Raw genomic sequence first — 144,179 nt, 5'->3', positions numbered from 1 at the left:
ATAATAGAGGGAACAAATTTCAGTTGTCTATTTTATTTTTGTACCAATCAGAAGAAATGCAAAGATATGCCATTTTAACTATTTTAAAAAACGAAAAGATAAATTTGAATGACCTCTTCAATTTTGTACCAACGAGAAATGCCATTTTGTACTAGTCAAATAAACAAAAAAACGAAGAAGGATCATTTTAACTAACTCAGACTTTTATACCATTTTGTACTACTCCAATAAACGAAGGAATACCAACCAGAAAAAAAGAAGTGAAGATTAGGTGGATTATTTTCTTTTGTACCAACTAGAAAAGAGACGAAGAGCCACTTCAACTATCTCATTAGGTACTGTTTAAACAAACGAAAATTGACCATTATGTAACTTTTGAACTACTGAAATGTTCTACTTTTGTATCAATCAGAAAAAAGCGAAAAAAGACCATTTTAACAAGCTGAGAATTTATATACATTTTGTACTTATCAAATATACGAAAGAAATAAATTTAAGTGACTTATTAAATTTTGTACCAATGAGAAATGTGATTTCAACAGGCTTAGATTTTTATATCTTTTTTTAATATTTGTACCAAACAAAAAGAAGCTACACAAATAAACAAGGGAATAAATTTGTAATAACCACTAAAAGCGAAGAAAGACCATTTGAATGTCCTATTGAATTTTATACCAACGAAAATCTCATTTACAGGCCATGTTTTACTATTTAAACAAAAGCGAACATGGACTCAGAATTTTATATCATTTTGTAATACTCAAATGTGGATGGATTATTTAGTTTTGTACCAAGCAGAAAAAGTAAACAAAGGTATAAATTTGTACGGACCAGAAAAGGAAAAACATTTATTGGAGGTGTCCTATTTCCTTTTGTACCAACGAGAACCATTTTTAACTGGCTTAGAATTTTATACCTTTTTGTAATATTTGTACCAAACAAAAAGCAAGGAAATACCATTTTAAATAGCTCAGAATTTCTTGCCTATATTGTACTATTTAAAGAAGCGAAGGGATAAATTCAATTTTTCACTAACGAGAAATGCCAGTTTAACTAACTCAGCATTTTATACCATTTTGAAATTTTTAATAAACAAAGGAATATACTTGTACTAACCAGAAAAAAAACAAAACAATAACTTTTGTACCACTCCAATTAACGAAATAATAAATTTAGGCGTTCTACGTTTTATACCCAAGAGAAAAAATTAACATCCATTTTATTTAAATAAACAAAAGAATAAATTTGTACTAACTAGAAAAAGCGAAAAAGGACCGTTTTAACTGACTCAGAAGTTCTATACCATTTTGTACTATTTACGAAGGGATAACTTTTGAATGAGCATTTTTATAACATTTTATAATATTCAAATAAACGAAGAAATAAATTCGGATGTAGTATTTAGTTTTTTACCAAGCGAAGGCGAAGATGGTCTATTTTAACTAACTCAGCATTTTATACCTTTTTGTGCTATTCAAATAATCAAGGGAATCAATTTGAGTAGTCTATTTTATTTTTGTACCAAACCGAAAAAAGCACGGAAATACCATTTTAACTAGCTCAGCATGTTATAACTTTCTGTGCTACCCATTTGAGTACTCTACCCAATTTCTTGACCATGTTGTACTTTTTAAACAAACAAAGGAATACATTTTTTGTGACCTGTTAACTTTTGTAGCAAGTAGAAAAATGAAAGAACTAACATTTTGTACTAACTCAAGCAAACGAAAGAATAAATTTGAGTGGCTTAAGCAAAGAAGGTTAATTTATACCTTTTTGTGCTATTAAATTTGAGTGACCTATTGAAGAATGAATAAATTTTGTTTGCAATTAAAAAAGCGGAGAAGACCATAGAAACCAGAAAAAAACAAAGATAGACCATATCCTGCTACCCAAACAAACGAAGGAATAAATTTGTGTGATCTATTCACTTTTATTGCAAGCAGAAAAAAGCCCCTTTTAGTTTTATACCAGCCACGAAGGTCCATTATAACAAGCTCGGTATTTTTATCTTTGTGGTGCTACATTTTATATTTTTGTATCTTCCAGAGAACAATTTAAATTTACTCTCACGTCACTAAGTAAGGCTCATAAAATATTTGAACGTGAGATTTAACAAACCATCATAATTCAATTATAACATAATTCAGAAGAACATACTTCATAGCAATTGAGGTTATTAAGAGACTAAGACGTACGTACTAAAGAAAAAAGAAGAAACAGCATGCTTGGTCATTTTGAATCACAGCAGAAGAATCAGCTCATCAAGGAGAAGAAAAGTTTTTTAAAGATTCATGTTCCACACCATCTCTAAAGAGTGCTGCAGATATTTAAGCAACATAACGAATGCATTACCTAACAGTTGTATTGCTAGTATAGTGAGTGTCCTAAGCTACTGCCTATTGTTCAACGATTCAATTATATTTTTAAAACTTTTTTTCTCGTCTAAGGTAAATTATATGAAACTTCAAATATATATTTTTGCATTTATGTATTTTATTATATTGGAATATAAGTTTTTGGAGTATATTTAAAATAATAGAACATTCATCATGATGTTATATTAAGAAATTGTTTCTTTGTATTGCTTGAAAACATATTATTAAACACGGAGAATGCATAGAATGTTTTTATTGTAGATATGTAAAATTATTTATTTGATTTGTTTTTGCTGAAGAGCAGAAAAAATGACTAGCATGGAGATGATTTATGTTTCACTTAGAGAAAAAGAAATTCAGCGTGAAAACGAAAAACCTATAGTGTTAATTCACCCGTCTGACCCCGATTTGCCAGATGAATTACGTGATAAAGTGAGAATCATATATCCAACACAAGAAATAGAAGAAGTGCATTATTTTAGACGCTATAATAGATATAATGATGAAATACTCCCTGAAAGTGATGATGACAGTGTTTCAAATATTAACTGTTTTGAAACCAAAGCTAATGAATGCGACTGTACTAGTGAAAGTATTAGTGATACATGTGTTATACAATTATTTAATGAGTACACACCAAATTCAGTGTTATTATGTGAAGCCTGTTCTGAACATAACGAAAATGAAAAAGATCACATCTGTTTGCTGCGGTATGATTACGAATTATTACAAAAGGTGTTGACGATCTTAATTAAACGTGAAATGAGAGAGAAAATCTATAAACTTTATTTAAATAAGCATTTTAAAGGTTGTAATGTTAAGAACATTTATACTTTGGAGAAAAAATTTAATCTGGTATATGAATACATTACAGAGTGTGATTATTATATCAACAAAATAGTAGAATTGTTTTTAGAGAAAGATAAACAATTATTCAATTCAACACTGTAGCATATGCATTTGATTGTGTAAGAATAGAAGAACATATTAGGGCTAAAGTTAACTATATTATTTTATAAATTGATCAATTTGTAGCATTGTAATATTACAAATATTGGACTCTGGCAACTGAATTGTCAGTAAAAGTAGTGTATTGTATTCTTTAAAAGAAAGAAATAAACTGATCTGGAAGACACAAAAATATAAAATGTAGCACCACAAAGATAAAAATACCGAGCTTGTTATAATGGACCTTCGTGGTTGGTATAAAACTAAAAGGGACTTTTTTCTGCTTGCTATAAAAGTGAATAGATCACACAAATTTATTCCTTCGTTTGTTTTGGTAGCAGAATATGGTCTTCCTTTGTTTTTCTCTGGTTGGTACAGAAAGTAGACCTTCTCCGCTTATTTAATTGCAAAAAAATTATTCATTTTTCAATAGGTCACTCAAATTTAATAGCACAAAAAGGTATAAATTAATCTTCTTTGCTTAAGCCACTCAAATTTATTCTTTCGTTTGTTTGAGTTAGTACAAAATTTTAGTTCTTTCATTTTTCTACTTGCTACAAAAATGAATAGGTCACACAAATTTATTCCTATGTTTGTTTAAAAAGTACAACATGGTCAAGAAATTGGGTAGAGTACTCAAATGGGTAGCACAAAAAGTTATAACATGCTGAGCTAGTTAAAATGGTATTTCCTTGCTTATTTCGGTTTGGTACAAAAATAAAATAGACTACTCAAATTGATTCCCTTGATTATTTGAATAGCACAAAAAGGTATAAAATGCTGAGTTAGTTAAAATAGACCATCTTCGCCTTCGCTTGGTAAAAAACTAAATACTACATCCGAATTTATTTCTTCGTTTATTTGAATATTATAAAATGTTATAAAAAATGCTCATTCAAAAGTTATCCCTTCGTAAATAGTACAAAATTTTATAGAACTTCTGAGTCAGTTAAAATGGTCCTTTTTCGCTTTTTCTAGTTAGTACAAATTTATTCTTTTGTTTATTTCAATAAAATGGATGTTAATTTTTTTCTCGTGGGTATAAAACGTAGAACGCCAAAATTTATTATTTCGTTAATTGGAGTGGTACAAAAGTTATTTTTTTGCTTTTTTCTGGTTAGTAAAAGTATATTCCTTTGTTTATTAAAAATTTTAAAATGGTATAAAATGTTGAGTTAGTTAAACTGGCATTTCTCGTTAGTGAAAAATTTAATTTATCCTTTCGCTTCTTTAAATAGTACAACATAGGCAAGAAATTCTGAGCTATTTAAAATGGTATTTTCTTGCTTTTTTGTTTGGTACAAATATTACAAAAAGGTATAAAATTCTAAGCCAGTTAAAAATGGTTCTCGTTGGTACAAAAGGAAATAGGACCCTCCAACAAATGTTTTTTTTCTGGTCAGTACAAATTTATACCTTTGTTTACTTTTTCTGCTTAGTACAAAACTAAATAATCCATCCAAATTTGAGTATTACAAAATGATATAAAATTCTGAGTCCATGTTCGCTTTTGTTTAAATAGTAAAACATGGCCTGTAAATGAGATTTTTCGTTGGTATAAAATTCAATAGGACATTCAAATGGTCTTTCTTCGCTTTTAGTGGTTATTGCAAATTTATTCCCTTGTTTATTTTTGTAGCTTTTTTTGTTTGGTAGAAATATTACAAAAAGATATAAAAATCTAAGCCTGTTAAAATCACATTTCTCATTGGTACAAAATTTAATAAGTCACTTAAATTTATTTCTTTCGTATATTTGATAAGTACAAAATGTATATACATTCTCAGCTTGTTAAAATGGTCTTTTTTCGCTTTTTTCTGATTGATACAAAAGTAGAACATTTCAGTAGTTCAAAAGTTACATAATGGTCAATTTTCGTTTGTTTAAACATTACCTAATGAGATAGTTGAAGTGGCTCTTCGTCTCTTTTCTAGTTGGTACAAAAGAAAATAATCCACCTAATCTTCACTTCTTTTCTTCTGGTTGGTATTCCTTCGTTTATTGGAGTAATACAAAATGGTATAAAAGTCTGAGTTAAAATGATCCTTCTTCGTTTTTTTGTTTATTTGATTAGTTCAAAATGGCATTTCTCGTTGGTACAAAATTGAATACGCCATTCAAATTTTTCTTTTCGTTTGTTTAAATACTTAAAATGGCATATCTTTGCATTTCTTCTGATTGGTACAAAAATAAAATAAACCACTGAAATTTGTTCCCTCTATTATTTGAATAACACAAAAAGGTATAAAATGACAATTCTTTGATTTCCTTGTGATTGGTACAAAAATAAAATTTCGTTTATTTGGGTAGTACAAAATTGTACAGAAATATTGAACCTTCTTCATTTTTTCTGTTTCATACAAAGATAAATACTCCACCCAAATTTGAGTAAAATGGTCCAAGTTTGCTTTCTCAAATTCAGCCCTTCGTTTAGTTTAAATAATACAAGATGACATACAATTCTCAGCTAGTTAATATGGCATATCTTTGCTTTCCTTCTTGTTAATCCATTTGAATAGCCCAAAAAGATACAGAAATTCTGCGCTAGTTAAAAATGTGTTCCTTCGATTTCTTTCTCATTAATACAAAAGTACATAAGCCAATCAAATATTTTCCTTCTTCATTTTTTTCTGCTTTGTACAAAATTGAATAGATCACACAAATTTACTAAATGGCGAAACGTTATCTCAATATATGGTTTCATTTACGACATTGACCTTTGACCTCGATGACCATTATTTTTAAAACTTGTAGTAGTTGATGACCAATTACTAGATTTGGAAACAGCACCTTCATATTTGGCTCGTTTTCGAGTTTTTGACCTTTGACCTCGACGGTCATTATTTTGGAACTTGTACTAGTTGATGACCTCTTGCTAAATGTGGAACAGCACCTCAATATGTGGATCCATTTTTTAGTTATTAGGTTTTATGTACTTTGACCTTTGACCTCGATGGCCAGTAATTTTGGGACATGTAGTTGATGACCAATTACTAAATGTGGAAAAAGCACTTCAATACGTTGCTTCGCTTCCCAGATATTGGGTTTTAAGTATTTTGACCTTTGACCTCAATGGTTATTATTTTTGGAACTTGTAGTAGTTGATGACCTCTTGCTAAATGTGGAAACACCACATCAGAATGTGGATCCATTTTTGAGTTATTAGGTTTTAAGTATTTTGACCTTTGACCTCGATGGTCATTATTTTGGAACGTGCACCAGTTAATGACCAATCTCTAAATGTAGAAACACCACCTCAATGTGTGGCTCCGTTTTCGAGTTATTGGGTTTTAAGTATTTTGACCTTTGACCTCGATGGCCACTAATTTTGGGACATGTAGTACCTGATGACCAATTACTAAATGTGACTCTGTTTTCGAGTTTTGATTTTTGACCTCGATGGTCAGTAGTTGATGACCAATTGCTAAATGTGGAAACAGCACCTCGATATGTTGTTTCGTTTTTGAGTTTGACCTTTGTTCACGATGGTCAGTACTTTGGGGACATGATTATGTCATTTCTGCTATATTAAATTAGGGTTTGGGAACGAAATCAGTGCTACGTTAAAATAGGGGTGGAGAATGTGTTCATAAATTTCTGCTTTGTTAAAATGTTCAAATAGGGGTTGAAAAAGTAATTATAAAAGAGAACGAGTACACCCCCTAAAACGTGCTCATAAAAGAGAGCGAGTACATCCCTGCTATGTTACGTAGTCTTATGTGTTATCTACTATGTTAAAATAAGGGTTGAAAAAAGTGCTCATAAAAGGGAATGAATGAATACACCCTCTAAAATGACTATCTGTAGACCGTGGGGTGTTCGATTATAATCTTTGCTCATTGTCTGCTCTTTCTGTTATGTTAAAATAAGGGTTGAAAAAGTGCTCATAAAAGGGAACGAGTTCATTCCTATTATCTGCTATGTTAAAATAGGGGTTGAAAAAGTGCTCATAAAAGGGAATGAATACACCCCTTCTATGTTAAATAGTTGTGTGTTCGTACCCCTTTGCTGAGTTCATTGTCTGCTATGTTGAAAAAATGCTCATAAAAGAGAACGAGTTTACCCTTGTTATGCTATGTGTTAATAGGGGTTGGAAAATATGGTCATAAAAGGGAACGAGTTCACCCCCTGAAAATGGTCATAAAAGAGAACGAGTACACCCCCTAAAAAGTGCTCATTAAAGGGAATAAATTCACCCCTAAAATGGAGGTAGTAAAAGACCGTGGGCTCACGGTGTAAGGTGCTCAATTTCTCAAGGGCTCGTGAGTGACCTAGGTTGGCCTCATATGTTCCAGATCGATCCATTTACTACTACTTGCACACCGTGTTTGTCCATAATAAAGTTCATTCGGCGTGAGCTGGGATCGAACCAAGGACCCAATGCACCATAGGTAAAATTATAAAAGAACAGGCGTCTCAACAAATACGGAACACTACTATCAATGAGAGTTATATAAGATTAGATTTTTAGTGATTTCATTCTGAGTTAAAATTTGAATCAATCTTGTTCTTCATTACTGTTCGAAAACTTAAAGTTGTTGCTGCAAGAACGTGATAAATCTTTTCAGTAGACTTCGAAGTCCCCTCCACAACTTCTTTTTCATGTAAGGCTAAAGTAGTCTCATTTTAGACATCGAGGAAAAATAGTGGAATTACGAATTTTCAATGGGCTCCGTTTTACTCTGTGCTCCCTCAACGCACTGCGGTTAGTTAGTCACTGTTCAGGATGCATCATGCAGCTTCTGCTTTTAGGAATACTTTCTAAGGCAGTACGAGTTTTTTCTTTAACTGCTGTGTGAATTAAGCTAAAGATCCTACACTCAAACACAAATAATCTCTTTCGAAACTCTAATGGAAAACGAAACGAATCGTTCTAAACATGTTACGCTTTTGAAGAGAAAAAGAGCAAAGCAGTAGTTGCACATACGCTTAATCGTGTTTCTTGGATACAAATTTATAACTTACAAAAGTCATGTTCACGTCATGGTTTGATAGATGAAGGGTTAGTAAAAAGAATTCTTACGCTTGTGGTCGTGGGTTCGAATCTCTGCTGTTCTTGTTACTTTTTTCTCTTAGCTAGTTTATGCATTCCAAACCTCGAAGTTTGGTTTGGATTATTTATGAAAGCAGGTAAAGAATTAATTGTAGTCCAAATTAGTTTCAAATATGAGATTATAATTACATATTTTGTCTTAAACTTATTATGTATCAATTTTTATATCAAATTTCCCAGTCTTTATTTAATTCATCTTCCGGTGTAATACAATGAACATTTGCAGAGCGACGTCAGTCGGACGAAAGTACTATATTCCATTGTTACTCTAATATATGTATTTGTTCATATATTTAAAAATTGTTTACTAAGTAAAAACTTTTGGCGGTCCACATTATGTGTCGTATAATAGACCGTACGAAGGCGGACATAGCAGAAGGCGTATTGCAAATATCCCTGGTGATAAAAAGTAGGGGTCTTCTTCACTAGATTCGAACCACTGTTACAGGCGGTTTTGGTTTACATAGCAAGCATAATACCACTCGGCCACCAAGTCTCGCACGTTAGCCTCTTTATTAATGCAGAACATACTGAGACACTTACATTCACTGGTGTCGCGTAATGTATTTCATAAAATTTTGTTAATAAGTGGGTCGAATTAGGTAGCCCTCGAGAGGGATGATGGTGTTGTGGGCGAGCATTTATTAATAGTGTGTATAGTCCCCTTGGGACTCGATTACTGCTGCCATACGCTGTGGCATTGAATCCACCAGGCGAGAGATATAGCGTTGGGTGCAACAGATCGACCACGCATCTTCAACACGCTCCCAAAAATCATTAGATGTTCGTGGAGGATCGTTCGACCAGGTATTCCGCAATGTTCTTGCAACAGAGGCCCACATATTTTCAATAGGGTTCAGATCTGCTCCATGAGGAACCCAGTCAACTATTTCGATTACAGGTTGCCTCTGCAACCATGTGTAAACCACATTTGAATTATGTATCGAGCTATTGTCCTGTTGCAAATATAATATGCCGTCACATACATGAGCTTTTATTTCCGGAAGCGTTTCATCCAGATGTTCCACATACTCGTGGGCATTTAGGCGACCAGGAATCCTGTAGATTCCTCCGAAATTTGCAGCCTTGCATATCCATGCCCAACAGTGGACAGTTACATGTCCCATTCGACCAGAACGGGAAACGTATTCAGATGCATACCTTTTTCCAGGGGGGCGGTAAACACGCTTCGTCCCGAAGTTTTCACTGGAAAATATTTTTTCGTCTGTGAAAACGACCTCGTCCCACACACGTGCAATATTTAATTGTGCAAACGCCAGAAGGTCAACCATGTGGTCTTCTGTTAGTCGCTCCTTAACAGCTGCCCTGTATGATCTCAAACCGAAGGATTTGAGTCTACGACGGACAGTCGTAACATCGCCTGGGAAATTGGTTTCTTCTCGTAACTGTCGGGCAGACATGAAAGGGTGCTCACGGCATTGGGCAATTACACTCTGGTCTCCTTCGGCAGAGGAACCTCTTTGTCGGCCACTTCCTCTTTTACGTCTTACATCTCCTGTTTCCTCACATCTCCACCACCTCCGTGCTGTAGCACTGTTAACGCCATATCTCTCGCCTGCCTCGCTATAGTTCATGCCCGCATGCTCAATTAAAGCAATCACGCTGCTTTTAACAGAAGCTTTGTAGTGAGCCATTTTCACACCAGAAGCAAAATGATAGCTTTGCTAAGGTGTTTGAACGGAACGTGCTTCATGTGACGTCAAGTAACAAGGCGAAGTTTCCTCTCAATGCTGTTGACGATATCGTACGCCCTCTGCTGGGTGTTTCGTGACGGGAAATGTGCTTTTAAGCAGTTCATGGCGACCGATTTGAAATCAAATGTAAAGTATGAGAATTAAATTTGTTATATCTGTAGTTTGGTGTAGAGACAAAAAAAATTGGAAACGAAACGTTTAAGAACAACTCAGATTATTAATATAAAACAAGTCAAAGATTATTAACTTGTATTATCATACAACAAATGCGAGAATTTTGAAACAAAGAAAAATAACTTAGAAATTTGCAACTGAAGACAAAAAAAAAAAACTAACTTAAACACACTAAAGGGTATGAGTAGGGGGATTAATGGGGACGTCAGCAATGAGGCTATATGTCCCCGTCTCGATTAACGCGAGGGATGGATTTTACCGTTTCACTTTGACGGAATAACGTAGAGGATGGAGAGGAGGGGGAAGATACATAACAGCTATAAATATAAAAATAAAAGTGACAATGTTCGGTGATGAATAACTCTTGAACTACCCGATCGTTCTCAATCACATTTTGAACATAGATGAAATTCGAACCTGGGAAGCTTTTTGTTATTTCATTTTGATATTAGAACTTGCGGAAGAGGAAGGGAGGGTAAATATATGAAAATGAATAAAACTTAATAACTCTTGAACAATCCGACTGATCCCAATCAATTAAACATTCAATATAGATAAGGTTTGGACCTTGGATATTTTCATTTTTTGCCTTGTCGGCACAATGTAGGGGAGGGGAAGGGGGACTATGTAAAAAATAAAAATAAAAATGCTGTCTTGGTGACTTCATCACGCTTAAACCACTGAACTGATCTTAATCAAATTATCAACATAGATGAGGTTCGGACCTGTGGTGGTTTTTATCATATCCCTTTGATGGTAGAACGTAGGGAAGGAGGAGGGGAGGGGAGATATCTATAAAAATGAATAAAACTTAACAACTCTTGAACCACCTAACCGATCTCCATCTAATTTTCAACATACGCGACGTTCGGGCATAGAAACTTTTGTTTTAATATTTTCATATTGACGGTAGAAAGTAGAGAGGATAAGAGAAGGGGAGATTAATATATAAAAATCAATCAAACAACTCTTGAGCCATCCAACAGATTTCGATCAAATTTTCAACGTACATGACATTCGGGCCTGGGAAAATTTTTGTCATACCGTGCCCCCAACATGGAGAGGGGAGAGGGATACATAAAATCATCGAAAATGACCAATATCAAAGAGTGCTTTAGTAATAGTAAAACCATAATATACTACTATTTTTCTTCAATTTAGCCCAGCGAAATCGGAGTGCGACTTAGATTCGAGGAGGTCTTAAGATCGAATAGTTATCGAGAAATAATTAAAGATATTAACGTGTTATTGAATTACTTTGCTAATAATAATAATAATAATAATAATAATAATAATAATAATAATAATAATAATAATAATAATAATAATAATAATAATAATAACTATTATTACTATTATTATTATTATTATTATTATTATTATTATTATTATTATTATTATTATTATTATTGAAGATTTGATCATTCAAATATTGAAAGATCAAAATATTCAAATACCTTAAGATAAATTAACGTGTGTCATCGCCGACTAATGATCACCAAAAATTCTAAATTTAAACAAAATATTCACACATGGTTCCGACTTGAGAACCTCCAGATTACTAGCTAGCGCCTTGAGCACAGATCCACGCTCTATATGCGCTAAATGGTATGTTTTAGTATGTTTAAATTAGATTTCCTTGCTTGCAGTTACAAAATTCTAAGTTCTTTCAAACTTTCTTTCGATTTTTTTAAATCATATAAGTCAATAATCTTTGGCATAGTTTATATTAATAACGTGGTTGTTCTTAAACCTTTCATTCGCTATTTGGTTTCTTCTCCACACCAAACTACAGATATGATACGTTTAATTCTCACACTTGTCATTTGGTTTCAAAGCAGTCACCATTATCTGGTAAAGCAATTTTGTTCGCCACGATTCATGAGTTTTGTAACAAAACACGTCAAGAAATGAGTTAAATAAAGGCTGCAAGAGTTTATATCAAAGTTGAGTATTGTGAGCTAGTGACAAGCATGTAATAACATCTCGTATTTTAAAATAATGTTAGCTACTTTTAATTCACTAACTGGTATTAGATTTAATTCAAGCTTAAAGAATTGCAATGAACAAACTCCGTGTAGCTTAAAGAAACAAAACATAAGAAGAACGGATCGAACCCTGGACCACTAGTACAAAACTCCTATTCACTAACCCCTCACCTAACAAGCCACCAACTTCTATAAGTTTTAAATTTGCAAGCAAATGATACCATTATACGTTTGTGCAATCAATGTTTTGCTGTTTTCCTCTTCAAGAATGTAACATGTTTAGGACGATTCGTTTTGTTTTCCATTAGAGCTTCTAGAGAGATGATTTGTGTTTGAGTATAGAATCTTTTGTTTCCTTTAACCGACAGTTCTAGCAAATACAACTCAATTGAAACAGTGGGGGCGCGGTGGCTCAGTGGTAGAGCGTTCACTTCTGGTGCTTGGGGTCCCGGCTTCGATCCCAGCCCTCGCCAAGTGAACTTGGTGGTGAACAAACACTGTGCTCGTGGGTTTTCTCGGGGTTCTCCCGTTTCCTCCCACTTTCTTCATTCCACCATTTCACTCATCTCTCATCTTCACCGCCTCCTTTAGCCTAACCGGCATAACCATGGGACGTAAAAGTTAAAGATTTCATTTTCATTTTCAATTGAAAGAGCTGTAAAAAAAACTAGTACTGTCTTAGAAAGTATTCCTAAAAGGAAGAAACTCCATCGTGCACCCTGAACAGTGACGGGAGTGCGTTGAGCGAGGCCAACAGCAAAATGGGGTCCATTTAAGATTCGTAACTCCACTTTGAAGGGTTTTAATTAACTTCACACTTTTTCCTCAATGTCTAAAATGTAACTACTTAGCCTTAGATGAAATGGAAGTTGTGAAGGAACTATAGACTATGAAGTTTACCGAAAAAATTTATCACGTCCTTGCAGCAACTATTTGCAGCAACTATTTCCAGCAAAAGGGAATAAGTACATCAGACCTAAGTTTCCAGAAACGCTAAAAAACATTCCCCAGGCGTATTTGTATTTGTATCAACACGTGTATAACTGATTAATTGTAGCAAAAGAACTGACAAACTCTAAGACAAGAAGAAGAATCTTGTATTGTAGCACTGCAATTGGTGCGAAAAGCTTAAAAGTGGAAAAAAATATTTTTATGTACTTTTTCCCTTTTTCCAATCAGTGGTTCAATTATGAGCCTATATTTTTGAGGTGTTAAAAATAATAATAAGAAGAAGAAAACTTATTAACTGGTAGGTTACGCTGCACTCTTAATTGTGTATATGGAATAATGGAACGTGGAATAAAAACAGAGGGTTATAGATTTCTGTTGGCGATCAATTAATCTTTACCCTAGTAAAGAATACTGGTTGGTCCGGATTTAGAACAGTAATGAAGATCAAGATTGATGGAAATTTCAACTTAGAATGAAATAAATAGATTCCTCCCACTTTCTTCATTAAACGATTTCATTCGTTTCTCACCATCACTGTCTCCATTAGCGTAGTCGTCATAACGTGGGAAGAAAAACTTAAATATTTCGTTTTGTTTTTCTTTTATAACTGTATCTCACATTTCCTGTGACGAGAGCATCATTTAAGCGAGTATTCAGTGAATTAAACCACTATATTCATAGCACAATAGTACAGAATGAAGTTAAGCTCTTTGGCAATCTCCAGCATGCAGAGCAAAAAACTCCAATACATTGATATTGAAACAGTAGTTAACGAATTCCTCTGCGAAAAAGATCAGCCGTACTGTTGTGTTTCAGATGACAATTTATAATTATACTTGGTTGAAGTTTCTCCATAGTTGTGGGGGCGAGATACTGAAAAAATCTCTACCAAAAGGTGAAGGTGACATGTAAAAGTAGTCAGATACGAACGAAATTAGTGTCGAATTCATATGCAAAGATGAAAAGTGACACTGTGGATGCTGCGTAAGTCCAAAATAAGCCTTGGTTGGCTTCGAGTTGCCAAATGGGAGGGTGACAAGAATAAAGAATCGAAAATATCCTATATTTGTGTCGATTGGATAGTTTTCGGGATCACTGACATAAAAGGTGATATTTCAGATGTGTGTATGTCCAAGGTTATCCATATTGAAATGGGTCATAGGGAGAACTAGTAAATACTTCAGAATAGTTCCTTTTTGGTGCGTTTCAAAACACTGAGAGTGAAAAGTGATAATGCACAAATCACATTCCGATTTATCGGAGATATGACTTCTGGGGAAGTGTCGTTGCTCCAGAGAGGCATTATTAACTGATCACTCAATAAAATCGTCACTGTTTTGCAGGGCGGTGGACAGAAATTTATTTCAGCGATCGAAAGCTTGACAGGAATTTATTTCAGCGATTGAGGGCATATTTTACTAAAATGTCTATCATTCAGGGGCGGATCCAGGATGATTGTTTGGGAGGGGCGGTCGTTCGAAGTCAAATCAAGGTAAGAGCGGATTGCAAAAAAGAAAAGAAAAAAGAAAGAAAGAAAGAAAAGAAAAGAAAGAAAAGAGAAAATAGAAAATGAAAAAGAGCTCCTCTGTAGTATTAACATTCTTAAGAAAGTAAGGCATATCTACTTCAGGTTTTAATTTACGTTTATAATACAAAGATGAAAAATACTTAGGATATGTTTTATTTTTAAAATAAAAAGTATAAAAAGTTCCCTATTCTGGGGGATGCGATCACCGCAGACACACTCCCCTGGATCCGCCCCTACTATCGCAATCTATAAAATTAGATATATATACAAATAAAAAAGTAGTGATTTCCTGGGAGCAAAAGCTCTGGATAGCCAAGGCCTGCATCCTGTGTATATCCCTGCTGCTCTGAATTGTCAAAAGCTCCTCTTCAAAGGTAAGACATAAAATGTAAATATTAAACGTGTCACATAGAATACAATATAAATAGAAAATATGTTATAATTAAGAAATAGAAAGTAAATATAAAATAAATTTGAAGGACAATTTAAAACAAATCAATAATACTTGAAAGTAAAATGTACTTTTAAAACAATTTTGCATTTATGCTGGGCTACAAACAGTGAGGAGTGCCATGTAAATTTAGTAACAAGTATAATATTGGAAAAATTATTTCGAATTAAACTAGCTGTGACTACATTACTTCAAACTTGAACTTGGTGAATATACAGTATGAGCGTAGCTCAAATAAAATAATCAATAAGAATGGTCTTGATTGAAAACTCGGACCATCCACGAACTTACATTAACCATTTACCTAACAGACAATGACGCACATGGCTTGGAACTACTTTATCAGATGGTTCTATCAAAGGTAACTTAATTAAAACAATAGTAACAATCTACGTCAAACAATAATAACGTCCATACACGTGCGACGTAAGCAAAACATAAGTCGGCCGTTACACGTATATGGGAGCACCGGAAAATATAGATCTTTTGGTGGAAAGTGGAACATTTTACTAACCCATTGGTACTCCCACAACTGGAAAGTTCCGCCCATTTTTATATATTCGGTTTACCGGCAGCGGTTTACGTGCCATTACCCAAGAATACAATGATGTTACATCATAATAGGCAATGAACTAATCGAAGTACATTCGTACAAAGCAATGAAAAACTCGGTCCGACCAACATGAAATCCGTCCTTGGGTACAAGATGATCAACAAGGTCGTTACATTGAGTTTTAATAAACTCTTGCAAACTCTTGTCATGCTTCACCTTGTAATCAGAATCGCATTCCCACATTTCAACTAGATTAACACCTCGTTACTTGAGGTAATTAGCTTTTATGATGGTCTTACTTAGCGCTCTTGTAGGGATGTACTATCCTTAGAGGTAGAATCCAGATTGACGTTGCACAACGTTTTAAAACAACGCTTACACCCGTGGAAAAACACCCATGAAATTATTGAACATTTTGTTTTACTATCATAACCGTCGACTTTATATTTACCAATACACCTTTCCAATTCATTCCCTGAATGTTCAATTCTATTAACTTTGGTACGTTCCAAACACCATAAGCAATACAAAGCTTTCAGACTTTGCCGGACACGGAGATCGACTCCATAAGACGTAATAATTGGAATGACTTAGTTAGAATTGGAAGTAAAAATTGCCAAACTTGCAATTGTAGAGGAGTAGATAAAACATTGGATACCATTCGTTTTCTCCTCAATTAAGTTCGAAAACTTAATTAGAGCCTCGGCAAGAATCTTACCGTCATTCCTACAATATTCCATCATCTCGTATTGGAGATCATACTCCTCGCCGCTTAAAGCACGTTCTCGGCGCCAGACGATTAACTGTCCTGGAAATCAAACTTACGGGTAAATTTTTATCTCCACACACAAAGTATGGATCCCGCAACTTTGTGTCTTTCACGAGATTCACGAAATTCACAAAATGTTCTCGTTCTCCCTGTTAATTCTTGGGTAATAACACCGTCTCTACATCAAAGACGATATGCGAAAAATGTCGACATGCTCAACTTTGGCAGCTTGAACTAAACAAATATGGACACAATTCACATACATGTAGCATGATTTGTAGAAATGTGTGATAAGACTTTCTTTTTCGCATATCGAACATATCACCGCAATCGGGAAAAACTTTCTTTAATTCAAACATTGTCTTACCGCGTGCGATTACGTTTTTATGATTGGCAACACACTCGAGCAAAGGAAACAGTCGTAAACAAACATTACAATCATGTTTTATACTGTCATCATAAACCACATGATATTTCTCTCACACAGGATTCATATATTTACACTTGTGATATCGTGGTTCATTGTACCCTTGAAGGCAGTACCAACAATAAGCAATTTTGTTCAGAAGGGAGTTATAATTTTGGTGATCAGCTCATAATGCCCTTCTCTGTAAAATATTAAGATTTGTTTGTTTTTCCATGAATTTCCGCATATATTATACGCCCGAGTCATTTTGTTCTTCTCATAAAAGACAATTTGATATTTGGGGGTTAGTTTCTTTTGGAACCTTTTGCATCAGCAGTAGTGCAACCATTTTGATGTTCAATGGTAACATCAGCATCATCGCACAAATACTTTGCCTTTTTTAATATTAACACAGGATGTTTCTTTAGTTTATACCGTTGTTCATATTTTGATCCACCCTAGCCTTTCCGAGGATGATAGTCTTGGGAAGACAATAGATATTTTCCATCGGAATGGTACACTTTTCTAAATGAGAAACACGAGTTCGACCCCTTCCATTACGTGGATTAGCAATGTGGATCCGAAACTCCACCTTCCTCCTAAAAAGAAAATGTTCATTACTATTTAAGACATTTTCGACTGTATAAAACCATATATCGAGAATCACTAATAATATAATTAAAATTTCTGTGCTTCAAATTGGCAACTTAATTTTTCAATTTACCAAAGATACTTTTTAATTTTATTTGCAATTCCACCAGTATTTCCCGCGAACAACAATTTACAATGTTCAGTAAAGAAACTGTTGATCAAACAAAGGAGAGTACAAGCAGGTACTTCTTGACCGTACAAACGTTTCTGCTATACTGACCGCCGCGCAACTTACCCGCCGTAATATAGACGTAGATATTATAAATACCGAGAATTCTATCCAATTCCAAGAATTCCACAAGAAGTTTCCCAACAGGGTCGAAGATTTCCGATACTTTCTCAAATAGTAATCCTACAATGTTTATTTAAATTATGATTAAATGTTTATCGAGAAATTCTACACTAGATCCTGATAACTGTAACTCCGTAAGTTTTTTTCAGTTTACCGATTCGGCAAACCTACTTTCAGTTACAGATAACAGTAAATGAAAAAGTCCCGTAATTTTTTCTTGTGTTAAGCTTTTGTTGATTGCTATTTTGCTTTCACTATATTTTGTAGTTATGTAACTGTCTGGATGTTATCTTTTTTCTATTCTTTGTTGAATAAAAATTGCATTAAATAAGTATTTTTTTAATCTGCTATTTCTATACTATTTGTCTTAATTAAATATGCTTTTTCTCCTAACTTTACAAAATTTTCCTATTTGGATTAATGAACTATATTCTTTTAATCTCAACTATTTTCTATATTATTTATCTATTATAGTTCTGATGCCTTGGCTCACAAGCTGTTCTAAACTTTCCTCTTACCTTTTGTCTTTCTTATTTGTTGCTAACGTCTTTCCTCTTTGTTATGTTTTGTTTACTATATTATTTTTCTTAATTTGTGTTTCTGTTTACTACTACTTTGTTATTATTATTGCTAATGTTATTTGAAATGATTGTGCTTTTTATTCTTTTATAATGTTCACATCACAGATGTTCATTTTTAAATATGAAAATAATACTGTCAGTGAAAATTAAATTTTCGGAAACAATCGGCTAACTTCGGGAATATAGTATGAAATAATCACGAAGGGTTTTGCACCATATTAATTCCTAATGCATTTTCATTATAAAAAATGTCCGTTAATAGACAGTTATAATCCGAGTGGGTACAAAGATTTCAAAGAGATACCATTTTGGTAGGAGGTTACATTTTCCGAAAGTATAAATAGCACACAGCAAGCCGCAGCGGTTCACTTTAGAAAAAATGCTGCAGTGAAGACGTTCCTGTTTCTACATTGTGGGTTGCAATTGCAAAAAAGCTAGAAAGAATTACGGGACTTTGTCATTTACTGTTATCAGAAAGTGAAAGTAGGTTTGCCGATTCGGTAAACTGAAAAAAGCTTACGGAGTTACAGTTATCAGGAGCCAGTGTAGAATTTCTCGATAAACATTTAATCATAATTTAGATAAACATTGTAGGATTACTATTTTAGAAAGTATCGGAAATCTTCGACACTGTTCGGGAAACTTCGTGTGGAATTCTTGGAATTGGATAGAATTCTCGGCATTTATAATATCTACGTCTATATTACGGCGGGTAAGTTGCGCGGCGGTCAGTATAGCAGAAAAATTTGTACGGTGAAGAAGTCTCTGCTTGTACTCTCCTTTGTGTGATCAACAGTTTCTTTACTGAACATTGTAAATTGTTGTTCGCGGGAAATACTGGTGGAATTGCCAATAAAGTTAAAAAGTATCTGCGGTAAATTGAAAAATTAAGTTGCCAATTTGAAGCACAGAAATTTTTAATTATATTATTAGTGAATCTCGATATATGGTTTTGTACAGTCCAAAATGTCTTAAATGGTAATGAACATTTTCTTTTTAGGAGGAAGATGGATTTTAGGATCCACATTGCTAATTCACGTAATGGAAGGGGTCGAACTCGTGGATCGACCAAATATGAGGATTATGTTTCTCATTTAGAAAAGTGTATCATTCCGATGGAAATATATCTATTGTCTTCCCAAGGCTATCATCCTCGGAAAGGCTAGGGTGGTTCCAAATATGAACAATGGTATAAACTAAAGATACATCCTGAGTTAATATTAAAACAGGCAAAGTATTTGTGCGATGATGCTGATATTACCATTGAACATCAAAATGGTTGCACTACTGCTGATGCAAAATATTCCAAAAGAAAGTAACCCCCAAATATCAAACTGTCATTTATGAGAAGAACAAATGACTCGGGCGTATAATATATGCGGAAATTCATGCAAAAACAAACAAATCTTAATATTGTACAGAGAAGGGCATTATGAGCTGATCACCAAAATTATAACTCCCTTCTGGACAAAATTGCTTATTGTTGGTACTGCCTTCAAGGGTACAATGAACCACGATATCACAAGTGTAAATATAAGAATCCTGTGTGAGAGAAATATCATGTGGTTTATGATGACAGTGTAAAACATGATTGTAATGATTGTTTACGACTGTTTCCTTTGCACGAGTGTGTTGCCAATCATAAAAACGTAATCGCACGCGGTAAGACAATGTTTGAATTAAAGAAAGTTTTTCCCGATTGCGGTGATATGTTCGATATGCGAAAAAGGAAGTCTGATCACACATTTCTACAAATCATGCTACATGTATGTGAATTGTGTCCATATTTGATTTGTTCAAGCTGCCAAAGTTGAGCATGTCGACTTTTTTCGCATATCGTCTTTGATGTAGAGACGGTGTTATTACCCAAGAATTAACAGGGAGAACGAGAACATTTTGTGAATTTCGTGAATCTCGTGAAAGACACAAAGTTGCGGGATCCATACTTTGTGTGTGGAGATAAAAATTTACCCGTAAGTTTGATTTCCAGGACAGTTAATCGTCTGGCGCCGAGAACGTGCTTTAAGCGGCGAGGAGTATGATCTCCAATACGAGATGATGGAATATTGTAGGAATGACGGTAAGATTCTTGCCGAGGCTCTAATTAAGTTTTCGAACTTAATTGAGGAGAAAACGAATGGTATCCAATGTTTTATCTACTCCTCTACAATTGCAAGTTTGGCAATTTTTACTTCCAATTCTAACTAAGTCATTCCGATTATTACGCCTTATGGAGTCGATCGCCGTGTCCGGCAAAGTCTGAAAGCTTTGTATTGGTTACGGTATTTGGAACGTACCAAAGATAATAGAATTGAACATTCAGGGAATGGATTGGAAAGTTGTATTGGTAAATATAAAGTCGACGGTTATGATAGTAAAACAAAATGTTCAATAATTTCATGGGTGTTTTTCCACGGGTGTAAGGGTTGTTTTAAAACGTTGTGCCACGTCAATCTGGATTCTATTTCTAAGGATAGTACATCCCTACAAGAGCGCTAAGTAAGACCATCATAAAAGCTAATTACCTCAAGTAACGAGGTGTTAATCTAGTTGAAATGTGGGAATGCTATTCTGATTACAAGGTGAAGCATGACAAGAGTTTGCAAGAGTATTAAAACTCAATGTAACGACCTTGTTGATCACCTTGTACCCAAGGACGGATTTCATGTTGGTCGGACCGAGTTTTTCATTGCTTTGTACGAATGTACTCCGATTAGTTCCTTGCTTATTATGATGTAACACCATTGTATTCTTGGGTAATGGCACGTAAACCGATGCCGGTAAACCAAAAATATACAAATGGGCGGAACTTTCCAGTTGTGGGAATACCAATGAGTTAGTAAAATGTTCCACTTTCCACCAAAAGATCTATATTTTCCGGTGCTTCCATATACGTGTAACGGTCGACTTATGTTTTGTTTACGTCGCACGTGTATGGAAGAAAGTATCAATGATTGCACGCATTACGACGCCGAGCGTGGCATAACAGGCACATATTGTTCCCCAGAACTTCATAAAGCGTTAAAGGCCGGATATAAAATTCTGCAACTATTTGAAGTGTGGGAATTCAAACTGTTCGGCTCAGAGGATCGTAATTCGCGTAGTTTGCTCCGCGACTACGTAAATCCTTTCCTCCCAATGAAGCAGGAATAATCAGGATTTCCTGCTTGGTGCAAAGCTAAAGGAGACGAAAATAAATACTCAACTTATTATTATGCCCATGAAGGCATAGAGTTAATGGAGGATAACACTGGATCGAACACTGGTCCGAGGTATATTGCTAAAATATTCCTTAACTCGGTTTATGGGAAATCGAGTTGTCGCAATCTGTAATTGTTGACACACCGGATATTTTTTGCGTTACCTATGGGCACCGCAATACGAGGTGCAAAACATATTGCCCAACGGAGATAAACATCTTATTCTTACGTATCATCAAACGGAGAATAAGAATAAGCCTTGGAAATTCTCAAACGTTGTTCTTGTGGCGTTCGTTACGTCATGGGCGCGGTTAAAGTTGTATGATTTGAAGACAAGTGTAGAACGTGATAAGGTGTTGTATTGTTATACTGATAGCATCATGTTCGTACAACTCCGTGAAGAGAAATCTCCACTTACAATAGGGCTCTACTTGTATGAACTAACCGACGAAGTAAAATATGGGTAGGAAATAGACAAATTTACAGGTCCGGGAACAAAAAATATAATCATAGATTGGAAAGAATTGAGACGGGAGAACTTGATTATGTTTATAAGACTCGGGTTATCAATTTGGATCATAGAACACTCGAAGAAATTATTTTTGAGGATTTCTATAAACTGGTTCGTGCAAAAATTGAAAGATAAACAATAAACATTTCAGGTAGGACTACCGTAAGCGAGGACTTGTCATCGTTTCGCGCCCTGAAACAAAGACTCATCAAAAAGTAGCCAAAAAAAGACGACGATTAAATCCTGACAGTACGACCGACTACAGGACTTTACTCTTTGGGTATCGGGCTAAATGGTTGGAAAATGTGTCAATGTGTGAGTGAATGAATATGAAGTAAATATTTGTATATATTTGTTAATATGTAATGAAATAAACATAGAAACTCTGAATAAAATGAATGAATGACGAAAATGTAAATAATGGTATGAATAAAAAGGGAACACGTAACAATTATACACTCTACCATTTTATTCCCGGATATGTTATGTTATCAAATTCTTTAAATCTTTCACGGCCCCTCACATGCTAAGATCTACGATTGCAGATGTATTTTTTCAATTAATTTACATTGTAAATAGTATTTATATATTTTATATATTATGTATTTTAAGTTATTTGTATATTAGTATATTGGTGTAAATAATTTTTATATATTATAAATAGTTTTTTCAAAATGTGTATATTGTATATAGAATAAATAAAAGCTTATATTATTTTGTTAATTCAAATCAAGATCAAACTCTTGTATATAATCAAGTATAGATCGATGTATATCAAATAAATTTGTATATATTCTCTTTTACCTATTTTCAAAATAGTTGTTTTATTTGTTATGATAGATTTGTTTTTTTAATTTTTTATCATGTATACATTTTTTAAACATATATACGTTTTTTAGATTTTCAATATTTCTTTAAACTTACATCAGCATTTTATTTTTACATCCTGTACAATTACAAACACATAAGGTACTTAATAAAAGTATGTGTATTCTATGTAAGATAAAGGAAGTATAGATATGCTTCTTATCCGTAAAATAGAGTATCAGTTATCGCATTAAAGGTACGATATTTTGTCTAATTTTTAAAGTATAATATGAAATTTCTTAAATAATTATGTTATTAAAATCTAACTGGTATTCTATTACATAATAATTTACCGCTAAGCATGAAGATTCGGAAATTCGGAATCTTTTCTATATAATATATGAAATACAGTATCTCCGCTGAAGAAGGAAACCGAGCAATCCGGAAACTTATATTTGGCGCGAAGAATAAATGTGAATAAGGTAAGTAGTTAAATACTACTATAAGGTAATGAAGTACCGTGTATGATCATACGCGATTAAATTAATTCAATGAAATTAACTTTGATTAAATAAATTAATAAATTTTTGATTAAAAAGAGTAATTAAATTAGATAAAATTAAAAAATAATATAAAGTAAGAACGTCATGTTTATCAAAATCCACGATTAAATTAATTTTAGGACATCATCTTTAATTGAATAAATTAATAGGTGCTTGATTAAATGGGTAATCAAATTTAGTACGTTTGATATCAAATTAATTAGAGTTTGATATCAAAATTTAATGAATTAATATCTTACAATGTTGCCAAATTTACATTATAAATATGCAATATATAGGGAATTCCAACCCATTTAAGGCCTAAGTTGGCAACACGCAGTGGGAGAAGCCCGTAATACAGAGTGATTTCACTTTAACTAAACGTCCGCCATCTTGAAAAAGTTAGATTTCGCAAACTATCTAGTCTATTTTAAGAGAGCACAAACAGTAGTGGTTGATTCACTAAGAAGCACTAATCATGCACTAACGATTACAATAGTAGAAATCGTTTCCGAATTTGGCGGGAATTTGTCGCAATGAAAAATTCCCCATGCTTTTCTCATGGGAGATTTGGAACTTGTAATGGGCTATGTCTAAAATAATAATGAATCATTCACGGAACTATCAGCGTTTTATAGAAGTTCTAAAAATGCACTAACGAAAACCACTAATTACTTAGTTAGTGCTTAAAGTAGGGATCAAGATCACGACGACCCCCAGATCTTTTTCATTTGTTGCATCGACACTAAAGAAAGATCTTACGCTACGGGTTGGTGCACAAAGAAGCACTAACGATGCACTAACGAGTTGGCCTCCTTTGTTTCTTAATTGAGATAGAATTGACTACCTAATGACAAACGTTTGTGCTACGTTAGTGCTGGTGAGTGCCCAAATTTGAGCGATTGTGCTGTTCAAATAAGGCCAGTATAGCGAAATTATTTAACGTCAAGTTGGCCCCGCTCTTTTTCCTACTTGAGATAGAACAGATTTTGTAATGCCACACCTTTATGCTACGTTATTGCAATTTAGGGCGCAAATTTGAGCGTTAGTGCTATTGTAGTAACATCGTTATCGTTATCAAATTGATTTGCTAATACCAACTCTTTTTCCTACGTTAGTACTTGGTCGTGTCTCAATTAGTCCGTTAGTGTTGTTGAAATTACACGGTCGTGAACTAAGTGCCTCCACTTAACGCATTATCGATAAAATTAGTGTCAATCATTGTTGCATCGTTTGTGCTTCTTTGTGAACCAACCCTACGGTTAGTGCTTCATTAGTGTACATGCTACAAGCAAAAAACATCTAGGGTTTGAAATTAACGCTGGTCCCCACTTTGAGGACACACGAAATAATTAGTGTCATTTCTTAGTGTATGGTTTGTGCTTCTTACTTCACCAACCGCTAACTTTAGTGTTTCATTAGCGTAGGCTCTAGAACCAAAGCAATAGTCCAAGCTTGTCTCCCCACACTGTCTAGTAGTGAAACAAATCGTGGCATTGGTTTCTGTATCGTTGGTGCTTTCAGAAAATACTCAGTTTCGTTAATGCTTTACTATTAATGCAGATATAGGCAATTATATGTCACAAAACTCCCGTAAGAAATGCATGGGTAATTCTGCATTGCGTGAAATTCCCGGCGAAATGAAAAGCGCTAATGACCTCTTCGAGTGTAATCGTTAGTGCATCATTAGTGCTTCTTCGTCCACCAAACCCTAGCGTTAGATCTTCGTTAGTGTCGATGTAACAAATGAAAAAGTTTGGGCGTCAGCCTGATCTTGATCCCTACTTTAAGCACTAACAAAGAATTAGTGCTTTTCTTTAAGGCATCGTTAGTGCTTCTAGAAAACACTTATAATTCCGTGAATGCTTCACTATTACTGTAGACATAGCCAATTACAAGTTCTAAAACTACAATGAGAAAAGCATGGGGAATTTTTCATTGCGTCAAATTCCCGTCAAATTAAAATACGATTTCTGCTATTAGTGAATCAATCAATGCCGTTAGCGCTTTTTAGTGTGGAATAGATAGTTTGACAAATCTGACATTTTCAAGATGGCGGACGTTTAATAAAACAGTAATCACGCTCTATTACGGGCTTGTAGCACTGCGGTGTTGACAAAGTAGGCCTTAAAAGGCTTAAAATTCCTATTTGCATATTTATAGTGTAAATTAGGCAGAATTGTAAGATGTAATTTCATTAAATTTTGATATCAAACTCTAATTAACCTATCAAATTTGATTACCCATTTAATCAAGCACCTATTAATTTATTCAATTAAATATGATTTCCTAGAATTAATTTTATCGCGTACTGTGATAAAATTACCTTATAGTGTTGTTAAAAATTTTTAAATTTAATTACCCCTTTAATCAAACAGCTATTTGGTTATTCAATCAAAAAATATTTCCTAGAATTAATTTAATCGCGTATGGTGATACACGTACCCTTTTTACCTTATAGTATTGTTTAATTATATCAAATTTAATTGACCCTTTATCAAACACTTATTAATTTGTCTAATCAAAAATAATTTCGTAGAATTAACTTAATTGCGTATGATCATACACGTGAAATCGTTACCATATAGTAGTGTTAAATCACTTATATTATTCACATTTATTCTTGGCGCAAAATATTCTCTTCCTCATTGTTCGGTTTCTTCCTTCACAAGAGATACATCATATATGATATATAAAAGATTCAGAGTTTTCGAACCTTCATGCTTACGGTAAACAATGATGTAATAGAATATATGTTATTTTTTAATAAGTTAATAATTTAATGGATTTGATAATATAATTTAAAAATTAGAAAAAAATATTGTGCCCTTAATGCGATAACTGATACTCTATTTTACGTATAAGAAGCATATGTATTCTTCATTTATATATATAGAATACAAATACTTTTTATTAAGTAACTTATTTATTTGTAATTGTGCAGGATGTAAAAATAAAATGCAGTTGAATTTTTTAAAAAATGTATATATGATTAAAAAATATATAAAATAAAAGTTAAAAAATTGAAAATATATCCTAAAAAAAGGAATTTGAAAATTGGATAAATGGTATATATACAATATTTATTTGATATACAACGACCTATACTTGATTATATACATAGGTTTGTACTTGATTCGAATTAACAAAGTAATTTAATCTTTTACTTATTCTATATACAATGTACATATTATGAAAAGAAGTATTTGCAATATTATATATAAAAATTATATACAATAGCATACAAATATACAAATGACCTAAAATACAATAGACGTTATATATAAATACTATTTACAATATAAATTATTTAAAAAAACATCTGCAACCGTAATTCTTGGAGTGCGAAGGGGCGTGAAAGAATTAAAGAAATTGAAAACATAACATATCCGGGAATAGCATGATACATTGTATAATTGTTACGTGTTTTATGTTCATTCATACAATTACTTAATTTTTGCTCGTTCATTCATTTTATTTACAGTTTCTATGTTCATTTCATTACATACTAACAAATATATACAAATATTTACATCACATTCATGCACTCACACATTGACACATTTGCCAACCATTAGGCACGGTACCCAAAGGGTAATGTCCTGTAGTCGGTCAAAGTATCAGGAGTTAATCGTCTTTTTTGGCTACCTTTTGATGAGTCTTTTTTTGAGGACGCGAAACGAAGAGAAATTCCCGCTTACGAGTAATCCTACCTAGAATGTTTATTGATTTTCTATCAATTTTTGCACGAACCAGTTTATAGAAATGTTCAAAATTAATGTATTCATGTGTTCTATAATCCAAAGTGATACTCTGAATCTTACACACATAATCAAGATTTCCCGTGCAATTTCTTTCAACTTATATGCATAATTTTTGGCCCCAGACATATAAATTTGTATATTTCCCACCCATCTTTTACTTCGTCGGTTACAGCGAATGAGGACGCAACTTAGGAAAAATTTTATTGGAAGGCAGAAATAATACCATCAAGGTTAGGGTAGCACGCAGATTAAATTGGAGTAGCTTTAGGTTAGGACAGGTTAAAATAGGTTACATGGAAAGCCGAGACTGAAAGGAGAGAAGATACTAATCTGTGAACGATAGTTTGTAAAGGAAGTTTACTCAGTTTTTTACTTACTTCATCATAGTAAGAGACATACATGCAAGAGAAACAGGGAAATAAAGAGAGAAACGTTCAATACAGTTAAAGCAACGAAAAGAAGAGCTGTATAGAAACCAATCAACAAAGAAGCGAAAAAAAATAAATAAATGGGTGCAGATAAAAAAACAAAAGTTGAAATAAAAATCTAATATCACACCACAAAGACCAAAGAAATAATAATAGTAGTTCACATGTAATAATAATAGTAGTTCACTAATAATAATAATAGTAGTAGTAGTGGTTATAAAAGTGGTAGCAGAAGTAGAAGTGGCAGCATTATTAGTGCTAATAGTTCTAATAGTAGTAGTAGTAGTAGTAGTAGTAGTAGTAGCAGTAGTGGTGGTAGTAGTAGTAACGGTAGTAATGTGGTAGTAGTAGTAGTACTACTACTAGTAGTAATAGTATTAATAATAGGAGTACATGCAGCTCCAACAACCATGTGTTTCACATAAAGAACGTGTCAGTAATTCATAGCTTACTTATGTTATACATTTGAACACAGAGTAAATACATATGTAGCGAACTCAACTCATACAGATTTAATATACATTTACTATTTACTTTCTGATAATTATATATCAAGTTTCCGTAAACGTAGACTCGTACCGGGTAAGCATTTTTCTAATGTAAGGTTCCATAAATGTCGAGTAAGCATTCTACAATGAATTAGAAGGGGGGCGCAGGAAAAGGAGAATTGTATTTATCAGGGGTGCCTAAATTTAATAATTATTATTGCTAAAGCCTGAAAGTTATTCTTGACAGTGTATCACTCTATCCTATGCACTTTTAATACCTACATACTGTTCTCAATAGAATCTGCAAATATAAGTTGGATGAACTACAACTAAATGAAACAATTTTTTCTTAGTTTCACATGTGTCAGTATTACGAAAAATAGTGTTCACATTGAACTGAAACAAATGTTTCCGCTCCCATTACACATATTGCCTATTAATACAGGCCCCATTCTTTCAATAATATTAACAGCGTGTTGTTGTTCCGCCACTAATAACATTGAAACCTTTTAGCCTATTTATAGTTAAAATTGTGTCCATTTAACTCGAATGCATGATATAATCAATGGAAAAATTGTGGGGCTCTCTGGTGGGGCGTTTACCCCGGTGCTAGGAATTCTTGGTTGGGCAAATTTTGTAGCATTCTCATGACGAAACAAATGTATTGGATTTTGTATAAATTGTGTTAAACAAACTGCGTAATCTTAGACTTTCTTGAGGTTCCACCGTTTCTTTCGACTTTCTTCATCCATTTCTATTCATTTCTTATGATCACCGTAAACTGAAGGATTATCTCTTTAATAGTGCGTACAAAACTCCCGCCACACCAATATGGTGTCTCACTACTAAAGCGTTCATGTTTGAAGTTTCATGTCCGGTCAAGTATTTACATAACAGCTTAAATCTTATATCAATTGTGGTTGGACCCCCATTCCACTTGGTTTGCATTTTAAGAAAGATTGGTGAGTATTTTACGAACACACATAATCGCGGGATGCTAAACTGAAATATGTCGTCTCATTTTAATGGTAAATTTCAAAAGAATAAGTTCAAATAAGGTAGTATCCTATATGTTATCCTTGGCTGTATGCAACCCAGCCTTACAAAAGTGTTTAGCTAGTTTACATAACATTTCAGTCAGTTCTCTATTAAATATATTCAATACTGTTCAGCAAAGTATATGTATTTCTTCCCTGTATAGTCAAAAAATGTAATACGCTAAGCATTTTAAATGTCAAAATATAGAAGTCCCAGTGCGGTTTTCTCTCCTCAAATCAGGTAATTATCGAAGGGAGCGTAGAAAGTCTAAAATCTTAATTCCATTTCTATCTGTATTTCTAAGTTAATTATTACTTTAAAAATAAAATAACTCATTTATGTATTCCAGTAATCAACTTTACAAAGTATTGACCAGTGTTATGACCGAATAAATGATTTCTCATTTGTATTATCAAACGGAAATAGATATAAAAAAAAACAAATCGCGGTAATGTATATACGCTAATATTCAAATATTACTGTAAACAAGTCTCCGAAAAAAGACAACTTATGTATACCGTTCAACTTATTTTACACAAATACAGAGATAATTTTATAAGTCTGAAATTAAATTACATTTTCAATAATATTGAAACTCAATCGGGTACAAATCAAATTTGTTTCAGGGAATACTACTTTCAAGTCGAATTCAGTAAAGGAAGATTCAGGAGAACACTAAAAGCATATTTTCTAAAATATACTACAATTCTTTCCACGTATATATATCTAAAATATTGTCTACGAACCCTGTAATCATCACTATTTCCTAATAAAATGCAATCTACAAATTAAAATACAATGTGATTAGTCTAAATAGCCATTCGGTACAACTCGCCTTTCATATAGCCTAGCTGCTGATCTTTCCACCATTTATTATTCTCACACCAAAATATATCCTATATTTCTTTAATTGGAGGGATCAGTGGTAGAGTGCTTACTTCTATGGCAAGCTAGGGAATCTACTTTCATAACAGTTTCTGCTGCGTATCCATAGATTTTTTCGGGGGTCTCCCTATTTTAAAGGAGCCTCGTAAAGTGAGCAAAACCAACACCGTCTCCCCCAACTTAGCAACTATAACTGCAAAAAGTGGAATAATTCCCCAAATCATTATGGCTGTGAGCTTTTTCTGGGGCGACTTAAATTTGAAAACAATATGATGCAGTAAGCAAAGTTAGGGGATTTCTTATATTTCTTTTAATTTCTTCTACCAATCTCCAAAACTTTACAATGCAAGTTAGCATTCCGTTTTAAATTACTAATAGCCTTTAGGATCTCTAATCAAGCAAAGCTGCACTACTAATTCAATAATATATGACTGTATATATATACTAAATGCAGCAATTAACCATACCGTTGGAGGATCATGTGTCAACTAGCCATAGCTTTGAAACATGTATCTCAGAATCCCTATTTAGAAACTAATTAACTTACTTCATGTACTCCATCCAATTTCTTTAACGGCCAATTCCACCAGCAATACGCTATTTCAGTAGTCATGATTCTATTCGTTTCTTTCACACTAAATTTTCTATGACCTATAGTTTAATACATCCAATACATTATTAACCTTCTTTCGACTCTACGCAATTTCTACGTTCATTTAAGCTGTAATAACCTCAAATTCATCCGCAAGATTTATTTTACATGCGTCCAAAATAATAACATTTATAAAGTATTAAGCTTCCTCAGGGTAGCAAATACAGCTTTAGCATGGTTGTTTTCCCCAATGTTACTTCATGTGGTTCACGGATATAATAAAATATAGGTCCATGTCTCATGTAGCCTAGCGGCTAAAAGTAGTAATAATAGAACTTGTTCCTTGCTGAGTGGCTAACGTACGCGCCTTAGTTGCGGAGACAGCATCAATGGGCAAACAACACTATACTCTCCCACATGTAGCTTCAGTGCTGAATAAACCCTATGGCTTGGGCTTTAAAGTTTATTTTACTCGATAACCGTAAAATTGAAAAGCAAATTTTCGATGAGCCAGGATCAAGGAAATATCTAAATGGGATATAGAATTCAAATTCAAGTTTCTTCGATTACAAGGCTAATATAATAAATAACATAGACCAGTCAATAATCGTAGACTCCTCTTATAATGCGGCGTGAAGCATCTAAGGAAAATTATAATTAGTGAACTTCAATCCAGAATGCTGATGGCATTTATTATTAATATCACAACTAAAAGTCATTCCATAACGTTCTTCGATTCCCGGTAGAAGCCTTGAAAAAACTTTGATGTGTAATAGTTTTCTAAGGACTACAAAGAATAGCTTCACTGCTGAACGGAACTTTAAACTAAAACTAACTCGTCGTGATGAAACAAGTCTTAAAAAAAAAGTTTGAAAACGAAATGTCAATTTGTAAATGAATTAATCTCTGCACATATCTAATTGTATATTTCCTATGTATAAAATTACTTCAAGTTTTCATACCTTAATTCTGCATAAGAGCTGAAACTGTCTTCGTTGCCAATACTTCTATAACTGCAAGCTAATACCCAAACTATATATCCGACATATTTAATTCAGAACAAGAAAAGAAAACTTTAGGATACTGTCCGTGCTAGCTGAATATTAAAGACGGCTTTGTTCGTTCGTTTGGTTATAAACCCCAACCCATTCGATGCGGTAGATCATTTCCCCCACTTCTCATATGTATGATCACATACGGATATTTTACATCCTTCCGCCGCTGTAGTCATTTTGAAGAAAGAAAAAATAGATAAAATACGATTTCCTCATGCCTTTTCATCAACTATAATAAATGAGGGGTCAATCTTATGTCCTTAGGTCAACAAACAATTTAAGTTTTTTTTCTTTTTCAATACTTGTACAGAAAGTTTCGTAGAATACTTATGGAGGTAGGTGGTCATTAAATATCAATTTCTTCAAAGTAATAACCGTTTATAGACGTATCGTTTTCTTTTTTGAAATGACATATGTCAGGAAAACTAAGTTTTGAGTAAAATCAGAAAAACTATTCTACACCCGATTTTTGAAAGTCTGAGGTTGGTAAAGTACCGAATATTACAACACGTGCGGACTCAAGTATATCAGAACTATAATAATTTTTTTCCCGATGTGTTGTGTTAACACTTTGGTGTTTTTTCACCCTGACAGGTGCTGTTTTACATACAGTACATCATTACAATACAATCCCCTGTACAATCTTATTGGGAGGTCACTTTGCAGGCAAGTTGAAAAGTTCGTCATAAAATTCAAGGTAATCGTGTGGTATGTATTGAAGTACCTTCTTGATATCGTTTATTTTCTAAGTACTGGTGGGAAGTTTTCTCTCTAGGCACGCTGAACGTATTGGTAGGGTAACATGCTTTGGGTGTCTAAGTCCAAGCCGATATGTATGCTTTACCAAGCTGTCGATGAACGCACCAGCAACGACAGTGTCGGATGCATTTGCTGAATATACAAAATGCGAAAACTGTGAAATTTGGAAGGACTGTTTATCATCACGTAGAATACCAGGCCTACTTGATTCTAAAGACAAAGTATTTTTCTTGAATAACGGTGGCCACCAAGACTTACAATCTATGATATCACAGACATCAGTCATTTTGACAACAAAACTTCGCTCTTTGTTCGAACGGATTATTATCTCTGCGTACTCTTTTGGTACATAAAGTCGATCATTTCCTTTCAAGTCTCTTTTAATCATAGCAAACAGTCGATCATTTTGCAAGTATAAGTGTCCTCGCTGCTGAAATACTGATTTATTGACTTAAATCGACCTAGGTTAACTAACGCTAACAGAAACCTAATACTGTATGATTCGTGTTTCGACCTGTACAACTATCTGAGAAAACATGAAGATATTTTACTGTGGTAGGAACGTTGTCATTGATAAAATCTAACACAAAAGATACAACTTCATTAGGTCTGTTGCGTCCTTGTCCTTCGTGGTACGTAAAAAATGTAGTTTTGTCTGTTCCCACGGTATTTACACAGAAAACATTCACAGTTAGTTATAGCAGATAAAAACATCTTAAGCGGGTATTTCAGGGTAATACAGGTTTTCCATAAAGTCAAATGTGATGGCTGCCACTGAACTATCTGTAACCTCTTGCATTTTCTTGTAGAATTTGTTGGCACGTCTCTTGTGCACATCCATCTCAGCATTTGCAGCTCATTTTTCATTATCGTTGAGCGTTTGTTTCTTTATCTTTACAGAGAGTTCTTCAGAAAGAGAACAAGTGTCCACTTGAGGACGACCAAAACGCAGTTTATATCTCTCCTTAAAGACAGTACGATTCAAACTGTATGAAACTTTTATATCAGCATGTTTTTCAAGGAACAATTTATACATTCATTTTAAAGTAAGCTTTGCACTTAAACACTGCACACTTTGTTTGGTGTAATGACCTTGCTTTGTAGGGAAACTACTTATGTGATTCATAATGGCTTCTATTATTACATCTGGCTTTGCATTTGAAGAAGTAGATTTACCTCTTATCACTAGCGGGCTTGTTCACTGCGACAAGGTGACAAATACGACGTAGCCCACCTGCAGGCAAATCTAAAATGCTGATAAATGCTCTCTTTACATAGAGTGGTTATGCCGCTACTTGTCTTTACACTGTACACTAACGTATTGTCCTTCGGTTTTTCATTTTCACCATGACGAAGGCGTCTAGTCTTGACTTGCTTTCGTGACACCAAGCTAATATCTACAAAGAACTAGAAAATTTGTTATGGCGGGGTCAATCACCAATTTTCATAAAAAAAATTAATTTTAATGGGTTATACGTTTGACCGAAGGAATGAAAACCGATATCAGCTTTATACTGTTGAAATTTATGGTCTTTATTTCGACATATATCTCAATATATGTTGTATTCTTGCCACAAAGAAAACAGCAAACATTTTTTCTCTAAATCCACAAAAAGCAATAAACCATTCAACAAGGGATAATGTTGTCTCAAACACTGTTTGTGGGCGCCAATTGGGAATCCAAAGGCAGGTGCACTCTTTTTCAGTTGTTTGCAAAGACAAAGCCAGGCAATCGGCGGAAGGCGCTTGAAAGTAATCTACAAATGCACTTCGCCAGCCACTTCGGGAAAAGAAAGACGGTAGGAAATGACCTACCGGCACACAGAAAAGTGGTCGAAGAGTGGGGAAATAAGTATTCATCCATTGGCAATAAGAAATGTGTGTTCACTCAGTGGTAAAGAAAGAGAGGGCAACAATATACGTAGTCAATCATAGCGGGGAAAGGTGGGAATTTACCTGCGCAGACAAGAAATTATGAGCATTAATAGGCAAAAGGGAAGAAAAATTGAAGGTTCAAGCAGTGAAATGTGTGGTTAAACAAAACTTGGCTTGCAAATCAGATCGTAAGGAAAATTCTGTAGCAGAGTAAATAGCTAAAAGGCGGGTAGAAGTATCTTCTATTTTGTAGTGGACACAGTTGGGAGTTAGCTAAGCTAAGCGGTGGATGTGGGTATCTGTTCTTACAAAGCTAGAAGAAAAATGGAGTTCACTTCGCTACCAAAAATAAATAAATAAATATTCATTCCTTTCCCGTTTTACATATCTTGTTTTTATTTTTGTTTGTTCTCTTCTTTAAATATTTTCATAAAAAAAATTCTAAGTTACCGTAGCTCATTTTCAGACTTTACGTAGTAAAACGAAATAAAACAATCAATTAAAAATCATAGTTTTTAAATATTTTCTGAATTTGTTTTTAAAAGAAGTTCTTAATATGTTCTCACAAAATGTTCGAGTAGTTACGAATAGTTAGTTACGAGTAGAATAGTTTGAGTAGTTAGCAGTTATATATAATTTTAAAATTACAAGTCAAATAAGAGTGTTTTAATAATTTATTATGAGGGAAATAATATTAACACTTATCCGGGCAATACATTTTTGTAACGTAAACGGGCAACCGGGGCCTGTGAGGCCCAGTATGTATTTCAAGTGCAGAATACAAAAAATCAATGCCTATTGTCACTTACTGTTCAGACTAGTCTAGAATGTACCGGTATATATTTTTTTCAAGTAGCGAAACCTCGTGTCACGCTTTTGTAAGCCGATCAAGCAGAATAGCAAATCCGGTCCAGACATTTTTGTAACGTAAACGGGCAACCGAGGCCTGTGAGGCCCAGTATATATTTTAAGTTCAGAACACTAAAAATTCAATGTCTGTTGCCACATATTGTACCGACTAAAGGTTACAATAGTCACGTGTTCAATATATAATTATGTGACAATTTGATCTAATATTTCACAGGAATTTCACTAATGTTTTACGGGGCCTCCTAGGTCCCGGTTGCCCGGTTACGTCAGGAAAATATTTTCAAATTTTTAAAAAAAACTTTACCAACTCGATATGTTCATGATTTTAGCTTCGACGAAAGATTTTATTTCTTCGAGATATCTGTGGTTATTGAGAAACTTTACGAAAATGAAGCTACTGGACCTGGGAGGCCCCGGTTGCCTGGATAAGGGTTAATGAAAACAAATTTAAAGAATATCGTCATTTTGATGGATCGAATTAAATATTTAAGCAAAATCATTATTAAATTAAGGGGGAAAACTTGTAGGAGCTAAGGATCAGCGAGGGATCAGGCTTATAGTTGAATTCTAATAAACTGAAAAATTTTTAATTTTAATTTGATTATAATTTTTAAAATTTTCATTAGCGAATCGTGTAGGATCATGTTTCAACAGGAAAAGATGTCATTCAAATTTCCATGACACTCTCACCTTATATTTCCCAGGTAATAAATCTTCCTCCGTCAGGTCCCTACCCAGGGCCGGTGAGGTCCCACAGACAAGTATGTCGATAAGTAACAGCTGACATAGACCCCCTGCTGTTCTATAAATACTATTTACGCAAAGAGCTCCCATTACTACTGTGTAAATGCTACATGTAAAAAAAAACTTTGGGGAGCCAAGTTCACGCTGCCTCCACTTTAAGCGGTAACGAAAAATTAGTGCCTTCATCAAAGCATCGTTATTGCTTCTTAGTGCACCAACCAAAGACGTTAGTGCTTCAGTAGTGAATTCTCTAGAGCCAAAACAATGACAGATGATAATTACACTATGATCCCTACTTTAAGACTAATGAAAAAATTAGTGCCTTTTCATAGTGCATCGTTGGTGCCTCTTAAAAATGCTAATAATTTCGTTAGTGATTAGCTATTATTGTAGATATAGCCAATTATATGTCACGGAACTTCCAAAGGAGAAATCTGTTAATTTTCCTATTGGTCAAATTCCCGCCAAGTTAATAATGATCTCTTTTATTCCAACCGTTAGTGGTTGCTAGTGCACAACTCCGAACAGTAGAGCTTCTCATCGAGAATGGTTTTGTAGCGAAGAGCTAGCGTGTAGTTAGCGTCCCCTAAGATTTATTTTATAGCGTCCATACTACTGAAGCACTAATGTTGGGAGTTTTGCAATAAGTCCTACTAACGATGTAGTAATAATAGTGGTCTTTAGTGCTTTTAAATTTGGTCTTAATTTTACAAAATAAAAAATGCTCGTCTCTAAAGTTAGGCCAGCACGGTTTTCAAATGCTAGTAAATCCTTTTAAAAGTTTAGTGCACTAAACACTAATCTTAGTACCATGGCCAAGTTCACGAACGTAAAAATTTAAATTCCTCTATCGGACAAATACAATTAGAGGCCCGACCAACCTCTAACGTAGAACAAACACATCGCATTATAAAATTAAATTCTACCTCAATTAAGGAAAAAGGGAGTCCGTTTTGCCGGAACATAATTTCGTTATACTGGCGTTATTAGAACAACACTATCGCTCAAATCTGAACACTAACCGGTACTAATGTAGCACAAATGTTTGGCATTACAAAGTCAATTCTATCTGAATTAGGAAAAGGCGGGGCCAACTTAAACTCTAATTTAAATTGTTCGTAACTGTTATTTTGATAGCACAAACGTTGAAATTTGGACACTAACCAGCACTAACGCAGCACAAGCGAATAGTATTATTTATTTTTCTCCGTCCAAAAGTAGTGGAGCCAGCAACAAGATATTAGTCACATAACAGCTATATTTTTTTAGAAATCATTATTGGTTTGCTTCAACAGACCAAGCTCAAGACCTGTTGCTAATAACGCTTTTATTTATAGTCGTCGTTAGTGCTTGTTATTTCAGCATATTGCATTTTACTGCTCCACAGATAACGACTACGGCTAGGACGTTTCTGCTTTCATATGCCGCATACACTATCAATAATGCTCACACACGTATAATGCCTATATTTTTGAAAACCCATTATTCGCTTTCTAACTTCCTGCCAATAGACCTGGGACGACACAAACTTCAAACCACAATTTCAACTTCACACATCGTTGGTTGCGCAAATGTAATCGTTAGTGCTCCACAGAGAACACCTATATCGCCTAACAAATTTATTATTTGCTTACTAACTTCATTATTGGCCTCCCCTTTGACATGAAGATAGTAGGCCAGTTATGAAGTTTTTTTTTAAACATATATAGGCGTATTCTGTCGAGCACTAACGTTGAAGTTCGGGGAACTAACGAGCACCAATGAGCCACAAACGATTAATGAAATTGAATTCTTTCTGAACTAGGTGTCGTACCAGGTCTGTTGGCAGGAAGTTGGAAGGACAATATTTTTTTTTAAAAAAATAGGCATTATATGTCAGTACTAATGATAATGTATACGGCATATCAAAGCAGTAACGACATAGCCGTAGTCCTTATCTGTGGAACAGAAACAATGTAGTATGCTATACTAACGACGGCTGTAAATGAAATTATTAGCGACAGGTTTTGTGAATGGTCTGTTTTAACGAACTTAGCAGACAAATAATGGTTTTGTAGAAATGTAGCTGATATATGTAGTGCATTATTGATATGATATACAGCATTAACGAGTACTAACGAAGCACCAATGATAGAAAAAACAAAATTATGGTCTGTTGTATGTTTCTGGCGTGGCATGTTGGCATGAAATTAGAAGGGTAAAATGGATCTTTTAAAAATGAAGCAGTTATCTGTGGAGCATTAACGATTAGATACATCGCAATAACGAGCAATAGTGACGGGTGTAATAAAAAATGTGTTCTTCTGTAGATTTCCTCTAGCCTTCTTGCATTTAGTTAGCAGGCGAATAATGCCTTCTTAAAAATGTGCCGTTATCTGTGGAACAGTAACAATGGAACAAGGGGCACTAATGAGTAAAAACGACGCACTACTGACGGGTGGGTAATCGAAATTGTGTTCTATCGTACATTTCGTCCGTTGTCAGTTGGCATAATACTGCAGGAAATTTTGGGCTTTTTTAAACCATTATGTAGCCATTATTTTTAAAATGTAGCCATTATCTGTGGAGCACTAGCGACATAATACTCGGCAGTAACGAATATTAACAAAACACTAATGACGGGTGTCATCTCTCGCAGATTTCGTCCCTGGAGTGCTGGCACTATGTTATCAGGCCAATAAGGCTTTATTGAAAATATATATCCGTTATCTGTAGATCATTAGCGACGCAATGTCCTTCAGTAACGAGCATTAGCAAAGCACTAATCATAATAGAGCGGGAGTAATAGAAATTGTGGTCTGGAGTATGTTTTGTCTCTGGTCTACTGGCAACAGTTAGGAGGAAAATAATTGTTTCTTCAAATTTGTAGGCGATATTCATGGAGCACTAGCGATGGGTAAAATCGAGATTTTTGTCCGCTCTAAGTTATGTGCGCCGTATCGACTAATGGAGAAAATGGATATATATCCGTTGTCTTTGGAGCACTAACGATGTTTGAAATTTTGGTCTCCCATAAGTGGCTTGTTAGCATCATGAAATGGACCCATCTTGTTGCCCAAGAAGCTGTATATATATAGAAGCACTAATGTTGTTGTTTATAGCACTAAAGAGCACTAATTCTGCTCGAATCTGCAATTCGTTTACAGGGTAATTTGATATGTTGGCCTGAATACATGAAATTAGATGGCCAAGAGTGATGCCTAAAAATTGAGATGTTGTTTTTGTAGCACTAACGACCGGGTTTGCGGTACCAACAATCATTAACAGACCACTTACAATGTGAGAAATCGAACTTATTACGTGCAGTACGTGGCCTGCCAAGTTCATTGCCATGAAGTTAGCAGACCAATAGTAACTATTAAAATTGAGGCATTATTTTCGAAGCACTAACCATGGGGTTTCCAGCACTAATGACCACTAACGAAGCACTAACAATGTGTGAAATCGAAATTGTGGCCTGCCATAGGTGACCTGCCAATTTCATTGGCATGAAGTTAACAGACCAGTAGTAACTGGTAAAATTTGAGACGTTATTTATGTACCACTAACGGTAAGGTGTGCAGCACTAACGAGCACTAGCGAAGCACTAACTATGTGTGAAGTCGAAATTCTGGCCTGCCATAGGTGGCCTGCTAAGTTCATGCCAGATTCATAAAACATACCTATTTATCCTAAAAACTATATACATAGAAGCTCTAACGTTAATGTTTATAGCACTAACGAGCACTAACGCTGCTCTAACCGGAAATTTCACTTATGATGTGATTTTGATATGTTGGCCTGCTGGCGTGAAGCTAGCAGGCCAATAGTAACTAGTAAAATTGAGACATTATTTTTGTAGTACTAAGGATGGGGTTTGCGGTACTAACGAGCACTAACGTAGCACTAACGATGTGTGAAGTAGAAGTTGTGGTCTGGCATAGGTGGCCTGCTAACTTCATGGACGTCACACTGATATATTTGAGACAAAATTGAGGTGACGCTTTTCGGATTTGCAACCAACTCAAGCGTTGAACTTCCTGGGTTTTCTGCTATTGCAGGAAAAGGAGAATTGCCGGTGGTAATGCACTTTTGGAGTCATGTATACCACCACTTTTGATTTAGAAATTGCGTTTCAATAAGTAGTGATGTTTAATTTCTAGAAAGTATGTGGACTATTTTCATATATTGTTGAGATAAATGCGGGTAGCTTTGAGAAGGAGAAGGTTCGACCCAAATATAAGTAATCCGTAATTGGTAAAGGAACGAAATAAGAGGACAGTTAAAGTAAACGCTAAGAGAGAAAATGCCCCTTAGGGAATGATTTTAGTATTAAAAGCTGGCTGTTGAAATTATTGTTATAGTCCAGTGAGAGCACTTTTCAAGAGGAGGGCTTTGACTATATGTACAGAAAGAAAAATACAATATTGTGTCACAAACTGGTACACGAATAAGAAAGAGATAATTTTAGTGTAAAGAAAAGACTTCTCAGATATTAAAACAAATACGTAAGAATCATTCTTTACTTTTATGTCCAATATTTGTGCCAGAGCAACTTTTCGGAACCGATTTCCCTCTAATTCTTTTTCTAAAATTTGCCTCGGACACCTACGTTGGACGTAAGAACTACATAATAGGAATGTATGGGCTTGAATTCCGTTAAGTCTCCAGTCAACGGCTCGCGCATAGGATGCTGCCAGCTTACTAGCACTCAAAGCAGCTCCATAGAAAGATTTAAATTTCAGGTATAACATTTGACTTAATTTTCTTCGAAGTCTCATTGTGATTACGTGTTAACAACAGAAATATTCCGCGAAGGGCAACATGCTTAGGCACCACAAGTATGAATATAATATATCATCTTGAAAGTTATTCAAGTACGGGTTCTTAAATTTTATATTTTCTGCCACTTTTAATATTTCCTTCCTTCTTTGCCGTGAACACTAAATTACTTTTATTAAAGTGAAGCAGTCACATTCGCTAGTTACAACTCCAAGTAGCAGTCGTTACGAGAAATCTTATATAACTAAACTGAAGTTTTAATCACGCATTGAAAAGTATTATGACGCCAAATACAAATTTCTTTGTTAGCTATGATGCATAACAATTTTAGTAAATTGTAATAAATTTCTTCTATTCTGAAATTTTTTTTTACTTTGACTTTATTCAGAAATTTACACAGTTGTTACAAGCAAAAAAAGTACTGGGTGATACTGGGTATGGTCGCATTCTGACCCTACGTACACCTTTTCCAGCAGAATTTTAAACATTTTTGTTAATTTCAGAGTAGAAGCTAATGAAGGTAGTTATGTTTCAAGCTTAATAAGGGTTGTACAGGTAGGTTTACTACCCGTCGGCTAGGAAGAGGAGACGAAGAGATAAATCATTTCTAGAATTTCTAGTGCTAAATGTGGATTACACATATAAGGATGAATTTGCCATGAAATTGTTCTTAAGCAGATTAATATGAGGATCGTTATCCATCAATTCATATTGTGTGGTTAAATCGCATGTACGGTGGAGGCACCCAAACTAGCAAAAATATTCTTTACACACAAAACACACACATACTCAAAACTAATAACTTAATTTTATAGAAACAGTGAATTACATTATCCTAATTTCTTACTACTACTAATTCAATCAAATTGACGTAACAAAATTGTGTTCAGTTCTGCCGTGCTATAGGTTTTGTTAATTCCACCCTGCCAAAATACATAACAATATATATATATATACACAGCTCGCTATACATTTGTCGTCTTTTCATATTGCAGTAATTTGGCATCCCCTTGAGTACCGGAGTACATTATATTTTGATTACTGTATATATATAGTTTATAGATATGGAGAATAATGTCCCGTTCTCAGATTTTCAATAAAATAATAAATTCGTCTGTTTACATAATACATTCCATGTGGCGTCTTTTCATTTTGAAGTCATCCTGCGTCCGAGAATATTCCATTTATACGTTGCTTACCATTTGGCGTCACTTTGAGTATATTTATGTACAATTTAAAGTCACATGGAATCCCGCGCTGTTATCAGTTTTTCATTTCTAGAGGATGCCGCATGTTCCTATATTGTAAAACAATATACTGTTCATGTTTCCTTTCTGAAGTCAGAAGAATTGACTGAGGATTTGAAGTGATGGTTTATAAACCATCCAAATAATCCTTATGAATAACATGGCTTAACTATTCTCCCGCTCAGCACCTGTAAAAGAGGTTAGACAGTTTATACTTGAATCCCAACTAGCTCCTGATGAATACTTAGTGGTAATCGAAAACTAGACTTTGTACTAGACTTCTCGTTCAAAATCAATACATTGGATGTACTGTTAGGCGAAAATAGTTTCATTGTAGCATTCAACTGGTTTGATATATCACGTACGCCATATGCCATTCTTATATGTTAATACGCATTCATACGGAGAGTAAGCTGTTCTTAGGGAAAGCAGTTCACAAATACGATCAAGGTTCACGCTTACCCTACTGGTTGGTAAGTTTGCTTGTTCTTCGTCAGCGTGGTCTGAGGTTCACGTTTAATTCTGAATGTTCGTTAATTTTAAACTGTAGGTTCACTTTTGAGGAGTTACAAATTAACCTAAAGTTAGAATACCAAATGAAACACTAATGCGGATGTTGAGTATCAGAAAGAATGTGTTTACTGCAAAATGATATATCACAAAGATATCCAGAAATAGGTATTGTAAGTAACAGGCAACATTTTATTTTAAATAAAAGAGTTGTATAACATGATATTATATGTATATATCTATTTTAAAGTATAGTTATCAGTTTGGGCTCCAACAGTGTTGAATTAAGGGCGAAATTTCAAAATCTTACAATCTGGGTATCTTCCCGAAACGGTGCTAATTTTTTCAGAATACAGGAGTATGTACTATACTATTTCCTGTTCACTTTCACCTCTAAACGGACAATAATAAAAACACGCTTTTATTATTTTTTGCACTGCTATAAAATTTGCACTGCTTCTTAGCCAACCTATTCCTATGGGCTTCTGTAAAGTAATTCTTTGCTACAAATATTAATTTCAGTAATTAGCGAATAATACTCTAAAGATAAAATCTCCGATGATGACAGCTACATATCTCGAATACTAATATGGTGGCTAATAATAGTTTAATTGGATAATTATTGTATTGTGTTTACGCATGCACAGCTCGGGTGTAACGTGTCTGAGCGTGGCGTAAGTTTCAAGTCAATAAAGCACGTGTTATTGCCCCGACTCCCTGAACGTGATTATATTGGAACAAATCAGGTTTATTTGTAGCGGAAGGCTACAAATGTTTTTGTTTACGTCCGTTTATAAGTGACAGTGAACTGAGAATATTTTCTCCACCTTTGTCCATAACTACAGAACATTTGGAGCCCTTATAGGAGGGAAAAGCAATATATCTTTCAGTTCAGGTACTAATTTTGTCATTATGTCTTGTTCTTTGGATTTGTTGGGAATATATATGAATGTTATAGCCTTAGTTCACATCACTAAAAAGAATTTCCTAATCGTAGATGGCTGTGTATGCTACCGTAGCTTTGAGCTGGACTCGCCTTTACACTAAATAGTAATGAGTGTTAGTTCGTTCATTTACCAAGTAATTAAATTACATTCAGAATATGCTTTCCAATTATACGCAGGAATCCTAAAAATGTTCGAAATTTGAGGAACTAAAGCAAATACATATCTAAGGAGAGCAATAATTTTTTATCTTGATCAAACAGAGAAATATAATTTTAACTGTAGACCTAAGAAGAATCATCGTGTTTTTGTTTGTAGGGTTGTTCCACCTCTTAAAATTTACATATATTATTTTTATATACATTGTAGTATTTCGCAAATACCCCAAGTTGTACAACATCGATTACGGTAACAAGGAAGATGATAATGGCTTTAGGGCGGGATGCATACTCATATATTCTGTGTTCCCTGGCCGAAAATACTTGAGCGGGCAGTGGTATTATGCATATACTAGTCCAGTAAAGTTAGATCACATGTGGTTTAATGTAATAATTTGGAATAACATACTGAAGTTTGTAGTATCAAGTCCACTATACTAGTGAATAATCATAATAAAAGTCGCAAGGAATACCACTTGGCGAAACAGATATGCCGTCATCAATATGGCTGCCAGCGGAACACCTCTCTTAAATTCGAAATTTTTATAAGTATTATATATTTTAAGATGGCCACTATATTCTTGTATCGCTTTTAAGAGAACATATTAGAAATTTCTTTCTATGATAAACTGGTTCCATATGTTGCCATCGAATTTAAATAATGTGCAAGGAAGTAAGAAAATGGGTGATTTCCAAGTATATTTTTCATGCTTAAGGTCAAATATCTTCGAAAGCAGTACGAATACCAACAATTTCAAACAATCATTGTTGGGTACTTCAAAACGTTCTAATGAAGAATGTATTAGACAGGTATCTTTAAAACATGTTTAGATAGTAGATGTTATGTAATGGTAGATATGATGTATATTTTTTGATGTCGTCGATAATGATAGTGTAATCGCTAGAGTAATTTAGAAATTACAAGGAATTTTGCAGCAATGTACTGGATAGTCTGTTATACTATACATGAGATATGTCACAATCTATAGTTACAGTAAAAATCTATTAACGAAAACGTAAATGGATTCTTAGGCCTTTTCTTTTAACATTTTCAAATCAGTAAGAAATTATATTGACCGTTCTCTTTACTCCTAAAATAATCAATGAATACTTACTTGAATAATAGAAAAGAATACTTCAAAATTAAAAGAACTATCAAATCTTTAATTCCTTAAAAATTTTTTAATATCTTAATTGAAACTGGAATTTGAAGGTAAAAGTGCTTTACTTAATTTTGTGACGATGATATAATAGTTCAGCATTTTCATTTTCACCTGCTTCTTCTTAACCATCAGAAGCAGAACACTAGGACTTTCTTTTGTACTACACAATAATTACTGCATCTATAGCCAGTGGAATGATCACAAAAGTTTCTGAAATTTACTTTCTTGTCACTGGTATATTGATCTGAAACTCAAACCGTCTTTACACTATATAAAAACAAATTCAAGAGATCTCATGCGGGTCCTAAATTTTGCCGAACTTTCCCAAAGAAAAATATAGTCAAATAGAGAAAGAGAATAAATGACGGTTGATAGAAAATGCAAGGAAGAGTTACATACATAATAATAATTGCAGTGAGAGTTACATACATATCTGCCATTATATCTGTGAGCGAAGCTTATATAGCGGAACTGCTCATGAAATTCTTCGTTTAACTCTGAAATTGTTTTGTGGGACAATATTATCATAACAAAGCGTGTACGCAGATTGAGACGCGAGATACGACTTTAATAATAGCTGCATCTAGAATAAGCAATTGTGTGAAAATATCCTGCATTTCAGATTTCAGAAATAATGCTATTATACGCACTTGCACTGGCGTATTTACGATTTTGTTCCGGGGGGCCAGGAAATGTGAAAATTGTGCACGATATTTCATTTACTTTACTATAGTAACTAAGATTTCGGAGGTAGCTCAAGTATAACAGGGGAAATATAATTTTCTTATGTAGGTTTTGATATCCTAGACAATAAGCTTCTTTTGGGAATCAATTTTGGAACAACTAATATAAAACCGAGCCTATTAGTAATTATCATTACACTGTCCACAATCCTTTTCTATTTAGAGCGAATACATGATTTTGAGATTGAATGAAAATATAAATACTTAGCACTTCTAACATTCATTTTTGTCATCAAGAGAGAAATACTCACCTACACTCACTGCAATTTTGATAGAGAGAGTGTGGGAAGTGAGAGTGAGTGCGAGGGAGTTGATTAGCGGTGAGTGGGAGTAAGAACATCAACAATAATTTGAGTGTGAGAACGGGTGCGTGTGAGCGTCAGGGAGTTGATTGTGTGCGAGAGCGAGTGAGAGTGATGGAGTCGATTGTGGATGATGGTGAGTTAGTGTGAGTTTGAGGGAGTTGAATGAGGGTTAAGTGAAATACACATCATCAAAAAAATCCAAAAGATGTGTTTGTGAAGTGGTTATGTTCGGTAAATCATTGAAATACAACCTCTGACAACAAAGTTTTACCCCTCCAGAATCCTTTTTCAAATGGTCATGTAGATAGAGAAGAGAACAACTTATTTTATGCAACCAAACTAAAATAATGTGTTTATATGACTTACAAAAGAGTATTGTGCGTATGCCTTCCCAATCTTTTCGCAGTTGCTAGCAAGGGGGATCCAGAGATGAATCTCTCTTACTTTTTACATAAATAAAACCGATTCCAGAATTTGGAATTCTTAATAGTAGCTCTATGTAGCAGTATTACAACGGACAGCCCCACCAAAAGTCCGTACTCGATTCGCCCATAGGAGCTAGGGACACTATCTGCTTCTTGAAATATGTATTTATTCGTGCGGAAAATGCATTCATTTTATCAAGAGCAAGCTAAAGATCTTGAAGGAGATGGAGAGAGACAAAGAATACATATATTTTCTATGTGTCCAAGGGTCACCAAAAATTATATTCTGCAAATCTTTGAAAAAGCATCCATGTGTGACGTGTCAATGTCACAAGTCCTCATATCATTCGGTCAACAAATGATCTACTTAAAGCAGTATTTGCCTCTCTATTTCTGTTAAGCGTTATCAGTATTTTATTTTCACCAGTGAACTGAAATTATTTTAAATTTAATTCATAATGTTAAAATTTACTTACCTGTTTGAATGTACAGTACACATCATGTTTTACCACTCCCTTATATGTAGAAAGAATATTAATGATTAGTTCAAATTTAACTGATACCATGTTCAGCTATCGTTTTCATTTTTCTATCCTCCTCATCATTGGTCTGGTGATTATTGTGTGCGCCAGTGGTATACAGTGTCACGGACTCAATCCTCAGAGATAGAAAACATTGGCATAATTTTACTTTCATTCATTATATTTAATCGCGCCTCTCCTTTAGCAGAAAGAGTGTAGTCGTATAACGTTAAACTAACAAATTTCATTTTATATTCAAAGAGATTGGCCTACAAGAACTCCTTCATATATTTACATTGTGTATAGGGATCTTGAGGGATCACCAACTTATTTGGTCTGATTCTAGAGGGTCCAAAGCTAGGAATCAAGTTTGTCGTTCGAGTTCGAGGAGGTATTCCGGGAATGGCAATAATAAGATCTTAATTCAAGTGCATTCTAATCTCTCTAGTAAAACCGAAAGAAATATAAATCTACTACCACGTCGGGTTTAAATAATAATCAAGATATATGACACCATCCCGTCTACACTTGTTCATGGGGTGTACACGACATTGTTGTTATTTACTTGGTATTAAAATAGAAGTATCATTTCTTCACACGATAAGACTTAAACGCAAAATTTAGAACAGACGGAAAACTTTACTACCAGAACATGAATATGACGTATTCAAAGATGCTCACTTTGGACTAAAGCATCTGAAACTCATGCCTATTATGTCATTTCGACCTCACACTAACTAAATCATTTCGACATCACACTTACTCCAGCTCACGCTCATATCGTTAACCAAACATCCTCTTCACTTCACTTCATGCTCACAATATCTTTTTAATCTCACGGCCAATCATTATTATGTTGATATCACTAGTCCGATATCACACTTACTCAACCTCATGCTCACATTATATTTCGACATCACACACTTTCGCATTTAATTCAGCTCGCTCAATCTCACGTTGATCTCATTTCGAGCTCAACTTCACTTAACCTTTCCCACAAATAATCACTCAAACTTCCATCTTCTCAAGATCATTTTCACGTCTTCAAACTTCAATGTAAGGGATAACTCATTTCTACGAATAATTACTTTATCTTTAAATTTTGGGCAGATTATGTCGACTAGATTACATTTTTTGCAGGCTCACATTGTTTTTAGTTACATATATTTCTTTACTTTATCGAATGGAGTGCAAAAGGGTTGCGTTTCATTTTTTTCTAAGATTGCAATACTAATTAAATAATTTTCATGTCAAGCGTAAACTACATTATGTAGAAATTACAAGCTAATGTTACTACTATAATTTAAAATGATCTTACAAACGAATTTACTTCCAAAGTATTCTTTTCTTGTTCCTTTATGTGTCTATGTGTGGTCACTCACCCTTCGGGTACTGAGTTCAACAGGGAAAGGGAAGGAACAGAGAAGTGACAAAGCGAAAGCCAAACAACATAGCTTATGATTCTGTATTTTTACTCCAGTTTATTTCACACATTGCTACACAGTTTCTGAGTGGGTAAAACTGAATCAAGAAAAAAAGAACAACTATTCGAAAGTAGGGATGATGACTGAAAAGCAAAAGCATTATTTCTAAAAGCAGAATATTATTTTATTGTCACGTTCTTATCAATAAATCATTTCACGGAAAACTGAAAATAGTTATTCATTAAATGATTCCTATTTCTATTCTGAATACATCACTAATTTTTAAATAGATACATCCCTAAATATTGACCTGGCAATAACCTAGGTAGCCCGGATGGTCCCGCCGCCTCTGGCATGTCAGTATATGCTATTAACTTACATCATTGTAGATATACTGTATACTATTAGTAAAAACTGAAGACGGATTAATCCTAAGGGGTATCCGTAAGAAAATCGTTGTAGATTGAGAATTTTCATTCGGAAGATCATGAGACAGTTTTATTTTATATTATTAGGTTTCAATTTTATGTATTACACGCCAAATGAAGTAAAGTGTTCCTATTTCTGCGTTACTTTATTTACGGTATAATATATGCCTAACATATAGAGAGCCAATTTGAAGCTATTGTTATATTTCTGAGATTTGCATTATTTCTGTTATTTTAAAAATAGCATATCATTTTTAAGACTGGTACACAGAGAGCTTACTTCTGGCGATGGCATTCCTGTCCTTTATTAATTTCCATGCTTACATTCATTGTAACAAGAATTCGAAACACTTTTGGATAGATTCAGGTAGTAATCAGAAAAATAGAGGAAAGGATTAATTCATTTTTATTTTCCATAAGAAATCATTACTAACGCATTAATTAAATTAACAAATTTACATGATGCTTTTGTTTTGAAACAATGTATTTTTAAACGAAATTTTTGTAACTATATTAGGTGGTATTGTATAAATTTTCCTTAACGATACTGGTATTTTACGCTTTCCTTTTAATCTTTAATAAAAATAAAGAATAACATAACAATAAATCTCAATCGCCCAAATCCGTGTCTTTTGAGAATTGATGAATCATAACGGTTATGAATCGTAAACATAATTTAAATATTTCGATTTACTGACAACTTATTTTAATTTATATAAAACAATGATAATCGTGCACTTATAAGATTCTAGGGATTTCTTTATCGAGTCGAGCTAGACTTATACCAAAAGAAATTTCATTTGACTTTGCAGTTTGACCGTGATGATCAGGCGCAAACAGTTACATTCAATTTTTATATAATAATTTATATATTACAGTGATTCAAAATGTATTGTTTTCAGTAGTTAGCTCCTCTAAAACATCACAGGTCTCGAAAACCAAGTAGCGGTATAAGCCCTATTGCTATTATAATAACAAATATCAATACCCAAAAGTGCCTGAAGTTCTATTTTCACTTGGCTAGATATAGTCACCACAGGTAAGTAGACAGAAACAAATGGAAAAGGAAGGGAAATTAAGATCTTGAATGTAATACGAAGACAAATTTACAAGTCTTCAGAAGATACTGTCTACAGTACAATGAGCTGAGAGGGTCGGTAGGTCAGACTGAGTCGGTGGGTCGCATTGGGTCATGATGGCTGGTGGGTCGCAGTGGGTCATGGTGGTTGGTGGTTCACAGTTGGTCATTGTGGGTAGTGGGTCGAAGTGGGTCACGGTAGGTCACATGCTGTTGATCCACGACTCAATGTCCCACTCAGAAAATTTGACCCAACTGACCCACCGACCCACTGACACACTCCATCTCTGTTTTGAGCGTTTCTGCGTAAAACATATGGAAGAACGTCTGAACAGGTACCCTTCTTGGTATAAACTAAGCACTTTCTTATCACTCCCGATCAGGAACTAATTCATGGGATGGTCCGGGGAAATCTCTCCACCGAAGGAAATTAATTGCCCCCCGCCCGGAGAAACTCAAAATTTCAATCAGAAAATGTAAAAAATTACTTCACCCAAACTCCCCTCCCTTCAGGAGTTCATATTTTTCCCTGGCGAAAATGTCTGAATTCAACACTGCTCCCGATTACATTCTTCTTGTGGGATGTTGATGTGCGTCCTTGCGAACTATCAGTCAGCATGTATATGTTAGTTTGACCTGCAAGCAGAACAAATAATATGAGTACAGTTACAGGTGTCTGCACTTCATTCCAGATCTTAAGTTGTTTTCAGGTTTGTTGCAGCAGCGAACGGACCTGAAGCGTTAGCTTCAATAATAATCGAAACGTTTTCGTATTCCGCCCTCTTGCGGTCTACTTAGGTTCTGTCTTGGATGTAATCCATATTCCCCTTCTACTTCGAATCGTTCAATTGAATATCTTACTGTTTTAATATCCAAGTTCATGGTTCGAGAAACATGCTTCTTAAATATTCCAGCTTCCCATATGCAATTACTCTCTCTCTACTTATAAGAGACAAATAGACTACCATTTTTTAATAAAAGCAAATAAACCATGGACAGCAACACATTTCTTTTTAAAGTTCATTCTGTGAATGCTCTTAGATTATTCTCAACTGCTTTTCTCTTTTTTCTATCTACTACAAGGTACAAGTATAAACTTTGAAGAATATTCTTTCCCTTCCGATACCTCTTTGTAGTCTGATCCCACGAAAGCACCTACCAGTGGCATTTAGGGATGGGCACGAGAGAGTTCGAGCGAATTATCTTCGAAACTCGACAAGACTAGACACAGGTATCTTTGAGCACGACTCGAGAATTCGGCTTAAAAATTCCTAAAACTCGACTCGAATTTGGTTCGATTTTCGAGTCGAGTCCAGCCGAAACGAGTCAAATCGGGCCAAATCCTGTGTGTAGTTTCAAGTACTCTCTTCAAGTATCCTCCATACACAACATAATTATTAGCAATGATACCACAACAACAACTACTACTACTACTATTAGCTATATTATTATTATTTTATTATTATTATTATTATTATATAACACCCTGTATAAAGATGAAAATAGGCGGTTTGTAACAGAATACTAAAAACTGGTTGGTTGTCGACATCAGTAGTCGTGAAATCTAGAAGACAAGGACATCGTTCACGAGGTTCCGGGTTTATATTTGGGAGTAGCATCAGATCCGTTGCCAGACGGGATCAGGGGAGTGATCCCTCCCTCAAGGTGTAACAAAAGCCGCCACTGAATCCTGGATTTGGGGGAGAATCATCAGGACACCTTTTATTGCAAATACAGAATCAAATAAAAATAACTTATATTGTATAACATCAAAAGAGAAAAGGAAATTGAAATAAGATTCTTTTTTTTTGAAAAAAGAAGTAAAGTTAACAAATTTGACGATTAAAAAGAATAGTAAGAAAAAGGTGGAAATATTTTAATAGTATTTCCAGACGGCAACGCTTTTTTCTTCTTCCCTCCGAGGGAAGCGCATTTCCGGCCGGCGAGTTATGCTCGGCATTGCCACGGTGATAGGATGTATTATTGAGGCTTGTGTAACCATGAGTCAACGTGGATTTGCTGCACGACCACGAGTTTGTTCTGTTGGTGTGTTAGATACTTCGTTTGATTTTTGGATAGTTTATTTAAAGGAAACCACATTTTATAATTATCAGTAACAAATATATTTGGAAAGTATAAAAAGAGTGAATTGATACATTCTCGTTAATGTCGGAAAGTGGGGCAGGAAAGTGGAGTCGTTAAAAATCATGGGATTTATTTTATTTCTCAATGCAAATATTCGATTCTGGTACTAAAGAAGAAACTATTGAAAGTGAATGATTTTGGTTAACTTCGCCAATTACCAGATCGCTGTTTTGCAGAAAGATGGATGAAAACTCGATCACTCCACTTTGTTTCGTCTTATCTGGCTACGTTATTAATTCTTTTGAGAGAATATTTTCTTCTGTCTTTCCTTTCGTTATTTGTGGTGAATGGAATGGTTTAAATAAGAGTCAAATAGAAAAAATGAAATGAAATTTTTGAGTTTTACGTCCCACAGTTATGCCGGCTAGGCTAAAGGAGACGGTGGTGATGAGAGATGAATGAAATGGTGGAATGAATAAAGTGGGAGGAAACGGGAGAACCCCGAGAAAACCCACGCACACGGAGTTTGTCCACCACAAAGTTCACTTGGCGGGAGCAGGGTTTGAACCCGGGACCCCAAGCACCAGAGGTGAACGCTCTACCACTGAGACACCGCGGCCCCAAGAGTCAAATAGAAGGTCGATTTCCGCCCAAAGGAGATGGACGACAAGATACCGTTAGTAAGGAAAGGTATTTGATCACCATTGGAAGGTAAGAAGCAGTGTAATTTTTGTACTTCCTTGTGACCCTTGTTAATGTTAGGGATATTTTTTCTCAGTTGTGTTGGTTGTCTCGTAGAGTGCTTCTATTGATCAGAAGTTTTCCGTCGTTTGTTAAATACGAAGATGTACAGACCGTTTTTGAATTCCTCTGCCGTTTATGACTAAAATCTCAGCTCGATACTTATTAACGAATTTTGCAGCAGTCAAAGGAAGAGATCATTTTGTTGCCTGGAAGTACTATATTATTTATTAGAAAGAGAATATTTGATAATTGACATTAATGTTAAAGCTTTGGCGGGATTAATCACAATGGTAATTTGATATAAGTACCTGGCGTGACCAGTTGTAAATTTATTTATTATTGATGTAAGTCTAATCTGGTTTGATTTTTTTAAAGAGAAAGAAATTAAAGCAAAATAATTGCATAAAAATTAAGGTTACGAGGAGATTTACGCCCCCCCATAATTTTTGAATCAGTAACGTTTGAGAGTTGTATGAATTATTGTGTCCCTAGATAGTTTTGATTCTATAGAAGATTCTGTACATACGTAAGTAAAGAAAAAGAAAAAAAAGTTTGTATTTGGAATTAATCAGTATTAACGTCGCATACAAATACGACATAACATTTATATAGTTGTTATTAGTTGCAACAAAATATTTATTGTTATCCACTCTTTTGGAATTCCATAAATATAAAAGACAAGGATGTGCGTGATTATTTTCTTGTAATACTTTTAATGCTTAACACGAATAGAGAGGCAAATACTTCTTTAAGTAGATCATCTCCCGTGCTAGCGACTGCAAAAAGATAGGGAAGGCATACGTACAATTTTCTTTTGTACGTCATATAAACGTACTATTTTAGTTTGGTTGCATAAAATAAGTTGTTCTCTTCTCTATCTACATGACCATTTGAAAAAGGATTGTAGAGGGGTGAATTTTTTTCTTTCAGGACTGAGAATGTACTCTAGGAGGAAAAAATTTTTCTCAGAAGGTTTATCCCTTTTACCTTCTCCATCATTTCGTACACTGAAGCAGCTCATGGTTTACGATCAAATTACTCTCTCTATGTCAACTAGGCTCTATATTAAAATCTCTAACAATAAAGTTCGGCGCTCGACCTGGCAACGAAACGCTGCACACGAGTAACAACACGCGCCGCCACTATGGACCCACCTTTATTCAGTTGTGAGTCAACTGTGGTCTGTGTGAGACGCGTTAAGCCAAGTGAGTGTTAGTGTGTCCGGTTCCAAACTGATAACAGTAAAATAAACGATCAACAAATCAATTTGAACTTTTGCTTCAAAGTTGGCAAAACACTGGAAGAAACCCATAATATTCTGGTACAGGTTTATGAAGATCAAGCAGTGTCCTTGAAGTGTGTTTACGAGTGGTTCGGCTGTTTTCGTAGAGGGGGAGATAGCGTTTCTCATAACCCCGTAGCTGAAGGTCGTCAAGCTTTGTACAGGCCAAAATATTGAAAAGGCGAGGACATTAATCACGAATGATCACAGATTAACTGTGCGAATGATAGCTGAGGAATTGAACATTAGCCGTGAATCTGCGAGACTTATCCTCACCAACGACTTAGGAAAAAAAACGTGTTGTCGACTAGTGCCACATTACTTGATTGATGACCAGAAGCATGGGCGTGTTCTTGAGTCACAAGATTTTATCGCTATGGCGGATGGAAATCCAAATTTCTTCGAACTGTATTGATGCTGAGGATGAATCCTGGTGTGTGAAGTACGATCCGGAGCATAACGCTAAGCACGGAATGGGTGTAAATGACGCTAATCACCTTTTTTGACAGCAATGGCATAATCCACAAGGAGTTTCTACCTGAGCGAATAACTGAATCCGGATACGTAGGTTGAATGTTTGAGACGTTTCATGAAACATGTACAAAGGGTACGAGCCCATTACTAAGAACAATCTTCATATTTTCTGGTTCACGACAATGCTTACTTTTACAGATCCAATATCGTCAGACAATTCATTGTCCATAAGGGGGTGGTGCAAATTGACCATCCACCATTCTTGCCAGATCTGAATCCTTCTGACTTCTTCCGATTCCTATGCGTCAAACGTGAGTTGAAAAGAAAGATATTTGACAATATTCCAGACATCCAATGAAAAGTGACGAGGCTCCTGAGCACTATCTCGAAAGAAGATTTCTCAAAAAGTTTTCAGGACATGTACAGACGTGCTCAGCGATGAATAGTTGCGAAAATAGAATACTTTGGAGAAACGTAAGGTAAGTTTTATAATTATTAAAACTACTTTTTATTTGCGGGATCATTCACCGAACTTTGTTCTCAGAGGTTGTATTTCAATCATTTTCCGAACATAACTACTTCACAAACACATCTTTTGGAAATATTTTTTGATGATGTGTACTTAACTTAACCCTGATTCAACTCCATCAAACTCATACTAACTTACCATCATCCTCAATCGACTCCTTCACACTCACTCGCTCTGGTACACAATCACCTCCCTCACGCTCACACGCACCCGCCCTCACACTCAAATTATTGTTGATGCTCTTACTCCCACTCACTGCCAATCAACTCCCTCGCACTCACTCTCACTTGCCCTTACTCTCTCTAACAAAAGTACATAGACTGTAGGTGAGTATGTCTCTCTTGATGACAGAAATGAATGTTAGGAGTGCTAAGTATTTATATTTTCATTCAATCTCAAAATCATGTATTCGCTCTAAATAGAAAAGGATTGTGTAAAGTGTAATGATAATAACTAATATGCTCGCTTTTATGTTAGTTGTTCCGAACTTGATTCCCAATAGAAGCTTATTGTCTAGGATATCAAAACCTACATAAGAAAACTATATTTCCCCTGTTATCCTCTCTCTTGAATTGGCGTTATAGTTCACCTATACTTAGCTACCTTATTAATTGAAGTATGAAATATTTCAGTTTCATAGTTATTTAAGGCTCCCATGGTTTCATGTGCACACTGGCATATTTAAGAGGGCTTCCGGACTTGAGCTATCCCCAAAATCTTAGTTAGTATGGTAAAGTAAATGAAATATCTTGCACAATTTTCACATTTCCTGGCAAAGCCCCCCGGAACAAAATCGTAAATACACCAGTGCAAGTGCGTATAATTGCATTATTTCTGAGATCTGAAATGCAGGATATTTTCACACAATAGACTTAATCATACTATATTGCTTATTCTAGGTGCAGCTATTATTAATGTCGTATCTCGCGTCTCAAACTGCGTACACGGTTTGTTATGATAATATTGTCCCATAAAACAATTTCAGAGTTAAACGAAGAAATTCATGAGCAGTTCCGCTATATTAGCTTTGCTCACAGATATAATGGCAGATATGTATGTAATTCTCACTGCAATTATTATCATTATGTATGTAACTCTTCCTTGCATTTTTTATCAAAAGTCATTTATTCTCTTTCTCTACTTAACTATATTTTTCTTTGGGAGAGTTCGGCAAAATTTAGGACCGCATGAGATCTTTTGAACTAGATTTTATATAGTTTAAAGACGGTTTGAGTTTAACATCAATATACCAGTGACAAGAAAGTAAATTTCAGGAACTTTTGTGATCATTCCACTGGCTATAGATGCAGTAATTATTGTGTAGTACAAGAGAAAATCCTAGTGTTCTGCTTCTGATGGTTAAGAAGAAGCAGGTGAAAATGAAAATGCTGAACTATTATATCACCGTCACAAAATTAAGTAAAGCACAGAACTTTTACCTTCTAATTCAAGTTTCAATTAAAATATTAAGTACTTTTTTAAGGAATTAAAGATTTGATAGTTCCTTTAATTTTTGAACTATTCAAGTAAGTATTCATTAAAGAAAGATGTACGTTTTCGTTAATGTATTGTTACTGTAACACAACTAAAGATTTTGACATATCTCATGTATAGTAAAACAGACTATCCAGTATATTGATGCAAAATTCCTTGTAATTTCTAAATTACTATAGCGATTACACTATCACTATCGACGACATCAAAAAATATGCATCATATCTACCATTACATAACATCTACTATCTAAACATGTTTTAAAGAAACCTGTCTAATACATTCTGCATTAGAACGTTTTGAACTACCCAACAATGATTGTTTGAAATTGTTGATATTCGTACTGCTTTCGAAGATATTTGACCTTAAGCATGAAAAATATACTTGGAAATCACCCATTTTCTTACTTGCTTACACATTATTTAAAACCTATGGCAACATATGGAACCAGTTTATCATAGAAAGTAATTTCTAATATGTTCTCTTAAAAGCGATACAAGAATATAGTGGCCATCTTAAAATATATAATACTTATAAAAATTTCAAATTTAAGACAGGAGTTCCGTTGGCAGCCAAAAAAAAAACAATTTCATTTAAAGTAAGCTTTGCACTTAAACACTGCACATTTTGGTTGGTGTAATGACCTTGCTTTGTAGGGAAACTACTAATGTGATTCATAATGGTTTCTATTATTACATCTGGCTTTGTATTTGAAAGAGTAGATTTACCTCTCTTATCAATTGCGGGATTGTCCACTGCGACAAGGTGACAAATACGACGTAGCTTACCTAAAGGCAAATCTAAAATGCTGATAAATGCTCTCTTAGATACAGTGGTTATGCCGCTGCTTGTCTTTACACTGTACACAAACTTATTGTCCTTCGGTTTTTCATTTTCACCATGACGAGGGCGTCTAGTCTAGACTTGCTTTCCTGACACCAAGCCCTGCAAAAATGCATCTTGGTCGTGTTTAATGCAAAAATTTCGAAACTGGCAAAGAGCATCTTCCCTGTCACTTGCACACACACGTTGAAAGCAATGGCCGCAACACTGACAGTCTCTCCCTGCTATTATTTGCGGTACAAGTTTTCCTTTGTAATTTGTATACGCTTCAACTATCAGTCTCGCCATTTTAATCTTTTCTCTCTTAGATAAACTACGGGGTTCTGGAACGTTTTCCTGCATACCTGCAGTCATACACACTACTTCCGAGATGTTTGCTAAAACTACAACAGTTGACAGTCAACATCGCATTTTTCGTCAGTACAACGTTTCAAGGAGAATGTGCACATGTCGACGGCATGTGTACTTTCACCTAAAAACGAAAATTTTAACACTAATATAAAGAGACAAAGAAAGGCTTGAGATGAGCGCTTACCTCGCAAACTATTTGTCTACGTATAGCAAACATAGTAGTGGTATTAACTCAAGTTTGGTAAAAACTTGACATGTGTCGTTTCTGACTGTTCCATGTTGTGCCTAAACTTTGTAGTCATCTAATATTATTTTGTAGTATGTCTGGATTCGTGGGCACATTGCTATAAACAGAAGACAGCTTGACGGAGTTTTAGTAACATATGGCTCGTCAAAGGACATCCCAGCTAATAACTACAAAGAACTAGGAAATTCGATAAGGCGGGGTCAATCAGCAATTTTCATAAAAAAGTAATTTTAATGAGTTATACGTTTGAAAGAAGGAATGAAAACCGATGTCAGCTTTATACTGTTGAAATTTATGGTATTTATTTCGACGTATATCTCAATAAGTGTTGTATTCTTGCCACAAAGAAAACAGCAAACATTGTTTCTCTAAATCCACAAGAAGCAATAAACCATTCAACAAAGGATAATGTTGTCTGAAACACTGTTTTTGGGCGCCAATTGGGAATCCAAAGGCAGATCCACTCTTTTTCTGTTGTTTGCAAAGACAAATCCAGGCACTCGGCGGAAGGCGCGTGAAAGTAACCTACAAATGCTCTTCGCCAGCCACGGGAAAAGAAGGACGGGAGGAAATGACCTACCGGCACACAGAAAAGTGGTCAAAGAGTAAGGAAATAAGTATTCATCTATTCGCGATAAGAAATGTGTGTTTACTCGGTGGTAAAGAAAGAGAGGGCAGCAATATAGGTAGTCAATCATAGCGGGGAAAGGTGGGATTTTACCTGTGCAAACAAGAAATTATGAGCATTAATAGGCAAAAGGGAAGACAAATTGAAAACTTCCGTTCAATCACAACTTAAGAAAGTGATTGACAGGTAAGCATCTTCCCTGGTTCAAGCAGTGAGAAGTGTGGTTAAACAAAACTTGGCTTGCAAATCAGATCGTAAGGAAAATTCTGTAGCAGAGTAGATAGCTAAACGGCGGGTAGAAGTATATTCGATTCTGTAGCGGACACAGTTGAGAGATAGCTAATCTAAGCGGCGGATGTGGGTATCTGTTCCTACAAAGGTGGAAGAAAAAATGGAGTTCACTTAGCTACCAAAAATAAATATATCATTAAATAATATTCATTCCTTTCCCGTTTTACATATCTTATTTCTAATTTTTTTCTGTTCTGTTCTTCAAATATTTTCATAAAGAGTTTTCTACTTTGCCGTAGCTCATTTTCAAAAAGTTGCCGTAGGAAAACGAACTAAAACAACCAATTAGAAATCAAATTTTTTAAATATTTTCGGAACATTTTCTTAAAAGGAGTTCTTAATATGTTCTCACAAAATGTTCGAGTAGTTACCAATAGTTAGTTACGAGTAGTTACGAGTAGAATAGTTCGAGTAGTTAGCAGTTAGAAATAATTTTAATATTACAAGTCAAATAAAAGTGTTCGAATAATTTATTATGAGGGAAATAATTTTAGTGAAAACAAATTTAAAGAATATCATCATTTTGATGGATTGAATTAAATATTTCAGTAAAATCATAATTAAATTAAGGGAAAAACTTGCAGAAGCTAGGGATCAGCTAGGGATCAGGCTTATAGTGAAATTCTAAAAATCTGAAACATTTTTAATTTTAATTTGATAATAATTTTTAAAATTTCGATTAGCGAATCGTGTAGGATCATGTTTCAACAGGAAAAGATGTCATTCCACTTTCCAAGACCCTCTCATCTTCTATTTCCCAGGTAATAAATCTTCCTCCCCCAGATCCCTACCCAGGGCTGGTGAGGCCCCACAGACAAGGATGTCGTTAAGTAACAGCTGAAATAGATCCCCCGCTGTTCTACTGTCTACGCAAAGCGCTACGCAAAGCAATACTGTATAGATGCTACATGTAAAAAAATTGGGGAGCCAAGTTCACGCTGCCTCCACTTCAAGCAGTAAGGAAAAATTAGTGCCTTCATTAAAAGATCGTTATTGCTTCTTAGTGTGCTAACCAATGACGTTAGTGCTTCAGTAGTGAATTTTCTAGAGCCAAAACAATGACAGAGGTAAATTACACTATGATCCCTAGTTTAAGACTAATGAAAAAATTAGTGCCTTTTCATAGTGCATCGTTGGCGCTTCTTAAAAATGCTAATAATTTCGATATAGCCAATTATATGTCACGGAACTTCCAAAGGAGAAATCTGTTAATTTTCCTATTGGTCAAATTCCCGCCAAGTTAATAATGATCTCTTCTATTCCAACCGTTAGTGGTTGCTAGTGCACAACTCCGAACAGTAGAGCTTCTCATCGTGAATGGTTTTGTAGCGAAGAGCTAGCGTGTAGTTAGCGTCCCCTAAGTTTTATTTTATAGCGTCCATACTACTGAAGCACTAATGTTGGGAGTTTTGCAATAAGTCCTACTAACGACGTAGTTTTCAAATGCTACTAAATCCTTTTAAAAGTTTAGTGCACTAAACACTAATCTTAGTACCATGGCCAAGTTCACGAACGTAAAAATTTAAATTCCTCTATCGGACAAATACAATTAGAGGCCCGACCAACCTCTAACGTAGAACACACACATCGCATTATAAAATTAAATTCTACCTCAATTAAGGAAAAAGGGAGTCCGTTTTGCCGGAACATAATTTCGTTATACTGGCGTTATTAGAACAACACTATCGCTCAAATTTGAACACTAACCGGTACTAATGTAGCACAAAGGTTTGGCATTACAAAGTCAATTCTATCTGAATTAGGAAAAGGCGAGGCCAACTTAAACTCTAATTTAAATTGTTCGTAACTGTTATTTTGATAGCACAAACGTTGAAATTTGGACACTAACCAGCACTAACGCAGCACAAGCGAATAGTATTATTTATTTTTCTCCGTCCAAAAGTAGTGGAGCCAGCAACAAGATACTAGTCACATAACAGCTATATTTTTTTAGAAATCATTATTGGTTTGCTACAACAGACCAAGCTCAAGACCTGTTGCTAATAACGCTTTTATTTATAGTCGTCGTTAGTGCTTGTTATTTCAGCATATTGTATTTTACTGCTCCACAGATAACGACTACGGCTAGGACGTTACTGCTTTCATATGCCGCATACACTATCAATAATGCTCACACACGGATAATGCCTATATTTTTGAAAACCCATTATTCGCTTTCTAACTTCCTGCCAATAGACCTGGGACGACACAAACTTCAAACCACAATTTCAACTTCACACATCGTTAGTTGCGCAAATGTAATCGTTAGTGCTCCACAGAGAACACCTATATCGCCTAACAAATTCATTATTTGCTTACTAACTTCATTATTGGCCTCCCCTTTGACATGAAGATAGTAGGCCAGTTATGAAGTTTTTTTAGACATATATAGGCGTATTCTGTCGAGCACTAACGTTGAAGTTCGGGGAACTAACGAGCACCAATGAACCACAAACGATTAATGAAATTGAATTCTTTCTGAACTAGGTGTCGTACCAAGTCTGTTGGCAGGAAGTTGGAAGGACAATATTTTTTTTAAAAAAATAGGCATTATATGTCAGTTCTAATGATAATGTATACGGCATATCAAAGCAGTAAAGACATAGCCGTAGTCCTTATCTGTGGAACAGAAACAATGTAGTATGCTATACTAACGACGGCTGTAAATGAAATTGTTAGCTACAGGTTTCGTGAATGGTCTGTTTTAACGAACTTAGCAGACAAATAATGGTTTTGTAAAAATGTAGCTGATATATGTAGAGCATTATTGATATGATATACAGCATTAACGAGTACTAACGAAGCACCAATGATAGAAAAAATCAAAATTATGTTCTGTTGTATGTTCCGGGCGTGGCATGTTGGCATGAAATTAGAAGGGTAAAATGGATCTTTTAAAAATGAAGCAGTTATCTGTGGAGCATTAACGATTAGATATATCGCAATAACGAGCACTAATGACGGGTGTTATAAAAATTGTGTTCTGCTTTAGATTTCCCCTACCCTGCTGGCATTAAGATAGCAGGCGAATAATGCCTTCTTAAAAATGTGCCGTTATCTGTGGAGCAGCAAGAATGGAACAAGGGGCACTAATGAGTACCAACGGCGCACTAATAACGGTTGTGTAATCGAAATTGTGTTCTATCGTACATTTCGTCCGTTGTCAGTTGAGATAATACTACAGGAAATTTTTGGCTTTTCTAAACCATTATGTAGCCATTATTTTAAAAATGTAGCCATTTTCTGAGGAGTGCTAGCGATATAATACTCGGCAGTAACGAGTACTAACGAAACACTAATGACGGGTGTCATCTCTCGCAGATTTCGTCCCTGGTCTGCTGCCACGAGTTAGCAGGAAAATAAGTGCTTCTTCAAAATTGCATGGGTAAATTAGATTTTTGTCCGCTCTAAGTTCTGTACCCCGTATCGACTGGTGGAGAAAATGGATATATATCCGTTGTCTTTGGAGCACTAACGATGTTTGAAATTTTGGTCTGCCATAAGTGGCTTGTTAGCATCATGAAATGGACCCATCTGGTTGCCCAAGAAACTGTATATATATATAGAAGCACTAAGAAGCTAAAGAGCACTAACTCTGCTCGAATCTGCACTAAATTGTTTATAGCACTAAAGAGCACTAATTCTGCTCGAATCTGCAATTCGTTTATAGGGTGATTTTGATATGTTGGCCTGAATACATGAGATTAGATGGCCAAGAGTGACGCCTAAAAATTGAGATGTTTTTTAGCACTAACGACCCGGTTTGCGGTACTAACGATCACTAACGAACCACTAACAATGTGTCAAATCGAAATTGTGTCCGTCCAAGTTTATTGGCATGAAGTTGGCACGCCAATAGTGATTATTTAAAATTCAAACGTCTTTTAAGCAATAACGATGGGGTTTCCGGTACAAACGAGCACTAACGAAGCACTAACAATGTGAGAAATCGAACTTATTACGTGCCGTACGTGGCCTGCAAAGTTCATTGCCATGAAGTTAGCAGACCAATAGTAACTATTAAAATTGAGGCATTATTTTCGAAGCACTAACCATGGGGTTTCCAGTACTAACGAGGACTAACGAAGCACTAGCAATGTGTGAAATGAAATTGTGGCCTGCCATAGGTGACCTGCCAATTTCATTGGCATGAAGTTAACAGACCAGAAGCAACTGGTAAGAATTGAGACGTTATTTATGTAGCACTAACGATAAGGTGTGCGGCACTAACGAACACTAACGAAGCACTAACGAAGTGTGAAGTCGAAATTCTGGCCTGCCATAGGTGGCCTGCTAAGTTCACGCCAGCTTCATAAAACGGACCTTTTTATCCTAAAAACTATATACATAGAAGCTCTAACGTTAATGTTTATAGCACTAACGAGCTCTAACGCTGCTCTAACCGGAAATTTCACTTATGGTGCGATTTTGATATGTTGGAATGCTGGCGTGAAGTTAACATACCAATAGTAACTAGTAAAATTGAGACATTATTTTTGTAGTACTAAGGATGGGGTTTGCGGTACTAACGAGCACTAACGTAGCACTAACGATGTGTGAAGTAGAAGTTGTGGTCTGGCATAGGTGGCCTGCTAACTTCATGGACGTCACACTGATATATTTGTGACAAAATTGAGGTGACGCCTTTCGAATTTGCAACCAACTCAAGCGTTGAACTTCCTGAGTTGCCTGCTATTGCGGGAAAGGAGATTTGCAGGTGGTAATGCACTTTTGGAGGCATGTATACCACCACTTTGATTTAGAAATTGCGTTTCAATCAGTAGTGACGTTAACTTTACCAGATAGTATGGTGGGACTATTTTCATATATTGTTGAGATAAATGCGGGTAGCTTTGAGAAGGACAAGGTTCGATCTCAACTATAAGTAATCCGTAGTTGTTAAAGGAAAGAAACGAGAGGACAGTAAAAGAAAACGCTAAGAGAGAAATGTCCCTTAGGGAATGATTTTAGTATTAAAAACTGACTGTTGAAATTATTGTTATAGTCCTGTGAGATCAATTTTCAAGAGAACGGCTTTGACTATATGTACAGAAAGAAAAATATAATATTGTGTCACAAACTGGTAGACGAATAAGAAAGAGATAATTTAATGTAAAGAAAAAACTTATCAGATATTAAAACAAATACGTTAGAATCATTCTTGGCTTTCATGTCCAATATTGGTGCCAGAGCAGTTTTTCAGAACCGATTCCCTTCTAATTCCTTATTCTAAAATTTGCCTCGGACACCTAAGATGGACGTAAGAAGCTACATAATAGGAAGGTATGGGCTTGAATTCCGTTAATTCTCCAGTCAACTGCTCGCGCATAGGATGCTGCCAGCGCACTAGCACTCAAAGCAGCACCATAGCCAGATTTAAATTTCAGTTATAACATTTGACTTAATTTCCTTCGAAGTCTCATTGTGATTACGTGTTAACAACAGAAATATTCCGCGAAGGGCAACATGCTTATGTGGCGTTTACACTTGGTCGATTTAGTCGCACGACTAAATCGACTCGCTGCATTTGCGACTAAATCGAAGCAACTAGACCGAATCAGATCGATGGATGTGTTCAATTGTTTCAACCCAAATTGAATGCTGCTTGTCGAATCGCTCTCCTCTGGTCGGTTCGAAATCGACTGGCAATTTTAAAGATGTCCAAGCAAAAAGTAATGGGTACAATTTGCGGTGTTATAGCAGAAGGAAATAGAATCGACCACAGAAAATAGAACGTCTTTCAATTCAGTTGCTAGTCGTTTAGTCGCTTTCAATCAACAAGCGATTAAGTTGAAGTCCTGTTTTCACGGTCGATTAAGTTGAAAGTGACGTCAATTCGACTGAATCGAACGCAAATCGACTAAGTGTTAACGAACCATTTGGCACCACAAGTATGAACATCTTGAAAGTTATTCAGGTACGGATTCTTAAATTGTATCTTTTCTTCCACTTTTAATACAGGGTGCGGCACGTAAAACCGGCCCGTAATGTGAACACATATAATTAAATGAAATGTATTGAATATGATTAACTACAACACATAAATGAAATGTAATGTATTGAATATGACTACTCAGCTTCACTGCAGCCTTCACAGCAGGTGCTGAAAGTGTTCTCCGCCCACTTCAACACACATGTGAGCACGATTAAGGAGATTCATATATACCCTTGTCAGTTCTTGTGTTGTAATGCTATTGGTGACATCCTGGATCCTGGTCTTGAGTTCTTCAATTGTGAGTGGATTTGTTTCGTATACTGTTCACTTTAACAGTCCCCATAAGTAAAAGTCACACGTGGACAAGTCTGGTGACCGAGGAGGCCACAAGCCTTTGCTGATTGTCCTCTCTGGTGTAAACATCTCATGCACAAGGGACGATGATGCAGCTGATGTGTGGCATGTGTCACCGTCCTGCTGAAAGTAACATAACTGACGCTTCTCTTCGGTCAAGTGTGTATAAAACTCCTCCAGGATTCCCATATACACGTCACTGTTCACTGTCCTCTCAAAGAATATGGGTCTAATAACGCGTGTGGCGGAAATGGCACACCAAACATCAATCATCTCATCATGCAAGGGTACCTGGTGGATTGCGTGTGGATTTTCTGTCGACCAATACCGGTTGTTTTGGGAATTAGCGTACCCAGACAGGTGGAACCACGCCTCGTCACTCATGATGAGCAATAGTGGATCCAAGAAGCCACTGGCAACATTGCTCAACAGCCGTGAACAGAAATGCACCCTCTTCTGCAGGTCAGGCTCCTTCAGTTCTTGCACAACACTTATCCGGTACGGTTTTAACTTCAGTCCCCTTAAAACACGTCTGCAACTTCTCTCTCTCGCATGAACCTGTTGACTCAATCTCCTGGTTGACTTTCGAGGACTTCTTGTCGTTATCTCCTCCACCTCCATCTTTAATTCAGGTGTGCAGACAGATGGTCGTCTGTTCCTGGGAGCATTTTGAACCGATCCTGTACGCCGCCATTTTTCAATCAATTCCTGAATGGTGCTTTTTGCTGGCACAGAACGTCCTGGAAATTTCTCCCGAAACAAATTCTTTGTTTTTACAAAAGATCCAGTGAGAATGAACCCTTCAACAATGACAACACGCTCGGGTATCGAATACGGCATTATCACTGACTGACACTCACCCTGCTTAACACAACGAGGCCTTTTTCTCAACTGGTTTCGACAAGTTTCACTGGCTGCGGCTGCACGTGACTGTTGCAGGTTACGTAAGTCGACCCGACCTCGACACGCCATCTCTTGGTAGGAAGGTATATTATTTAAGTGTTGCCAAAAACACAATATACGAGAATATTACTACTGGCCGGTTTTAAGTGCGGCACCCTGTATTTCCTTCCTTCTTTGCCATGAACACAAAATTACTTTTATTAAATTGAAGCAGTCACATTCGCTGATTACATCTCCAAGGAGCAGTCGTTACGGTAGACTCTTATTAAAAGAAAATAGAATTCTTTTGTTTGACCAAATCTGTTTTCAATTTATATTTTAACATCCAAAATCTAATTCATATTAATATTGAAAATCTAGTTTTCATTTTTGACATATTTCCCGCTTGCCATTTTTCCGTTGCGTATTAATTTTATTCAGGTTTATTTTCCTTTGTAATTAAATTAGTTAACCTATAATGTAATTAGTTATAATTATTGTACTCTTTATTGTATTATCTTATAATGTAATTTTTATTATTAGTGGTGAGCTTATATTCTGGGAGCTTTTGTCATCTTTTGCATTAACAGAGGCAAGCTTATGTCCGGTGAGTTTATGTACGCGACCCGGACTATACACGGATAAGGAAAGGATGATAATACATAACTAACATGCTTTGTGTGGGATTCAATACCATGACAGACAGGACTTTCAATTGTGGCATAAGGAATTACACCACAGATCTGCGTCAATTTGTAGGTATTTTCTTATAGGCTTCAATGAGGGTGACCAGTCATGGCATAATTGCATAACATTATAAGGCATTCCTTGAAACAAATATTAGTGAATTTTATAAGTACAGATTGGCAAAAAAAACCCTCCGATTTTTGAAATGCCGGATTTGCAAACATACCGGATTTTCAATGGATATAGGCCAAGAGACCTACGCCAGGGGCACACCCACATGGTGTCCACCGGGACCAGATCCCAAAACTCAAAGAATTCATTTCAATTCTCACCTAAACTTCGTAACTCGACTATCATTTGTACACATTCGTCACAGAGAAATGACTTGATTATACTCCTCATCTGTACTCTTCCTTTTCCTCGTAAAAATAAATCTAGCCCTATCAGATTTTCTGTGAATATACGTGGCAGTAATTAACAATTACTTATCTTTTTTTCGGGTAAAGAAAACTACAGCTTTAGTAATATATAAACGTATTGGAACAACAGAAAAAAACGGACTTCTCCCAACAAAACATCCGTGTGCGCACCTGCTATATCGTGTATATAGTTAACAGAATATGGCTACCTGTACAGGTCTTTAAGGAAAAAGATAAATAAACATTGCATGAAAAGCAAATATAATTTAAGGTTTATCAAGTAAATAAAACAAGCCAAATAAAGTTGTAAATTCAATGAATAAAATAAATAAAATACTTCATCGGAACTACACAGCCATTAAAATATTAACATCATCTCCAGGAGGCGATAGCACATCAATCTGATAAGTTTGAAAATGCACTCCGAAATCCTTATCGGATTGAATAAATATATATGGTTTCTTCAAACTCAGAAGGATGCTAATGCCCCTTTCGTCTCTAAATGACGCCCCTGTCCAGAAGTTTTTGAACCTATATTCTTTTCAGCTCTGGAGTCTAAACGCGATTCGTTCTTTTAACCATTTTTGTAATGCATTTTTAAACATTATTTATAACTTCCCTCCTATAGCACTTATTTTCATTAGTTACTTTGTACAATCAAATCAATATTAGGCATATGATCTTGAAGCTTTGCTGGCGTCTACTATTAATCCAATGTTCTCGGGATTGCTGCCAGAGTGAGTGTTGCTGTGCTGAGCTTCCGTTACCATACAGCGGCAACATCTTCATAGCTCTGAAGATGTTGCCGCTTTATGGTAGCGAAAGCTCAGCACAGCAACACTCACTCTGGCAGCAATCCCGAGAACATTGGATTAATATTAGGCATAGATTAGAGCTATCATTTCTTATACCTCCAACTTATAATTAATATTGTTTCTGATTGTAGATACATATCTCACACACCAAAAGTGTTAAACATCAATGAACACTTCTGGTTTAATTGTTGATTTCCATAGAGCAAAAATAGTAAGAGATACTGGATAATGGCTTTTACATATTGATTCTGAGTTTGCTGAACCTTTGATCTTATTCCTCTATTGGAATCAGTAGCACATTGCCCTGCGTATGGTAGCAGTCAAATTAATATTTATATTTTGGGGCGAGCGGTCCCGAGTTCAATTCATAGTAGAGACCTCGGTCCAAAAGGTTTTCCAGGCTAGCCATCCTGACTGTAAGTGAGGTTTTCCCTGGGTTTTCCTCATTCCTACTAGGCAAATAGCGGGATAGTACCTAATATACAGGCCCCAGGACATTTCCTTGCTTTCCCCGATAATGTGCTCGCCGATGGACGTCATCCCTACTAAGCGAAGAGTTCAAGGACATAGATATCGGTAATACCCAGAAATATGTATAAATAAAGTATAAATATACAACCAGTAGTTAGAGTATAGATGTGGTACTTTAAGTAAATATAAAATTGCATAAAATGTTCAAGTTTGGAAATCTACCATTATCTGAAATTAAACTTATTATAATTGTTATTATTACATTTGAAAAATACATGAAATTTTCTAAGAAGATAAAACCAATACTAAGAATAAAGATAAAGATAAAGATAAAGATAAAGAAAGATAAAGAATACTAAAACCAATACTAAGAAATACTAACTCGACCTGCATTATGGTTAACTGATAAGTATTCTTGTCTTCCGTGGGAGTTAATAAGATTATGATTTCACATCTATGTTTAATATTGGGCTCTCATATAGTTTCGTATGAAATATAAGGCTAAGATTGGCATTTGTTTCTTTGGAGTTGAGAGTTCTTTTCAGCACCGGACGTACATAAGATGTAAACCTGCAGCTTAACATCTGATCCGAACTACATGGGCACTCACCGAAAGTCGAACCCAGGTCTCCATGTTAACCATATAGTCATGAGAGAGCTTTGCAATGAACTCATCTGTTAGCAACAGTTGGTGGTAGTAATGACTGCGTATTGGGGATATGGTGGCTCAGAGATATGGTGTTCATACGAGGGTCCCTCGTAGTTGGATCTCAGTTTATGTGAATTTAAGGAGGACAGAATCTTCTCTGTGGATTTTGTCTCGGTTCTTGCCTTTTCTCCAATATTGCCATTCCACTAATTCTTACGCAATCATTCGTTCCATTAACCATCCGTCTCCTTTAACCTACAGGACAAACTGAAATTGGGACGTAAAACTGAAAGAGTATTTTAACATAGTTTTGCGATCTTCTCTTATACCACAGATACAGGTTGATGATATGTTAATGCATTTAATTTCAGCAATGTCACTCAACATAAGTTTAAAAATGCACAACTATAAGAACACGGTTTATAACAAACAGGTCTGAACACGCTGTGAACTTGTCTGTGAAATGCAACACTGTATTACAAAGAATATTTAAAATAAAAATGGAAAATTCTCTTGCGCATGATTAATCATCTTGAAGCTATGAAGATGGTAGGTAAACCTCAAAGACTATGTTACATCAAAATTAAAACTTTTTACCAAAGCAATTAGAAAAGTCACATGTTCCAACATTATATGCGGAAACTCCAAAGTTGGGGTTGAATTCACCCCATTTCTTTTGTTCAGTGATGATTTCATAGGTACTGCTATTCTAGTTTTCAAAGAATTTATGTGTTTGATCGGAAACAGCATTGCATTTATCGTGTTAGCTTGACTGTTCTGTTATTTTTTATTCTCTTTCATAAGGGTTACAGACGCTTTTGTCTTTCAAATGCAGCAATTCTTTACATTCACTATTATCGGGTTCGCGCCTCATGAGAGACAAACTTCACGGAGTATAAGCTCTTTTTCTTGAAATCGATTTCACCCATCCATCAAACAGATTTTGTTCAAAGTGTGCATACAAATACATTGTCAGTGTCACTACACTGGAAGCTAGGTGACAAAGACTACAATAAAACTAGGTGACAGACAATTAGATGACGAAAAATTGGTGAAATGTTAATTATCTTCAAATTCCGTCATTCCAGAGGAGTGACACAGTAATTTTTATTGGCAAAGCATTAGAATTTAGAAAATAACTAGTTACTTTTAACATAAGTAAGGCATTGCTTCCACGTTTTACTCATAAATACTAGTATACAACTTTGATTTTTTTTAACTTCAGGAAAAAATGAGATGGAAATAGACAGCCAAGCGCCAAAGGGATATTCTGAACACAAAGCAGAGAGTAACCGCAGTGCGTGGATTAACCGCATAACTTCTTAGAATACAAGATGTGAAAAGAATTGATCTAGTTCAGCCCCTCTGCGGAATTTTTGTAGATGTTGTAAGCTATTTTACTCTGAATCTTCGAGATAGGATTTGTGCATTAAACTGTGTTTGCTTGTGAAATTTCTCCACTAGTGACCTTGTAATTTAGAAATGATGAAAGAAACCCTTCTTTGTCTTGGATATCTCAAGAATTATTTAGACGGAAAAAATAAATGGAAAACTATTCAAAGCGAGATGTTTATTATGCGTTAGAAATAAGTTGTTAGCAACTGTTAAGAATTCTGCAAATTTAAGAAAACACCAGAAGACAAGTTATTTTTTATGTTGCTAATAATTTAAACGAAATAGAATAATAATTTTGTACTTGCCTATAACCGTAATGATTAAGTTTACAGCAAACACGGACGTAGTTACTGCTATTCATTAACTCTTATTAACAAGGAATAAAAGAAATAAAAAATTGAGATTTTGGCTTGTCATTCTATTGGGTTTAAGAATTTTGGTTTCCACAAGGTTTTGTTGTTCAAGTCAAAGCAAAAAGTTACGAAATTTAGAATAAAATCAAAAGGGCAATGTTCCCTTAAACCTGGATGTGACCTTAAAGACTTGCATAAATTCGAAATAAAACTTTAGAAGTTCGGTGTTTAATAATCATTTTCTAACTTTCACATTAAATTTGAAATCAAATGAAACTATGATAATTTATTGAATGTTTATTATTCATGTGGCTATGTTGAATATTAGTTGGTTTATTTATTTACGCGTGTTGATCAAATGCAGCCGAAAGGTCTTTCAGATGTGATATAGCAATAGGACAAAAGGTAAAACTTATACGTGCGTTCTTTTCAGTTATTATTGTTATTATTAAGTATTCTGCTTGTTAGCAGATCCTGGGACTACTGCGAACTTTTTTTCGGTTTTAGATTTGGGCCTGAAATGTTTCTTCCATGTTTCTCGATCTTCAGCTTCCTATTTTAACTCCCTATATATTTTCCTCTTTTATCAAATCATCGATCAGCTGTGTTCTTCTTTTTATTATTCATTTTCCTTCTATCTTTCCTTTATGGCAATGTAAAGAATACAATTTTTTCTCTAGATGTGCCCAATTCAGTTGGCCTTCCTAAGAAGGATGCTTGATGGAAGTGTCCTCTTCTCTCCTATACGTTTTAAAATATGTCCATTTAATCTTCTTCATTTTCCACCAACAACCCATTTCGAAACTCTTCAAATATTTCTTCTCTCACTTCCCTAATGTCCAACTCTCTGAGCCATACAGTCCGATGCTCCATATATAGCACTTGGCCAACTTTTTCTTGAGTCCAATATTGATCCTGCTAGTTAAGGGTGATACTTTTTGTTGAATGCTTCTTTAGCTATGGCAGTTCTTGACCTGATCTCTGTGGTGCTGTACGCACCTATTCTCAAAATATTTCCCAGATACTTGAAATTATCCACCTCTTGAAGTTCTCTTTCTTGTATACTGATCCGTAAGGGAGTGTTTTAACGGGATATTCTTATGACTTTCGAGTTCTGGATGTTGATTTCCATTCCAAATAGTTTTGCAGTGTAAACTATTTTCTCAATCATCCCCTGTAGTCCGTCTTCGGTTTTACCTATTATAACCGTAATTTCTCCATACCTGATCTTGCTAATGATCTGCCCTCGAATGGTGAAATCTCCAATTCCCATTAATGCTTCCCTCATTAACCATTCACTGTAAATGTTTAGTAATTGCGGTGATATACTACCTCCTTTTCCGACTATTCTTGCAATGTACACACTATTGGTTTCTACTTTATTCAGGCGCAACTTCACTCGTTGTCCTATGTAAGGTTTTGAATGAGTCGCCGATCTCTCCAGTTGACCCCGATTTGTTTAAGTATTTTGAAAAGTTTCGTCCAAATCTCTTGCCAGTCAATGAAGCACAATCACAGCTCTTCCATTACATCAGGAAGTCTTTCTGATATAATTCTCATCGATCCAGTAAAATGTCTTGTGCCTATTCCTTTCCGGAAACCAAATTGATCTTCATATTTCTCATCTATCTTACTTTCCAACTGCCTGTTTAGTCTACGTGCAATAATCTTTCTAGTGTGGTAAGTGAGAAGAATGGTTCTTAGATCACTGCACTTTTTTGCTCCGTTCTTCTTGGCCAATGCGATCACTATAACATCAAGAAAATCCTTTGGCCATTCTCCACTCAGGTAAATCTTGTTAATAAGAAAAGTCAACATTTTCATTGCGTTGTCTCCTAAAACCTTGAGGAAATCTACTGGTATGTCGTTGTCTCAAGTGGCCTTTCTCCTTCGCATGTCTTTGATTGCTCGTACTGGTTCATATATTTTTAAAAATAGCCCTAACATTTGTTTTAGAAAAAATGAAACAACAGCACCAATTTGATAAAATCTTCATTAAATAAACGTACGAATGTCTACGTACTTCTTGAATCCTTTTAACACTGGTCTATTATAGAAGTAGTGTATGCTGTTCTCTTTAATCGAGCGAACATTAATATTACTAATGTTCTTATCTGTGTTATTATACATTTTACATTATTAATATTGACTACTAATGTCAGAGTTGGAGGTTATGAAATATTGAATATTTGCCCAATTATAATTTTCGTTCTGGAGTTCATTAATAATGGTGATTATACTTATAAAAAGGGATGCGCGCCAATCGAGTCGGATCGAGATTTAAGTCTTTCTCGACTCGTCTCGAGACGTTTCGAATTTCGAGTCCAGACAAAATGTACGAGTCAAAATATACCCACAAATCAGCCAGAACATTATGACTAGCTATTTAATTGTCAATATGTCCACCTTTGGCACGATTCTTGGCATGGGCGCAATGATCCTTGGTAGGTCGCTGGAGACAGTTGGCACCGCATGTTCACAAACAGGACACCAAATTCTCGTAAATACCCGGTTGCGATGCGCTCTGACGTCACGTTCCTAAATGATTTCAATTGGGTTCAGATGCTGCAAGTTTTGGGACCAGAACATCATTTAGAATTCGTCCCTGAATTCTGCGAACCACTCCATCACACTTCTGGCTTTGCAACATGGTGCATACCACTACCGCTGGTAAACATGGTCGTCATGAATTGGTATACGTAGTCTGCAATCAGTGTGTGATACGCCTCTGTCGTCATGCTACCTTGCTCGAGCTCGACTATACTAGAGATGAGCACATGTGGAAATATGTCTCGAATTTCGACTCAACTATACTCGAATTCGAGTGCAGATTCGAGTCGAGACACACTTTGTAAAATTCGAGACGAGTGGACACAAACGTATTACTCGACTTGAATTTTGAAGTCGATATACGAGCCGAGTTGAGACGTCTCGTAAAAATCTCGACTCGACCCGAATGTCTCGAAAATATTTCTATAATCCAGACGTTAATGCTTGGCAAAATACAAGTGTGTCTGAACACACAGTGCACCGTACAGTCATAAAGATGGGCCAACACAGCCGATGACCCATCCATATGCGAATGTTAAGATCACGACATCAGCAACTACGACTGAAATGAACACGTGACCATCGCCACTGGACCTTGACGCAGTGTCGGAGTGTTGCATTGTTTGATGATTCCCGATAATTTGTTCATCATGAAGATGGCCAAGTGCGAATCCATCGTGTTACAAGGGAACAGTACTTTGACTCCTGTACTGATGGACCGAGACAAGCTGGTGGCGGTTTAATTATGCATTGGGGAACCTTCAAGTGAGCATGACGACCATGTTTCCCAAGAGTAATGACATTCTTCGACAAGGTAATGTACCATGTCGCAAGGCCAGGAGTGTGATGGAGTGATTCGATGAAGTGCGGGCCCCCCAACTCGCTAAAACTTGAACTCAATCGAACACATCTGGGATGCGATTGAATGTGACGCGAGAGAACACTGGCCCCCTCCCCGGAATTTACGGGATCTTGGTACTATGTGTGTGCACATGTGGTGAAAAATCTCTCCACCCAGCTACCAAAGATCACTGCATTCCTGCCAAGGCGCGTCTTCGTTCTTATCCGTGCCAAAGGTGGACATACTGAAAATTACGTAGGTAGACACAAAATTGTGGCTGATGTGTACTATATTTTAACTCGTATACTTTGTCTCGACTCGAATTTCGACACGTCTTGTCTCGAGTTCGAGTCGAGTAGAAACAATATATGTCGGGTCAAGAGAGAAATATTTTCGAGTCGAGACATTTTCTCGAGGCAAGTCGAGACAGGCTTAAATCTAGACTCGAATCAACTCGTTCGCATCCCTATACCGGACAAATGGATTCTCACATGATTCTTCCCCGGAGCGAAAATAAGCCGCTGCCAGGCTTGTCTCCGTCCCGCAGTACTGGTGTCAAGGAGCTGTTCCCTTGAAACACGACGAATTCGCACTCTTCCATCGTCATGATGAGAAAGGTATCGGGATTCATCAGACAGTGCAATGCTCTGCCACTGCGCCAAGGTCCGGTGGCGATTGTAACGTGTTAATTTCATTCGTAGTTGACAATGTATGGTGTTGACATTTGCACATGTTGTGTCGTCGGCTGCGGAGGCCCATCATTAAGAGTGTTCGTTTTATTCGTAGTTGCCAATGTGTGGTGTTGACATTTGCACATGTTGTGTCGTCGGCTGCGGAGGCCCATCATTAAGAGTGTTCGTTTTATTCGTAGTTGCCAATGTGTGGTGTTGACATTTGCACATGATGTGTCGTCGGCTGCGAAGGCTCATCATTAGGAGTTTTCGGTGCTTTGCGTGTTCAGACACACTTGTATTTTGCCCAGCATTAAAGTCTGATGTTAGTTTCGTCATAGTTCGCTGGCTGTCCTGTTTTACCAGTCTGCCCAACCTATGACGTCCGACATCTCCATTGAAGTAGGGCGCCAAACTTCTCGACGTTTGGAAGTTGTATCCTCTTGGTATCGCCACTCGTTGAAGGCACTCACCACAGCACTCCTCGAACACCCGATAAATCCTGCACTTCCCAAAATTATCGCGCCGAGTCTCCGTCTCATTTCAACCTGTTCTCATTCAAATTAAGATAGATTGCACGCGTTTCCCATTCAAAACACGGCCAGCACTCTCACTGATACTGCATGCACCGTACGTGTGTCTGATTAGCAGGCATTCCTCGGCAGGTGACGCTGATATCGCCTGAACGGGTGTATATCGATAGTAGGTAGATGATCATAATGTTCCGATTGGAGTAAATTTTCAGCATTCTGACTAACTTGCAGGAAATTTCACAAGTTATGGCAAGAAGCAATTGACTTGGACACGACAACAATAGTTGATGAGGGAATATTTTTTTCAGGTTTTTGAGATGTGCGGTTTCGACGTCAACAAATATTCCATGCCTTGTTTGGTACTAATCAGTCACGCTTCCTTTTTTTCCAATTCACGATAATTAACAATACATGGCGCAATTCGAATATATGTTCACTTTTTCATTCAATCCAACTCAAGCCGTTTCAGATACTATATAGTTGTATTTATTTACGAAGAATTAATTGTATACAGATATTTTCTTCAAAATATTAGAAATTATGGAAAGATTTTCGAGACATTCGAGTTGAATCGACATTTTTAGATCAGTCTCTACTCAAGATTCCAGTCGTGAAATAAATTTCTCTCGACTCGTCTCGAATTTTACAAAATGTGCCTAGACTCAAATCTCGGCTGGATTTCGAGTCGAGTTGAGTTGAGATTCGAGACATGTCTTGACTCGTGCGCTACAATACTTATAAAACTTAAAATGAAATGTTGCACATGTTCAAAAAAGTTTATTTCAATTGGATCCTAATCAGTTATTAATTATGACAGAAAATAATGTTTACCATTTTTAATCAAAATGACGAACAATATTGATATTACTATAGGTTATTTCATCTATCTGAATACATTCTGCAATTTGATTTTCATATTACAATTATTATCCGAGTTACGGGATATACAATAGTGAATATTTATGACATTATGATGCCTACCATTTTGGATTAAAAACAGATACAGAATGATAATTGTCACAATCGCATAACTAGGCCCAGCAGGAAACCGAACAGAAGTTGAACTGAGCCTCCAAAAACATTAAGCTGTAGATTATATAATTATGATTTTCGTTTATTCGGGATTCAACTAGTGATCCCAGGGACACTACCCCCGTTGCCCCAGCCTAGTCACATCTCTGTTATGTACCTGTGCATATTACGTTATATTCCTAAGTTCTGGACATGTTCCAAAAATTTCATTCAATTATGATAGAAAATGCTACTCACGGTTTTGAATCAAAATAGTGATACACACGACTGACATTTAAATTTCAAATTTTAGTATTTATGACAAGTATAGATTTACATATAATCTGAAAGATTTGTTTTCGTACGAAATTAGTCCGGTAGAAAAATTAGTTGCTGCAGGACAATTATTAACATTTTAATTTTCTAAAAAATTGTAATTCTGTTTCAAAGTCAAGTTAATGGGACGACATTGATACAAAAGGATTTTAATTTATTTACCTATCGTGCAAGTTTCGATAAAATTGATTGAGATGCAAAGAAATTACTGGAAGAGAAAGGAACCTAAGTGTTAGTAAATTTGGAAGGTTTTAAGTTCGTCACTTTATTTTCAGAAACTAAAATTTAAAAAAAAATACAAAACGACAAGCCTATATCGATTCACCTATCTGATCTAACATATTAAAATCGCTTCAAAAGTATAAGAGAAAATCCTGGGGGACCAAGTAACAAACACGAGTCAGGGGCAGTGAAATAATAAACTTGTTTCCTATTTTCTATCAGAAATTATCAAAGCATTATCTATTTACGAAAAACAAATTTTAAGGTTTTGTTCATAGCAATTCAAGGAAAGATTATAAAACGCAACTCAAGGCAGTTGTAGAAACGGCTACCCGACTTTTAAAACGTCACTTCAACACCCAATCGCCGAAGCGTTACAAAGGAATGAAGGTAAACGCAGGAGATACAAGCGTTCGGGAACTTTGCGCTGTTGCCACACTTCGGACGCCATATAGTCAGCAATTCCAAAGGAAGTATACAAAGAACATTCTTTGTGACTCGGGCGCGAAGGTGGTAAACGGCCGAACTAAAAGCAGAATATAGGTTTAACATATGCTATCCATTCAACGTCCGACGAACTTTAAATATCAAAGTTATTATTCGTCGATGAAAGTTTTCGGTAAATAAAATCTACTATTTTTTCCAACCAACAATCATAGAAAGCATCACTTTCTAATAAGTATAACCATTTCAATTCGAGGTCAATGTTCGGGCAGACATTTGTTTGTAACCAACAGTGTAATCTGGTCGCTGTTCGTGGTTCGTGGTCCTACCAATAAATATTTTCCTGATACCTGAACTTACGATAGCACAATGAAAGACCACTTCAAGAATGGTTATAATTTGTTTCCAAATCGCTCGTCGGTCTCAGTGATGAAACGAGCTTTAGGCGCCGAGAAGTTCGGTGTCTCCTCTCAAAAACCTCACGGACGATCAGACGGTCATCCAGACCATAACGCACACAAACGTCAAACTACAAAACACACTGGATTAAATAACACTATACTTATTTAATAGAACACTGTTATATAAAAAATAACGAAGACAAATGAATACAACACTTAACACGGAATATGTGTAATAATTTTCATCACTGAAATCACACTTTGCCTTTCTAATGCACTGTAGCACTTTATATATATATAAGATTATAAGTCAAATTTCACTGCAAGTGCTTCTCTCACACCATTGACGCACTTGAGGGATTAGCACTGGGTGAAAAGTTGTCGGGACAATCTCACGTAGGAATCGAGTTGCTGCGCCAAACAATTCTGAAGCGTAAAGATGAATCTTCAGCAAATTAAAAAAAAGAAAGTTGCTGGTTGATGCTGATGTTGGTGGACACGTATATAACTAACATGTACGCACAAGGTCTGCGGACCTGGGACTTCACTAGTTGCGGGCTAGCCGTAAGGAAACGTCCTTCACCGGCTAATAGTTTATGCCCCTTAACACAAAATCATACTTTATTTCCGATGCACCATGCGTGGTGGCTGCATACAATAACGGATTCAAACTCCCTGAGCGCTAAAGCTTAAGGTACGAGCCGTAGTGGTTTACTGAAGAGTGTTGGCAGTTCGTTCCAAAAACCACTCAGCTAGATCACCTGTATGCACATGCAAACGGAATATGGAAAATAATTTATGTTAATATTAGTCTACTGGCTACGATGCACGATAACTTGGGCGTGAGAAAGCACAGATAACGAGCTGCAAAACCAACATGACTGGCGTCACTTTGGTCACTTTAACATCTGGTCCGCCAGTATTTTTCTAAACTACTGCAATATTTCCATAAGTGATAAAAAGTACATAATTTAGTTCCATATAACTGCAGTATATATACTGTGCATAATAATAAGTCAGGGAGAAACACTGAAAAGGTTCGTCGCTGTCAATATTCTGACCAAAAAGCAATGTTTTAAATTTATATATGAGAAAACGATGAAAGATGTCGTTGTCCAATTGTGTGCGAAAGAAGCAATTCCAACCGAAGAAAGAACTTATATGTGCCGCAGAATAAAGTATAAATCGAAAATAATAATCAATGTCTTTACGAAATATACAGAGCGTCCACAAAAATACTTCTAAAACCTTGTGAAGGTTATGGAAACACATACAGGAAGAAAAAAATTGAGGATTGTTATCTGGCGTCCAGTACAAGGACGGCAAATGTACCTGGACGCCACATTGAATGTAATCTTCGTAGTGTATAGACGCACAATACTAGCAAAACCACACACACACACACACACACACATATATATATATATATATATATATATATATATATATACACATCCTCACGGCATTGTCAATGCTCTAGATTTGTATTTTACATTTAAAATTGCAAGCGGGTGTTTCTAGCTTCCGTATACGGTAGCCCGATAATCACCCTTGTTCTTCGCGCGCAGAGTCATTCGGAGAACTGAAAACGTACTCTGTACACAAACAGTTTATGGTTGTGAACTGGGAAAGCCTGGTACTACTTCTGCTTGTCAAGGTCAAAAAGCGGCAGAAAAAAGGATGTGTAGAGTGTAAAGAGAGTGCAACAGTCACTGATACTCGTAAGAAGCATATTCATTTTTAGTTCGTGCACATTCCGGCTTTAGCGCTACTGTGGCAAAACGTATATTGTAATTGTATAACTCATGCACACTGCTAGTAGGTGTATTGCGTAAGTGACGACTGAAACTATGTTGCCAGCTCTGACTGCGATAAGGCCGTGCTCTGATGCTTTTGCTTTTCTTTTTTCTCCTTTGCCATTTGTGGGATGCCAAACATGTTGTTTTTGCTTCTTGCACGCGCTGAACGTGTTCCTGCGGAGCGAGGTATTTAAGAAGTTGACTACATATTCTTGATTACGATAGAAATATGAAAATACTTTGAATTATACTAGGGTTTCAAATTGGTTAACTTTTGAAAAAAATGCGAAAATAAAGCTGAAATTGAATCTGTATCTTAGCCGAGGAGGCCGCTACTGACAGTGTTGATTACAGATTTTCTCGTGGAAGAATTTCATTACACTAGAGGTGAAAACCAGACGTCCATTTAGACATCCACCCCCTTACCTTTTCATACTCAATCGGAAATGGTCTCAATCATTTGTACAGAAATGTGCAGGCGAAATTTTCGTTTGTACACAATTAGGGCGCAGCCAGAAAAAAAAAACAAAATGGTGGGCTGTCTAAATGGTAGCACCCCAACATGTCCAATTAAATCGCAAATCGTCAAAATCGTTTGTACAGAAATGTGCAAGCAAAATTTTCATTTGTACATAATTAGGGGCGCCGCCAGAACGAAAAAAAGTAGGAAACTGTCTAAATTTTAACCCCCACCATGTCCAATTAAATCACATATAACCGTAATCATTTGTACATCGTTTGTGCAGAAATGTGCAGGCGAAATTTTCGTTTGTACACAATTAGAGGCGCGCCAGAACAAAAACAAAGGTGGGGGCTGTCTAAATGGTAGCCCTCCCACCATGTTCAATTCAACCACAAACTGTCTGACTTGTTTGTACGTCTCTGTACATAAATGTGCAGCTGAAATTTTCGTTTGCACATACATGGGCCGCCACCGAAACGATAACAAAGTATATACTGCCTAATTGGTAGCACCTCTCCGACGTCCGATTCAAAAGAATATTATCTCAATCGTTTGTACAGTAATGTGCAGGCGAAAGTTTTCTTTCTACGCTATCAGGTGCGTTAACAGAAGGAAAAGAAAGGAGAGCTGTCTAAGTGCTATCCCTACCATGTTCGATTGAACCACAAATTGTCGCGATCGTTTATACATCGTTTGTGCAGAAATGTGTAGGTAAAACTTTCGTTTGTACTAAATAATATATTGATGTTAGTATTTTTAATATTTAACCTAGATTTGAAGAAAAGGGATGGGGATTATAATTATTGTAATTATGTATATATATCTCGGGATTGCTCAAAATTAGAGATATAAAAGTTGTTATTTCGAATTCTCATTTCAAATGTTAAACCAGTGTATGGTGTTTTAACGTTTTTTATACGTAACCTAGAAAGTAAGAAGGGGGTCGGGCTACAACTATGTATTACAGGTTTGGCTGTTTAGCGATCAACATTAACCGGTTTGAATAACGGTTGCTGAGATTGAAAATGGTACCTATTACATTTTTTCTCTGGCACACAGAAGGAAATACCCGATCATAATAGAACTTTTCACGTAGAATTCGAATCTGCAATCAGTTTTTCTGCATCATCTTCAGTTTTTCCGTAACAGAGGGATTTTCGGTAAATTTCCCCTAAAGTTTCCTTTTTTTTTTTACAATTTTCATACCTGCAGCTCGGGTACCTTAGGTTAATAAATGCATTAATTATATTGTATGTTCGCTTGATTTATACTTAGTAAGCCCTCTAAGTATCATAAGAATAGCCAAACTTTTTTTTAGAAAAATAAATATATTTACATAAAAAGTATGCTATGTGTACTGTTCATTTTACCATATTCATTAGTGCAGATAAAATCACATATAACTTCCACGAAAATTACGGTTTATATCTCATTGGATTTGAAATAAAACATATTTTCAATGATGTATACACCGTGTCACCATTTTATATCTACTTAATAAATCATACAAAAGAAGTGAGTGGTATCTTCTTTATAAATGAACACTTACCTCAACTAATATGTTTTAGTTGTCGATTTTCTTCTGTGTTTGGCTTCCGGAACCTCTCTTTTGGCTGTCCAACATTAATCAGCTAGCATTTTTGAACTCCACTCTCACTGGTTTCACTACTCCATGGAGGAAATGTTCTGATGAAAACGTTCCCCATAATCATCACTAACAGCACCAAGATGTTAGGAAAGAAATACCAGTGGGAGTCTAGAGAGTGAACTTTATGGGACATGTTGCAGCCCATTTCTTTGAATGATTACAGGAAATCACTCACAATTTCACGGTAATTTCGGGCTTTCTTTTTTCCTAAAAAAATCTCTGTTAAATGATTAAGCTGCTTTCTGAACCAGAGTTAAGAGATCCTCAAATTTTTGCTCACGAATCAACCATCTTATTTGGAGGTCTACAAAAATCCCTAGCGTCACTAACCCGAGGAAATGTATCATTGAGGTAACAAAATCCTGCATTACTTTTGTCCATTGTCTTAACAAAGTTTTTGAAGAGCCCCAACTTTATGTGAAGACGCGGTAGAATTATCTAATCAGGGCTCACCGCTGAGGAATAAACAACATTCTTCTGTCCAGAGTCAATACATGCGTTTGCCATTCCTTCTTCATGTAATATACCGCTTTGTTCCTGCTGCCCCATTCGCAGAGGAAACAAAAATATTTCGTATAACCAAGCTGCAAACCCATTAACAAAGAAAATCACAGCAAACGTTCCACTTGTATTTCCCATACTGAATTCTTTCTAACACTATTTCGATGTTTTCATAGGTTTCCTTCATATTAGTTGCATAAGCCAAAGGCACTGAAGATATTTGTCGCTATTGTACAAAAGGACAGGCTTAAAACTAGTTTTGGAAGAGTCAATAAACAATCACCACTCTATACTTATATGTGCATGTCCAAGTGTATCCATCACAGCACAGACGTTATTACAATACACTAAATCATTTTCTTGATAATAATAGTTTTTAAACTCTGTATGACGGTTTCGAAAAGTACACACTTTAGTGTCAGGGTGGAGCAGATTCCAGCCTTTAAGTCTAGAAGCAAGAAGCTCTGTCTGTATCTTGGAGAGTTTTAAATCCCGTACGATATCATTTACTTCACCCTGAGTTATCACATAAGGATCCAATGTAGATGTGCTTCTTACGTAAGTAGGATCATGTTCTTAATTTGGTACTTCAGTAGTTGCCTCAAGTACGTAATCCGCATTTACCGTAAGACGAGGAGGAAGTACTGGTACCGGTAATTCTTCACTGTGTGGAACTGGTCTAATTGCTGATGGCAAATTAGGGTACTGTACTGTGTGGTTATATTTACTGGTTATTTCTTTTATCTGTGTCGTACAAAAGTAGTCTCAAGAATGTTCTTTTGTACCCCTCCAGATCATCGGTACTGAGAAGTTCATGTTACGTTGATCATTTGCCCACCCAGTCAGACGTTGCGATTTAAATGTCAGCTCCCCACATACATAACAGAAATTGCCCGGTTGATTTACACACTTCCTCGGCATCTTGTATCCTGTAAGGTATCACACACACATATACACAGGAATCTACACTCCATCACATTCCCACAAAATCCCTCTCGAAACTCCCTCATACAAAAATGGCGACATGGTGTACACATCATTGAAAATATGTTTTAATGTAAGTCCAATGAGGTATAAACCGCGATATACTATAATTTTCGTGGAAATTATATGTGTTGAAGACCGTCCCGACCCGACCCATGACCCGAATTGACTGACTCGACCCTGATTCGAACCGATTGACCCGACCCAACCATCCGACCATTTTGACTCGACCCGACTACCCGACCCGATCTGGCCCGATTGACCCGCCCCAATAACTCGACCCGAGCTGGCCTGAGTTGACCCGACTAACCCGACCAGAAGTGTCTCGACCCGAGGTGACCTAACTCGACAACCGACCCGAGTGACCTGAGCTTACAATCTGAGCAGTTTGAGAGAACTAGAACCTTACAAACTGCCACCTGAAAAAAATGCTTGTCAATTCGTATTCATAAACCATTGTTTCGGCTTTTTTATTTGTTGTATAATTATCCTCCTCTTCTTCGTCCTCCTCCTCCTCCTCAGTGTTCTGCCATTAATGACAGGCCAGTTTCCGTGAACTAGGTAAGGAGCTTCAATTTTTGCGATTTCCCGCTAATATCTTCCTCGCAACCAAAATAAGGTACTACTCTTCTCATTACAATCTATCAATTGCAAACTTCTTACACACTATCTCTGTCCTGATATTACCCCCTTTACTACATCTCTCAGAATGCAATTCCTTAGCAAGATCGAAACTTGTGATCCGTCCACTTTTTCGCTTCTTTATATCGTGCAATATTGCTCCTCCTAATATCGCACGTGCAATATTGCATTTCCTAATCCATTTTCCTCTCTACCCGGCTAACCTTCTCTATTTTCCTCCACATCCAAATTTCGAAGGTTAAAATTTAGGCAATCAACTTCGAAAGTCAATATAAAATTTGAAGTTCTGAAGTCAAAATGATTTTCTGGTAACGAATGTGTATAGAACTTCTTTTAATATTGTTTGCTGTGTAATAAACCAAAATTTCATCACGTTAACATTCCGATTTTTTCATTTAAAAACAGCGTTGCTGTCTGAGAAGAATCATAAGGAACTAAATGCACTGAAATATCGTTCTGTAGGGAATTACCTTTTAATTTTTTCTTGATTAATTTATCTAGAAAATATTTCCAACGTTATCAGCGAGTAATTTAATGTCGAGAAATTCAAATCACTACCGCAGCAATAATAATAATAATAATAATAATAATAATAATAATAATAATAATAATAATAATAATAATAATAATAATAATAATAATAATAATAATCTGAAGGTGACCAACAAAGTTCTGTCTCTTTTTGTGGAGATATGTGTTCACTGGGCCTCACACCGTGAGTTGAATGCGAATTGAGATAAGGCGAAGGTGAGTTTTTGGACGAGACTAGACCAGACAGAATTTTCATGAAGGGGTACGAGATGAGACAGAGTTCTTTCAGTAGAAACATATGTACATTTCGAGACGAGACTACCTTCACGACACATTTTCAAGACGAGAATGCCCCAAATCTTGTCTCGTGAGCAACACTAGTAAGTATATCCAACATACTACCTAGTTGTGGTTGTTCAGATACACCATGAACATGCGTAAGAACAGAGTGAACATTGGACCTCCACAGAGCGTCATAAGGGTTTGTTTGCTGTGCGAGTTCATATTGCTGCTCCGCGGGGCGGAAGATATGACCGGCCTTTAGTGAGGGTGTCGTGACTACGCGGAGAATGCACCGGTAGGATGCTTTAAGGACGGTGACGAAACACTCGAAGACTTACCACGTGCCGGAAGACAAACATAAGTTCAAAATAAAGATCTTTAGGCAACAATTGAGGCGAAGACATACATGGTACTAACATTCAGTGTGAATGGAAAAATCATTCGGAACCACCATCAACTTGGGAAGCACTGCAAGTTTGGTTGTTTGGTCCTACATGATCCGAGCAGACACCTGTGTTTCTTTGGTGTTTCATCTGAGGAAGGAACAATTTCTGGACAGGGTGTTGACATGTGATGGGAAGTTTGTCATGTACGAAGCTCCCAGGCGCCGTCTTCGTTGGCTAGCATCCCATGAACCGGTTCAAAGACACCCGAAGCCAGCACTACATCAGAATAAGGTTCTCCTGTGCATTTTGTGGACTGCTCGAGGCATCGTCCATCGGGAACTGCTACCAGCTTGTCAGAGCATCAACGCAACTGTTTACTGTCACTCTCTGGACCCAGCACTTCTAAATCGCAAAGGGGTCTTCCTGTTACAAGGCAACACTAAGCCCCACGTGGATAGGATGATCCAGGACACCATTCTACGCCTTGTATGGGAAACACTATTGATTCCGCCATACTCCCGGAACATTGTACCGTCCTATTATCATTTGTTCCATTCCTTGGACAATCACCTTAGAGAACGCTTGTTCAAATCGCTAGTAGAGGTTCAATATGCACTTGATACCCTCTTCGCTTCACGTCCCACCAAGTTCCACTGCGATGGAATCCATAGCCTTCCAGAACGTTGGCAGAACGTTGGATGCTAATGGAGACTAATTTTGATATTCCAGGTACGTCTTAGGTTACCTATGAATATTCGAAGCTGTTGGTGAAAAGGCGACGTAACTTTCTTGGTCACTCTTAACGTAATAATAATAATAATAATAATAATAATAATAATACTAATAATAATAATAATAATAATAATAATAATAATAATAATAATAATAATAATAATAATATGCCCTGCACAAAGGCAGACGTTTGACCCGAAGGTCCATGGGTATTGATTCCAGCTCGAAACAAGTAAATTTTCTGGTAGACAAACACCGTGTTCATGGGTTTTCTCGGTGTTCTTCCATTTCCTCCCACTTCCTTCATTCAACCACTTCAATTATTTCTCATCATCACTGTCTCTCTTAGCGTTGGTGCATACCGTTGGACGTTAACTAGATATTTCCTTTTAATTTTAAATAATGTGACAATTAACTTGACATAAAAACGCAAAAAGAAAAAAGCCAGTCGTAATGTTAATTACAATTACCAAGCCAATTAGGTAATATAGGGTTAATTTAAATTTTTATTAGTATTTCAGCTACAATTAGTCACTATTATCATTCATTCACCAACTTCGAATTGAATTCTACAACAAAGCTCCTTATAGTATTTCAAAATAAGTGAAGAATGTGACGACCCGACCCGAGCTGAACCGATTGACCCGACCCGACAACCCGACTTACCCGACCGACCCGTTTGAGAGCACTATCAGACGGGTACAATTTACAGTACAATTTATTTTGTATAGTTTAGCATACTTTAAGGATACCACATTTTTTGAAAAAAGAAGAAACGGGACATCTTACAAATTAGTAGTAAATATTGCATTTCGTATTATCTTTCGAATTTTACTACAGCATCGCACTAATTACACAACTTAAAATAATGTATTAATATAGTCCATTCTTAATCAACAGTGCTAACAATTATTATAGAAGCTTACAATATAAACGTAACCAGTGAACATACAATATTTATGCATAAAATAATATTTTCAATGTTATTACACATACCACCTCACAAGCTCTACATGTCTATAAAGAAAAAATCCAGATTTATGAAGTAGTTTCCAAATTTCAATGGACTGATTTATTTTCGTTACCCTAAAATGCGAACTACATGAAAGCAATTTGCATAATTGTTTTCCTTAAACAGAAAAAAACGTGTTTTCTGGGCTGGTCTGCAACGTCACAAGAATTTGTTGCAACCTCGGTGTACACATTCTTACTTTTGGTGATAAGATTGCCAGTTAGGAGGATTTAAACATTGCATGTTATATCCGGGGAAGCAGCGATTGGAATAATAATAAAGATCAGAATGAAATTGTTCCTATAGTATTGTTGGAATCGAAAGCAAAACGAATAAATCGATTTTATTATCTTTTCAGAACCTTTCATGTGTAATTAATAAAAAAAAACGGACAGGTAGGAAAATTTCTGCCCACCGGGACAAATTTTAAGAAACCGGGACGTAGGGTAGCCTCACATACTTATTTGCATGTTGAGTGCCAGTACGGAACCACTACGTAGCAAAGTTGAAACAAAACCTCGTAAAGAGGTTGCCAACTCAGAAAAACAAGATTACCGGCAAACCCTCAAAATTATCTTTGGAAATGAGAAACTGAAGACTGTATTGATCGTTATTGTATTTACCAGCAATTGCCACTTCTTTAAAATTAACGAAACAGATGAATAATACTGGATATTAATCTTTACGTAAGAATTGTTGATTCAAAAATGAAATTTACTCTATAAACGTACACTTCAAACAAAAGAAATTGCTTTGAAAAGTCATTTTCTACTCTCAATAAATGTATAAAATTCTTTTACAATAAAATATAAGTGTAATCAAATTTCTTATGTTAAAAAATAAAAAAAACGCCATAGATTAAAAAAATATCGATAATGCATAATACAACGGAAATTTGTGTTTGTAAAGGCACTGTTGAAACAGATGTTCAATGTTATATTCTTGATTGCAGATTCCAAAATACCGGTCAGAAGGGGGCAAATAAGAAGCTAGTGCCTGTCACCGGCCTTAATCAAAATCACAGCATTATTCTCGGCAAGGCTGGTGAAATATCGGCCATTTAGCAGCCCTACTCGTAAATCAGAATGCTGAATGTACCAAAATACTTCACCATGCATTCTATAGTTTCTGCAAAATGAGTTTAATGAATATGTTCAAATATGTCGACACTGTGTTATAATTTTCCCTTTAACAATCTACTTTGTGAATTTGTTATAACTTCCACTTATTAGTTTTCTGTACGAGATGAGAATAACGGCTTCTGCGCAAGTTAGAAAGAAAAATGCATTTTTCTCATAGCGATTCAGCTCTAGTAAGAAATAATGAATAAGTTTAATAATAAGAGCCGAGGAGTGATAAACTAACTCAGCAATAATGATTGTAAGTATAAATATAAATATAAAAACAAAAAAAAACATTTAATTCTATCATCGTTAGAATAAGATCAATTTAGTGAATCACACGATAGTTTGAACATACCAATCGACACAATAATGTGTACAAAGTCTTGTTAGAAAAATACTCGATAGTATGTGACATTTTTTAACGTTTCTATCATTTAGAGAGCCCCCACATTGTTTTCGTTTTGGTGGCGCCCATAATTGTGTACAAACGAAAATTCGCCTGCGCATTTCTGTACAAACGATGCACAAACGATTGCGGCAATTTTTGATTAAATTGGACATGTTGGGGTTCTTCCACTTAGACAGCCCCCACATTGTTTTCGTGCTGGCGGCGCCATTAATTTTGTACAAACCAAAATTTCGCCTGCACATTTCTGTACAAACGACGTACAAGCGATTGCGACAATTTGTGATTGAATTGACTATAGTGGGGGCTACAACTTAGACAGTCCGCAATTTTTTTCAATCTGGTGGCATCCCTAATTGTGCACAAAAGCGAATTTCGCATGCACGTTTCTGTACGAACGACGTACAAACGATTGCAACAATTTACGATTGAATTGAATATGGTGGGGGTCTACCACTCAGAGAAGACCCCCACTTTGTTTTCGTTCTGACGGTGCCCCTAATTGTGTAGAAAAGAATTTTTTCCTGCACATTTTTGTACAAACGATGTACAAACAGTTGCGTGTATTTGTGGTGGAATTGGACATGGTGGTGGGCTCCACTAAGACAACCCCCACTTTGTTTTCTTACTGGCGGCGTCCCTAATTGTGTTCAAAGGAAAAGTTTTTCCTGCACATTTTTGTACAAACGATGTACAAAACGTTGCGACAATTTGTGATTGAATTCGATATGGTGGGGGCTTCCATTTTGAGAGCCCCAATTTTTTTCGTTCTGGCGGCGCCCCTAATTGTGTACAAACGAAAATTTTGCCAGCACATTTCTGTACAAACGATGTACAAACGATTGCGACGATTTGTGATAGAATTGGACATGTTGGGGGGCTACAATTTGGACACCCCACAGTTTGTTTTCATTCTGGCGGCGCCCCTAATTGTGTACACACGAAAATTTCGCCTGCACATTTCTGTACAGACGATGTACAAACGAGACCATCTTCGATTGGGTCTTGATAGGTTGGGGAGCTGTCTAAATGGACGTGAAAAGCAGTACTGCAAAAATTCATGTAATTCGTATTGAGCACGATAGGAGGCAATGTTCGTTTTAGATTTTCCAGGGCAGGGGAATTGAACAAACTATGTCTGAATATAGTACTGTGAAAATTCTAGTAACTCAGATTGTGCACGGTCGTTAAATGCCATAGAAGAAATTCCGAAGCTCTAGGCCCAAGAGCCACCTCTATAATCATCACTGACTGTCATTTCAATAATGTGTTTTATGGTTTTATGTCCGTGTTCCCATCCTTTCCTTCCCCCTCCAACTGGATACTTTATACTTTTTCTATTCCAAATTTTTGTGGAAGTTTTCTGCCGAAACCTTGGGTATTTTACTCTCATCGGTTTCGAGTTAGGTAAGTATTTAAGTTTAGGATTCCCTTTCTGCATCGAGGTTATATGAGACGTAGACTCAAAGATTATGATGCAATTCAAACACAGTAATGGTCCAAATTTTGTAAGCTCTTTAGTGATCAACGCTAAAATCGAAAATGTCCCATTTCTACCACTTCCAGATGGCGAATCACCGCCATTAAGGAACTCCCTCGAGAGGAACTCCCTAAATTATTACTTCGCATTCGTCCAAAGTTATTTTGTGAAGTAACGGCCGCTCGTATGTACGTATAATATCGATAAGTTCTACAACGCGATCCCAATTAATACTTCATATACACCCGCCATACACACACATTAGCATACGTACACACGAAAGTATACTTGGTAGTATACATACGCTTACGCCGGAAACTAGAAATACACACACAGACACACACACACACACACACAGAGAGAGAGAGAGAGAGAGAGAGAGAGAGATTCTTGCTGTACCTTTATACTGAATGCACTATTACTCACAAAATCAGTTAAAAAACGAAATGGAAAAAAAAGTTGTAAATGAAACTTTCAAAGATTGGTACCACTGCTGCGTGTAACACATGAAATTTTTCCATAATGATTGATTCGTAATATGAAGTATGTGGGTTTCTTATTGGTAGTATAACAAAATGCATTCAAATTGACCACAAAATAAAAGTGAAAATTATTTCTCAAATTTTGTAAAATCGAAGTCGGTGGGCATTATGGGAACAGTCTACAATAACAATATATACAAATAAATATTAATATACTTCACGTTTTCCAGAGGGTGGAAGAAAGCTTTGAATTGTGTCTGATGTCATAGTCATTAGCTGATTTATATATATATATATATATATATATATATATATATATATATATATATATATATATATATATATATATATATATATATATATATATATATATAAAGAGAGAGAGAGAAACCGAGTGAACAGTAACTACGTCGAGAAACTTCAGCAAGTGATAACGGACACATCTACGAGTAGATCGCTTTGGAAACAGATGAGAACCGATCAATAGTTTGGGCTCTACAGTGAGCCGAAAGCGTGGAAATATGAAGTTGAGAAACCCATATCCCTATCACCCTAAATCAGAGAGAGAAAGCGGGAAAAATCACGTAAAACAAACCGAACTCGTTCTACATATAAATTTATCTATCTATGCTGCAAGCGTGGCATTCGTTCACAGCGGAGTCCGCAAAGAAGTGGGGAATCCCCGGTGAAACGTGGGTCCCAATATGCACGGTTCGATGGCTAGACGAAAAGTTAGCAATCATTGTTGTCGGAAATGTCATATTGATAACATTGTCAATAGGGGATTGAATAACTGTAACAGCATTCAAAGTTAACTACTAAGAAGACAATGTTCTTGAGTTGCCACACCTAAGACGGGAAGTCGTTTGAAATGAACAGAAGTAGTACATTGTGTAAACAACAGCAACACGTGGACATGGGCGTTAGTCGTAACACAGAGGAAAACAGGGTTCAAGAACTAGAAACTATGAAGTGTTAATAACCACTATACAAGACAAACATTTGCATTGGGGCGTGCATTCGTAAATACCTTATTACTTGCCCCAGATGTCCTTGCGTCCGAAAACTCCACACATGTTGTTGGAAGTGTCCTCTCATTGCTACAACGCATCCAGAAACTAGTCGCATCACGATTTGCCAAACCAGCTCCATTCGTCCATCTTGTACACGAAGTTCGTGAAATGTTATACTAATACGTTGTTCAAGTGTCTGGAGTTTACTACCGACCCCGACACATACGAGACGTTTAACGTGTACCCACAAGTAGACGTCGAGAGTGTCCAAGTCAGGTAACACTACCTCCGAAACAAATCCATATGCCGGGGAAATGGTATATATATATTAGCGATAGGCTGGATGTCCATCATGCGTCATCCACACGACTCGTCGTACTTGGTATAGCACATCTTCAAGTTTATTAGGCATGTTCAGCAGATAAACCTGTTCATTATATGACTGTGGTACAAATACTGGCCCAAGTGGATGGTCCCCTAGAATCCGTGCCCTAACCGTTAATGATGGTACGATTCAACCATTCCATGGGTGTTCTCTGTATCCCACAAATGACAATTGTGATGGTTGATGATTCCAGTCCCACGAAATGTCGCCTCATCTGAGAAGAGGAATCACGATAGAAATCCAATAATTTGGTGACCCCGCGTAATAATCAAAAACAAAACGTTTCTCGCGGTGAGAAATCCACAGGTAATAATGTCTGTATACATTGCAGGTTACAGGGATAGTAATTGTTGTCGTGCAGAATACTTAACACACTCGCTTGGCTTATATCATAATGGCCGACCTCACTGGGGATATTCGCAATCTCTTGAAGCACATATTCTTCGAAGTATGGTGCACGTATATACCCCGCAAGTTCACCCGTACTCTCAAACGGTCTTGTTTGACGCAAACACCGGGAACATTACATACAGCTAAAGTTTGGTGATTCGGTTGCTGTCGGTGACGATACTTCTTCGCGTAAATTATTGCAACTTGCAAGTCTCCTTGGCCATACGCGAACAACATATCAGTCGGTTCTCGGTAGGAAGAAAGGGCCATTTTACCAGCACCATACAACTCACGTTCCCTCACGAGGCGCACCAGTACAGCAAACTTTCCGAATGCGTCCTGATTGCCGCTACATGACAGGGTGTCATCTATGTCATGTAATATGTACTAGGTCTACATCATTCCACTTTTTGTCTCTTTTTCTGTATGCTCTGCATTCCAAGCATCAGGTCTGAAACACTGTACTGTCTTTCTGCTGTGCATTGGGCTCGACTTTCCACGCCCATTTATTATAATTACTTTTATGGTACGTATTATTATTATTGTTGTTGTTGTTCGTAATAATAAAGGATTGTTCATAATAATAATAATACTCATTCTAAGAATAGAGATACTAGAAATAGTTGGTACCATCTTTCTTCTTGTCCTAATTTTATGTATTCCTTTTGTTGTTCCCTCTGTTGCTTTCCCTCTGACTTGTTCCAACTGTTACACCACTCGAATGTGATAACGGTAACTATCCAAGGACTAGGCAGTTACCGTATCCTCCTTCTCCTCGGACGTTATACAGGCTAATGGATGTACACGACACATAATAACATCGCTACATTATGGTGTATCTATCATGGCAGTTGAAAGTTTTTTCCGCAGTACCAATAGGACCATACCGGAATGGTGTCTGCACTGCAATGAACCTGGAAGCCCCATATATTTCTCAATTGTTTCCCATGACATGTCCGCATTACTCCCAAATATTTCGCGATCATGCTAGTATTGACTAGAAACGAGACCGTTGTCCTCTCTCGTCTCCTTTCGAACACCGGGATGTGACAACGGGACAAGAGTAACCTACTTGTTGCATTTACTTCGTTCACCTGTTCCGTAAACGTGCATGTTTGTCTAATTTCGTAGTCTTTCACATTTCATAGTTCCCAGTTGTTGAACCCTATTTGAACTATGTTAGAACTATCTCCCTTGTATGCGTGTTGCAGTTGTGTACGTAATGTTCAACTTCTATTCATTTAAAAAAAGTCCTCTCATTTCTGGTTACATCAGAACATAGTATTACTATTTCGTAACACGTGCCTGCTATTACAGTTATCCAACCCCACAAACCGAATGTAATTCCTCTAATTTCCTGTTGTTATCTGTTCTTCTAGAAGTCGAACCATGCAAATTGGGATCCACAATTTGACAGAAACTTTCCGGGGATTAGTCACTTCTTTGGAATTTCACATAATGTCACGATTAAAGCGTAGTCATTTCGGATAGAGTAGGTTCAATTTCTTTGAGATGAGTTTGCCGCTTTCGTTGTCATTCAAGATGTTGGAGATATGAGTTCTTAATTTCATATTTGCACACTTTCTACGATCTGCAGCGCCCAAAATATTGACCTGTTCACACCTATTTCCAAAACGTTTTATTCGTACATGTGTCCGTAATCAGTTGCTGAAGTTTTTCCACGTAGTCACCAATCACCCTCTATACCAAGGAGACATACACATAAAAGCTGTTTGACATACTTCATAATTCTTCTTATACCTTTCTGGGGAGCGCTTTCTGTTTCAATCTTTTAGATATTAGATGGAAACAGAAGTTTTAGTAGATGACAAGGTTTCATAGGAATGAGCACTTTCTAAACTATGTGCGCAGGTTACTTTCTGTGAATAGTTTAATGAAGGATAAATGTAAGTAATAGTGGTAAACATATAAATATATATTACAAACTGTAATAGAATGACAGCTCTGATGATATTATTCTGACAGAGAGAATCTTGAAATAGACAACCACATGATAAGTGGCGTTTGTGGAGAGAACGATAAAGATTCGTGAGCAACAGCAGATCATTGCTACTTATCTACTGCAATGCATATCTGTGGTTTCAAAGCTGTCAAGATAACTTTTCAGCAGTAGAATGATCTTAAAAAGAAAATGAATTGTGTCGAATATTGTTTTAAAGAACAGTACTAAGTTTCAATTTCTACAGCGACCTTTAAATCATCACTTCGAAGGAATTAAAATGTATTTGTTATACTATTAAACTTCAGACATGAGTACATAATAACTGGCAAATAATATACATGAATTATATGACTCCATGCTTATTCTTAAGTGTGATTCTTAAGTCTGATTCTTAAGTGTGTCGTATCAACACAGATACCAAGGGAGGTCAGATTAATAAGAAAATTCAATATCAAACATTCTTGGTTATAATATTGAGACACGTTTACATATTTCAATTCTTGAATACTTTATATTATATATTATTATTTATTTTATATACTGAGACAAATGCATTAAGCATTTTACTCAAACAAAATAGTTAATTGGTTAAACTCACACACTATCATAGTATCTTACTTTCACTTACTCTCGAAACCTGAAAATCGGAAAAGGATGCATCAGAAAAAAATATGACATAATGTATTATAGTATTATATAGTAAAATATGAAGTTATGAAGTAATGTAACACATACAAGCGTTATATGTATTGTCTTTTCTTTTCTCAAAATTCACTAAAATCAAAAGTAGGCAACAGATTTGAGTAATTGGAGTTAATGAAATTCTGGATGTTCGTTCTGAAAATATCTATTTCTTTCTTACAATCACTATTTATCGTTTATACTCAACTTGAACATAACTTTGCTAATTTTTCAATAATTGTATTTAACATTTTTGTCAAAGTATTAATATCCATAAACGCTTTTACCATAGAGAAGTGAATCAGTAATTTATAAACTACATTGAAATACTTACGGTTTTAATAATTGTTTCCAATGCAACAGATCAATAAGAATAATATCAATGTATTTCATAATTGACCTTAAAACCTTTGAAATCGTTTACGGAAGGACTTTAGAAACATAAAGGTTTGCATTTTTAACCTTTAAATTTTCCAACTATTTAGAGCGTATCTGGGAGATATTTTAATATTCAATATATGTACTTCATTATAGGTTCGTCTTCACGTAAGATGTACAAGCGTATAAATACAATAAATGCAAAAGTTAGGGTAACATACAATAATGAATGATATATTTCTGCATTTATTAAACTAATTCGTAAAACATTGCATATCAAAAACAGGATGTTTTGAATAAAGTTCGCATTATTGCCTGAAATATGGTTCTTCAATAAAGGTTTCTAATTTACAAAAGGGAACTAATATAAAAACAAAAGAACAAAAATATCAATCTATATTACCGGGGCACAATACCTTCCAAGATTCATAATAAGGCACCATGGTGGCAACCTTTGTACAAATGGATATTGAGCCTCTCCTTGTTCTAAGTTTAGCGACAATTTTAGGCGTAGAAGTCCAGGGCTTCTATTTTCAGTGTGATATAATACTTTTCAACTCTTACTTTAAGTTATATATTCAAATATCATATAGCAATGTTGTGGAGAGAGAAGTTGAATTGTTATCAACTAACCAAAAATAGATGCAGTTTTTCAATCAAATTTGAAGTTCAGATGTATCGGTATATTTCCAAGAACGATTTTTTGGGAACATTTGCTGGATGGAAACACGGTAAATATATGTTATGTAGTTGTTCCTCTATAGCTGAACTACACAATAACATTACTCAAGGAAGCTAACTGTTCATTGCAAATTATGCCAACAATTGTTGATTTGTTTAATTCTCTAAACGTGAAACATAATATTACAAACTTGGAGGTCTAATCACTTTATCCGAGTTTCCTCGGAAAGAGGATATGCCGTTATTTCCATTACGTTTAATAGTTGGCAGGATCACTGACCGCAAAAAAATAATGTGGGAGAGAGGTATCGAATATTTTAGGTGAAGTGTAACCAATAGCATGGACGTCCAAAATGTCTTATATATCTTACATGTCTTACATACATTTGATTATAGCACCCTAGGTCACGAAGGAACGCTTGACACTTAGATCATTTGAATAACAGTATCGGTAGTAGTGATGGTCAGTCGGAACATTCCCAATGGAAACGAAAACAAAAAATTGTGATATTCCGAGTTTTTCCCTGGTATATAAATTCCCGGGAATTTTTATTTACTTTAATTTCCGACTTATAAGAAAAATACTATTAATTACTTTATTTTCATTTAATACCATTCATTTCCAGCATCTAGATAATTTAGATATTAGAAAGAATGAAATTCGTTGGCTGTACACTATATAACTTCTTATTTTCCATTTCCATTTGCACTGCAAAGTAGTAGAGTACAAATTTTTAAATGTTGAAAAGAAACGAGTTTTAAAAAACAGGTAATGTAGACATTCTGTAATGATAGAGATAAAATACTATCAATACACCCCGAATCGCCATTAATAATAGATGTCAGTCTGTCTCCTATCTCTGACTTGAATGTAGCTCTCTGAGTAAGAATCATATATTGATTAAAGAAATGTCTGTAGATATAAACATATATACTTTTAAATTGTAATGTTTACACTTAAAAAGTTAGCGTTGTGTCTTAAAATATTTCATTAGTACCGGTGTTTAGGAACCTGTTATAATTAGGATTTGTACGTTTCCTTTTACGTGTGTATTCACGTATCAAGAGTTGATGGCGAATTTTAGTAAAACAGTGTAAATTCTTCGAAATAGCGTATCATCTTAAATTAGAGATTTAACAAGACACAGTAAGAATACAATAAGAAAGCACAGAGTACCACAAATCATCATTCTGTATATATGTCATCCAATACATTGGCACACTTTAGAACTTTTCGACATACAACGTATGTTTTCTGAAAGCGTCCTAATTTGTTTATAATATTTAAAAAAAATTAACATGTTTATAATATCAGTTGTATGGTTAAGTTTAGAAAATTGAATTTCATATAAACTCTTTAGGGATATAAAAATATGTGTACGTTCTGTATCAAAAGATTTTCCAACATATTTACTCGCATAAAACACATTTAAGTACATTTATGAATACTAAATAAATATAATAAAATAATAATAAAATAATAATAAAATCACAATACCGTTTAGGACATGCATTTTAATAAATCCTCTTTAGATAACAGTAATAGATGTACATTGAGGAAAAAACAAATGTTACATTCAAATCATAATATCATAACGGAATGCGTTGTTCTTTGTGTTAGTACTTAAATTCTGTAATATATTCCCAGGAATATTCCCGACGCCTGTCACTAGTCGGTCGTAGATTACAAACAACCCTTGCTTTAAATAAAGAACATTATTCTCAAGATTGCAAATATTCCTATTACCTTCAGTTCATATCAAAACGTACAAGAATATATTACAGAATATATTATATATATCTTGATTCTGATGTTAACACACAGTATAATAGCTTACACTATAATATGGATGTTTTTGTCATTTTAACTTTTAAACGGGACGTGTAAATTGTGCCAAGTTAAATGACGTGAGCAGATTGGATCATAGCAGTGAGAAAAGAATATTTAAGAATTAGACAGAAGGAAGTATTTCGTGAAAAAAAAACAATTTCTTAGATTTTAGTGAATATAGCTATTTAGAAGAGATCTAAAATTAAACATACATCAGACATGTATCACTTGGCAAAGAATTTCTAGCTAACCATCCTCTATGCGTTATCAACACATGTCAGTCAAATCAAGTCGCAGTGCATGATTAAAATTACCCATGAATGAGTAACGAAAGAGTACTCGAATATATCATGTAGATTGTAGTGCTACTTCCCCTACATAGAATGTATACTGCATTTTATATTAACTTTCAAATTGATAATTTCGATCTCCATGAACTGAGAATACTGCACGAATCCATGAAGGTATGAACATTTTCCTCTCAATTCTTGCTTACAGGCCGGGTAAAAAGGGCGATGAAGGAAAATAGAAAGAGGCGAATAAAAGTAGGACTAGACTTCACATGTGAGAAATGTATCTTTTTAATGAATTTTACCAATATACAAGCTTCAAAGCACAAAAATAAGTAAAGTGTCATAATCCTAACTATTTATCTTTTTCTACAAAAGTGAACAGATCGGGGTATAGCCGAGTTGATGTTCACCTTTGAGCAAATTAAATATAGGTCTTGGATTTCTCGAAATGAACAATTAGTTAAAATATTCGTATATATGTAAACGGGCATTTCATATATATATAGGGTGATTTTTTAACTCACGGATTTCATTTGGGTCTAGAATTACCAACTGAAATCTAATTTTTATGCGCTTTGTGGCAAACTAATAAGGAAGGAAAGGAGATTTATGAGATTATGTTTACTCTTGAAATTCATCCTGGGTAATACCGAAAACGTATCAAGAAAAACAGCAAGTATTCGCCAGAGTACCTTACAATTGGAATGAGGTGATTGATTTTTGAAGTGAAATTGTACAATACACATTAAATGTTAGTGATCATGCAAATTAGTTTAATCATCTAAATCACATGTTGATTAGCTATTGCCTGTTTCTTGCGACAAACGACTTATAGATTTTTTCTGCGATGTAAAGTATCCACAACTGACATTTTGCAAAACATGTGCCTGCGAGGCCCTGTATCACTCAGAACGGATCCTGTTTCTTCCAATATATTCACTAGCGACGGGGATCAGAACGTGAGGAAAATTTGTCTGTAAATACATTTAATCAGGAAGAACAGATTACGTTTTCCAAAAACTTTCAACGATAAATTATTGTTGCTCCAAAGAGTACACAATTCGCACTGCATCCTAATCATACTCACACAGTAGCAAAGAATGTTGAGGCACATTCCTTTCACAATGGCCCAGTTTCCTGTTTCTTATTGACCTTAACTAAGTCTAATGAAGAAAACTCAAATCTCCAAACCGCACTGGAGCTCATTCCAATTGTAAGGTACACTGGTGAATATTTGCTGTTTTTCTTAAGGCGTAACCAATATTGCATCAGATATATTTAAACCAGTAAATATAGTCACATAAATCGCATGAAAATTGGAATTCACTTAGAAATTCTAAATATTCTGGACGGGAAAACATAAAAAGAAATGAATGATGTTGTTTGTCGTACAATAGTTAATGTTGCTATATCTCTCACAACGCACATTCTTGAGCTCACAGCTTTCCAACTATAATTTAATATGTATTTCAATATTTGGCTTAGCCCAGGCTTGAAATGAAGTAGATCAAAACCTCCACTTCACTCAAGAATTAAACTATTAATTTTTCTTCCAAATAAAAATAATCTTAAAATTACGAAACCTTCGTATTAACAACCATCTGCTATTACATATAAATATATGTACACTCATTAATAAATACTTGCTCGTTACGTCTAGGATTCGTTCATATCAAGAAAATTTAAATGAATGATAGACTAATTAAAATGGAGATTAATTATTTATTACAAAAAAAATATTCTAACTTAAGAGGTGTGATAATGACTATAAACTCAGGACACCACTCCGTCGCTATATGCATCCAAAACTCCTGCTTCCCTTTCAGCAAATACTATCGGAGAAAGGAACAACTTCTAAAATTTCCTAATTCAGTAATTATTAAAATTCTCTGTAATTAACAACGGACAGTGGAAATACGATTTACAGTAATCAAATTATTCTGGCCCGTACCCCTTACATTTTAAAGATGGACCTTGACTCACAGGACACAGTCTGGCCTAACCCTGAATCTAGGACTCCAAATTTAAGTCCACAACAAGGAATCTATTTAGTTTTAATGTAGGATAGCTTCTTCTATGTAATAGGTTGTCAGCCTTCACTCCACGGTTCTGACTATAATTCCTCGCACTGAAGAAATCTGGAATTAGGTTAAACAGTGACTCTTACACTTTCCCGCACGAAAGTTGCAGTGAGAAAAAATCTAGTCATTCACAACATGTAAATGTGCTACTAATATCTACACAAGTGATCGAACCCAATTCGAATTCAAATTAGAAGTTCCTCCACCACTAGGACGAAACCAAATCCTAAGTCTATTCGAGCGTCACTCACCTCCGACATAGAACCCAAAGTAATCTTACATACTTCCATTCTAATCAATCAATAAATGACCCAGGTAGCCTCATTTATAATCGTATATCAAACTTATAAAGAACAAACTTAATTCCTAATTCCTATCAATGTTTAAAATAGCTCACGGCAAAGCCCAGTTGCTTTAGCGGACAACTGTAATGCATCAGAATCTCTAATCTGACTACATACAGTAACTCACTAGAGGGGATTCTTTCTAAACTACACTATTCACTTCCAGTATAGCGAACTGGCTGACCGAGATATTATAATTAAGGACTTCAAGAACGCACAGCAACGAAAGATGGTGGAGGCTGCCCTCTTACATGTTTTGTCCTGCTAAAAATAGCTACAACAAAAATTCCTTTGAATCTTTTTAGCGCCAACAATTCCAATGGAAAGTTCCAAGCAAGTAGACAGATTACAATGGGATTCACTGCTAGCCACCTCGACAGGCTTCTATATAGGAAAAACTAGCATGTAAACAATCAACGTTAGAACTAGGTAACTGTAAAAAGGAAGAGGATTAATTCTTGAGAATGGGGAACAATGTTCTGATATATATATATATATATATATATATATATATATATATATATATATATATATATATAAATAGATAGATAGATAGTTATAGATTGAATATAAATTAACTACATATTACTTTATAAATATATATGAATAGATATATACCAATAAAATAGCGCACACCATGTCTTCATATCTACCTTTAAAATAAATATTAAATTGAGAAATATTTAAATTTACATGTATTAAATCTTATACCAGGAAAATGTAAGATGTATGTTGTTTGTAATCCCATCACAAAAAAAAAAAGTTTTTAGTTCGAACTGTCTCAACTTTAAAATTTATTCACAACTCATTTTGATAACTTCACTAACACAATCGCAAAATAAAATCAAATAATTTTAAAATCGTATCGAATTTAATTTTTTAGGGAAAATTTCCCTTCAGCACATTGTCTGGAACCGATTTCAAATGTCGTTAATAAAATGAAAACTTAGTCTCGAGTTAATCAATATTTCGATTCACTTCAAAGTTCACTTAAGTTTCCACTAGTTTATTTATCTTTCCCCGTATATATATGCTCAATATTAGGCTGAATAATAAATAAAGTTGTTAATATATGTAGCATTTTAATTACCATTTTTGAACGAATTTTGTATAAATATACTTTTTAATGAATTAAAAAACGAAGTGTACATTTGACCGTAAAGTTTATCTGTAACGTAACAATTATTAGATCACGAATATATGATCTTGTCCAATAAAAATGGTTGAGCATCATAGAAATTTTCAATGGTTCACTTGTTTTATGCTGTCCGTAATCTAAATACCCTATTGTGTTTATCGTGTGATGTATAATTGAGCCAGGCTGATCCTGCACAACTTTAAGGATTTGCCATATAATCGTGGTTTGATTGTACCAAATTAGTATACAGGAGACTAAGCCAAGATACTGTACCAGCACCTGCACCTTATTTATTTAGTTCAAACAATTTCTGTAGCGAGATTTAGTTTTTGCAATTCAAATCTACATAAATGAGTTGGAGTATAATCTTCCTTATTTTATATGAAGTAACAAGAAGCCAGCTACAATATACAATAGACAGTGCTTTAGCCTTTCTGCTTGTAGTCAGAAATGTACGTATATTTTCAGTGATAGTGTAGGAGTTATTCTCTATTTACTACGCTCTCTTACCATAATCTGTATGTAGCGACATAAACTGAACTTAATGTAACTTTGTTTTATATTCTAATAAATTCTCTCGAGTACTAAATAGCATTCATATTTAATGAAAATTCGTATTCCTATCCGAAACTCTCCAATAAATTGTGTCAAAATAAAGTAAATACTAGTGCCCAACTTCCGTTATGGCAAGCTCTCTAATTTCTATTGCCTCTAATATTTTCTGTGTGTACGAAATATCAATTGCTCCAATTCTATCAAGGAAAGATATCCAAGTCCTCGGCGAATATCACATTGAAATTTGCACAGGTGGAAGAAGATATTGAAACATGGAAATATGCTTACTCTTACGATTCGCAATGTCGTTGAACCGGAAGTAGAATGATTGTTCTCCCATAGCCCCTGAAAGTTATGTACTCTGGTCGTACATGTCAGAATGTTGTGACCGTCTGCCCGGCCACAAAACTATGTTTTCGGACTACCATTGTATGAAAAGCTATTTCTCTTTTGATGACAATTTCAACTCCTTCTGTGTATGCAGGTGTTATTCGGCCGTTCTTATCGTTTCTCGCGAAAAAACAAAGAACTTGTTGTTTGTTCAATGCAACGCTTATCGTCTAGCCAGAGTGCTTCGCCGCAGCAAACTTATTTTTTCTTTCCCTAAAATAGTTTCCAACTTATAGTCTTCGTTACCATGACTGTTCCACATATACTTTTATCATAACAACATTTATTAAGATTAGGAATATTTTTGGATACGAAGTTGACATTGTGTGTGAATGATATTGTGTTTGTCGTATTCTCACGCACTCGTATTACGTCATCCTTCTTGCCGTGAGAACAAGTGTTCATGTCCTGCAGGAGTCGTAGGTGAAATGACTCATACACACAATTACCATCGTTCGCTCATTTCCACTGAACTGTTTTACGTATAACAGCAGTGCATAAAAATCCTATAACCATGGGAAGAATTTATTAGTTTACACTACTACACTTTTTTCAACTATTATTTTCAAGCTTCTTTCCCACGGGACCAAATCAAATGTTGCCAGTGTTCTCTATTATAACATCGACCTATTGATATTGTGTATGAATGCAGAAAACTTAACATTTTCTTTATTATTCTACATAATGCACTGACAACCCTAAGTCTAGCACACGGATTGTTCCCGAGCGTGCGTAGAAGCGAGAGTTAGCAAAAATAGTTCGTCGCAAGTGGTGTTAGCAAACGTTCGTCGTAGAGAGAGCCAGTGCAAGACATCGTGGGAAGTAATAATATGAAGAACATTGTGTCGCCACGTTAATATCTAGCATGTAAAGCTAAAAACCGAACGAAGACTAGATATGTATCTTCCTTTTGGAGTCAAGATACTTCATGGATTAGTGTTTTCCCAGTATTTCCCTATTCCCCTTGCCATTATCACGCAGTGAAAGTTCTATCTCAGTGCTAATAGTAAATTTAAAGTGCAAGTGATATCTAAACCAGGGCTATGTTTCTAGTGTTCGTATATAGTGTGTGCATATCTACATTCATCACGCAGGATTAAGTGTTTTATTCTTCATTTCGTTCATTCGATTGCCTCAGTGAATTTTTTTTGTTTGAACATTTAGCTCTGTAAAGTGAGAATTTTGTTTGTTGCCAATATACATATATATTTATTATTCCGCTCCGTACCCACAATATCCATATTCAATAAATAGGAATTTACCTAAGTAAATATTATCGTCTTCATTCATATGTGTGTGAATTCTTGCGTGCAAACGGCTTGCCGGTTGCGTATATGTATGCGTGTGCATACTCAAAAGTAAATATATTACAACCTGAGTATCAAAAGCACCAACGTGGCTCATGTCAAATCACTTGTCATATTTCTATATTATCAAACATAGTATGAGCCTGGACCAGAATTGTTATCAGCTGTTTTCTTAGGGAGTTCTTCGGGAGCCAGCACCCAAGGGAAACGGTAGATAGCAATGTGATACACTGGAACCTGGTTCCTCACGAAGACAAATATTGCAAACCCAAAATGATCAAAGTCAGTAGTGATTGGGATCTCTAGTATGTCATTGATGTGAATCGACGTCAAATGGAACACGATATGATACACCGATCGGAAGTTCCAAACGAACTTGTTTACCCGCTGGAGAAAAGACAGGCTAAAACTACAACGAAAAAGGGGCTTTCTATTATTATTATTATTATTATTATTATTATTAGTAGTAGTAGTAGTAGTAGTAGTAGTAGTAGTAGTAGTAGTAGTAGTAGAAGTAGTAGTAGTAGTAGTAGTCGTCGTAGTAGTAATAGTAGTAGTAGTGAAAGTAGAGCAATATGATAAGTAAAAAGATTAATAATGAGAAGAAAGAGATAACAAATGTATTGTTGGGCCCGTTCAGTAACGAAGGACTTCGGCCCGCCTTGAGTATCCACTGCTATAAAGGTTTTACCCACACGACAACCATACCCCAGCCGAGATTCAAGGTCAGGATCCTTTAGTCGCTGCCTTGGCGCATCAATCCACACGAACACGAGGTCTGCAAGAAGAAGAAATAATATAGGACAGAGTTTCTCAAGCTGAGGGTCGCGAAGATAAGTGAAAGAGATAAATATGATTAGAATCTAATACAGGAAAGCATTTTAAAATAATTATTATTTTTAATTTTGTTCTGATAGACAATTCTTATTTGTATACGTACTCTCAGGAACAAAAAAAATTGTCTACTATACATTATTACAGGTGCAGAATTGGTTTAAAATGATTTTAAATGAAAGAGGTACGATATGAAACTAATGAGAGCTGCATATTTAAATGCCAGAAGAAAGCAATTGCAATTTATTAGTTATCATATGACCCAAAATTGAGGGAGTTATGGAGTTTTAAAATTTTCAAACGGCATCCATTTTGAAATAGTATGAAAATCGGATTCGATGTTTGTAATATGATTGAACGGACCAAATTTGGTTTTAATCCATTCACTTTTAGGAAAGTTCCTATATCCACTGTATAAGAGAAATAGATTCTACTATTATAGAAATGTTTGCACGTAGTGATACTTCCGCAATAGGTATATTAAATACACAATTACAAGCAAGAAATTATAAGGAAGTCGCCATGAAGAGGATGTGATAATATGGGGTCGTGATCGGAATTAGGTTAAGTGTGATATAGGATTATTATTATTATTATTATTATTATTATTATTATTATTATTATTATTATTTCTACTTGCCGACCTCGTGTTCGAGTTGGCTGAGAAGTAAAGCTAACGTTCAAGGGTCCTGGCTTCGAATACCGGTTGGGGTATGGTTGTTTGTGGATATTAAAATTTTTATAGCAGCACTAGAGGACACTCAAGACTGGCCGAAGTCCTTCGTTACTTAACAGGGCCAACAATATAGCCCGTTTCTTGTCTTCTTCTCATTATCATTTTTACTCATCACTCTGCTCATTTTAAAAATACTAATAATATTACTACTGCTACTACTACTACTACTACTACTACTACTACTACTACTAATAATAATAATAATAATAATAATAATAATAATAATAATAATAGAAATACAATTTTCTGTTGTGGTTTCAGCCTGTCCTTTTCTCCAGAGGGTAAATGTTTTCGTTTGTAACTTACGATCGTTGTATCGTAGTGTGTTCTACTTGATGCCGGTTTGCATCAATGACTACTAGAAATCCCAATCACTACCGACTGTTATCATCTTGAGTTTGGAATATTTTTCTTCGTAAGAAAACAGATTCCAGTGTATCACATTCTAGCATGTGAGTACATAACTTTCAGGAGCTATTGCGGAATGATCATTCTACTTCCGGTTCTACGACGTTGCGAATCGTAAGAGTATGCATATTGGAATCATTCAATATGTCCTTCCACTTCTGTAAGTTTCAGTGCAATACTCGTCGAGGAGTTGGATAGCTTTCCTTGTAAGTTAAAAATCATAAAGCTAATAAAATTGTTCTCGCCAGAGTCTGACACGAGTTTTATTCAAACTCAACATCCGAAAATATTAGCAAATGGAAACCATCCTAACAGATTTCTAGTGAAGAAAGTATTAATCCCATTCAGGAAAGAATTCTTGACTTGAATTCCTTTCTAGGTATAACAGGGTGGCATTCCCATTAATGATTCTACGCTGGGAGATAAAATCAAACACTGCAGTTGTAGGTGGTCGGATGCCGATTAAAGACAGAAGTAAAGGCACCCAAGACCCAAGTGTAGGAATAATAATTTGCCCATTTTCACTGTAATAGACTTGGTGTTATGTTGCCAAGTACAAATAGTGCTATATTCAACAATTTTCCTTAACGGTCTTGCAGGAGAACGACCTTAGGTAACATTTTCTAGTTCTTTGCATCTTTTTTTGGAACCGATGGTTTGGCCATCATAACGCCGAAGCAGTAATCCTAACTCCTCTTGAGGTTTAAAATACGTATAATTTTTTCATTGTTTGAATTTTATTCGTGCTTTTGAGTTTAGAAAAGCTAATAGACGTGTTCATTCACATCTGATTTCTATGCAATGTACAATATAAACTCACTTTATTGCAGCGGTGTCTTCTTTCTCCGCAGCAGTGTTTGACCTAAAGTGTTTTAGTTATAGGACGTGTACTAACTCTAGATTTTAGTGAGTCTAGAAAATAGCATTTTTATATGTTCTGTTGTCTTTCCACGCACATAGACCTGAATATTAGCCTTCCTCTAGTTAATGTTCATGCCATAATACACTAAGACATCAATACTTTCTCCCTAGTTTTCAGATCATCCCGGAAACACAGTAGCCCTAGGTTCTACTCAGCCCTTTAAAGAGAGCCTTGGGTTATCTAGATTTATGTGAGATAATGATATGTTACACACCTTAATATTTCTGCAACGAAGCACTTTGATCAGGAGCTCAAATCACAGTGGGAGTTCGATCTAAATCATGAATGTTAATGACGCTAGTGGTGTAGCGACGATTCGGGAATTGTTCGTACAACCAACATGGAAAATATTGATATTAATAATCCCACCTAACTCCTACATACTCGTTGCAGATAGTCGGATATCCCTTTCGTCGAATGGCAGAATGCTATGTCCACGGATTGAACAGGATTTCATACGTACTATTTGGTTCTTTTAAACTTCATGTCATTCGTGAACACGAATCAGTAATCGATTAAGACATTTCCACGTTTTTTCATAAAATCACATTATGAAAATTAAATCATGTTCCAATCAAAACGTTGCTGTACATAAGGAAGTAAAATCCTGCATAGGATTTTAAAAATAAAATAGTATATCAGTTATAGCACTTCCACTGTGAAGATTGACACCAAATCACAATGTATAAAAGTGGGATTCTCCAAAGGTTTAAAGAAAAATTTTTTAAAACTATTGAAAATACTCCATGCCCGAAAGCACATCTGTAAAGGGGAATGTTGATGCTAGATAGACTAAATGTTACAATATTCGAATAAAATAACAGAGTAGTGTACTAACTCGGCAGGGTTTAATAGCTGTCGGGTTAATGTATTGGTGTTATTGTACGATAGCTGGTACAAGAAAGTACATTTTGAACCAGCCATTCCTAGACGTACGCTTAAAATACCACTACAAGCACTTTTCCAAGCCACGGCATTAACTCTTCTAGCCCAGTGGGGTCTCAGCTTCATGCTGCACGAGTAAATGCCAGGAGAGATAAAAAACACAGGCCACCCACCACAAAGATTAGGTTTTACAACTACAGACGAAACGCCACCTGGGATAGACCCAAACCTCGTGGAACCTTTATCCTGGGAAATGACCCTGTAGAAACTGTTGAGGTAGTATACACTTCAGGTGTTTTCCGAAACACAAAATGGGATCCGGGTAGTAAGCTTAAAATGGAAGACCATGAAAACAAATTTGAAGAGGCAGACGAGATCAATACGGAGTGGCAAAGTGAACATTCACCTGGTTTGGCAAGCCGGTGGCAACCTACATATAACCTAACGGTTGTAACTGGAATTACCGTCATACTTTTATTAATAAAAGACTATCTCCTTATCAAGTTTTTGACAATCCTTGTATAAATCTATATATAGTTATCCATGTTTAAAATATCAATTACTAATATATATGTGTAATCAACTACTAGTAATACTGTAATAAACGAAAAAGAACATTCTTCAGGAATTTTAAATTGATAGGTGTGGAAATATGTCTTTTCTTTTATCCGCAAATTATTTCCAGGTATAGGCTTCTTTCATTTAATCCTTTGGGGATCCCATGGTAAAGTCTGTACCATACGGGCTGTTTCATTGTACATTGCGTTATAACTCTCCTATTTGAACTTGCCGTGTTTTTTTTTTTTTTTTTTTTTTTTGGTTTTCAAGTCCGGAGGCATTGTAGAAGACTTTGCGTATGGTTTCACACCTTCCTGCATCGAGACATAGGATGTGATGACGTCATAATTCTAAAATATATATTTTCGTGTAATCTTTTTTTGGGGTGGTTTATGTAAAGTATTTTTGGCGGGCTTATTTTTGCACGTAGAAGATTTAAGTTGTGCAAAAACATTCAGTCCACTGAGTAGTATTTACCAGATTTTTTTCAGATTTCTGCGTTAAAACAGGTGGGTACAGAAGGGCTAAACGTTGAAAAAGGAAAATTTTTACCAAAAAAATCCCTTTCACGAGATTTTCCTGTCTTAAATATATGATAGCGACCAGAGAATGGTATCGCCAGAAAGGCAGTTCTATTTTAAAGAGAATGATAGGCGAAACATGATCCTAGGGTAATTAGGTATGTCTCAGGGAATGTTTAAAAATTTCCCTCTGTATACGAGAACATGGGACATTGTCGGTACATTTTTTTTGGCGGGCTTACTTTTGCACCTGGAAAATTGGAATTGTGCATAAACATTCAGCCCACCGAGTAGTATTTACCAGATTTTCTCAGATCCTTGCGATAAAACAGGGGGGTCCAGGGGGCTAAAAGTTGAAAAAGGGTATTTTTACACCAAAAGTCCCGTTTTTCCTCATTTTCCCGCCTTAGATACATGATGGAGACTTGTGAGTCATACCGCCTGAAACGCAGTTCTATTCTGTAGAGGATGATGGGCAAAACATGACCCTAGGGTAATTAGGGATGTCTCATGAATTTTTTTACCTGAGATCGTGGTGTTTTACGGTAATTTGGGGCATGGTGGGAATTCCTGATAAAATTTCTCCCGTCTTTGGTATTCAGGATATAAACTTGAAATTTGGCACACACATTCAATATACCAAGTACAATTTATCAGATTTTTTAGGTGGCTACGTTGACACCGGGCCACTCCAGAGGGGCCCAAAGTGCAAAGAAAAAAATTTCCCTCCAAAATTTTCCCTTTGACATCATTTTTCCCGCTCCTGGTAGATGATATGAGCATGTAAGTGGTACCATTTGAAAGCCAGCTCTATTCTAAAGAGAATGAGGTATGAACAATGATCCTAGGATAAATAGTGACGATGCAGTAACTGCTTGACTGAAAGTCTGAAAAATAACCCAAAAACCCCGGATCCGGAAAGTGTTAAAGGAATTACTTGGTTAAATATCCCTGTTACCACGTAGCAACTGCGAAATTCTCCCTTAACAAGTCACTCTATGTGCTCTCTATTTTTATCTTGAATGAATTTTTTTGTTAATTGAATGGAATCTTGATCCAATTGCCAATAGTGTAAAATGTATATTTACTTCTCCTCTCAGCCTCATGAGATAAATATATCCGGCAGATAATCAGGTTCATCCAGTTTTAGCAAGTTTTCATTTCATTGCGTTCGTCCAGATGGGAAAATCTTAATTTCGATTCGTCAATTGAGTCGAACCTTGGTGAACATTTTGTCTTCTTGTAAATATGTGTGGAAACTAAGAGTGGAAGTGACCAAATATACGTATGTAGAAATAGAAAGAATATTCTAAAACGAGGTAACTAAATACCAAATTAAAGCCGATTAAATAGCTAGGAGCATATAGGACTGGCACATTAAACAAAATTAATATTTCAACGTAGGAACACGGAAAAAATAAACGTTTGTTCAAAGACGAAATATTAGATAAAGAAATAGGGAAGAGAAATATAGTATAACTGATTGTTCTTGAAACTCTCAAGTTTTAGTTCTGAATAATTTTAAGAGATTTTCCCTTTAATAATTTCCCTCCCATTTACCAAAGATTTCAAACAGTTCCATGTAGCCTATATAATTTGTTTGTTGTAATTTGTGTGTTGTAGCATGTTGTAAGAATAAAAAAAAGACATCATTTAAAACTAGCGTCACTTCTAATGGGTGGCAAAAATAGGAACTATATTTCTGGGGGTAGTTAACTGACTACCTTCTGGTCATTTGGAAATGGAATTTAACGACTGAGAGCACATGCTCCTGTGAATAGTCGGAAATGGTGCAATATCATAGGAAGTTCCGAACTCTGTCATCTACGTTTTATAATTTAGTGATATTTTGGTATAACCTGGATAAGTATTTATACTATTTTCTTGAAAGTGACTAGCACAACCAAATGGAGTTGAATAGGTGCCTAATTTGAATACCTTTATGAGCTATTATTGTGTTGAAATTATCTAGGAATGAAATTTGTAATATCAGTGGCTATGTTGGCATAAAATATTAGTCATAAAACTTTCAGTTGTAGGTTGCTGCACCTTGGAAGATACGTAAATGTTGGTCATTGGTTCTTCTTGTATGTCTGTTGGAGTGGGGAGAAGAGGAGAGCTATTACGACAGTGTGCTGTGTGTGAATCGGTGTGATTACCTGGTTGGATTGTGTGGAAGAAAAGAAAAGTGATAATATAAAGTTTGTGGTTAATAATAATAATTAGTTAAGTGTATATGGCTTATAGTGAAGAACATATAGAACGTCTTCCACAGTTAGTATTAAATCATTTTTCGAATGGAGACGCAGGAATCTTCAGAAGGTCAGTGGACAGCTATTCGGAAACACAAGGACATGAGCCGGCTAACGAGGTAGGTGATTCATTTATTATGCCTAGAGGCGCTGTTTGCTTCAACGAACCTAACTTGTTATCAGGGAGACAAGGTGAACCACAACTCGACAGGTGCGCAAGGTCAGTTACTCCTGATATTGATGTAAACAGACTTGACTTAAATGAATGTGAAAATCAGATGTTCAATACTTTACATTGCGATAGAGAACCAACTGAATTCTTTGACGAATAAAAAGAATTACCGCAAAGAAATTAACTACACTGCTTTGAGGATTTAAGACTTCCAAAATTGACTGAACAATTTGTGAATAATAATCAAAACGTGGGAAATATATTTAGATCTTTTAGTACTAATTTAGAGAAAATTACGATAGGTGTTGCTAATAATTCCTTTTGTAATTTATGTCAAGAAATCAATTCTTGTGACGGAAGCGATGACTTGTTGTTAATTAAATTTCTACTGGAAGTACAGAGTTTAAATAAAGGTAATGTTTATCCATATGAATCAATAGTAATAGCTGCCTTAAATAAAAGTAAAGGCATGTTGCATACTAAGATTTTAGAATATATGAGACAATATGATAATTGGTTGATGCTTGCTCACAAAGTGTTTAAAAATATAAGTTCTTCCTTAGGAAGAAGAATTGTATCACGTAATTATGTTGAAACGATACAATCTGTAGGTCAAGATCCCATTTACTTTGTAGAAAAAATAAAAGATAGTTATATAATACTGCATGGTAACTTAAATGAGGTTCATGTGAAAGAAATTATATTGAGTGGCGCAGATCCACGACTCATAAGAGATATTTACGGGGTTCGAGTTCCAGATACTTTACAGGAACTTGAAAGGGATTTATTTTCATATGTGACTCATTTAAAGAATGTAAGTATTTACAAGGCAACTAATAAATTTTCTGAAAGTGAGGGAAATGTTAAAAGGAAATTATTGAAAAAAAGCTGTCTTATGTTTTGAATGTGGAGAACCACATTATGCTAGCAAGTGTAATTTGAAAAGAGCATTGAGTTTATCTAGAAAGTTGCATAGTTTACAATTAGTATATAAGAGGAATGCGAATGTTGGAGGAAGAAGCAAGAGTAAAGGAAGATATAGGCAAGAAAAGGGGAAATACTAGAGATAATGATAGAAAAAGTAAAACTGTGAATGAAACCATGAGTGAGGGAGTATATAGCAATGGACAGTTTACTAAGAAAGGCAGTGTTGCTACCTTCGTAGAGGCTTTTGTATTAGGAAAAATATTAAGGGTGTGTGTAGACACATGCTCAACTATCAGCCAGATAATGAAAGGGCTTTTAGAGAATGGAATAACACATTAAATAATAAATTCAAAGTGATTGATGATTTGTTTATTGGTAAGGGTGTAGATAATAAAAATGTCACGTTGAAAGAATCTGTTACTCTGCCCCTCAAATTGCTGAATAGGGTATATAGAATAAAATTTTATCTAGCAGAACATCTAAACCCAATGTTTATATTAGGGGTTAATGAGTTAAAACAAATGAAGGTTACTATTAATTTAGGAAGTAATAGGTTAGTATTAGGTTTGGAAGAAAACAGGACCATTCGTTTATTTGATCAATTGAGTCAAGGAAACACATATATTAGAAAAGAAGATACGTTAATGTGTTTTGGCCCCATTGATTGTTTTCATAATAAGTTGTTCATTCCATCCGAAGAAAAGAGGAATGAGAATGTAGGAGAAAAGTACCATTTAAAGGGTATGAATAAAGGGAAAAAGGAAAACATAAAGAGAGGTTAAGGTTACAAATAGTTGAGAGAGGAGAAACACATGAAGGGTCATTCTATGAAAAACGAAATTGACCATTTGTCCCCTGATTCGATTTTAAATACCAGTACGGAAGCTAAACTTAAGGGTAGCAATTCGTTAAGAACTAGGCAAAAGTTAGTTGACCCGAAGTTATAGAGTTAGATAATGGGTTACAACATTATGTAGATGAGTTAGTGAATCAAGTTAAAGATATATTTGAAGAACATGTAGGAGAGGTGCCTAATTTTTGTCATCAGATCATATTAAAAGATGACCTGCCGGTAAGAGAAAAAGCTTATCCAATAAGCAGGATCGCACAAAAGGAAATGGATAAAATATTGGATAACCTATTGAAACAGAATATTATTCGAGAAAGTGATAGTGCATATGCCTCTTCCTGTTTCTTGGTCGGGAATAAACATGGCAGTAAGAGATTAATCGTTAATTATCCAAAAAAAATAATAAAAAAATGTTACTAAATTCTCAGTATACCCCGAGAATGGAGGATATCATGAGTGAGTTATCCAGTAGTAAATACTTCTCTAAATTAGATATTCATCATGCATATCACGTGATAAAGTTACACGAGTTCAAAATACGTGTTTTTGGAACCGTTAATTAATTTGAATAGTCAGATTATTGTTAATAAACTTTTCAAATTAATGTGTCGAAGAGGGTTCGTGGCAATATAGCACACGATAATGCCAGTATATTTAGATCATCTGCATTTAAAGACTTCTTGTATAGCTTAGGAATAAAGGATATGTGTATTTCACCCTATCAATGTGCAAGCAACGCGGCTGAACGATACATTTTAAGCTTTAAGCAGGCTTTTAGAATATATATATATATATAACTGATAAGCAACATTTGTGGGATGAATTTATACATGAAATTGAGTTTTCATTAAACTCTTCTGTACACTCCGAACATGGGTTTACACCTATGGAGTTAGTTTTTAACTATAATGTTAATGATCTCCTGGATATTTGTTGGAGAATAGATGAAACTGATATTAAAAGTAAAAGAACAGATATATGAGTAGCAGCATTAAAAAATATGGAAGGTGCATGGTTGAAAAGGAAAAAGAAATATGACAGAAACAGGACCGAAACTAATTATCAAGTAGGTGATAAAGTTTTGATTAAGTCACAGATTCAATCATCTTTATCAGGTCAGATAAATAAGAGCTTATCAAATGTATGGCATGGTCCTTTCCTTGTAAAACGTATCTTAACGGTCAATACAATATTCGTAGAAAATCTTGATAATCCTAAAGACATTACAAAAACTCATGTGAGTTTAACCAAACCGTACAGAGATAAAAGAAATGCTTAAATTGTCTTTATAAAAAATTACAGGCCCGTAATTGTTAAAGTGAGGGAGATAAAAACTAATTCTAAGTAGTGACAAATATAAAAACTGTAATTGCTAACGGCGAAGGAAAAAAATGTAATTGCTAACGGTGAAAAAAAAACTGTAATAGCTAGCCGAGAAGAATATAACAGTAATTGTTAATAGAGTGGAGGAAATTATAACTGTATTTGTTACTAGAAAGCGAAATGTAATTCACCTGGAACAACTGTAATTAATTAATAGCATGGTTTGAGATGTTTTGAGATATTAGCATTTAATACTAAATGGTGTATACAATATTTGAATGGTTAGGGTGATTAGCGTAAAAGTTGTATGAATGTCATTATGGGGGATTTTTTCTTTTCGTTTAATTATTAATATTAAGTTTAGTAAGTTTGGATCGAGTGGAAGTTTAGTGTTGTTGACATTAATATATCTCTTAATATTTAATAAAAAAAATTGATTATATCAATTTTTCCAGAGGGTGGGATGTTGTAGCATGTTGTAAGAATAAAAAAGACATCATTTAAAACTAGCGCCACTTCTAATGGGTGGCAAAAATAGGAACTATTACTTCTGGAGGTAGTTAACTGACTACCTTCTGGTCATTTGGAAATGGAATTTAACGACTGAGAGCACATGCTTCTGTGAATAGTCGGAAGTAATGCAATATTATAGGAAGTTCCGAACTCTGTCATCTACGTTTTATAATTTAGTGATATTTTGGTATAACCTGGATAAGTATTTATACTATTTTTTTGAAAGTGACTAGCACAACCAAATGGAGTTGAATAGGTGCCTAATTTGAATACGTTTATGAGCCATTATTGTGTTGAAATTATCTAGGAATGAAGTTTGTAATTTAAATGGCTATGTTGGACAGACTAAGTAATTATATCAGTGATTTGTGAAGCATTTTATTTAATATTTCCAAAAGTGTTACCAAAAATAACTTTTATTGTGTGGCAAAAGATATTACTACGAGTGATTCAAGGGAACATTTAAAAGTATTTGCCATAATTCATCGATGGGTTATATAACCAGAATTTCCAGTATGAGTTGTTACAATTATCTATATCCTAGTGTGATTTTGAATATAACCATTCCACGTATTAGTGTACTAATGGATTTAGTGATATTTGTGCAAAATTACATTAAAAGTTTGAAATCACTATCGTCACCACGTTTTTTTATTGTATTTCTAATGCACTCACCCAAATTGCATTATAATGACAGTTTCTTAATAATTTGTGTGTTTAATGCCCTGCACCAACAGCGTCTAAATTATTATAAGACGTCGGCACAGTGTATAGCTTAGTAATGGTGGCGGTGTTTCAAGTGTTTAACCGTTGTAAGAATGTTAGTTAGAATCATGAATAAATTTGTTAGGATGTTCCTGCGTTAGCTAAGCTAGATTTTGAAGGCTTCTTTCCCTAGGAAATGAACCAGGTTTTCCTACTATAAATTACATCAGCAACGTAAATTTAACGTAAACATTTTGTCATCCTTGTGAAGATTGTCACTTAATACACCTGTAATGATTTCTTAATTAAATAATCAATTAAAGAGCGAATTTGTTTTTTTTTAATTTCAAATTAGTTTCAGGATATGTACATACATAAGTCGTGCATGTAATAATGGTTATTTTATTGAGTGTGAGAGTTCTGTACGTGTAGTCTTTAGTTACTAGTGTTACGATATTTCTTTATTACTGTTTATTTTCATCTCTGAGTTTACTGCACACCTGATTTCACGTTTGAGTATATATTCACTGCATTCCGTATAAAATGATTAAGTGTGCGTTTATTATGTAATTCTTTGAATTTCAGTTTTTAAATGGAAGGTTTTTCATTAGACTGTAAGCAAAGCTACTCTTCTCCCGTATCTCTGTACGAGTCTAGCAAACGAAATTCGTTGCTCGTGATTCATTGTGACTTTTGCTGGAAGACTAGGGCGATCACTCATCTTAAGGTCGCTATATTTGTCAAAATGTTTTTTCATGTATATGGTTATTAAATCTGCATTGACAGTCAATGGTACTATAAATTTTATTAAAATATATGCATACTTCAGCGATATTAACCATAAAATATCATCCAGCTTTTTATATGACAAAGCCGATTACTGTGCAAAAATATCTTGTTTTATTTTGTTTCGGAATTTCATTGCTCGCTCCGAAGAGTTTATGTGTTTATCAGTTGTCATTAAGTCTGCGTGTCGGATAGTGTTACGCGAGGTCATCTTTATTTTTAGTTACAAATAGTAATCTTTGATTAAAAATGTTTGTTATAAAATGGCATTTGTTTTTTGCTTTAAAGATCACCGAATTTCTTGTTAATAGTGAAATTTCGATTCATGATTTTTTGTTGAAAATTCTATGATATTTTCAGAACTTTTCATCCCCCAAAAATAGTAGATAATCTAATCAACAATTAATTAATAACTACGTATCGGTATCCGGTATATGCGTTTATTGGAGTTTCAGTACTCTTAGTAGAATAGAGGCCGGATAGAAGGTCGAGTCAGCGAAATTTGATCTTGTTTTCCTAGAAATGGATATAATTTCCTGGAATTGGGAGACAAATTTCGACAAGCCTTTAGTTGTTATGTTCATAGCCTTTTACGGCTAGTACAGAAGTTCGTGGGAAAATGTTTGTTTATGAGAACAGTCTGTTGCTATGGTGATAGTCTTGGATGCCTTCATCGTCTTGGATGGTCATACTCTTGGACGGATCATAGTCCTATCAGTTATCATGATCGAAGCTTCCCAATTGATTGATTGATTTTTGATTTTCGTTATGTATTGAATAGCTAGATGTTCTTGACCTTCATAGTCTTGGATGCTCATACTGTTGGACGGATCAAAGTCCTATTAGTTATCATGATCGAAGCTTCCGAATTGATTGATTGATTGATTTTTGTCTTTTCGTTATGAATTTGAACCCCCAAACCCCTCCACTGCCTCCTGCGAAGAACGTAAGCGAACGTTGTTACTATGCTCATACTCTTGGATGGCGAAGCTTCCCAATTGATTGATTGATTTTTGCTTTTCATTATGTATTGAATAGCTAGATGCTCTTGGCCTTCATAGTCTTGGATGCTCATACTGTTGGACGGATCAGAGTCCTATCAGTTATCATGATCGAAGCTTCATAATTGATTGATTGATTTTTGCTTTTCGTTATGTATTGAATAGCTAAATGCTCTTGGACGGACGAGAGTTTTATTAGTTATCATGATCGAAGCTCCCCAATTGATTGATTGATTATTGTCTTTTCGTTATGGATTTGAACCCCCCAAACCCCTCCATTCCACTCCCTCCTGCGAAGAACGTAAGCGAACGTTATTACTATGCTCATACTCTTGGACGGCTATCGGATCTTGATGAGACTCCTTTCAGTTATCACGTTCGAAGCTTCCCAATTGATTGAATATCAAGTTCGAAGCTTTCCAATTGATTGATTGATTTTCGTCTTTTCGTTATGTACTGAATAGCTATTTTGCATAGCGAAGAGCATACTTAATGTCTTAAAATATTCAATGCTTTCTCATCGAGAATCGAACCTGAAAACTAAATATATTTTCATTTTGAAAGCTCTCTCATTGAAATTGAACGCAAGACCAGTACTTCACGATTTAGAGTTGAATTAATTCTTGCATGAAAAAGGAAAGAATTTCATGTATTGATTTTAGCGTAGCATATGATATGTACATTGTTCGAAGCTCTTCATTTCGAAGCACTATAATGCTTTCAAGTGTTCAATGCTCCCTTTCTCTCTCTTTCTCTCTATCATCGAGAATCAAACCCGGACCAAAGTGGTATTAAAACATAAATAACAACCATAAAAATACAGCATCACATTATTATTATTATTATTATTATTTCGGGAGTGAAAGTGAAGCAGACAACTAACCCTGATTGTAGATTCGTTAACTTATGAAATAAAGATTGTACACAAAAATCTACTTTGGTAGGGAGCTGGGATCGAATTTGGTACTTCATGATTTTAAAGTTGAACTAGTCCTTGCATGAAAAAAAAGAATTTCACTTCGTTTTCACGACAGAAAGGATCGAACTAATTTCATGCCTTAAAATGTGTAATGTTTTCTCATCGAGGATCGAACCAGCAGGACACGGGAATCAAACGCAAGACCTGTACTTCACGACCAATGAGTTGAATTAATCTTTGCATGAAAAAAAAAGAATTTCACTTCGTTTCACGACAGAAAGGAACAAAATAGAAATATTTAATGCTCTTTCACTAAGAATCGAACCAGAACCCTAAATATGCTTTTATTTTGAAAGTTCTCTCATCGGAATCGAACGCGAGACCAGTACTTCACCAGTACTATACTTTCCTGTATAGTTCTATGCATTTCACAGGCATTTTATCCTTTACCTCAAATTATTCAGCATTTTAAGCTTTATTTTTTAAAGGCATATACCAAGTAATTGTCTGTACATCCTAAAATTAGTTAAGGGGTGAATCCAACACTAACAGTCACTGCGTTAAACATTATTGAAGTAACATTATTCTACTTGCAATGAAACGATACGTAATTTTACAATATTGTCATCTATAATCTCAGCAAACGAGTACACTAACTTCTTTTTATAAGAGAAAGATTACAAGGGTACTTTAACATCGACTTTTCTAGAGTATATAACGCATTTCTCTCTTACTGCAACCATAATTCTCTTAAGAATGTGTTGAAATATTTGTTGGGTTGTAAAGTTTTAAATGTGGTCCGAGTGCGATGAATCCCTCGCTAGGGTACGCCCTTAATTCAATCCATACAATATTATATGTTGTTTTTCATTTAAAAGTAATTGTGTAAACAAGAATGTTAAAGTCTTCATATCATTAACTAAACACAAGGTATCAACCTCAGTGATTCCCCTTCAATCGACATCAGTTCATCGTTCACTTACGTTGGTAATGTTTGTAAAAAATCTAAAATGAAGTATTAAATACTTTCAGTTTCCTACCATATTCTTTGAAAACAATTATTGTTCTCTTAATACACTGCTTCTTAAACACCTGTTTCTTCATATAGCACACAAACAACTAAGAATATTTTTTCTAATATCAGTTTATTTATTTCTTTAAAAAAACAATATATTACTCTGACAATTCAGTTGCCAGAAATTCAGTATTTTAGCTCTAACTATTATTTGCATGTGTCAGGTAGTCTTACAATGCAGTTCTCCTGCACTTACAATAATGTAAAAGCAATGGTATATACTAAGAGATTAATGTCCCATAACAGTTCATATACACAGCAACTGCATTAAAGTTATCCCTTTTGTGGTTCGGAACCGATATCACTGTTAATATAGTGTTCTTTATAACCTTGTTGTTCTATAAAACATAAAATTAAAAAATAATCCAAACAGTAGTCAATAACTTAATACGAAATAAATCTTAACACTTCTTTAAAATATAACTTACTAATATACTTATCAATCAAAAGTCCCAGGTACAGTTAAATGAAGCTTGCTGTGAGAAATAGAAATTCAATTCGTTGTGCAAATATTCGTTTTCCTAATGCTGTCTTAAACACAGGCTACATCTCATCTGCGTAAAAGGAAGTCCACACTTCCCAATAGATATACTTTCTCGTTACAAATATTAGAATGGTTCAAATTCCACTATAAACAACAGCAATCCCAAATCATTCATAGAACCAGCAAAATAGTAACTAAAAAATCCAAATATAGTAAGTTCAATATTTCGAATCAATATAACTGCAGTGGGTAAAAAGCGAATCCACAGTTCGTCTTAAATTACCAAATTTAACTCAATAAGTGCAAACTGCACAATACAATCTCTTTAAGGTTTAGGAAGATCTAATTTCCTGAGCACAACACTTCTGTTGTGTTATAACTGTACGTCATGTATTCACTTACAGATATATCTCCACTGTATATGCAGACAACTAAATAATTAAAATACTATTTTCTTATACATTTATAACAATTACAATAAAGTTAAAAATTGTCGAAATTAAGAATAGTTTGTATAAAGTTTAAAATTGACAGATGTATATTTCAACTGCAAAAAGGGCATGCTTGCTATTATTTCGTTTCTGGTGGTCATAAAACCATTACAATAATATTTTCTTGTTTTTTTTCTAACTTACAAACAAGACCTATCAATAAAATACCCTTTTCGTCAAACAAACATTCATCGCTCTTCAAGTGATACACAAAATCCTATCAGACTGTCTGTGAACATATGCAATCCTGAAAACATTTTTAACTTGTCGGTTGCATAATCTTCTAGGTGCCAAAGGCAAATACTCATACTCATTACTATTATGTACGCAAAATGTATCTGTCTATCCAACACGCTAATTCCCATCGCTTACAGTCCTGCTAATAATTATCGCAAATGGTGTTGGTTACATTGTACTTAATGTTATGAGTTCTAAAGTAAAGCAATTTAACGAAACTATACGTTCAAAGTGCTATCTCTTATTTAAAGCAATTGTTTCTATCTGCATATAAGACTAATCCTAATAAACCAAGCACACCATTACTATTACAATCTGCGCTGTCAAATAATTGTACTTCTCTTGTAATGCCTAAAGTGTAGTTACTTATACTGTTTAAATAATGTCAAAATTGTCCCTAACGTACATTACGTGTTATTATATATATCTTCTTTACTAGTATGTATGAAGTTATATAAACATCTAGTTTTGTATAAAGAGTTTCAAAAAGTATAATTCTGCAATAACTACTACTGTAAGGTTCTTTCCTCGTTCATAGACATTAAATAGCGCTGATCATAAAAATAAGTCACTTATGAAACGAAATGCTTTCCCTCATTCAAAGTGTATTTCTAGTTAAGCTCTGTATGTGAAATTCTCCCGTTTCCGCCTACATTCTCGTTCTACCAAATTATAAATACGTACTTTATTCATCACTCTTCTTTATCCAAAATATATTACGTAAAAGAGCTATGGTGGGTACGCAATACAGCGTTTACCTCTGGTGCATGAGGTCCTTGGTTCAATCCCAGCTCGCGCCAATCTCTCCGACACGTTAATTCCCATAGTTCACATTGATGTTTTTAGTTATCACCACTGGTGTTGGTTACCTCCATTCTTTAAATAATGTCAAATTGTCCCTATCGTACATCATATATTTCCTTTACTAATCTATTTTTATACATATAGTTTTATTGAACACTCGGTGGAAAATAATTTTGGGTTTTCTGTGTTAAAAACAATATCCTTCAGTCAAGCAATCAACTTCAATAATATAAGACAACTTATTATTTTCAATCCATTTCATTCAGCGTAATGTATACAAATAAATAAAAATCTAAAACCGAATTCAAAATTTCATCCGTTAACTGTACCATATAAGGCTTGCAACATTATTTGCCTACAATGTTTTTCTTTTCTTATAAACTGTTTGCTACCAAAACTTCGTAAACCGGAAATAGTACTTTCCATAAAAATAAGTCACTTCTGAAACGAAATGCTTTCCCTCATTCAAAGTGTATTTTTAGTTTAAACATTATGTACGAAGTTCTCCTGTTTTCCCCTACATTCTCGTTCTACCAAATTATAAATCCGTACTTTATTCAACACTCTTCTTTATCCAAAATATAATACATAGAGAAAGCTATGGTGGGTACTCAATACAGCGTTCACCTCTGGTGCATGGGGTCCTTAATTCAATCCCAGCTCGCGCCAGGTAAGCTTTGTGGTAAACGAACATGCTGTGCGTGGGTTTTCTCGGAGTTCTCTCGTTTTCCCTACTTTCTTCCTTTCAGTAATTTAAAAATGCGTACCTTATTTAACCGACTCCTTTAACTTAACCGTATGTTTGTTGTATGTAAGACTTATAATAACTTTTGTGTCGAGATTTCAGTATTCAACATTCATATCCAACATTCTTCAAATTTTCGATATTTCATACAACTAAAATTCAAAGGTTTCAGTAAATCCATATTTTAAGACCAATCAATACCTCCTTTAAGATAAAAAATTCTCCGCTATATTTCAACAACAAACAATTCCCGACAATAAGTTTTATTCTCCAGTGTTTCTATTAATTGTAAGAGTTTCTATTTGCTTCATGACCTGGAAAAGAAAAAAATACAAATACAGTAGTTCCTTATCGTATTAAAACTTATCAAATTACAAAAAATATGATATTCAACATAGCACTAACGTTCTCAACCATATACGCATTGCATGTGAGAAAGCCATAGTTCGATTCGCGGTGCGGATTCTGCTAACTACCTATCCAATATAAGTTCGTTCATACACAATACAATTTAAACCATTTATAACTAAAAAAGCCTACACTGCAAGCAAGCGTACGGTTCTCCACATGGACAACCCTGGTTCGAGTTCCGGCAGTGTCATGGCTCCCTATCCAGTATAACTTCCTTCCTAACATGTAATTTTTAAACACCAGTTATATGTTCTACAGAATTCATAGTTATATATAGGTAACAACACCTGCTAAGCAAATGGTTTATCGTACGTTTTTTACGCGAAAGGGTCCTGGTTCGATTCCCGATGCGGATTCTGTTGACTTCCTGTTATGTCTTACACAATTCATAGCTATATATAAGTAACAAGTTCACACTGCAAGCATAAAATTTAACGAATGGTTCACCACTTGGGAGAACCTTAGTTCGATTTCCGAAGCAATCAATAATGTTGATTCCCTCTACCCTACATATTACATTATACTATATCTTAGTCATGTTATAATTTCATAAAAGTACACCGACTCATATGATTTTCAATGCCGGAAATTCCGGTAAAAACAAACACTTCTGTCTCCTTATACTCTCAACAATTACAATATGTCCCTTTCCCATATAAAAATGAACAAGTATAATACAAGAAAACTACAAAGTTAGTCCCTAGCAATCTTCCAGTCTCTTCAGGTAGTAAAAAATCTTCTTCCAACAGTATCTTTGCGTTTCTTATCTCTTCTACGAAAGTGTACACATCATGCAAATTAATCGCTATTTTCATACTTTAGAATCTTTCCAGAAGTTTCGAGAGTGTTCTTTCCCCTATTCCAACAATAATAACCTTAAGAAAAGATTTCGAGCGTTCCAAGGATCAAAATTTCAGAATATTATCCAACATCAACTGCCGCGTTACATGTGATGCATATTAATGAATCCAACTTTATATTAGATTGTTCTACGTGTGTGATCTGCATATTTTATTTCCGAGAGATCTGTCTTTATTCTGCTTGTCCAATTAAATTTTTCACCGGAAAACATTTATTATATGTCATGTTCGGTTTTCTCTATACCATATTCGTCCGCAGGAGTATACGTATTGCATTTGTTCTTGTTATCGTATTTGTTCTTGTCATTTACAAGATTACTACTATGCGGAAGAAAGGGTGTATCCATTCTTCAAACTGTAAACCGCCCGTAAAAAATGATTATTATGTATCCAATTATAACTCAACAAGGAGTATCTGTCACTTCTCCCAGTTAGTCAAAAACGTACACAAAAGTAGATTCAAGGTTAGTGTACTAGTTTCAAAGATCCCTAAATTGTGAGAAAAGTATACAAAGCAAATTCAAGGTTAGTGTACTTATGTATAACTAGCTACTTCGTTTCCGTTAGTCAGCGGAACAATTATTTATTCAAGACCTAGATTTATGATTATCTTGTTAAAAAGAAACTTTTAGTAATGAAATATAAGAATTTATTTCCTGTAAAAATACTGAGATCTAGTGGAATTTATGGTTTTAAATGTATAAATGCACTAAGTGCTTATTAGCTTAGTTATATTTAATAAGGTTTGGTGCCTCGAGGGAGAGTCCTCCTAAGTAGGTGAATGTTTATTTAATAATTATTATTGAACAGTTGATTGATTCCTCTTATTATATGAATTGGAATCGTAGCAAAGACACTGTAAGTATGAGGATCCTTTCTACATTGGTCACAAAGATAACTTTCCGTATGTGTGTTTCTAAGAGGAAGTGTGTATGAGGAAGAAGTGGTTAAACTTTGGATTGAGGGTCCGAAGTTTAAGTAGATTGCAAGCACTTATACTGAGAAACATGTATAAATCGAAAATCGATATTTCCAGTCAAGTTCATAAAATTAAATAGTTTGCAGGAAACAAATGATTAGGTTTGGGTGTAGATGAATTAACTGTTTATAGAAAAGAAATGTCGAGTTTTTTTCCAAAGTGCCTGGGTATGTGGTTTTAGGACTGGCTAGGTGTTTTTATTGCAGAAACACATTAGAATTTTCTGGACGAGGTGGCTACCGAGGCACAATAATCTAATTCATTTTTATTTCGACAGTGATGCACTAAATTTAAAATATACAATGCTGTTGACAATTTAGTGAATATTTTTGTGATCGTAAAGCTAATACAGATGATTTGTCGAATTCGGATTCTAGTCGTTTTTTCTCGTTGAATTTTTCTTCAAGTGAATCTTCTAGTTTTTCCTGCTTTCTAAAAACTAGACCAAGTTTAAATAGGAATGTGCATAAGGTGATCAATAGTGTATAAATATCTTCGCTTTTCGGTATCCGTCTGGTACTAAAGTGACTCCATTCTATCCGTTCTAATCATAGTAATAGCATAAATTAACGGGACGCAAAGGATCACGACTTTTCAATGATAGTGACAACAATATTTCTTTCTATAATAATTTACAAGTGAAAAATTATTTTTATTTCTATTTCTTTATATTTTCGACTACCCTACTTAATAGTTTTCATTTTCTTACATCCCTTAATATCTTTGTCTTAAGCTTCTTTCTTTTGCTGTAGTTGTAGTATCGAACGATTTCTGTTGTAGAAATTTCAAAACTGACGAAAGCTTAGGACCTCCCGTGTCAGCCGTAATCTCGGCGAATTGTGCCATAGACTCTGAGTGGAGAAAGTTTCATAAACATTTGTTTGCAAAAGTCTCATCCGGGGCACGGTCTAGCATCCTTTGCACCGAGGCACCTAATTTTGCAGTTTAATTCCAAAACTTTTGAGCTATTTAGATATATGTTTTACTTTAAGATCAACACTTGTATTTTCTGTTAAGTTTGAATACCATTCTCGGTATCATTTCTCGTTCGTTTATTTCTCTCCCTTAAAACATCTATTTTCTATTTCTCACTCCAACTATAGTGGGAACTTATACTTTTACAAAATTATTGTTATTTACTATCTATCCTATGTGCCCTTAAAATCTTTATTCTTAGCGATTTCGTAAATTTTAGCGTTTAGTACTAAAGTATTTAGGAATTTGGACTTAGCTATTAATGTAGGTGTTAGTTATTACCTTGCAGGTGTTAGGTAAGTAGACCTATTTTCTTACTTAATGACTTCCAATATTTAGTGCCATCTTCCGCATTTGTGAGGCTGTTGTCCGGTTTAATAGTTTCGTATTTCTTCCTTTGGTCAATAACTTTCTGACAAGCGTTTAACCTAATTCCCTTATCGGGAGAAAAAATATATGTTTCTTCTTGGTTTCATAATCTGGCTGTTTATAGCTCCTAAACTGTAAGCTCACTTTAAGATCAATTGAGATATTTTTCTTACTTGTGGGTTCAAAATATTTATTGCGAAAAATTATTACTTGCATTTTTGGACCTTTGTAATTGCGAATATTAAATATATTATGTAAAAGGATCTCTTTCTATTGAAATCTCAAATGATTATTTCTTTCATTTCTCTGTATATTACATGACATGCTACTTCAGTTTTTAGGTAAAAGGTAAGTTTATTGTGTACATTTGTTGATATAACGAAGTTGGTTTCCGGACGGGTTTATGCAATTTGGATATATCAATTCAGATTTTAAGAGTACTTTTTTAATCAAGCGTTAGTAACGAGATGATATATGTAAATGTAAATGCCAAATCGACATATGTATGCATATTTTAAGATGAAAGAAGTAAGGTGTACTTATTAATTTATCGATTTACGATGCGGCTTCTGTGACACTCCTACTACTTCTGTTTATCCGAACTACATTATATAATTCCACTGGTTATCATACCACCAATATCGGTGCTTGGAGATTAAGTTTGCGATATTCTGTAAATTCGCGTTGTATAGAATCGTACTCAAACGCATGTACGGAAACATGAGTAACATTGGAAGCTACGGTGAAATATTCGTTAATCAATCTAATCAAATCTGGTTCAATGTAAGTTTACCTTCTAAATGGACTCACACATTTAAGACATCTACGAAACAAGTGTTTTTTAATATTGAAATGTGGAAGCAGAAGTATGCCATTCAAATAAATTCAGTGGCCTTTCGCTGACAAATGGGATTACCATCCGTCCTACTCAAGGCATTTAGTGTATATTATTCGATTCAGATGGTTATTATTCCTGAAAATTCTTGAAATTCCCTGAATACCTATATATATATAAGTATTCAGGGAAATTCAGTCTGAAACTATAACGGAAAGTGACGTATTTGTAACTGTAGACCACCGTGCCTTTTACCTGGTGTCTAAATTTGAACCTAAATTGAAACTAAAAAGAAATAATAAAGATCTAAGTCCAAATATGCAAATGTATGCTGTGTTAGAAAAAAATGTATGTTATGTTTTTTTTACCAAGAATATGAGCGCTAAAGCCCCAAATAAATTTTTTTTTCCTGAATAAGTATTTGTTGTTTGAAGTGTCATATTTATTTTCTAACCAAAGGAGAATTTTCTTCCTTATTATACACTATGCGATCAAAAGTACCGGACCCCTGGCTGAAATGACTTACAAGTTCGTGGCACCCTACCCCCGTACTGCTGGAATTCAATATACTGTTGGCCAACCTTTAGCCTTGATGAGAGATTTCGCTCTCGGAGGCATACTTTCAATCAGGTGCTGGAAGGTTTCCTGAGGAATGGAGCCAATTCTTCACTGAGTGCTGAACTGAGGACAGGTATCGATGTAGGTCGGTCAGGTCTGGCACGAAGTCGGCGTTCGAAAACATCCCAAATGTGTTCTATAGGATTCAAGTTAGGACTCTGTGGAGGCGAAGCCATTACAGGGATGTTAAGGTTCTGTAACCACTCCACCACAGGCCGTGCAGTATGAACAGGTGCTCTATCGTGTTGAAAGATGCAATCGCCATCCCCTAATTGCTCTTCAACAGTGGGAACCAAGAAGGAGATTAAAACATCAATGTAGGTTGCACTGTAAAAGTGCCACTGAAAACAACAAGCCCCCACCCACAACCACACCATATGAATTTTACTGCTGGCAATGCACACGCTGACAGATGACGTTCACTGGGCATTCGTTATACGCACACCCTGCCATCGGATATCCACATTGTGTACCGTGATTCGTCACTCCACACAACGTTTTTTTACTGTTCAGTAGTCAAATATTTACGCTCTTTACACCAACTGAGGCGTCGTTTGACATTTACCTGCGTGAAGCGTGGTCTATGAGCAGCCCTTCGACCATGCAATTCAAGTTTTCTCATCTCATACCTAACTGTTATAATACTTGGAGTGGATCTTGGTACAGTTTGCAATTACTGTGTGATGGTCTGGATAGATGTCTGCCTATTACACTTTACGCAACTCTTTCACTGTCGGCAGTCTCTGTCAGTCAAGAGTCAATGTCGGCCTGTACGCTTTTGTACTGTACGTTTCCCTTTGGTGTTTCCACTTCACATCAGACACCGTAGACGTAAAGTTGTTTAGGAGTGTGGAAATCTTGCGTACAGACAACTGACACAATTGACACGCAATCGCCTGACCACGTTCGAAGTCCGTGAGTTACGCTGAGGGCCCTATTCTGCTTTCTCACAATGGGCACTGAGTTCGCTGATGATCAGTACCTGGCAGTAAATGGTAGCACAATTCACCTAACATGAGCAGCAGGTGACAGTAGATAGCAGCACCTAATATTGAAAAGGGTATCTTTGCTAGGGTGTCCGTATACTTCTGATCACATAGTGTAGCTTATAAAGGATATAGTTCTAGCTAACTTGATTATGTATTTTATTAATAATTCTGAAAATTCATTGCGTAATGGTTAAATTTAACTTAGTGATTCTTCAAATATATTTAATTATCTCGTAAATTTGGAACACAAGTCATATCACTTAAAATAATGGTAATCATATATGTTGTTCTCAACTGATGTGAACTTTACTTCAATAATAAAAATTGCTCTGAGTAAGTTTAGAATTTCTGAGATACAGTCAAAAAATAATATGGAAGTAGTATAACAGAAGGCATTATAATAAATTATATTTTTTTTTGCAAGTTGTCAGTTCTCGGTAAAATATGTAATGCATTACAACTTGGTGTTAGTGAAAGTTGTTTATCACTTATAAATGTAATCCTTTCCACTCTATTTTTCTTTTCTCCATACAGTTATAATAAAAACATTTGTGCAATTGTAGACAATGCCTTTTCTTTAATAAAAGTGTGTATAATATATCTAATATACCTAAATATATGTTGTATGGTAGTGCGATTGATGGTATTGTGTAAATATGAATGAAATAACATTACTCATTTATGGAAACTACTTTAAGATTTGCAGTTTCGAACTTACAATATGTGGAAGAGATTGCACTACTTAATCTATGTAGAAGGGATTGCACAATAATCATCCGAAATAATCTACTTATGTGAAAAATTTGACGAAACGTAATACAGTCTCCCATCGCTAAGTAGAAATTGATCAATTCAATGTACATGGGTGATTGATTTCGAGCGGTTAAGCGTTCTATGTAGTAAGAAATTGTCTAGTTGCAACATTTTTTATGCAGATAGCTGAGAAAGTTTGCACGGAGATAAATTGTATAGCTTTGCAGCGAATGTGAAGGGGAATGAAAAGCGAACGGAAGATCCCGAGTTGAGATTAACATCTCTCATGTCGTAGATAGTGACACCAATTTCATCGACTTCGTTTCAAACGCACATAATACTCATTCTACACTTCAGACTAAATTACACATCTCGCGCAGAAGTACCTGAGAAGTTAGTTGAAGAAAATACTGATAACAACATTTTAGAATTACAGCGATCCGAGGATCACAAAAATGGGGATGATCCACCCAAGATACCAGTGGTAATGAAACAGGCATTATTGTAATATGACCTGTAAGTAAGGGAAGTAATGATTTTATTTCGAAAATGTCCTCATGAAATTTAGATAAAATGAGTCTTGATAATGATGCCATTAAAATGGAATATAATTAGACGTTCGATATTTTGAGTCAGGAAACTCAAACTTCGAGAAAAGAAAGTAACATTCGATTTCTCGCTATTAGTTAAAAAAAGTAGAAGAGATCAGTCGTTACTTCGCAGGTTGCTTCCATCATGCGAAGGAGGAAATAAATGTCAATTAATAAGAAAGAGAACTTCGCCGTTACATAAACTAACTCAAGGCGGAAACGGATTATCGGTTTGAGGATATTGATGTGAACCTTCGTCAATGTAACAGTAGAGTGTACAAATATTAAGTAGAGATTAAATAAATACATAGACTGTTAGACAGTTTAAAGATAAATTGTAACCCAGTTTCTATTTCGATGTCGCGAATGAAGTTCTTAAAATGATCATATCCCAGTTGAAAGATGTAGAAGATTGAACTAGTGGGATTAAGGACGATATAATCATTACATAGAAAAAAAGAAGAACTTAAGGAAATATACTAAAAAGTAGAAATTTCCGAAGGACAGGAAGAGAGAACTCCAAAAATTAAAAATGTAAAGGTACTAGATGTGCGCGGGGTGAAAGCAAAATCTTAACTACCACTGGGAGTACCAAGTGAATGTTCCCTGTCTGTCTGGCCCTAATGACAATTTTATTGGCCAATGGGATGACTCGGTACTCACAAATTCAGATCTTCGGCCGCTGGCGCTATGGGTCCGGAAATCGGGACTAGTTCTCCTCTTACTGCTTCTGGTGATCCTTCAGTATAAGGTTCCTGGCACTATGACAACGTCGTTTATTGCGAATCCAATCGTCGCGCCTGCCGTATGGAATAGGGTGGAGCGTTTTACTCTTTTGTTGGAAATTCGATGACGGCTAGTGCAGAAAAGGTGATATTAGTGGCCCCAACATTACTGATATTTTTATATTTTTTGGACAAGCACTTACACTGCTCCAATGAACTTAAAGCTTTTAAGTGTTTGGTTTGGCAGCACCACAACAATTATGACAAGAACATTACTTGTGGTCGTTTTTAGAGTTACTTGATGGCTATAATACAATTATTTTGTTAAAAGAAACTTGTAGCAACGCCAGCAAATAATTTTATAATGTTTGAATCAAAGTACAGCCATATTAGCTCAGTTGTTAGAATTAAAGTCCAGAGTTTGTTTGGAATGACAAGTTAACGTTAATTATAGGCATAACCCTTGATATAACACGATTTTCTTTGATCAACTCTTCGCTTATTTTGCTCTGTACGCTAAAAACCCAGAACTCACCACAGAAAGATGGTTGAACCACCCACACACTCAGTAGGCCTACGTTGACACTTCAACTTAGGTCACATAGTTCCTCTTGCTTTCGAAGCGGGGTAATTTTTGTTCTAGACTTCAGTTTGATTCTAAAATAGATATCTCTTGCGTTCTGGCCCCAGTTTTTCTACGCTGCCTCGGACAGCAGTTTCACTGGGCGTTCCACAGTTTGACTATGGCAAGGAAATGTTGTTGTTAGAGTAGCTGAAGTTGGGATGTTTTCTTCAAGCTGATGATCAGTTATATTTCGTGTGATTGGCGAGCTCTGTTAGACATTTAGGCCAATTAATCATATCATAGTAATTTTCAGCTGTAAAGTTTAATTTCGGAACAATGAAGTCACGTCGGCGCCTTGATCTTGGAGTCTTCCGGCTGCGGCACCTTTTTATCCTTCTCCAGCCTAACTTTCGAATATGGTGATTTTCATCTGCTGTCATAGCTATCAGCAGATTTTCATGTTGAGCGTAGTATCCGTTTGTTTGTAGAACAGAATGAACTATATGTTGTAGATTTTGTGGCATAAAAGTGATAGCTTATCTATGCTAAGCAGATGCATGACGCCCATTTCGAATGAAGGATTTCGCCGTTTGAAAACCAGACGTTTGAAAATCGCCGTTTGAAAATCGTATACTTTAACAATATACTGGCAAAATAGACACAAGCTTGAACTAGGTTAATCATTACTGATGTAGTGGCGAAGTATCCTACAGGCCAATGTAAGGAATCCTCAATGTGAAATTGGTTCTTGTTTCATGTTTGCTAGATCGGTAGTACACATTCCTGTAGCACCAGCCTTACAAATTTCAAGGAGATAATTCTGAAATCACAATCACAATCATAATCACGTTCACAATCATTTAATTTCTCTCCGAAGGGGCCGGAAAAAGCGTTGGGTCCGGGCGTCCCACCATCCAATTCGGTAACTTGTTGGTATGAAGAAGGCAAATGAGATGCTGCAGTTCCTTTCGTAGTTTACTTTCTATCTGAATTATAACGCCGTTACCCCATCCTCTGTTCGTGGTTTCACCATCGCCGCAGACTGCCTCAAGACTTGACATTTTTACTGGTTCTTCTCTATAAGTTCCAATGTAGAGTCGGCAATATTCTTGATATTGTTGACTTGTGGTATAACCCAAGTATTCTGAACCGGGCTCCGATAGAACTGTGATATGCTTTTCTGTGATATCTCGTCTTCGTATTTTGCAGTTATTTATTTCTTGCACAAGAGGTGCATCATTTCTTCCGTCGAAATATATACTTGTAATCGCCCGGCCTAGGTGAGCCTTTTGATTCTTGATTTTCTCACCCATTTTATCTTTTTCCCTTCGACCTTATATCTGTCAACAAGACTTTTGTCCTGTGGTCTTATGAGTCTAGCATCTTGAAGTACGGCAGAAGCCATCAAAGCACCCTGCCTCTCTGAAGCTCGAGTTCTGAACGCTGACTCCGCTGCATTTTGAAGACAGATGCGCTTTAGGCTGTTTCTTTCTTGGTCGCGCGTCGAAGTCAGATCAAAAAAATTCCGGATCCAACAGCATCGGTGAATTCCCCTGACGGCCCCAGTATCTTTGACATGTACCTATGCCTAATCAAACCAGTGGATGTACTTCCTTCAACACTTCCAGAGTCTTTCTTGGTTGACTGCCCCTTAAATCTGCTTACTTTACGGGAAAACATCTTTGACAGAGATTTGCTTGTTCGGAAGTCAATGTTACTAATGCTTATTTTCCGTGATGTTCTCTGGTCCAAAAAAATCTTGAATTCTCGTTATAGAATCTTGCGTGTCTCCTCACAGTTGCAATCTTCGGCGGTTTTACATTTTCAAGACACAATATCGAAAGGAGACTCTTTCGTGTGTGCTGGGGGGCGCGGTGGCTCAGTGGTAGAGCGTTCACCTCTGGTGCTTGGGGTCCCGGGTTCGATCCCAGCCCCCGTCAAGTGAACTTTGTGGTGGACAAACACCGTGCTCGTGGGTTTTCTCGGGGTTCTCCCGTTTCCTCCCACTTTCTTCATTCCACCATTTCACTCATCTCTCATCATCACCGTCTCCTTTAGCCTAACCGGCATAACCGTGGGACGTGAAACTTAAGGATTTTTTTTCTTTCGTGTGTGCTGGAAATGTTGCTTTTTGTCCTTGTCGACTGAAATGTTTTTCCTTGGTACGACACTTATTATAAAATGTTTTCAGCATATCAAGAACTCTTTTCTCAAACCACAGGAATGCTTGCTTTACGCCAAACATATACAACTCTTTGCCCAACTAGTTTAAATGACAGTCACTGGTAATTTAGTTACACTTTCGTCACCACTTCGTAACCAATGATAATGTCGCATAACGTCAGCGTACGTGAGTAACTGCAGTTCACACATTTCACTTGAAGTTCAAAATAAGCCTTGTTTCACACTTTCCCGCGTTGGGCTGTTATGAGGCTTTTTCTTCCTCTTGCTTTCCATTGCTTCTGAAAATGGAAACCAAAGTATACAAAATGTCTCTGAATCGTATCGCACTAAGAAGGCTGTAACTTTAGGTACAATGAACAAACTCTGTTTTAACAGAAACAGTAGCGAACTAAAACCGTTAAAGCTTAAACTGCATTAAACTGGCCTGTTGAATTAGTTGGCCGAAGTACGCAATATTTATGCCACGACCGAACTTCGAGCGAGAATATTCTAGAAATGTCGGCGTAGGTTCTGGAGTCAACGAGGCGAGCGGGAGGTGCGACAATCAGCTGGACGGCGCAGGACGTTGCGACGACGCTTGATGAGCGTGGCCAAAGTAAGCAACCGCAATGTTGTGTAGCCTTCCGCTAGATGGCATTTGCTGTCGGTGTACATGACAAGCGAAAAGTTGAAAAAACAAATCCTGCTATGCCTATAATCATCGTTAACTTGGCATTCCAAACAAAATTTGGACATTCATTTCAACAACTCAGTACTTTGACTCACAAAGATTTTAAAATTATTTACTGGCATTTTTACAAATTTCTTCCAGTAAAATAATATTATTATTAGCCATCTGGTAACGCCAAAAACGACCACAAGTACCTTTTCTGTCATTGGTGTTGTGCATGTTGCCAAACTTTAAGTCCGGTTAAAAACATCGCTTAAAAACTTTAAGTCCGTTGGGGCAGGGTAAGGGGTTGTAAAAAAATTTAAAAAATCAGTAAGGTCAGTGCCACTAATGGCACCTTTCCGCATTATGCGTCATCGAATTTCCAACAAAAGTGCAAAACGCTCCACCCTAGTATATAATAGTCCTCTCTTTCGACCAATAATTCTCCTCTCTGTTCAGCATGGGTTCGAAACTGATGCTCCGGTATATTGACAACTTCCCATTCTTTGATGATAATATTAAAAACGGGGTGCCTCGCCTTTTATTTAGAAAACTGCAACAAAGTGTTTGGATATGTAGCATCTCACCAAGTTTGAAGGTTTACAGAAGGTTGAGAAGTGCCCCTAGCAGCAGGTGGGGCTTTCTATTTATTTATTAGGTATACGATTAGATCATACGCTGACTTCATTGCCGTTAAAGAAGAATCTGCTGTAACGAGGACTGCTAATATCTAGAAATGTGTTGTGGGACATTCGAAAACTATTTACTAAGACTGGTATGGAGCATGGCGCTTTACTGAACAGAGACATGAACATTGAGGAAAGCTGAAATATCCAAGCTGGAAGAATTTGAAATGTGGTGTTGACGCAGAATTTTGCCCATATCATGGGACAAAAGGAAGTGGAATGAAGATTTTCTAAAAAAAAAGCTAGTGAAGAACGACAACCAGGAAGATCATAAGAAAAAGGAGAAACCGCATGCCTGGCCATCTTGTTTTGCACTCCACTCGATTGGATTACCCAATTAATAGAAGGAAACGCAGAAGGAAAACCAGTAAGAGGAGAGCGAAGAGGAAAAAGAAGAGAATATCTAGATGGAGTTATGAAGAAGAGACCTTAGCACAGTATAAAATAGCTGTCCTAAATGAGAGAAAATTTTATAATTTCCAAGTTTTCCACCATAGGGATGAGATGAACAAGAAGACTGTAACGAACACATAGAGCGTGTACTGAAAAATGCACTAAAATCTTTTGTGATGGCATCGGTGAAAATATGCGTCTTTATTAGAATGTCGTGGAAGATCATTGAGCTTAATTATAAAGTTTCTGAACATCATTCGCAGGACGAATGGATATTATTGTGATATTGGATATTATTGTGAAGACTTGCTCCCTCAAGAATCTCGAGCAGTAGCGGCACAACATTACCAAACAGATCGTGAGGTCACATCTCAACTAGGAGCATTGCGTTTTAAAGAAACCCATTTTCCACCAAATAGACATTTCACGCGACAGGCAAAACATTACCATGGCAGTTAGCAGACAAGTTTGTATGTGTTATCAGGACGAATTCTTGAGTTATACTCAGGCTGGGCATAGATACTCTAGCGAGTATAACTCAGGAAATAAGAATAACAATAATGATCCAATGCAATTCAATATAAATGACAATAGAAGAGTTAACCAACTTATTAATCGGCCCAATACGGGGTCGAACACTGGCAATAATGGTTACCGAGGAGCGTTCGCCCAACGGAATGTTGCGCTGAGACCACGCAATGTCTTCATGATAATAACAATAACAATAACATCATCAACAATATTAACTTCGGCAAATCGGAAATGAAGGAGCAGATAACCGAGAGTTACTTTATTAATAACTGTAACGGAAATAACTGTAACGGAACACATCTCATAAAGCTCTGCAGTGTCCACCACAAATTTTCTCTCTTGGAAGTCGAATCAGGGCGATTCTAAACACGAGAAATAAGCACACTTTATCTTCCAGACACCGTGCCCCGTAAGAGAGAGATGAAATCTTTCAGTTTAATTTCACCTTTACAGTAATAGGACACATACAGTGACGGTTTTAAGAGGGAAAGTCAAAAATATTAAGGTCGATCTCTCGCAAGTAACTTTGTTAAGTATGTCCTTTCGTTAAAGGAGGAAATGCTTAAAGCAAGCGAGAGGAAATGGGAGTAGTCTGTGTGTACTACAGTGTAGAAAATGACTCATATTACTATTGAATTCACTGTTGCTGAGATCAATACTGAAAGTCCACATGCATCCATTGCATCGACTACCGCAGGAAATAGGGATAGCGGAATGTGAAGAAACGGACGCTATTAGTGTCAAATACATGTTTTTGGTGGTCGTTTAAATTAATGAATAAGTATAAAAACATGTAGAGGACGTTTCTTTATCAGACAACACACTTGAAGCAAACTGTGAACATACATTTGCTTCGATCACTATTTGGTACGTGTTTATAAGTAACGAGACAAATTTTTAGGTTGAATACAAATAAACAAAGATAAATGTATATTCCTTCCCTTTTCCTTATATATAGTCATTCCTTTATAAATACTTATATATTTTGTTAAAATACTTATACATATAGAGAAAAATTTCTTTTATAAATACTTATATATATATCGAGTTTTACATATTTATATATCCTATTTAAATACTAACATATACTAAAATATCTTTTTGGAATTATTTATATACATATAAGAGGAATAAAACAAGGATACACAAGAACTATTAAAAGATATCAGTACTTTATTAACGACATAGTAGAAAAATAAGAAGAAGTGTACGTACGAAATATTGAGAAGCAAGTCCTTTTAATGGAATTAGTTGGTGCAATAGGAGTAGTAGAAGAAGAGGAACATCATGAGAGGAGGAACGAGAAAAGAATATGATGATAGGAAGCAGGAAGGAACACATAAGGATGAAGTAACATTAACATCAGATGTAATTGCCAAACAAAGAGATACAGTTAATAAAGTTCAAATAGCAGAAGAAGAAGGAAAAAGAATAAGAAGAGATTATGAACATGCTCAAGAACAAGAAGAAGAAGGAGAAGGACGAGGAGCTTCACTTAATGAAATTCAAATAGCGGAATAAGAACAAGAAGAAAAAGAAGAAATGATAAACGAAGCTGTTGAAGATGAAGAAGAACTATTAGAAAAATTCGAAAATGGAGGTAATAGAATAATATCACAAGAAGAGGAAAAGGAAGCATTCGTCTGTGTTGATAAAAATTTTTAAAAAATGTTACAAGAGGGATAGAAGAAGACGTTGATGAAAGGACAAATGAAGAAGAGTTGCTAAATCTTACGTTTTCGTAGATAGTTGGAGAGGCTTACAATGAGGAAAAGAATACAGATGAATAAGAGTTTTACTAAAATCAGCTAGAAAATTGGCTTAACAATCCATTTCTAATTTGCGGAAAAGAAGGGGAAGAAGGAGAAATATATGCATCACATATCAAAATATTAGCAGAGATTAATACTAAACACGAATAAATTAAAGTTGATTATGCGAAATAGAAAAGAGAATGGATGAATTGTTATCCCAATTTCAAGGAGAACGAAACACAAACGTACAAATGGGATTTGAAAATAATAATCGCAATGATGTTAACAATAGATTTCATATATTACAACAACGTTGTAGTCAGTACAGAAGAAACAATATGGAGGGTACAACGCTAAGAATCCGTTTAGCCCTCGTGTGTGCAAATAAAAATCCTTTTACGGCAATTGAAACAATTTTACGGGCCCTGACAGATTACTTGTCTAGATAGGAAGTGATGTCATGTTTGAAGCACCAGCATGCAATAAGGAGAGAACATCTTTAAATTTTCTTTTGATAGATAATTATTAAAACATCATTGAAAGCTTGACAGCATCTTTTAGCTGTAGTTATTATTGCGAAAGTTGTCATACGAAATATGAAAAAAGCATGCACATTTGAAACATTATACATCTGTATGTCATTGTTGACATCAGATGCCACCATGTGATTTTAAAGAATTTCGTATCACATAGAATGATTGTAATCGAGAATTTTATGGTTAGTCATGCTATGAATATCATAAGTTAGCTCCGTATCAAATCATGAAGCTTTTATGTTCACTTGTGAAATGTTGTACTAAGTGTTTGAAAATGTGTGGGATAAAAGAAAAAGGATTGCACTTATGCGGAGAATCGTATTGCAAAAGTTGCTATACTATTGTGCCACCTAATTACAGTAATTAAATGAAAGTAAATGAAAGAAGAAAATCAAAAAGCCAATGTAAAAATTATCACGGAGACGAAAGCTATGATTGTATGGTATGATATTGAATGTACACAGACATGAAAAAAGATGAAGAGAACGAAAACATATATGAACATATACTTAATGTGTTGGTAAGTCAGCAACCATATTACCCTTGTTAAGAGAATAGCAATATCAAAAAATGATTGTATTGCTTGAGGAAAACGTGAATATATATTTGATGAAGACGTTCTAATACATTTACAAAACGAAGTCCAACCATTAACACAATAAAGTGCATTGCACAAAACTAGAATGGCTACGATGCACATTTCATTATGAAGACCATGGTTCAGAAAATGAATTGGACTCCAGGAGTGATCACGAATGGGGTGAAAATTCTATCTCTTAAAGTATGGAACGTAACCCTCATTCATTCAGTTCACTTTACTTCCTATGCCCTTAAGTAAATTAAGTGGTGCATTTAGTCCCCAATCCTGACGAAAGACTCAAATTTATATAATAGTATAATACCGTACTGCTACATTTAAAAAGAAAGAACTCGTTAAGTATTGTATGCAGGATGTCGCAGTTTTATGCAAAGGTAATATTTCCTTTATGAATACATTTGAATCAGAAACGAATATAAATCCCTTACTTGAATTTATTACAATCGCTAGTGCATGTAACTTGGTCTATAGAAGAAATTTCTTAAATTTAAATACTATTGGTATACATACCAAAGAACGGGTGTCGATGAAATAATGTGTACAATAAATTGAAGCCGTACAATGGATAGCTTGGGAAGAAGAACAAGAAACATTCAAATTACCAATGCTCCACGTACTAAAAAAAGAATTGCATCAAAGAAAGTAGATGGTGAGTGGACAGACCCCGTTACAAGAATAATACACGTGTGGGAGTATGAAGGGTGCTTTACCCATTGTTGCATTTTTGTTATCCTAATGAGAGATATAATCCCATATATAACAATGCTACAGACACAATGGAATTTCGATATGAAACAACAAAGAAAATTCAACAATAAAAATATTTTGGCTGTGGAGTGCACGAAATATGGGGTTGTGAATTTAATAAAAACACTTGGCAGGAGATGAAGAAGTATGTTGGTACAGTACAAAAAGAATACTCCGTTGAATCCTCGTGACGCTTTTTATGGAGGACGTGTGAATGCATTACGTTTGTATTATAAAACACCAGAGTCAGAGAAGAAAGAATATGTTCAAAGATGTTATAGCTTGTACTCTTAGGTATCTAAAACTAAGATTTTCCAATTTGTCACCCCTCTATCAAATTGCCTGGAGATTCAAATAATCCAAGAACTCTCTTCCATCCGGTGCTCCCTTTCAAATCAATTGACAGATTTTTGTTTCCACTTTGTCTGACATGATGTGATGTAATAAACCAGCCCCTTTGTACTCACAATGATGAAGACCGAATTTACATGGTACATGAGTAGCAGATGAAATAAGAAAAGCATTTGAGAAAGGATAGAAAATAATGGATATTCATTAAATATGGGCTTACGATGTTGTTCAATATGATGATGAAACAAAAATGGAGGTTTATTTGCAGAGTACATTAACACTTTCCTGAAGGCAGAAACGGAAACTAGTGGATGACCATCATGGTGTGAAACAAATGAGAAAAAGGAGAAGTACATACATCAGTTTTATGAAAAAAAGGAATACGTCTATATGTAAAGAAAATTAAACATAATCCAGCATTTAGGAGTTTAGCTAAGTTAATTGTAAATTCAATTAAAAAAAACGCTCAATTGAGAAGATTGGTCATGTAGCCATTAATAATGATCCCAAGGAATTATATGACAAATTACCATCCCAGGATATAGAAGGACATTAAATATTTCCAGTACGTGATGACATGTTTTATGTACATTTTCAATACACAGAGGATGTTCCTGTTTCAATACCAACAGTAAACGTTGTCCTAGCCGCATACCCAACAGCACAAGCGAAATTGAAATTCTACAAGTATTTAGAACAACTACAAGAAAGAGTATTGTATTTTGATACTGATTCAGTAATTTATAACACAAAAACCTTTTGAAAGTACAATTACAACTGGTAACTTTTAGGTGATTTAACAAATTAATTACTCGAATATGTTAAAGAGGCATGTATCTCAGAATAAATATCGGCTGACCCAAGAATTATGCGTTATGTATTTTTGATCTCAGTACAAAGAAGGAGTATCAAGGATGCAAAATAAGAAACTTTTCATTAAATTATGAATATTCTAAACACATAAATTTTGATGTAATAAAAATGATAGTAGATAATGAAGAGGAGACAGAAGAAGAAGAAGAATCACGACCTGCCGACCTGCCGGGGGACGAAGAGAAATATTCATGTTTCTTCTTGTTTATAAATGCCACTATACTTATCAAGAAGTTACCAATTCAGTAATTTCAAGATCTTGCATGTAACGTCCAGATATATAATCTTAATTCTTTTTATGTTAAAAATACATTTCCACTTTGTAAATGCGTTAATAGTACACCATATCTGCTTCGAATTTTTCAGAATTCCTTGTAAAATAACGTTTTCGCCTACTTCAAATGTCACACAGGAATTCCTGCCATATATCGTTGTAATTGTCTGACAGTTTACAATACGAAATGGTACGACAATTCTAAATCTCGCATTTTTCCAATGATGGCATATTATGATTACGTAACAGATTGATTGACGATCCCATCTTTAATTTGACGTTTCTTCCTTTGCAACAGTTGATAATGGAATGATCTACACAAACGCACATACCTGTACGCTCTACGTTCCGTTTCCAACATCACCATCCTTTCATTCGCTACTTTTCATGACGTCATCCTACTACTTAGGTACCTATATATAAATATATATGCACACACACATGAATAATTTCGACAAAACATGTCATAACAAGAACCTGCTCCTCCTGCATAAGTGTTTCTCCGTGACTTTGAAACATTATCATCAATTCTTAAATAATAACTTTCACGTGGAACCTATTTTCTATGCGAAGCTTCTCAGCCTTATCATGGGTAACGATTGGAGCGGAGACCAAAATTATATATTTCATCTTGTTTATACAGGCACCTCGGGTTCTACCACATAGAACTATTCACATAGCAACGACCAATTTTCAAGAGAAGAAGAAGAAGAGGAGGAGGAAAAGGCATGTTCCATGTTGTTTCCACACATAGCAACCAACTATCCAGCACCAAGAGCAAAATATTTCCACGTGCTCACCAAGTACATTACGCTCACTAGGTACCATCATTGTCGTAATCTACTTTGTTTGGGTAGGTTGAGAGTAATCGACTGTGTTTTATACAAAGCTTCCACTTCGCCTCACAACGTAATGTATGTCCATGTAGGTTACACGAAAAGAATAGTATGGAGCTATAAAGTGTTGTTCTCGCTTAAACAATTCAAATTATAAAACATACTAAAAGTTCAAAAAGACTGTTCCGTAGTCAACATTCGTGGTGCCCAACGCTTACATACACGGGACATATGAAGGTGATCGAGCATTATTCAAAAACCTCTTTCATATGAAATTCCCAACACTTTACCTAGTTTATGTAATGTTGTCCTTCGATACTCACGAACAATCTCACCAGCAGTATTGATGTTTCTTTCCGTCACAGCAGAGGCCGAAACACCAGGTCCACATTGCTTTGCGCATGAATATCATCCTTCGTTCAATTCTTTAAACCAATTCTCGAAAAAGATAGATGTTGTAAAAAATCAAAAGGAGTTAAGAAAAATGTTATAAGTAAAGAACTTTCATTTAACGATTATAAAGACTGTTTGTTCAATCTAAGGGACTACCATAAGAAGATGAATTTGATGATAAGAAGGTATAAGCACGGTTTGTTCAGTATAGAAGTAAATAAGTTAGCTTTAAGTTGTGTAGATGATAAGAGACTGTTCAAGAAGATGGCTTACATACCCTGCCATGGGGACATTATAAGATAGAGGAGTTGCAGTTTTAAATGTAAGATTTTAGATTGTAAGTATTTTCTGATTTTAAATTTCATAAAAGCCTGAGCACAAAGCACCCTGCCCAATGTCACTTTAGAAATGTATTTGCGCTATACTTCTGTGTTAATAATATTTACCAAAGTACTGGGAGAGGAAACGTGCGCTAGAAGTTTGGTTTGTATACTACTGGGAAACAAAAATCAATATAGTTGGTATTGGTGACCGAGAAGAGGGAATTCTGCAATCTGTCAATGACGAAGAAACTACAAATAATTTACATCTGGCAGTGTTAATGAACTTATATCCAGTTACAGGTGAAAGAATATACAGACGAGTAGTAACTTTGTATTTAAAAAAAAAAACGATATTAATATACCGACGCTTGTGCGTATTGGTACATATGGTGAATAAATACAGACGATTTGTCAGTCCTTTGAAACATGATAAACGGTTTCCTCCTTTCAGTCACATTTTTAATTCATATTGAAAACCTACCTGTCAAATAAAATATGTTCCTTAAATTTCAGAACATTTTAATGCCATTATGATTTATCATCATCATATTCAGAACTCATCGTTTTGTGGATATTCGTTGGTTAAGTCTTGGCTTTTACAACGGACTGGAAAGTTTTCGAAGCAATCAAGGCACATATATTTTCAGAAAGCTTCTCTGAATTATTTTATGACGATACCAAGATTATTTTCTCCAAGATTGTTCAAGTTTTCTTTCAGTATCTGAAGGTACTTAATAAGCAACTCAAGGCAGAATAAAACACAACTTGTGAGATGAAACAAATTAAATTTTCATTTCGGTTAAAGTGAGAAAGATTTCTTTCAACAGCAAGTAGAACTGTACTGCATCATTTCCCGCAAGTTGCACACACTTCACGAGTCTTAGCTATATCAAGTGTAATTGTCTTAAAAGTGCTCAGTTGGAAATTCAAAATCTTCGAATTGGAGGACGCTTCCGCGTTTTGAAAGAAAATGAAGTTACTTAACATTCTTCTCTATCCAATCTGAACTTAACCAAAAAAATCAAGTTAATTGAAGATTATATTAATTTTCCTGTTGACGTGGACGGGGAAAGATAAACATTTAGTCCTCGTTCACGGTGAAACAATTGTTGGAAAATACGAATGCAAAGTATATATAAATGAAACTAATACCTGTTAAAGCACACGACCGATCAACATGAATTTTTCATTGTGGATGAGTTTCCGGCCTGGAATGGTTATTTCAATCTGACGGTGAAACTTAGCGGAGGGGGAGGGGAAGATACATAAAAAGGCCGATATTAATATCAAATTCGTAGCTTATGAGGTTGCAGAGATGAACAGTGACACTTCTGATGCTGTTTAAACCCAAATTCAATCTCCATTATTAAACCTAATTGAAGGATGGCGACATGTAAAAAAATGGAAATGACCAATATTAGTGTCGAATTCATAGTTTCTGGGGTCCTTAAGTTGATTGCTGGCAGTTATGGTTTCATTTATGTCCAAAATGTAACATCTACTTCCCGTGCAGAAACGGGTATTTTTACAGTATTGTACTTTACTGTACTGTACTCTTGTTTTAAATGGCATAGCCTGTATTCGGCGCAAACTATCCTAATAAGCATTCTCAGTTATGAAACGCTTTAAAAACAAAGCACGATCACGATTAACTAATTGACATTAATAATTTACTAAGGGCTATTTGAGCTTAAATACAAGCGTCTTTCATCCGTATATTATTACTGAAATTCGAAGAAATGTTCAAAATAAGAATCTGATTAATCTTATATTTTGAAAGTACGTCTTTATTGTTCGATTTCGTTGTACTAGCGTACTTGGTATGACTTGTGGTTGGTATTCCCAATCTTGGATGGGTTGAGAATAACATTTTTAAACTATTCGGTTTAAGAAGCAAGTCTGTAGACAGTAGGGAACAGTGTTGGGATTAGTTTTACCTCAGACTGCAAGCAACCTGCTTTTCAATATTTAGAATTTATCATTCTACCCAAGTTAAAAAAACGGGGAAAAGGATTAGGGTAAATAAGTCTTACCCTAATTGAAAGAACCATACAAACGTTGCAGTGAAAAATCGAGCATATGGAAAAGATAAATATGGAAAATTTTGTCGGTAATTTCTGTGGATGCGTTCATTTTAGTTTCTTTCTTTTTCTTTCCCTTTTTCCCCTTTGGTTTATTTTAGATTTCTAGCTGTATACGGATTAGGTCGGCGTAATAAACGTGGTAACCAGGGCGTCGATAATATGACATTCTCCGGCTCTCCTGTCAGGATGGTTGGCCGCTCTGATCGATCCCAGGACATCCTGAGTATTAGGCGATTGACGGTCCGTTTGAGTTTTAGTCATTCAGTTAAGATTAATATATATACTTTTATAAATGTTCTTGTTTATACAATTTAACTATATTTATGAAAAGAGACATTACGTTAATTTTATTTTGCAATATATGCTTAAGACTGGATAATAAATGTAGTAACCAATAAAATCAACATTTTACACGCTCCTAATTTCTTTCTTTCCTTTCTTTCTAAAGGAAAGTTGCATTGTGAAAAAAAGGATATATTGTAGTCTCAAACTTGTCATCATCCCAAATTCTGCTCTAAAATTTCAAGGTGTATTTCTATTATTATTATTATTATTATTATTATTATTATTATTATTATTATTATTATTATTATTATTATTATTAT

Source organism: Thermobia domestica, chromosome 4 (genome assembly GCF_964235325.1).
Source record: "Thermobia domestica chromosome 4, izTheDome1.hap1.1, whole genome shotgun sequence".
Lineage (NCBI taxonomy): Eukaryota > Metazoa > Arthropoda > Insecta > Zygentoma > Lepismatidae > Thermobia > Thermobia domestica.
The sequence above is the reverse complement of the archived record's forward strand: the minus strand, read 5'-3'. Positions refer to the sequence as shown.